The sequence below is a fragment of the Gymnogyps californianus genome, chromosome 27 (assembly GCF_018139145.2).
Source record: "Gymnogyps californianus isolate 813 chromosome 27, ASM1813914v2, whole genome shotgun sequence".
Taxonomy (NCBI): Eukaryota; Metazoa; Chordata; class Aves; order Accipitriformes; family Cathartidae; genus Gymnogyps; species Gymnogyps californianus.
In genome coordinates this window covers 1,710,200-1,854,378 of record NC_059497.1, presented here as the reverse complement: position 1 = coordinate 1,854,378, position 144,179 = coordinate 1,710,200, and the positions used below count along the sequence as shown (strand labels likewise).

The 144,179-nt window shown below is 44.5% G+C and overlaps 1 long non-coding RNA gene across 1 annotated transcript; it reads right to left on the bottom strand.

The window, feature by feature from the left end:
- Window positions 1-44,376: 44,376 nt before the first annotated feature.
- Window positions 44,377-116,182, bottom strand: LOC127026340 (uncharacterized). Its single transcript, XR_007767739.1, has 4 exons — window positions 115,959-116,182; window positions 113,604-113,729; window positions 74,443-74,559; window positions 44,377-44,566 (listed from the first exon to the last, which is right to left on the bottom strand). It is a non-coding gene; the product is annotated as an uncharacterized LOC127026340 (long non-coding RNA).
- Between the last annotated feature and the right edge of the window lie 27,997 nt (window positions 116,183-144,179).

Below are 144,179 nucleotides of genomic sequence, written 5' to 3'. Positions count from 1 at the left end.
GGCAACTGCATGGGAGGGAGCTTTCCCCCAGCGGAAAGAGGATTAAGGTCCCTTAAATTTAATGGGCTAATAACAGGCATGCATACAGTTACTGTGGAGCAGCCGAGGCACCTGCAGTCAGTCGTACCTTGCCTTGCTCGTGCGGCTGCCCGCAGAGGTTATGCCCCAGGGCCCAGAACTTGCCCAAAACCCCGGCTGGGGCAGGAGCCCGGGGGGACACCCCTGCCCCGTGGCTGCTGGCTGGCGGGGCAGAAGGAGAGTGGGAAACCCACACCCAGCCTTCCTGCGGCGCGTTGCCAGCGGGGGCACACCACCCACTTCACCCGCCTCCATTCCTGATTTTTTATTTATTTTGATGGCATCACACTTCAGCAAGGCAGGAGATGGTATCAGCCAAAAGACTACCACGTTATTGCCCGTTATCTCCATGTTATTCGCTGACTGTCCCTTCCAGTAATTTATTCACTAGTAATGACACACAGCGCAGTTGTCTAAATGGCAAATGAGACAGAACCCCTGCGTACGGGACCTGATTCCTCTGCGTATGGGAGACAGGTCTCTACCTGTCTGCAGTCTCCATTTTGGGTAACAAAGACCTACAAACACAAACGCTGAGCAGCACACGCGGGCAGAGGGAAGAAGAAGCCTCTGGGTGCTTTTAAGAAAGATAACTCCTTACATGCATGTAACAGCAACAATTCCCAGCACTTCTGGCTAAGTGACCTAGCAATACAGCTAAGAACAGAGATAATATGCGATGTTCAAACACAAGGATGGCATTTCCCATAACTGCACAGAAATATGGGACACTTTCCCTCATTTTACTGTATGTAATTGATATGAGGCCAGGAGCTGCTGGCAGATTAAATTTTACAACCCATGACACACCAAGGCCTTGACTCAAAAATTACTTGCACTCGACTCTAATTATTCACGTTCTACCAGTTCAGATGTTAGGGATATATGCCATTTATTCCGAAGGAAAATGATTTGCAAGCCCACAGCAGAAAGCAACAGAAAAGCAGAGGCTTAAGCGCCGCGGAGCTGCACAGCCAGCAATGCAGGAAGGTGCGAGGGAGCGAGAAAAGGGCAAACGAGCAAGTACTTGATGTGGGGAAAATAACCAGGGCAATACAGCCTGCTAAAGCACGTACCAATGGGTCTGCATCACGTGTTGTCACCTCTGCTCTTGGAGGGGAAGCACGGGAAAAGTTTTAGCACACAAAAGCAATTATTGATGGGCAGAGAATAAAATATATTAATAATGAAGAGGCTTCTTGGTGCTTGCAGAGTCTTGCTCAGGAGTGAACAGAGAGGTTTGAGCAAAGATCAATCATGCCAGAACACCCATATGCTCAAAGATTTCCCAAACAAGCACTCACTGAAATTTTGAACAAATGCACGTGAAAGCTGACTCAGTAGAACACAGCTTTCTATACAAAATTGTTCAGAAAGCAAGCAAGCTCCTATACGAACGGTTTTGCCATGTTTTCCCTGAGCACGGGGAAGGTTGCCTCCCCAAGAGTCCTGTCAGACTCATGTTTTAAACCATGCTACAGGCCGTATCGGAAATAATTCACAGCATGGCTCAGCTGGCTGGGTTCCTTGTTGTGTAAAAACACAGGATGGATGAGGCTGGCTTTTTTCTAAATGAAATTTAAAAAAAAGAAACTATAATTATGCTAGGAGAACATTCATTTGCTTGTTAAGTGAAATTTGAAGGGGAAACTTTAATGATGTTAGGAAGAAAATCAGATTCTCTTGTTAAACTAAATTCCAAGAGAACTCTGTGCATACGCTGGACAGCACATTAAGCATCAAAGACTCATCAGTGATTCATAGAAGACTTTTTTCTCAGCGACGTGAATTATTTTCATGGGAAAAGATATGAAGATATCTTAGATGAAGACGAGGAGTGAATATTTCTTTATTTCTGTCCTTGGGAAACAGACAGCGTATAAATAAACCTTAAGCTTAAAGGCCATTTGAAAAAACCCACAACTTCATATTTATTTTTCATCACGTTAACACAGAAAAGTAGGTTCTAATCCCTCAAATCAACTTGGAATTGCAAACAGGTTGATCTGTTTTCAACTACGCTAAGGGAAAATGAATATATAGTGCAAGTCTGTTTAGATGTTTTCTCACTAAGGGCTTTGCCCATTTGCCTGCAGGACCCAGCACGTGCCTCCTCGGTTGGGTGGAACCTGCTGCCAGCGCCCGGACGCGGGTCTGGCTGCCCTCGGGCGCTGCTAATCCCTTCTTGACTTACAGGTACTAATCACCTATTCATATGAGTTCAGCTAAAATCAGCACCGGTGGAATAATAATATTATTGTTACTAATAATCCTCTTTCTGAGGAAGGATCTTGAAATGTTAATTAGGCATGACATTAATAAATTAAGCCTGACTTCACACCAGCATTAAAGTATTTACTTAACATCATATCACAAATAGGGACACTGAGGCAAGGAGAGCTAATCTACTTTCATTTACACACTCCCAATTCCAGAATAATTCCTTTGCAGTTACTAATACGCTTTGGAAGACTACACAGCAAGCATACCTCAGATTTTGAAACCGTTAACCTGATTTTGAAGGTAAGTGAAGACAAGCAAAATGCATTTTCATGGGATTTGGCACATAAGGAAGGCACAGAGCAGCATGCGGATGCCGGGATTCAAGTCTTGCCTTTTCCTTTCACCCACCAGCTATTCCCAGGCGATTCGCCCTGCCTCCCAGTACCTTGTTTTCGCCTCCCACCCTTGTCTCTCAGTTGCAGAAGCTCATGAGGTGCTCTGCTCTTCCTCAGCAAAGCAGAGCTTCAATCTCAGAGGTGGATACTAACAATTACTGTAATACAAATAATAACTCTAGGATGCTAATGAAGGATACAATTAAAGGCAGTCAAGCATTTATTCCTGGAAACATACTCATAAATCCCATCATCCAGCTCAGATGAGGACCGTCCAGGCCGTACTCCGAGTCCGGCTCCGCAGCAGCAGATGCTCAGGAACGGCGGGGAGGGCTCCTCCTGCCCGGCTGCAGCCAAGCTCTGCAAACTAATACCAAATATCCACATTTAATTCATTAACTGACATTTAGAGGACAGTATAGTAGAAACATGACAAGCGAGCGTCAAATACAAAGGTATTTAGCGTTATCGTATATCAGAGGTGCCTTGTACCATTAATTGTGGATACTGCGGTTGTGCTGCTATCAATCAATCACCAAATGTCCCCCTCTCCCTTCCTCTGTTATCCATCACCAGAGGTTTCCAACTATATATCCATCACCTCGCATTCCTCAGGAATGCCCATCATGCTGCTATCTGAGGACTGAACCATATGGGAGGAGGCGCAGGATGAACTCCTGAGTGGGCAGATAAACCCTCTAGTATCTCTCCTCCCCTCCTCCTTTTTTGAGGAAGTGCAGGGTAATCTTCAGAGGGCGATTTCTCTCTAACAGTCTTATTCTTCCCTTCCCCAGCCACCATCCCTCCTCCCACCCATGAGTTATTAGATGACATAACATTCACTTTGGCAAAATATATTATTCAAACTGAGTGGCTTAAAATTGAAATGCTTACATGGTCACGAACCCAGGCTGCAGTTAAAAATAAATCCCTTTATCTGTGCTGCATTCTCAGGCCTGCATTTTCCATGAAAAGTCCTTTAAAATACTCTGGACTCTGAGCCTGAACAAGATCAAATGTGACTTTTTAAAAATAGGATGCCAGGTCCTCTCCGCTTTCCTCCTTGGGTCGACAATGGGAGATAAATTTGCTCCGCAGGAACCTTTTGTGGGCCGTGCTGCTGAGGCAATTTGCAGTTTGCTGTGGAAAAGGCATCTTACGCTACATTTATCACCCCCTGCCGCTGGCTACAATTCAACCCACTTGGAGCCACTGAGCAGAGGTGCCGAGCAGAGCTCCTGCATTATTATTCTACATAATAATGGGTGTTCAGGGAAGCAGGAGACAAATATAGAGTACATTCCAGAAAGGCTCAGCTGGGGAACAGAGGTAAAAGGGCCAGGGGGTGGGCTGCAGGGAGGGAAGGCAGAAGGGAAGAAGGTTAGCAAAAAAAACCAAATAAACTTGTTCATCAAACGAGGCCTTTCTCTTGCAGTATTATAGAAATGCTTCTGCCTCACCTTGCGACGCTGGATGTCATTGTCTTACAGCAGGTGCCGGAGCTGCCCACGTGGACACGAGCATCCTCAGTCGCGGCGGCGTGGTCTGCTGGCAGAGGTATTCCCTGTGTTCTTCCCAGGGGACCCGGGATGCCCTCTTGGCCAATTCCGACCTCATGCAGCGGAGGAGAGGTGATAGAGCTCAGCCAGATGCCACGGTGACGGGCTTAAAATAAGGACTTGAACAGGAGATAACAGAATGACTCGTCACATCGGAGGTCAAGGCACTGAGAAGTTAATTAAGTGGCCTATAGGCATACTGTAAGTCACTAAGGAATCCAAAGTTTCTGTATTTTAACCCTTGAAATTCAGCCTTCTTCTACCATATACATATGGATCTATTTCCTCTACCATAAAACTAAAAGCCATCTAACATATCCTATAAAGACAGCACAAAAAGCTACATAACATGTTGTAAGCAGATACAGATGATCAGAGGACAGTTCTGTACTTTTATAGTTATTTTTTAAGGTTCAAAATCAAAAGAGGGATAACTTTTGACTAAATAGAGCTTACAGGCAGATATGCCTTTATCTTGCCATCCTATACACTCGCAACCCAGAGCTTTGTTGAAAATCTTTGGTGAGTATTTTGGGTAGCAAATGTCTGGTGAGGAGACGTTCTGAGCATGTCAATTGTACAAATTTTTCTCATATGCCTAAAAAAATGACATTCCTCTCATGTTTCAGAATTTCACATCTGTGAGGATTTTATTTTTTGAATACAAGAATGAAATACAACCTTCTGTCTGAAGATGTAGGGTTTGATCCTTCGATTGCTTCATCTTTAGTCCTTGTCAGTGTCCCTGTCTGACACTTGTCATTACTATTCCTCTGCACAGGTACCCCCTTCTCCCACTGTTAGCTTTTACAGTTATGTCGATACTAATTTTTCTTTTCCAGAGTAAGTTGGTTAATCAGATCTTTGAAAGAAAACTTTCAGCTGGATATTTGTATGCAGCCCCTCGACAGAAATGCAGATTTAAGGAGACAGCCATATGCAGGCATGAAGGGAGCAGATGTTGTACAATCAAGGGTAATTTAAAAGAGAGGCGGAAGGTGATAGAAGGACAACATGAATCCAAAGTCAAGAATTTTTTTGTTGTTGATACAAACACAAAAATGATGTTCTACTTTGCACCTTCAAGTCCCATGCTGAAAACACTGTCTGTCTTCTGGGTCACTGCCACCAAATGCCACCTCTCTCTTTACAGATGTTGTAATTTCAGAGCTGTGCTATTGTTTCTTGCACTGAACAGAGAATTCATCCTACGCATCCTTCCTTTCATCTTCCAGCCCCTTTGGAAGATGGAGAATTCCCTGCTTTTGAGCCATGAAGTCTCCTGGCAAATACAATGCAAAGGGATCACGTCACCACATCTAGCAGTGGAAGCAAATAGGAGTCAACCACGCTGTAATCTATCATCCAGTCAATTTAACCCCCTATTTGTTTTCTCCTCCCTCTAAAAAGTATGAGCCCAATCAGTCTTGTCCTATGAAAGACAATCTTACAGACAAGCCTGTGGGGACGCTGGTGCGCTCCACGGTTCGCTGCAGGGACCAGCCTTCTGCCAACAGCACCCCTTCACGCTGCTCTCCCGCAGATGCAATGTTCGATGTGGTTAAGCCACGAACATCGCTGCAGCCATGCCGGGGCACAGGAAAAAGCAGAACTCACTGAGAACTGCTGTGCCTTACTTGCCTTGGCCAGAAAAAAGCAGAGATAGGACTAGCTCCTGTGAAATCCAGAAAGGATGAACTCAGCAGGTCATGATGAGGTGAGGGGCAGAGCTTTGTGTTGGCTCCAGATCCAAAAAGTCAAGGCAGCAGCTAGGACTGCCTCTCCACTCTACTTTTAGGGCTGTCAGCCTTTCACATCCATGGAGATCAAATTTTGTCTTCCTTCCATGAGAAGGGATCGAAAAAGGAAAATAAAAGTAATTTTTTTGTAATTCAATGCAATACTAATCAATTGTGACAGGATCTAGAGAATATTTTCACGGTGCCAATTACTTAAAGGGCAAAGATGCCATAGTACCATTAAAGTAATAGCGCAGACAGCTCTCTAGGACATTGTGGAACAATGTACTAAATGTTGTTCAACTTGTTCAATGAAATAAAGTATTGGATCATTAACCTTACCAATGTCAATGTGTTGTCACTATCAAATTCAACTAAATGAGTGTCCAAGGTAATAGTTAGGAGCATGCTTCCCACCGAGGAATGCATTAATACATTACTGGCTGCTAATAAAGAGAAACTGTAATGTAGTGTGAGGAACTTGGAGAAGAGCTATAAATGTGCATTAAAGAGAGAGGGTCAGCCTGGATGGGATGGACAGAAACCTATAGGTACTGGTGGGTGTGCAAAAACAGATTTATGCACTCACACATGCATGTTTACAATCCATGAAATGACTAAATAGAAAATTTATGAAAGCAAACTCCAAAGCTGTAAACATGCACTACAGGAGCAAATGCTTGCAAACTTCCTTTGGAACAGGATTTCATATTTGTATATAAATATCTCCGACAAGTTGCTTGTGAAATTTCTCAGTAAGAGTCACTTTTTTTTAATCTCCCTGTTGGCAGTGCTGGTGGGGGGAGCTCTGTTTTGTTGTGTTTCTCCAGAGAAGGAGAACGGCTCCGTCGTTCCTGGGTGCCCGGTTGAGGTGTACACTCTGGGAGCTGGTACATCGCAATGCAAAGAAATCAATTCAGGTATCGCTGCAGCTCAATAACCTCTTGCAGTGATCTGTGTGAAGAGGAAAAAACATTACTGAGTAAAATGAATATTGTTCTAAAGGAAAATGTTGGCACTAAGGAAAAAAATGATCAAAATACTTGGCCACTGCAACATTTCAGTATGAACTGAATTTTCAGGTAAAGGGAGCGGAAAAGGAAATTTTCCTTCCTGATCGTTCATGGGAGCAGGGATAACAGTGTGAGTAGGCAATGGTTACCAGAGCAGATGTCCTTCGATACTTGCAATCCTATTTCAATTTTATAATGAAATGGAAGACAGAAAATACATAGATTTAAGATATGCAGAGGTGGAAAAACCACCAGGATACCGGGCACCACTGCCATTATTTCTGGGCTCATTTGTATTTCATAATTAATAACTTAAATGGGGTAATTTAAAATTGTTAATTCTTTTCACAGAGTCTGCACGAGCTCAGGTGATGTCAGACACGCTGTCACCAGGAAGGTTAAATACTCTTGGTAGTTGCTAATTACCTAATCACCATTACTATCTCATATTAATTCTACCCTAAGAACAGATTTCATTATGACTAACCCGAGTTATTAAAGAATGAGCTGTAAAGAAAACCCCCGTTGTTTGCATTCATTTAAAGGAGAGAAAAAAGCCCCTAATCAGAGCATTTCTCCCTAGCATTAGGCACCCCAGCATTAGGCAATCCTGAAAAGCAGCAAGCAGACTCCCCTCCTGGTGGTGTGCAGGCACAGACGCTCTGCTCCACCATCTGCTCTGCATTCCTGCAGGCACAGGAGCGGGCCCTTTGCAGGCTTCCATGCCCGGTACATTCAAGCACAGCACGCAAACAGCTTCTTGTCACTCTGTGCACTCCAAGCATAAACATGGGGGGGCTTTAGCCTTGATCGGGTGTCGCTTCTGTCTTCTAAATGCTTATTTTATTGATCAGTTTGTGAATACCCTTGAAGATAAACCCTTGAATCCCTGGCTAGTGTGGAAGTGGGACTGAGCTGATCTTGTTTGCCACATTATCCTCTTGTTCTCCTCTGCACATGGAGAATGCCCATTGTTCAGATTGCCTCTGAAGTATCCCCTTGACAACGTCAGAGATGGCTGATAAAATCCTTGGCACTGACTTAGCTCTGTTTTTAACATGGCCAAAACAGACATTGTCCCTGACTTTGGTGGGCCCAGAGTTGCAGAAGTGATGGGTTTCGCTGAAAACCCTGTCAATCAGTTCCCTCCTGGGCTAATTCAGCATGTGCCTGCAACACGTGCACGGGAGGGAGACTACTGCTCTCCAAGACAGAGCTGCTACCATCTATACCTACAAGTACCCAAAGAAATCTTGTGATGGGAAACTTCTTCACGCTTTTCTCGTGCAAGTAAGTCTATGTCTCGTAGCACTTATCTGGGGTTGAAAGCAGTTCCAGGCAGTGAGGTCTGGTCTGCGCAGGGAGGTGAACGTCCCCTTCCTCTCAGCCCATGCTGAGGATGGCTGACGGCGGATGTGTCATGGATATGTGACTCAAGATTTTCATCTATTAGAGAGTTAGCAGGAACACTTCCAAGGCAGGTAGATTTTATGGCTCTTTTTAGTGCTGTGCCATTAATCCTTACATTTGATTCAAACTGTGTATTAGGGGATGGCAGCTACAGAGTTGCAACCTTTTGAAATGCTAATTGTCAAACCAAAGTTTAGAAAGACTCTTTCAAAGCAAAGTTGCCATTGTTTGTAGGCTGTGCTCTAAATGCAAGAGCTCAATTATCTAGAGTGTCAAACTTCCGACACCTTTGCTGATCCATAAAAACAAGGGAGATTAAAGAGTTTTCTGGAGTAGAATCTCCTTTTTATGCTCAAGGTTATTTACTGAATTATACGTTGTGGCCAATCCCAAAGCCTGCTTAGTGATCAGGTCAAGATATTTATGATTACCTATAGCATCCTAAGGGGGGATAGCATTCAGTTTGTAGAAACACTTTCATTGTTTTCATGGATTTTTCTGAGCCAAGAATCTGTTTTTAAGACCTAGAGGAGCACTGGTGGCTCTTTCAGGCTTTCGACTGTCTTTTTAGAGACAACAAAGGATTTCTTTATTGTTCCCTTGACTTTCTCTGCTATTAGCGTATGGTAGAGACCATTAGTTTCTTAGAGGGACAGACACTGAGAGTTACGTAAAAGATGAAAGATACAGCATGAAAATGCAGTTTTGGTAGTAATTTGCCTTTGCAACTCAACGTTCTTCTGGGAAGCCGTGTCTGCCGTATCTCCTAAGAGCAGAGCAAGATATCCTCATTCCAGCGTGCAATGAATTTTCCTGGTCCAGCATTAGAAACTGATGTTCCCTGCTCACTGAGACTGTGCATGAACAGGGACACAGCTCTGCCCTCCAGCCACAACTCTCCTTACCTTCCAGTACTTTTTCTGGAAAAGTAATGGCATGACAGTTTAAAAAAACCCCAAACTTATCAGAGAATGTGAAATGGAAAAGGTGAATCATAGTAGAATCATAGAATCATAGAATGGTTTGGGTTGGAAGGGACCTTAAAGATCATCTAGTTCCAACCCCCCTGCCATGGGCAGGGACACCTTCCACTAGACCAGGTTGCTCAAAGCCCCATCCAACCTGGCCTTGAACACTGCCAGGGTTGGGGCATCCACAGCTTCTCTAGGCAACCTGTTCCACTGCCTCACCACCCTCATAGTGAAGAATTTCTTCCTAATATCTAATCTAAATCTCCCCTCTTTCAGTTCAAAACCGTTACCCCTCATCCTGTCACTACACTCCCTGATAAAGAGTCCCTCCCCATCTTTCCTGTAGGCCCCTTTAGGTACTGGAAGGCTGCTATAAGGTCTCCCTGGAGCCTTCTCTTCTCCAGGCTGAACAACCCCAGCTCTCTCAGCCTGTCCTCATAGGAGAGGTGCTCCAGCCCCTGATCATCTTTGTGGCCTCCTCTGGACCTGCTCCAACAGATCCATGTCTTTCTTACGCTGGGGGTCCCAGAGCTGGATGCAGTACTGCAGGTGGGGTCTCACGAGAGCGGAGTAGAGGGGGAGAATCACCTCCCTCGACCTGCTGGCCACGCTTCTTTGATGCAGCCCAGGATACGGTTGGCTTTCTGGGATGCAAACGCACATTGCTGGGTCATGTTGAGCTTCTCGTCAAAAAATGTAAAAAAATACTGCACAGAGCCTAAGCGCTACTTAAATCCCACTTGTATCAAGTGTACGATACCAAATATTAACTGACAGCATCCTCCTCTGTTAAGTACCAACTTACGCATGAGTAACCTTGCTGCTTTTGGTGCTATCAGCTCTGAGATACTAATGAGAGATTTAGCCTAGTGCTAAGCTGGACTTCAGTGCTGTGCAGACTCTTTGCAGGGTGCTTCCAGCCTTCCTGCATATTTCTATGCTTCAGTCAAAACTACAATATTCTTACTCTACTTTTGACTCTTGCCCTAAAATTTCAGCTGAGTAGTAGCCAGCTGAATTATAAGCTTTGGCTCAACTTAATTTTACTTATTTCAAAGAAGAACATAGTATGATGTCCTAATGCAAAAGAATGTGGCAGGCTATATTCTGGATCATTTGCGAGATGAAACACTACATTTTTGTCACATTCAGGGTATCACGTTACACTCTATAGCATCTAAAAATTCAAAAGCAATTAAAGGTCATGAGCCACATCAGTGATCACATTGCTCACGCTTCAGTTGATCTGGAATTTGTATATTGTATTTTTGCTGGACGGTGCATAGGACATAATTTTTCAGAATGGGCTGTTTCATTTTTTGGTGTCCCTCTAGTGACAAGAGGGTTCCACTTATCACAGTGACCCTTCTGAACATATGGCCTTCTGCCGTTCCCCTTATAGAGATTTTATCTGGATGGCAGAGCATCTTCTCATTTCAACCTCAGAGAATCACAGGTCACTGATAAAATGGAGATTCCTTCAGCGTGACATGCTGATCCCCCCATCTGGGGACTGAGGCAGACTTTGCTGCTATCTGCAAGGGCATGGAGAAGCCAGCATAGGTGTAACCGCTGTTTGACAGTTTATATCTGTGGGAGTCAAGCAACAGACCCTGAAGAAGAACTGCAGAATAAAACTGACTTTCAGGGAAATTGCTAACGGAGGTGAACACCCCAGAAAGCGCATCTGCCATGTACCAGCGCTACCCAGGCACCATTCACCGGTTCCACTGAACATACCACATCCAATGTGTCCTGGTACTCCATCAATGTCAGCAGAAGCTTAATGGGTAACAGCAGAGTAGTTAAGTGTCAGGAATATTAATTAAGGGGTTAATATGCCTGGCTGAACTTTTGTCTCCATTGTTAAGAGGGTTGTAGATGCCAGGATCTGATAACTGATTAAATGGACGTGCTGGGATACAGTTAGAGCACTGTCTCATCAGCTGGGTTACTCCCTGTTACAACAGATTTTACCCCTTTCCCAAAGCAGTAACGTGGGACCCAGCTCTCCAGCCAAACCCAACACAAATCCAGCCCTTTCAGGTGAAACAGAAACGTTCAAATACAAACCCAACTTTGTTGGTTCTCTTGGCTCAGTAGTTCTCCAGCTGAATAAAGATTCAGCTACATCTTTATTGGCCTTTATCATCAATAGCTCTTTTCTTAATGGTGTCTTTAAGATGGTTTTATCCTACTTGAAAAAAGACTGAAGGCGTCTGTCTTTATCTCTTTTCAGAATCCCTCCTCTGAAGCTCCTAAACAAGGCCAAATGTCAACATCAGCTTTCAGCTCTAACTAACTCTGTGCTGCAGCCTGTTTCCTTTGCTGTCCCTGTTCCTGACATCCTGACATCCACGCTGGAGAGCCCTACACAGGAGCTAGCTGTTCCAGAGAGCGAGCGGTGATTCCATCCCACTGCGAGGAAAACCTGCGTTTCTACATCCCAGCAAGCCTCGCTCAAAGTCACCTCTGCTGCAGTCACGTGCCGAAGCAAGGAGGAAGGAAAGCCAAGCTTAAGGTACGCTTGGAATTTAAAGCTCCTCAGGCTTCAAAAGAAATCATAATAATTTCAGGGGAAGCCTGGGAGCTCCAAGTGTAACAAAAAGCTACTATTTCCAAGGAAAGCTTAAATTTTTCACCAAGCTGCACACCGGATTAGCAAATAGTCTCCCTTTCTCTTTTAAAATGCATAAACAGAGCTGATAGGTAACACTGAACAGCTTCAAGATTGCCAGGTAATACTATAAAACAGCTCCATACAAGTTAAGGACTTGAGCCTTTGGCATATATCATTTTATAAAAAAAATACACTAATGCTCTTCTGGAGCCAAGGCAGCAGAAGGACGTCAAATGGGGATGTACAATAGGGTTTGGAGTGCCAAGTTTAACGCCTCTAAAATGAATAACCTGCTTCAAAGATCCAATCAAGGCTCTGAATGCCCCTTTGGAACCCCACGGAGATGCTCCTTGTTCAGAGTAAGGTGGTCCAAACCGAGCGGGACTTGGCAGTGTCAGAGCACGGGAAGGCTGAGACCACTTTGTGGTTTGGAGTCGTTCCACGTTGGATACCTCTAGCAAGGAGCATTAGTTTCAAATTAAAGTGTAGCCCTTCGCCTGGATTAAACCACCCCCACCCCCTGGGCACGACCCACAGAAAGGAGCTGGAGTCCCCGGTTTTAGCACCTATTGCCTTAATGAGTTCAGGCTGGGATACAGCTGCAGTCTGTGGCTATTGCTGTGTTCCAGTACATTTAACACCTCCTAAATGTGGATAAATGGAAAACCACATATACTACTGCGTTTTGCAAGTGAAATGTTTTAATGATTTTTTTTTTTTTTTTTTAAAAACTGTGGTAGATAAACTGTGCAGTCCAAAAGAAAACTCATCAGTGCAAAACCACCCTCAACATTCACACGTTCATTTGCCCCATTTATTACATCCCCTGGCATCTAACCTGCCTAGGAGCCAGGATGAATTGCAGCTGCACCTCTTGGATGCGATTATTATTTGGGTTGCCATGATAATGTGACCTTTGGCTGGTGAAAGAATATCTAAAAAAAAACCAATTTTGGGGGGAAAATAAACCATGTGATCACAGTCTGAGAACTTTGTTCCAAACCATTGCCTCTCTACTGGTGATCCCGCATGTGAAATACAACCGGACAGCTGAGCGACTGCTTCTGTACATAGCTACGAAACTCAGCGTTACTTTTTCCATTTCTGAAGGACCCACTAGGCTATTCTACCACTGCTGCTTTAAAGGGATATTTGTTTTCATTTGTAACTTAACAAAGCTTATTGTCTGGGGATGTGCAGTAAATCTTAAGGTGCTATGAGGAAACTCAAGAGTGTGGCTTTCTTTTCCCGATGTGGGCTCCACCGGTTATGAAAACCCAAGGCAGGACTGCAGGACGCGGCTCTCGACCCCTGGTCCAGCACCAGGGCTGCGGGAGGTCACTGGCAAACTTCAATTAGCAAAACTAAGCAAGACGGCGGAGGGCTGGCTCAGAAATCCCGCGTGCGTCTCTCCACCGGCCTTGTGGAGCTATCTAATTCCTCACCACCGCCTCCACAAAGTGCACTTCAAGAGCCTTGCACTTAATATAGCGTTAGATGAATGCTATAACAAAAGCGATAATAAAACAGACCATGGAAAATGAGGGGACAAAGGAACAAAACATTTTGAAATGAAGCTAGTGGCAGAAAGGAGCCTAAGGAGCTGTTCTGATGCTTTAAGATCTAATCCATCACCTTTTTTTCTTGTTGGCCTTTTACATTTTTTAATTTTTTTTTTTTTTTTTAACAGGGCAATTTCATAAAAATAGATTTGGCGCTTTGACGTTACAGTAAGTGCCCTGGGGAAAAGCAGATAAAAGGCAATAATATAACTAATGGAAATAAACTTTACAGCATTAACTGGTCAAGAGCACAGAAGAAACCACCAACTGGTGGGTAAGAGATGTAATCTTTTTATTTCTGCTTAATTTTTTTTCTAGCATACTGCATCAGTGCATAAAACTCAGATGTAAGGACACAGGTTTCCACGGTACAGATAAGAAAGTCAAAATGACTCATTTCAGAACAGCGATACGATAGCAAAGATGTATGCTGCAACCTTACTGATTTACTTCTCATGCTAAATAAAGTGCCAGATGTTGCTCTAGTTTAGATCGGTATCTGTTACTTTTGCTAGATTATGCCTACTTACAACATGGAAGTGCAAAGACACCCAGACCTGATGAACAAAAGCAACTTGTTCAATAAGGGGAAAACCAAAAAACCTCACTTTGGATTTATTGGGTCACATTTAAAGACTGATAAGGGGCAACTTTTTTGACTTCAGTGCATTTTCACCTACTACCTCAAGAGAGGATTTTCTCTCTTTGCTTTCCAGCAGCAGCAATAACCTGTGCAGCAGAAGTAGAGCAGAGAGGTTAATCTGAGGAAGCCCAACAGGCAGAGAAAAGAGAAAGCCCGGGGGGTGCGGACATCTGAGGTCACTTCATGAGACAGGAATTTGTGTTCCTTGTCCCTTTTCCCATAACACAGCCATCCTTTTCTTGCCCGTGTTGTCAAACACACACTGGGAAATAAAATACACATTAATTTTCAATGGTCCAAACACAGTTACTGTTAATTAGCAGGTATGTAGTGCTTTGGCTATCAGTGCTGTTCTAATATTAAATGATTAATCTTTGCAGTGCTTTCCTTGTGATGAATTAGGAGGTCGTTATCCGACGGAGGGTCAGAGGCAGATGAAATGGGACACGGAGGAGTGCCATTTCCAAGACTGCCACACTTCTGACTTTCATTAGGAAACAGAAAACCGTAAGCCTGTATTGTAAGAGAGAGCTGGGGTTCGTGATGACCTTGTCAGTCTGCTGGTCATCTGTGTGTCTGTCCATCTGCCTATCCTCCTTTCTGTCCTCCCCCCAAGCGGTGGTTACAACATTCAACCGGGAAAGGAATTCAGAGAGTGGGAGGAAAGGAAAAACATCCGCTTTGTCAAAGTGATAGATTTGATATAAAACTCTATGACTTAAACATTCAACTTGCTCTGTTTCAATAGGGCTGTCAGCAGTGGACGGTTAGCTTAACTTAGGAAAATCAAGAAAATGCCTTCTTGTTGCTTCATATATCATGATGAACAATAGCCTGACAGGAGAAACAAGCCCTGATTAAGAAAGGATTGCTTTTTGGGGCACGCCAGTAATGAAGTATGAAGGAAATCGAAGACTTGCCGCTCACAGATATTAGCACAAATCCAGATGTCTTGGAATTATTTTTTCAACCACAATAGATAATTTTTGAATGATGTGCCTAACAGGGACAAATCCTGCAACCAAAGGAAGCCATCTATTAAATTAATATGTATATTTTCAAGTCCTTCAAAACAGAACATAGTTTAATCAGATCTTCAAAGCCAGAAGAGAAATGTTAAATGTCTTTCAGAAGCGATTTCTGCAGAGGTGATCCTGGCAAAGGTGATCTGACAAAAGCATGTGCTGTAGCTCAGAACCTCTGCTACAAACTGAAGAGCAGATTCTGACATTCATGTTCACTTTCATTCCCACCTACTCAAGCAAGCAGCAAAGATCAAATTCACCCCTGTGAGGATGTACAAGCATGAGGCTGATGTAGCACACACGTCCCAGAGAACTTAAAAAAGTTCAGCCCAGAGTGCGTGCCTTCCCCGTGGATGCTCAGATTCAGGCACAGTTGCCTACGCCTGTGCTCTTCTTGCAAGCTCTATCCTGAAGTTCCTAATTGGTATTTGCTTACAGTCGGGCAGGACTGCCTTTGAGTTTACGTCAGACTCCAACAACACTCTAAGTCTTTTTTATGGCATTAAATTGCTGACCCCAGGCTGGGAGGTAAGGGGAGCGACACGGATGCAGCGGTTGAGCCATGGGCAGGGCACCCGTGTCTTCACACGGTGCCACCGCACGCCGACACAGCCGAGGGAGATGCTCAGCTTGTGTCTCTGCCTGTTCGATCTGGCAGCTGCTCGCGTGGGCAGCCCCGCCGGCAGCACTCACGGCCAAGCGTGTCGTGGAGTTTTGCTGGGTCAGATCCCAAATGACGAGTGAGGTTCCCACTGCAACCCCCCCACCCAGGGACGTAAACAGGAACCAGAGACACACCTGGTTTGTTGGCATGAGGACTAACCTGTACAGGAGGGTGTTTCTCCGGCCCATTGAACCCAAATCTTAATTTTCCCTGTAAGAAATTTGTTCTTATTTGGCCTCTTGCAGAGCTGTTCCCCCTCCCAGGTAAACGATGCTGCTGTAGTGGAAACTAGCTTAATCAGCACCAAGCTCCTTACACAGGAGTGATGAAAACTGTTGGGTTTTTTTCCCCATGTATGATAGTTCGCAGCAAAGGGGCCTGGGGCTGGCTGAGGGACCATCTGACTCTGCCTCAGGCCTTGAGTTGGGCTGCCAGTGTGAAGGGCAGCCTGTCTGCTGAAGGACACCCTGGGACATGCACGCAGGGAGAAGAGACACGGCACAGGGAGCCACGGAGTCGGGGGCTCGGGGGCTTGTCCTGCGAAAGTCCATCAGTGGTGGTTCCTCCTCTCTGGGTGGGAGACAGCTCCACACGGCCAGCTCAGACCCTCACCGGCGTTACTGAACTTGGAGAGCCATGGCGTGCCTTGTGTAGCATCATCTAGACCCGAACGGAGCACGTCGTAGCCAGTCATCAAAATAATTATTCAAGGGCGCCCGAGGCTATAACAATGGATTTAAATACAGAACAGCAAGCTGGGTTAGAGTCTGTGTAACTTAGTTTGTCATTTCCTTCAGCTCTTCTCTTTAAAAATGGATTTTTGTGCTCAGGAGAGTTCCCAGGCTGCCTGCTCAGGAACCTGACGCTTGGCTACACTCAGATTAAGGTCAGCGGAGGCTCCAGCACAGCATTCTCTTCCCCAGACCCTTTGGAAATCCACACATGGGCAATCTCACCATGCTGGGATGGATGAGAAATCCCTTCCCACGTTGCTGTTACCAGACCACATCTAGCAGCATCCCCCGACCGTAGCACAGCATGCCCAGAAAGGCAGCGTGACACTGCTGGAGCCCAAAGGCAGCCAGGGAGCCCGGCTCCACTCGCTGCCAGACCCTGCTGGACTCAAGCTCAGCAGAGCTGAAGCCCAGTTCTTTGCTTCTCACCATTTCCGTGCTCTCTCCTTCCCTCCCAAAGGCTGCCTGCAGGACAGAGAGGATGAGAAAGTCCTGGAGGTACTAAAAGCTCAGAAGAGACTAATTGTTCTTCTTCCATGGTGGATAGCTACCCCCTGATCAGACTGTCCTTACATAGAGGGAGGGTAGGCTGGAGAGATCTATGCTAGAGGATTGCATAAAACTATTTGGAACTGAAAAAAAAATTAATAAGAAATCCCTTCCTGATTAACAGGATGATCATGTCATTCTGCAGATAATTCCTTGGCTTTGCAAGAGGAAGGCCTGGAATCCCTTTCCCGGAAAAACAGCAACACCACCACAAAATCCTCAGTCATGAAGCTTGTCCCTCCTCCCTCTTCCCCCTCTCCTCTGGAGTCCCCTGACTACAACTTCAGTCATCAGCTAGCAAATTAGTCCTGGATGCAATCTGCAGCAATGCTTATTTAGGCCTGCAGGCAATTCCCTCACCTTTTAAATGTTACTGGGGAGTGCTTAGAATTCTTTTTTTTTTTTTAAAAACAATTTCAGTTAATTTAATTATAGCTGGGATTTAATGTTTAAAAGCCATCAGCTTAATAAGTACCAGGGATCTGTATCATTGTTATCAGCATCTTTGAAAACTGCTGAACAATGCCTGTGCCATTTAGAGGATGCAGAGATGGAGTTGAGAGATAGCTCCATGCAGCTCTCTTCCCTTCCAGCCCCAGAGGCACTCCCAGACTCTCCAGTCCATGTTCTTCCACCTCTCAGGCTGGTTCCTACATCCCTGGAGGTGGCTCTGCCCTGTGGCACACACACATTTGCACCCACCTGCTCCTATGTGCCTGTTCAATGCTCAGACTAACATCAGGTCTCTAAAGGTCAGCCAAACCCAGTGACATTTTAATTTATTTTGAGTCAAAGGTGTCTTGAACTACCATATTTGACTGTGGCTGAACTTAAAGTTGCGATTGGGAGCAAAGGGAGCGTGTGCCCAGTGAGTACACTGTGTGTGCCCACAGCAGCTGGCATCACACTGTGCAAAAATCCCTCCAAATCCTTTACCTGACTTCAAGACCGTCACTGGTGTGGGATATACCGTCCTTCACATTTGTGTGGGTCAGGATTACCTCTCCTACCAGCTATTATGGGGCGTTTGGTTCTCACATCTCCGCTCGCCTTGCTGAGCCATTTTTCCAAGGGAAAACTGGGTCTGATTCTCATTTGCACTGAAGGCGTGAATGCACAACTCCTTACCGGCCCAAGCAGTTTGGAAATGACCTGCCAGCCCTTTCAGGGATAAGTTTAAGCTCTGCGAGAACTAGATTGCCTCCCCCCAAAACACACACACACCACACAAGTACAGACACAAATACTCTTACTTGCTGGTTGGAGGATTTTCCTCCTGCTTTGTCAAGGTGTAAATCACTGCACGAGGTGTAAGGCAGAACTGAGCTTAGCTTTTGAGTCTAGAAAGAGCCCCGGTGCAGAAATGGCTCTGCTGAGAATAACAAATTATCATCTTATCTCCACTGATGCTGCATTTTATTGCTTCTTAATATTTTTTCTGGGCTGTCCGTGGCCTTTTATCATCTCTCCTGCTCTTGATCACAGCTTTATGGCCTGCTGTTCCCTCCCCATTTTTTTTTCCCTGTCTTACTGGTCTCTATTTCTCTCTTCCAAACAATGGCTTTTCGCAGCCACCTCATCTAGTCTAGCTGCTGATATTCCTCAAGGTTCAGTTGCTTTCTGCATTGTTATTTGCAATTTATCTGATTCCAAAACCTGACATTATTCTTTGCTGTGATATACAGTTGCCTGGCTATTGCTAAGCATGTGCAAGCATATTATTCTGCATTGACAAATTTTATTTATTTATTTAGCCGCCCTCCCAAGTTTAGAGCAGCATTCACTGAATTACGGATTTTGATGTCTGCAAATCATAACCCCATCACGCAGATAAGACAGAATTCATTACTGCAAGCCCTGCCATTACGTGGAAGGATTTAGGTCAAACTGCTTTGTCCTTGGACAGCATCCCTGGATATCAAATTCAGTGTATCTTCCTTTCATACAAGTTCTCTCTGGACCCCAAAGAACCAGTGACACCACTACCTTTACACTGCAAACCTTTAGACCCAGCAGCTTGGTTTACCAGGAGCAGAACTTTGGCCTGTAGAGAACATGAAAGCAGAGGGTTACTCTGCAGCCGGGCAGCTGCAGCGCACGCCCAGGAGGTCCCTGCCTGCCACCGCGGTGGGTGAAAGGCAGCGAGGACAAAGGAGCAGGCAGCCAGAAAGGGACTTACACTACCGGCCATGCCTTTGGGCACCTTCTTTGCACAGTTAACAATGAAGAAAAACCTCAGCAGGAAACACGGGGATTTCGAGCCAGAATTGATCTGATAACGAAATGGGATAAAATTCCTTCCTGCCCTCTGCATTGGGGAAACATCCACTTACTCCTTACAGTCTTGTCAGGTGGAGCTTTTTGCAACAGCCTCTCCAAATTACCAGCTAACAAAAGTATTTTGTCTCTGTACTTTTCACCCATATTTTTCTTTAAAATGTCTATTAAGTTAAACAACAAGCATATACACTGGAGATACTATCAGAGCTTTCATCCCCTGATTTGCAGATAGGAAGCCTGCAGCACAGAGGCGATTAGTGAACACAGGTCACAGATACAGTCACTGAGGACACCGCGGCACAGCGTTATCTGTGAACAGAAATGCTGTAGCTTCGCTTCCCTGGGCCTTCATTCCCTGCCAGCAAGATCCTGGATTCATGGAAGGATTAAAAAGAGTAAAAATGGGAACATAAGGGTTTGGAATCGTCCTACCCCACTTCAAGCACTTAACTGAGGCTTCAAGTTAGAAATCCAACGGCTAATAGCTGTGGAGCAGTCATCAGAAAGAGATCTCTGGAAGCTCTTTGGCTGCAGATGGGCTGAATTACCTTCTGGAAGTATCTCACTGTTTCTCTTAGGGCAACTCTGCTCCCAGTTCAGCTGCTTCAGGTAAGTGCGTGCCTCTGACAAAGCAGGAAAATCCCATGGCAGGATGCCTACGGGGGCACCCATCCCACAGCTGCACATCCTTCCTCATAGGAATTCACAGGAACGGTGCAGGCTCAAGGTGACGCACGCTCAGCGAGTGCCCGGTGCTGCTCCCAGGGATCCGGGATCTTGGGCCACCCGCTTCATCTAGGGCCACCCGCTTCATCTAGGCCCTCCAACCTCCTTACCACGAGAGACAGACGATGATCTTGTCCTGCCTGCCGTCCGTGCCCCAGCTGCCTCGACTGCAGCTCCCCGGGGGAGCGGCTGTCACTTGCTCTGTGCCCGCACTACGTGACGGGACACAGCCCTGTCCAGAGCTCCTGGGCCCCAGTGCCCTAATCATATAACGACTTGATGGACAGCCGGAGTGGACTCCAGGGATTTCTTTTTATGCAGAGCTCCTGGATACCAATCAGCAACAATAGGTTTTATATAGACAAAAGAGACAGAGAGGAATATCTGTAAGCGTAATCTCTCCTGATAAGGGGCAAAGCAATATCCCTCCCCCTGGCATTCTTCAGACACACAGCTAAGGCAAGTTTGGACAAAACCAGCTCCCACTGATCGACCGTATGATAGGTTTGCTGGATTATTGACAAAGTGCTCTGTAATCGTTCTGCTGTAACACGAAAGGCAACGAGACAGGCCTGAGGAATGGGGAACAGATCAGATGTTTGTCACATATTAAAGACCCAATCACCAGAGTTGCACGCCCGATTAAAAGCAATAAAGGGAAGCAGGCAGGCTCCCTGCTTGCCTGCCGCCAGCCTGCGGCTGCACGAGGGCCATGGCCATTCTCGTCACAAAGATGTGACGGTGGTTTTGCTCTGCTGCCGGCTCCAGCAGCTCACAGGGAGGAGAAATTTGGTTTCCTTAGGAGCCTTCCCTTGGTGGGCCTGGTTTGAGTGAGCACTGGCATCCTGTTAGAGGGGAATTTTGTTCCCACTATGATGGGACTACCAGTTAGACAGGCGAAAGCCATCTGCATTTCAAGATGACCAGAAGCTGCGTATCAGTGCATCACTGAGCCCTAAGTCTCTGTAGAATTATTAGTTTAGGTTAACTGTGACAATACAGCCTCCAGATCAACACGAGAGAAGGCAGAGTAAGCTTTCATTTCCCTATAAAATATTGTGTCAATATATCCACGATAACCTGCTCACATGCAGAAACTATGTAAGTCATGGAGAAGACAGCAGAACAGAGATCAGTATTATGCCTCTGAAAATAGCAAACAATTGACATCAGCTCTGCAACACCAGCAAAGAGTGAAGCGTTTGCTCACTGCTAACATCATTCTGCATGTCTGATAGTTCTTCCAAGCATACGGCATTAAGACATGTCCTGGACAAAGTCCATTAATGTGCAAGGTGTGCAATCTTAATTTTACACCGACTAACAAAAAGCCATCAAATGGTAGTAACTTCCACTTCCAGCTTGTGTTATATTTGAACTGGTGACCTTAAGGAGAAAGACATTATCGAACCCTTGGGCTACTTAGTTATATATTAATAACAGATTTGTCGCTTCATGTCCAGAGCTGTTGTGTGTAGGTGCTGTTAAACAGCCAGGGAATTCTGTCCCAGAGAACCCTGCATTGCAGTGATGAAGCAACTCCCTTCATGTAGATGTAAAATTCTTCTTTAGTTAGAATTCAAAGAACGACACAAATTAAGATTATCATCAAGTACCATCAAGCATGAGGCAAGGAAAATAAAGTGTAATGTGGCTGCTTAGTAAAGAAAGCGACAAGAGAATTTGGTAGGAGTGCTGTAGTTTCCTTGGGCTATATCACAGCTTTTACTCGTTATGACCTTCCAAAGGGAAATTTGAAGACTAAAGGCTCTATTTGCATGAGCAACTTCAAGCCGTGAGGTCATGCTCTTTCTGTACACTTTCTGTGCACTGTCCCATTCTGGATTCACTAAGATGGGTCCACGTCACGCTAGAAGAGTCGTTAGCAGGTTATAGTAAGCATGGCAGGAAATACAAGAAAAGTGACTAGGGAAAGAATATCACTAACTTATACCAGCTAAAGACCTGGCTTAAAAATTAAGTAGTATGACTAGCAATTAGAAATCCTCTCTATCTTTCTATAGTCATTATAATAAGACACGTTTTCTATTTTTTACAGAGATAAGTTGAGCTAGCTCTGTAACCGCTAGGTAAGACCATTCTGCAACCCACATACAACCCACATATGGATTTTTTGGTGAGAGATGCAAAACAACATAAGTGCAAGCAGATATATGAACTTGAGCAACTTCTTATATAATCACCTACAAGACATACTTTTTTCTTTTTTAACGCACAGAACCTGGGGAAGAATTGGAATATCTTTCTGAAAGGACAGTATGTATTTTTTATAGTGTCCTGCGTCCAAGCCTTCAGAGGCAATCCATTGAGCGACCTTCGCTGTTGGAAACAGGCAAGCTTCTGGGTGCGACTGAGAGGGTGAGGTAGCCCTGGCGACTCAGGCTGGGTGCGTATGCTCAGGCCGGGATGGGAATAGGCACGTAAGGCTGCACGAGGGAAAGGGAATCAGCCTGCGAACAGGACGGAGTGACTCAGGGACAGCCGGGAGGGCTGCAAAACATTGATGACTCCCAAGAACTGCACAACCATTTTACGTACTCGGGTTTACAGAAGCAAGTGCCTTGTCGCTAATTTGCATTTCTTATGACAGCCGTCTTGCAGAAAATGTACTTAAAGCAAAGCCAAGCCAACAGATACAGTTACTTCTCTTGGTTATGAACAATTTCACTTTACTGCTTCATGTGTATAAATTCAGAGCAGAGCAAGACCTGCACGGGAAGGGGAAGAACACTCTTTCAAGCATCTCGGAAGCAAGCTAATTGGTTTCTAACATAAATCATAAAAGACCTGTAATTATACTGCTTAGAATTAACACAGAGGGCTTCTAAAAAAGTCCATTTTTTAAGTGAATTTATATTATTATAAGACCTGTCGCTTCTGAGTAATAAAAACAGAGATGTTACGTTAAGCTTTGTGTTATCCTGTTTGCTCAGATGGTGCTTATGCCAGCTGTATCCAGCGGAAAAGCAGTTTTCAATTTATTTTTATTGCTCCTCTCTAAAAGCATTCCATTACAGGAATATTACACTGTATGAAGTTTCAAACCACCATCGGCAGTTTATTTGCTTGTTTTGCTGGAATGGAATAAACAGTTATTCGCAGTAACTGTTATTAGAACTTCATGCGTGCAACATTGCATTTAAGGGTCAATGCCTGTTTGCTCAGTGCACCCCACTTCTTCTCCCCCAAGGGGTTTAGTCTCTGCTTCAAGAAACAAAGTGGGCTGAAACTTTACTTTTGGTTTTACCAGGTTGTACACTGGGGTGCTTTTGGCAAGCTGTTTTACGAAATGAGATTCCTCGGTCAGCTAGGGAAATTGAGAGAAGGTCTAGCACAGAGCTCTATTAGTTGACCCGCAAAATATTCTGGCCAAAATGAATTTTTGTTGTGCTTTTTAAAAAACTATTTTCATAAGAGTATTGAAAAAAGTTTCGCTTTAAATGACGCTCCGATTTTGTCGAAATCAGGTCAGAACTGGTGTGGGCTCCTTGGGCAAGAAGCATCCTGTCATCTCTTGGACTAGATTCATCTCGCCTACCATTAGCGGCCGAAGCAGTCGGCATGGAGCAGCGCTCCACGACTGCAGTCCCCACGACCGCAGACCCCCGCCGGCTCGCTCCCTGGGCCGTCACGGGCAGGAGGGACGCCAGCACCTCCGCTTCCACTGCCACCAGCCCTCAGGAGATTTTAAAATAGACTAGCCCTGAGTGAAGCCTCACCGATTTCAGCGGTTAGAGCTTTAATTCTTCAGCTTGTGAAGTGCTGAACAAAGTAGACGGATAATTAGGTAATTGTCTTTGTGTTGCTATTCCACAAAGCAGCACCTTTCTGACCTAACTGTGTCTCACGGTCTTACTTCCAAGGTAAGGGAGGTGTGGTGCAGCTTGCAAATAAAACCACGTTACTTTAACTGATTATTTTATAACATCTGAGCCTCAAATAAACCTGCAAACTGGGATAGAAAGTATTACACAACTGTATTTTTAACCCAATTTACAAGATGTCATTGGAATACCTAACCTGGTCGAGTACAATATATCCAACTATTAAACTCGGAGCCAAAGAAAATACATAAAAGAATGCTTTTTTAATGCCTATACTGGGATTATTTTTCCAAGTTATTACGTGAAGCACAGAATCAGAGCTAGCATACTGTCCTGACCAAATTGGAAAGTTATACTAAGAGTAATTGCTACCCAATAAAAAAAAAATAGAAAAATATACAGCCAGGTCCTCCTTTCAAGTCTTTAAATTCCTCCATGAACTAATCTTTTCCCTATGGTGTTGGACTCAACAATTTGATATTTTATTGCTTTTAGGGTCAGAAATTCACTCACTATATTATCAACTCAAGGGAAAAAATTGGAAGAAAAGATTTGTGTCTTCTTTGGACAGTAAAGCCAACAAATCTCTTCCACTGCTTGGTTAGAAAATACAATTAAGTGGGCTGTAGTGGACTCTCTTGAAAGAAAATTGTCTGGATTGAGATGTGAATAGCCTAAAAGCTGAACAAGTAAAAATCAATCCTTCCCAGTCCTTTGGGATATGACTGTTTGGGAAAAAGTTTGCTCTGATTTTCCTGCACTCTGTGTGTGTGTATATATGTGTGTGTGTGTGTGTGTGTGTGCAATTCTTGAAGTAATCAATATAAGTCCCTGAAATGAAAAATTGAAGCTATCAAAGCCTGGAACATCTCATAGATGAGGAGGGTTTGCACAGTTTTTCTAGGCTGGCTGTCAGATCTAATCCTCAGAGTCCTTAGCCTGACAAATAGTGGCTGCGATACAGATTACTTAAGGTGGGCTTAGCTCGCCTCTCTGCCCTGAGCCACCCTGCCCCACGAGCCACGTGCCCTCCTAGGCTGGGAGACCTTCACGGCAAAGCCGACGGACGGGTGCCTCTGCCCCACTGCTGCTTGCAGGAGCGCTCCCGGAGCGGAGCTCTGCGGGATGCAGGGGGGCTGTGGGGGCTCCTCGCTGGGAGCCACAGCCACCCCCGAGGGCGGTGGGAGCCTGGGAGCACCCCCAGTTTTGGCTGCTGGCAGGTTAGATACCAGGAAGCCAGAGTCATCGAAATTATCTAAAGACGGTAGGGTTGGCAAGCCTCTTTATAGATGAAGGGTATAAAGTTAGGGAAAAAAATGATCTAATGGATTCTGGACAGCACGTACCAGCACGCAGTGAGGATGAGGCTCCATGGGTGAAATCCCAACCCCAACAGGCATCCTGATGTCAGTGATGCCAAGACCGCACTCTTACATTTAATATCTCTGTTCTACTTCCGAGCACCTAGCACAATCAGCATCAGGATCTAGCCTCTAGACATTGCTATAATGCAAATAATAAATAAGGATAATGATGATGAATATCAAGAATCCTGTCCTCAGGCTCTCACCTTCAGAAGTGGCAGACCCAGTAATCTCTCTATTATGAGCTTGGACCTTTCATATTCAGACTGCACTTAAGGCTGTGCTGCTTCAGCCATATCACATTTTATGAATCATCAGTTAAATATATGTAAAAATCAATTACATTATATCAGTGTGCCCTGCATCTTAACTGATGCCATCTTTCATCTTCCTAATGATCCAGAAGATCTGGAAATAATTAAAAATCGCTCTTGAGGGTCCAACCTTGTCTTTCTTTTTTCTTTTATGAAAGAGGAATCTCATCCTCCACTAAGATATGACATTCTGAACCAGGGCAGCAGTGGTTTAATGATGGGATTATTGCCAGGGGAAACAGAGTCAGCACCTCAGCAGGACAGTCTGCCTTGATTCATTTACTCACTTCATTGAATTTTGAGGACCAGGGGCTTCACTGGGAGCAGGCAGGGCATTTCAGAAAATGCGGACCAACGTGCATTAATGGGAATTGTTGGACTGGTTTGAAGGAAGTTATATCACGTAGAAAGCGTCACGTAGAACAATGTGGGGGACAATCACATTTCAGAGGATTGCTTGTTCCCAGGTTGTTCTCTGGTCTCACAGCAATAAGACAAAAATCATAACAGCTCATCTGGGTCTTGCCCTGGTCTTCCAAGAAGCAATGCAGCAGCTCACCCAGGCATAGCTACGTAGTGAGGACTAGCACATGAAGTACTCAGGACACCTGTATAGACAGAGCTGGTGTAGAAACATGAGAACCCTCTTGGAGACTGCAAGCCATATTTAAAACCAGTATAGTATAAAGAACGAACTGTGTAACGGAGACAAGGGTGGACCAGTCTCTTATGTGTACAGACGGATGTCCCTCCATTTACTTCCTGCTTGGCTGAAGCTTAAATCAGATTTTTTTCACATTATTTCATTTCACTATCAATAATACCACCTTTCTAATAAAAGCAGTGACTGAAGACAGTGATTTTACACTGCTGTGTGACCTGAGAGCTCCTCTCATGAGTAGATAGGTCCGTGCAGAAAAGAACACGTTCCCCCAAGGATCTGTCTAGAGCCTCATTTGAGCATCTTCCTAAGTACCAGTGGACTTAAGTCACCCAGATCCCAGCAACACGTCTTTCCCACCCAGGTACAGAGAGACCAACCCAGCATCACCTTCCCATAATTCCGGAGGAAACTCCAGCTCCTGTTGATATCAAATGAGGCCAAGGAAGCTCAGCACTTCATGTTAGTGCTGCAGAAGATTCAACCCTTGTTTTGCATAATACAGACTAAATCTGACAGGAAATTGGCCCCTGAGTCTACACAAGAACAGCAACACATTGAAGTTAACTAGCACACCGGCAACAGGGTCTGCAAATCTAGTGCCAAATTTCCTTTTATGCCTGATACACTTCCCTCTTCTCCCGTGGTTTCAGTGAGATTGCACTGATCCAAGAGCAAAATGCATGTTATATTCAGACCTGTGCAAGCATTTCTTGAGTTTCTGGGGTACATCATGGTGCTGTTACCAACTAGACAGAACCGAAGACCAAGAGACTGAACAGAATGGCTTCCCCAAGCCTATTTTCTTATTGCTTGGATAACAAATATAGTCATGAAGAAGAAAGGACATATACAAATGGCTGGTATCAAAGAGCTGCTCTTTAATGCCAGCCAATAATGTCATGGTCCTCAGTCTTCCTAAATTTAAATGATTAGCAATGACCAAGCTCTGCTCTCTCTTGATGCATCACTTAACCTCGTAATCAGAAAATCTATCCCATTCTTGGTCTTAGATTGATGATGTCACATTAAACTTGTTTTTTTCCACCAGACAGAGCAATCATATTGGAGCGAGCCAGTCCTGAGCATAGCTGCCACGTGCCCATCACGAGCGTGATTAATATCATCGATTCTATTGGTAAGCGAGCGGTGCATCTCAGAGCCTACTATATTTAGGACACATTAAGATGTCACAAATGGATTTTTTGCAAAGAATAATTTCATTCATCTCTTTAATGTTATAACTTATTGCAGATTTTTTTTTTTCTTTAAATAAAAGCAATAAAAAAATTCATTGATTTGCTCTCCTGGAAAAACCTTTTTTTTAATGGCAGCTGTAGCTCTGGCATGGCTGCACGGAGTCCTCCTCCTTCCCACGCAGTCAGATGTCACTTGGCCCATGGACATGGCTGTGCCAGCCCAGTATGTCCTACGCTGTACTTTGTGCAGCCTCTTTGATGTTTATTCCTTTAGTTTAGTACCTGGTGGTATAGCTGTATCTGATATTTTTGACAATTTTATTTTGATTTTTTCACATTTCAGGTGGTAAATGCAGCTCCTGCTACACCAGTTTCCCTTCCTTACTACATACTAAGAGTGTATTTACCATATGCCTTTCTTTCCTTCTAGTGATTTACACCTTCCTGCCAAAGATGTAAATTGACTCAATTCTTTAACTTCCTTGTCTTTCTAAAGTGATGTTTGAATTGGGAGCTGCTGGAGTCCTCATTAAATTTGCTTTCACTTCATAGCAGGTTATTAAGGGACTGTTTGTGGAGCCTATGAAATATCCATCCCCGGAGGTCTTTAAGTGTTGGTTAGACAAAGATTTGTCAGAAATGTTTACTGGGATTTGGTCCTGCTTGGGACGAGCAGGCAGATCTCTCAGGGTTCCCCCCGGCCCTATTTCTGCAACTGGATGAATATCCCACTCCTCCACGCAGCAGGAGCCCAGCCAGCAGTTTTTACTGTATGATTGACCGTCACTTAGAAGGGACAGATTGCCAGCAGATCTAGGGCTTCTATTGTATTTCCACCAAAGGATGTGTTGCCTTTAAAAATCCTAAGGCTGTACTCTGGCCTTTTTGGAGTCAGTGGAAAACTACCACTTTTTCCAGCATTGCCAGAATTTCACCTGTGTCACGAATCCCTCTCCGCTTCTGCCCAGGCACTTGTTTGCTTTTATAAAAGATGCATTTGTTAAATTACAAGTGGTCTGAAAACTCATTTATTTTTCCTGCTGCCAGGCAGCAGAGCACCTCTATTCCCGATGCTGGTGAATGCCAACAGAGGGGCCAGGAGGGGCCCCTTCTGCCCACCCCCAGCCCGGCAGCACCCCCCTCCTGCCACGAGGCACCCACGCCAGGATGCCGGGACGGCTGCAGGAGCCTCTCCCAGCAGCAAAACCCAACAGCTGGATGGACCGAGCCACAGCAGAGCAACACCCTCCTCAGAACAGAGTACAAAGTCTTCCTGTTCAGATGAAAGGAAAATGCACCGCGTCAGGAAAATGTCCTCCTGGAAGGTCTTGCTGTTTGTTTGGCCACCAAACATTATTTCGGAAACGCAGCTTAGGTTTGCTTCAGAACATAAATGTTTAAAATTGTTGCCAGGTATAAAAGCCTGGGAACTGCTCAGAGTGACAACAGGAGAAACAGTAATTTGCACAAATTACTCCCTCCAGTGTAACTGCTTCCAGAGAGGTTTTCAGCTCGTAGCGCAACGCCTCTGACCATAACCAGGATCAATCGCTTACCCGGTAGTAACCTGGGATGTTTTGTTCACAAATGTAGAACTCCGTTTGGGGCAATTCTAACAGCAGACATTTGTTATGCAGTAGAATTAGTTTAACTGCACTAAGTTTTGCTTCCTCCTTCAGTGTAAGCCTGATTCTCTTTAATTTTGGCTTAAATCTGGAGAGCGCTTCTAGCAGATTGCTTTCGACGGAATACATTTCCAAAGACTAGCTCACGATAGAAATACACTGCTACAATGTGAACTAAGAGGTGAATATTAGAAGGGAGAAAGGTTATTGTTCTTACAATATTTGCCCATAAATCTCCGTGATTTACAGATCGATGCCACTCTGACCTATCGGGAAGGCTTTGCTGCCAAACGTGGTACAAGTTCACTGGTGCGGTTGTACCCCGAGTTTGTCAACAGCTTGACTTTTTCTACAGAGCTGTTGCAATGACATAGCATAGCGATATGTACATTTATATGTTTGTTTCTTTTATCTTTTCTTTCACCCTCTGATAAAAGAAAAGCCAAAGAAATGGCTTTTTTTTTTTTTTTTTTGAAAGCCATCTGGGTTATAAAGCCTGACTTCAAATCAGTAGTGACCTTTTTCAACAGCTAGTGATGTAAAAACACATAAAAATGTCTATTTAGATGTTGGTGGGGAAAAAGAAGTTCATTGATTTTCTTAGTTTGCTAAGCTCCCAGAGTTTTTAAGAGGCATTTGTTTCTGCAGGAGGAGACAGCACTGAGGGTATGGAAGGGCATTCTTCATTTCCAGAAAAAAAATAAAAATTCACTTTCAAAATGGATGAGATGCCTGCTTGATACAGCACATGGGTTCCTCCTAGAATTTCACTGGCTCAGTCATCTTTAGAATACAGAAGATTTGTGAAATTAAATGTTCCTTGTCCCATCTACCCAGAAAAAGGCTTCTTTTTGGTGGATGTCTGTATTTTTAACCTTTTGTTGTACGAGAGAAAGTGTCCTAGGAACAGATTTGTTGATGATTCATGTGAATATTGCTGCCAGGAAGAGCCAGTTCTTAAACATTTGCCAAGAGAATGCACAAAAGAGGATGAGAAAATTAGTATTTATTTCCAAACAACTTTTGGTCGAGTTTGGACATTATTGCTCTATTGCTACCCAGTTCTCACATTTGCCGTTCTAGAGGTAACTCTTAATATTTGTGTCACAGCAGCTCTTGGGCAGACACCCTACTGTCCCAGGTCCTGTGTACATAAGAGAAAGGGAGGCAAGAGGCAAGATCCACTAAAGTCAAGACCACAAGATGGACTGAGGCAGAGAACAGAAGAAATACCCTCCTCTTAAATGGGGAGCTGAAGCACAAAGAGGTAAGGCTGCTGCCTGTTTGCAGCTGGCTTTCGCTTCTCCGTTCCAGACACCCTGGCAAAATTTACAAGCTGATCTTCAGGTACAAACCTGCTTGAGGGGCTCTGCTGCCCCACCATCAGCACAAGGAAAGCCTAACAGAAGCTAACAATTAACAACCATATTTAGACAGACATAAATCACCCAGGGATTTGACAGTTTATGTAGAGGCATAAATTTCTCATTGCCTATTTGTTTATTTCCCCAAGTGTTCTCAGTTCAGCTGGTTTGCCAATGCCAGGATAATTTATTGAAAGCTCAGCAAATAAATCTAGATTTGAATCTGTCAAAGGCAACCTCTGAAACAGAAGAGCTCTTCAGAGCAAGCTGTGGGATGCCAAGTGTGGCTCCGGTCACATCAGCACTGGCACTGCCAGGCTGGACTGACCGTGGCCCCCACAGCTTGTAAAACGCACCCTGCTGCCTTCTAGAAGTCCTGGGGCTTTGGAGAACAAAGATAAACAAGATAAATACTAAAGACTTGTACACATTGGTTAAGGGGCCCCTTACTGGAGAAGGAAATGGATATCTCCAGCTTCTGCAAGAGGAGAGTTTGGAAGAGCCAAGCTGTACACTAAGCTAGAAATACTGCTTCAGGCTAAGGAGGAATCAGCCCAGTGTTTCTTTGTTTGAATGTGGTGTTTGATGGCTACTGAACAGCTATGCTGTCTGAAACATACACTAGCAAAGTACTGAATTTATACCTCCTTTCAACAACTGGAAAACTCAGAACAGACAGTAAGAGACTTGGTTTCAGCACAGAACTCAAGTTTCAAGGAGATGTGTCTCTAGTGCTGCAAGTTCTCATTGCTATACAGATGAAAGTAGCTACCACAGCAAAATTTTTTCTTGTTAAATGCATTAACTAAAAGCTCAGATAAGAACAGCGTCAGTTTAGCATGGATTCAGAATTTGAATCAAATCCAAACTTTGCATTCGATCCCCATCACTCTAATGCACTTCAGGTTTAGGCTAGGCAGAGTATATTAGGATGCAGGTATTTAATGGACGATGGCTGAGAAAGGGATATGTCACTGGAGTGAGCACACGCTCCATTGGAAACATCTGTCTGTGCTGCATAGGCGAGATTTGCAGGGGTGAGATGAGGGAGTCTTAAAGGAATGAAAATACAAAGCACAGAAAAAATAGGAAAAGAAATACAAGACCAAGAAAATATTTTATCATTTGTTCTGCTTTTGTACATTGTATTGTGTTTGGAAGAAATATATCTTATACAAGATATCGCAAACAAATGTCCTGCAGGGGAGCAGAGAGCGCTTTAGCAAGGTTAGCATGATGAAGGGATGCCTTTTTTAGGATGAGTGGACTGGGGCTCCTGCATGACTTTGAATCAGGAGGCAGTATCTATATTCAGCAAAAGACCTGCATTTCCAAACTGCATAACCCCAGCTCACCTCTGGTTTGAACTCCTCCATCTTCTCATCTGAACTGATGCACTGAATTGGCATTAATGCCAGACATGGGGGGAAAATCCCAGTGGAGTGACCTGAACTGCATTACAAAGGTGGGAGGATAAGAACCTCTTTGAGGAAGAAGATTAATTAAAGATGATAGCTACACCATTTCCCATCCGAGGAAATTTTACATTCCATGGGAGCATGCTGCAAAATATTCTCAAAGGTTTTATCTTTCTATGCAGAAATCCAATCTATTAGAAGCATTCTTCTTTATGAAAATATCTCTGGGCAGGACTTCTGTGTGGGTTTGGTAAGTAGTCAGACAGTTAATGCTCTGCATCAAATCTTACCAGGTGTGAACCAACACATCTTTGTGCATTTTAATACACTGCAGGGGTTTCTATGAACCTTAGGCCAGTTCTTTGTCTTTTCTTCAGTTGGGCCAGAGCTCAGGTTTGTGCCTACATGCAGAATGCAGTATTCCCTGCTTTTTACATGTTTTCAGAGCTAGTATCATTTAGCTCTATCTTTTTTGGAGCTATTAGATCTGGCTGTTGTGAAGGCCGGCTATGACAACTGCAAATATTTTATCTCAAATAAGCATAAAACAAAAATCACGCAACCCTTGCTGGAAGTGTTTCCTGATGGCAGGAATTCTTTCCCTGGTATTTGACTCATGTTAAGCCTGTGCCCACAGAGGACCTCCCTTACTGGGGCTCAGAGTTGCAAAAAGGTGATATATTGGAAATCTCAGTGCTTAACTCACCAAAAACACTTGAGGTAAACGGGACCTCTCCCAGCTTCACTCATGAAGGGTAAATTTTTCATAGCTGTAGCTTAAGAGGCCAAATTTCACTCTGATTTTCAATAAGTAGCTTCCAAAAAACTTTACCCATAGACTTGAGCACCCTCAGCTACTAATTAGGCATCAGCAGTAATGTAACCCAGTTTGCCCCTTCTTGGAAGAGTAAAACAACTAATTTCTTTTCAGGTGAACTAACAAATCCTGGTGATTTCCGTTACCCACACACATTTTCTTCAGCAAGGTAAGACAAGACAAGCAGATCTGAGAAAGAAAATCCAGCATTACTTCTAAGTTGGATTTAAAACACGCTTGCTTTCTCTAAACTTATAGAAAAAATATGGCACTGAAATTATAGCAGATCTATCAATCATGTTTTCTAGCAAACCAAAGAATAAGTGAATTTTGCCCCAGACATTTCTTGAAAACCTGCATTTCCTAGACAAGCTCAGTTTAAAAAAAATAAAAATCAATACATATTAGATTAGCTGTATTTCAATTTTGACTCAGTATTTCAGACTTGGCTAGTTTTAGGCAGATTAAACTCACAGTATCGGATCCCTCCCGAGATTAAGGGTCAAGCAGTTGACCCACTGAGAGACCACAGATTATGAATTCAAACAGCTGGAACACATCGCAGTTTCAAGGAGGAACTGCAATTGCAACGCCAGTTCATAGCACAGTCTGCTCATTTTCCGCTTCTGAAAGCCTCAATTTATTTTTCCCAGTGCAGAAGGAAGGCACGCCTTTAAGCGGTGAATACTTTGGTGAATCTGAACACCTTCCAGGCTTACAAAGACAGCCAGAAGGAGTTATCTGGAGTGATTTTAGAAACAATAGGAATTCGAAGTGTTCCACATTATAGCAAGCAAAATGAATTTTCAGGTTAGTAGGTAAAGCTTAAAATTCTCAACAAAGGCTGAGTGCTGCTGTATTGGGTTTGTGTGGCAAGGTTTTGGTAGCAGGGGGGCTACAGGGGTGGCTTCTGTGAGAAGCTGCTAGAAGCTTCCGCCATCTCCGATAGAGCCAATGCCAGCCGGCTCCAAGACGGACCTGCCGTGGCCGAGGCCGAGCCCATGGGTGATGGTGGTAGTGCCTCAGGGATAACAGATTTAAGACAAGGGAAAAACACAACTGCGTAACAGCAACTGCAGCCAGCGAGAGGAGTGAGAATACGTGAGAGGAACAGCGCTGCAGACACCAAGGTCAGTGGAGAAGCAGAAGGTCAGGCGCCGAAGCAGAGATTCCCCTGCAGCCCGTGGGAAGACCATGGTGAGGCAGGCTGTCCCCCGGCAGCCCACGGAGGTCCACGGTGGAGCAGATATCCACCTGCAGCCCATGGAGGACCCCACGCCGGAGCAGGGGGATGCCCGAAGGAGGCTGTGACCCTGTGGGAAGCCCACGCTGGAGCAGGCTCCTGGCAGGACCTGTGGGCCTGTGGAGAGAGGAGCCCAGGCTGGAGCAGGGGCAGAGTGTGAGTCCTCCTCCCCCTGAGGAGGAAGGAGCGGCAGAAACAACGTGTGAACTGACCGCAACCCCCATTCCCCGTCCCCCTGCGCTGCTGGGGGGAGGAGGTAGAGAATTCAGGAGTAAAGTTGAGCCTGGGAAGAAGGGAGGGGTGGGGGGAAGGTGCTTTAAGATTTGTTTTTTATTTCCCATTATCCTACTCTGATTTGATTGGTAATAAATTAAACTAATTTTCCCAAGTCAAGACTGTTTTGCCCATGACGGTAATTGGTGAGTGATCTCTCCCTGCCCTTATCTCGACCCACGAGCCTTTCGTTATATTTTCTCTCCCCTGTCTGGCTGAGGAGGGGAGCGATAGAGCGGCTTCTGTGGGCACCTCGCATCCAGCCAGCGTCAACCCACCACAGCTGCATTCAAGGTATTTCAAGGTACGTAGGTTTCTATCACCAGGCAAAACCAGTGGGAGCTGAAACTTGCCCTGCTGGCATCCAGGGCGTTAAAAAAGAACTTGTTTCCTCCTCTGCACTCACAAAACTGCTTGGGCTGGGGTATTTCTGATCAGGGGGCTTCACTGATCAGCATGTTCAGAACTTGGTCCATACTCCGACTCACAAGAACCGCAGACAAAATGCCGGTGTCCATGAACAGCCAGTCTTTTTCACCTTTAGAAAAGTGGAGCAAATGCAAGGCTTTATAGAAAGTGGCAGGTTCTTAATTATTGTTATAATTTATTTAGTGTTTACTGACAAGAGCTCAAACCTCCTCTGCAGAAGGTGCTGAACACACAAGCCATTTTAAAAGACAGGCACTGCCTCTAAGTGCTTCTCTGAAGATGGACACTAGTGAGCTCAGCAAATTATTTGCTAAAAGTAACTGATCAAATTGCTTTTCCTTCCAAGTTTCTTTCTTCTCTCGGACTCTCCAAGATCAAGTCTTGATTTTCTCAGATGCATCTGCTCTCTCACCCGCTTTAGCAGTATTTTTTTTAAACCAGTGGTTCAGTCATTTAGGGTTCTCCACAAATATAAACTCTTTTGATTATATTGCTAATTTATGATGTTATTCTTGCCCTATGGTTGGGTGTAAGTACTGCGAGTATGAATAATTTCTCTGACAACATTTGAAATCAGTTTTCCTTGAAAGTATCTAAATGCAACCTTGGAAATGAAATGCCAGTCTCACAAGTTTGATTACATGATGGGCTGATCAAGAACCTCTGAACTTCATCTCAGCCCAGATGACATTTCATTAATTTGAACATTTTTGAGGCCAAAATAGTCTGAAATTATTGCATGTAACCTCCTATACAACATTGGCTGTAGACCTCCATCCTCTCTCACCATTTCTTTGAAGTTACAATCTATAGCCAGAAAATTAGATGAGCATGAGAAGCAAAACTCTAGCAGATACCCTGGGGATCACAGACCGTGACTCACTTCTTGTATGACCTTCACTGAGTCACTTCTGTTCCCCGTGTCTCAATTTTCCAATCTGTAAAAAGGTCCTTTCTCTCCTCTGTAAGGTGCATTGAAATCTTTAAATGAAAACTAAAAAATACTGCTCCTCCAAACCTCGTTTGTCCTGTTACAGCCTGGTCTTTATACCCTCTGCTCCCAGCTACTAAGCAAGCTCTCATCCCATGACACTCAAAACAAAATTAGGCCAAGGTCTTGTTCTCCAGTGGACATGATGTAATTAATAAATTACTCAGTGGAAGAGAATCTGGGGAGGAAAGTGGCATTATGGCATTTCTTTCTGCCAGGCTGACCCAGGGAAGGAGCTCTGACCAGGCTCACCGGCTGTCACTGCCAGCAGGGCAATTCCCACTGCAACGTTAGTCATGCAACATGGCTTGAAATGAACAAAAAACAAACAAAAAACCCCCACAACACTCAAATACTTTACTTAAATTACTTGCCTTTAAAAAAAAAAAAAGGCAAGGAGAGAGAGGCAGAAATATTCTAATTGCATTTCACAGCACACACCATTATGCAAAAGTGTATTTAACCTGGATGCTACAGGGGTCACTCCCTTCTGTAAGTATTTGCATGGAAAGGAGTTTGGTTCACCCTAAGTCAAAGGCTAACTTGGCCTCACCATGCAAATGTATTTAAATGAAATGTATCCAAAGCTGCTAAATTATATTCACAGGAAATAAAGTCCATCAGCTGCAAGTGGGTGCTTTGTATTCTTGATTGAAAATTGTTTTTATGTGACAGAGAAGGTGCTTAAGAGAGTAAAAAAAGATCATTCAGTGAGTTAGAAAATTACTCCAACCTCTAGACCATGTCAAACTAAATATAAAACAAACAAACTATGGCAAACAAATGAATAATTTAAAGCGGCAGCTTATATATCACATCAGAAAACACAGTTGTGGAGCCTGGCTGCTTTGTACTCACTGGCTCTCTCCGTGCACACAGACGTGGGCTCCTGGGCCAGAGCCGCTCTGCTCTCACTCGGAGCCTGCTGCAGGCACAACAGCACCGCAAATCTGTTTTCTCCTGGTGGTTTTAGTGGCGAAAGGCAGCAGCCCCAGGCTGCAGGATGAGTGCAGCACTGCCAGGAGCCGTGCCTGGCTACGCGCTTGACTCTGTTACTGACTACAGACCTAACCATTTCACCTACATTTTGTCTTTGCCTCACACCTCATGGTCTATTTTTATCCTTCTTACTGCAAGAGCACAGTCAGCCTCCAGAGCCGTTACAGGGAGCCTGGTGCTTCCCAAAAACAAGGCAGCCCTGCATCTCCTGCTTGACCTCCTATAACTACCTGGAGAGCCCCAGCCAAGGGAGGCTGCTCCTGCCCAACGCCTCTCTGCTTGGAGCTTGCAGCCCTGCACTGACCTGGTAAAAGAGGAGCTGCACCCCTGGGGTGGGGGTATTTCAGGGCAGAGCCAGCTGACGGTCATCTGAGCTCAGGGGCAGCGAGGTGCTGGGGCTCCCGCTGGGAGCAACGATGTCCTGCTAGGAGGACCCCATCCTTGCCCCAGCTCTGCCCATACCCTCTGCCATAGGGGCACTCTCGCTTCCAACGGGGCGAGGCGAGCGCTAATTACATGCTAATATGGGCTCTGTCTCCTGAGCAAAAAAGCACATGGTGATGAATGAGACAACTGCCTTACTCCCAGCCTTTTGGGTCGCACGGGGTGACTGAAGGGTCCACGATCCATTAAGTGTTCAGTCACCCTGACTGCGACCGTGCTCTGCAGCGTGTAACTGTGCTCCGGTTACTCCTATCCCACCTGTCGAGGGTGCCAAAAAATATCAGGCTGCTGCTCCCTGCACTTCACAAGATCTGCTGGGGCTCGGCGAGGTGGACCGCAGGGAGACGCGGGAGCCCAGCGCAGAGGAGGAGAGGACGTGCCCCGGGCTCTGCGCTCGGGGGCAGCGACGTTTGCAGAGCCTGAATACCACCATGCTCCCCTCTGTGTTACAACCTAAATCATCTCCTCCGTGGCTATGTGGAATCCAGAGCCCTGGTCCACGTCAACCCAAAAGCTCAGATTTTTATAACTTTTACTCACCACTAAACTAGGTTAACTGAACTGCTGACCTAGCTGTGAAATGCTCCACATCTCATAAATTACCACCCCTCACAAGCCATCTCATAATATGAGAAATGCTGAGGATAAGGAATATCTAAGATAAACAGCTGGAAATAAATAATCAGTAAAAACAACATATAGAATAGATGGAGTAAAGGTATAGAGTAAACATAAAGAGAAGGTTATTTTTTGTTCCCTTACACAAAGGAACATCAAAAATAAACAGAAAGAGGACCTATCTAAGGAAAGAAAAGCATAACCCAAAGCTTGTTGAATTCAACAGAAAGATCCCTCTCTGCTTCAGCAGCTTTGAGCCAGCCACAAAGATAAAGGAAAGACACCAGAACCTGGGCTGGGATAAAAACATGCGCCAGATGCCAGATTTCTTCTGGTAGCTGCTGGGGTGACGGGTCACTGATGATGGATTGCAGAGGAGGAGCCAAGAGCGATGACAGAGGTCTTCTGGCTCAGGGCCAGGGGCTCTCAAGAATTTGGCAGAGTTTAAAGGCAAACATTCATGCAGTGACTGGGGTAACTTGTCTATGCCAGTCTGTTTATCAGGACAAAAATCCCTGAATGAAAAAAACACAATCTCTGTTACATGCTTGTGTGTAGCATTAATAATCTGTCAAAGAAGACGACAACATTCCTGATTAGAAAAATGGAAAGAAGGAAAGTCTTTGGGTAGATTTATTCAGCTCTGTTACTCCAGACTTCCCATGGTTTGCTCAACATTTACCTAACACGAAGTAAACGTTCCCTAACAGGTGGTGCCTGGGAATGAAAACGCCACCCAAAAGGGAGAGTGTAGGGGAACTGGCTGAAGATTCATGTCCTCACTGGTTAGATGCTGGGAACAATATTAATGCACATAAATATTGATCAGAGCAGACACAGAAATCAATCTGTAGATTCCTCGCTAGCTGGAACGGGGACAACGGGCTGCAGTACCCGGGAGCGAGCACGTGGGTACGCGGCAGAGCGAGCCGGGGAACACGGTCCAACAGGGCTCCGCAAAACGAACAGACCCGGGAGGAAGATGGCACTCAGCGCTGAACAAAACGTGGAAGAAAGGGTGGTAGGAATTGCCCAAACCTGAGATGTTGCTGTAAATGGTGCGTGGGGTAGAGACAAACAAAACCCCAAGAAAACAGCCAGCTAAAATTAAATGTACACCTCTAATACACTCTTCATTAGCACAACGCCATAAGACCATCAGTTTCCGTCACCAAAACATTAAGACAAACTGATCTCTGTTCTTATATTTATGTTCTGAAGAAAAAGAAAGCTGTCTAAAAAGCTTTTAACTTCTCAAATAAAACAGCTACCAATTTCTGACCAGCTAATATAAATAATTCTAGGTCTGAATTTCCCCACAGAAAAACCCTCATATTTTAAGCATTTCATTTTGAAAATAGATTGTTTACTTCAATAAAAGCTAGGGAGGAAGTAAAGAGTAAAGATTAGAATGGACATTTAAATTAAGCTATAACTATTTGGTGTCCAATCTGTCCATAATAATAAGATGAGAATCTGCAGCTTCAGGAACTGTAGCATATACAGTTGCTGAGATTATAAGTCCTCATGCTTCAGGTTATGAAATGATGGAGGTCAGGAAGCAATTTTCTTGCATATATTGCTGACAGGCTAGAGACATTGCAGGAATTTTTGCATATTTTTTGAAACATCAGTTATAAGTCACTGTCAAGAAGAAGATCCCAGACAAGGTAGATATTACTTTTTATATAAATGAATTTCAAAAGAAGAGCCTGCTTCTCCAGCTCTCACTGTGACAAAAGTCCTACCACGGAACAAAAACCTACAACCTACAAAAAAACAGATCACTGAACTAACTAGATGCTTATAGAGCAGCAGCAGCAGCTGACCTGTTTTCCATCAAGCAGAGCTCAGAAATGGGAGGTACACGAACAACTTCAGCTTTATAAGTTCAAGGCTACATACGCTCCCATCTCCTCCGGGGAATTATATCACTCAGATGGCTTCGTGATATGGAGCTTTAAAAAACAGCTAAGCCCATGGCTCTCCACGGGCTGCGGTAAAGCTAAACCGTAAAAGCAACTGAACACGGTGTAAATGAGGAGCAGGTTCCTGCAGCCCGGCATGCCCGGCAGCAAACACGGCCCCGCGGAGGCCCTGCACAGCCTCTCCGCTGGCTCCAGCCAGCCCCAGCCCCGGGAAATGGCAGCCCCACAGCCCCGCAGCCCCATACCCGTCCAGCTCCACAGCAGCCAGTGGCACTCACCCCTCCGAACAGCAGCTTTCCTTGCCGTGGCAGGAGGTTGTCCACACGCGGCTGTGACCCTTCAGCAGTTCTGCCTGTGAGCATCTGCTGGGCTTCGGTGGTACCTGTCCTGGGCAGCCCCTGGATGAAGGCTGAAGGCGACCTACGGCCAGCTGGGAAGGAAAACACTGGGGTTTATACCTGTGAGCGTGGCTGTTTCTTTTTGAACAAAATAAACTGTACCACTAGAGTGGAAAAAAGATTATACTCTTACTTTACACCAGTATTGCCTACTCTTCTTCTCATTTGGGAATAATTTATACCAGCAGCTCCAGCAATGCGCTGGGACAGCGTGCACCTGCATGCACGCAACCAAAAGTCCTGCCAGCATTTACCCAGCGGAGAAACCCCGATGCAGCCAGTGCTGAGAGCAGGCGGGACTGCGGGGAGGAGGGACAGGCACCCCGGGGTTGCACCCTTCGCAGTCTTCACAGAAACATGAAATTAAATTATACCACCAAGATGGGGGGGAGGGGATATGTTTTTGCAAGAAAAGGAATAATGGTTTATAAAAATAAATCTCTCTTCAAAGTGAAGTGAGTCATTCACAGCAGCCTCTTCAACATGACAAACAGCTCATATAGCAAAACAAAGAGCAGATCATTTAGTCTCATTACCAAGACTGAATGTACTCTCCGAGCACTGAGGCACTTATGATTTATGCTTGTAAAAATCAATTGCATTTTATTGATTACCGAGATTAAGAAAAGAAAAAAAAGTTTCATTAAACTTAGGGAACAGTTATATCTTCAGGTCTGAAGTTAAACCTAGCTGGAATACTGACAGCTTCCAGGCTGCCAGGCAAATCAGGAGAAGTGTGGGCAAGTGTTTTATATGCAGAGCTGAACATTTTATATGGCAATATCAAAGGAGTTAACTTTATTTTTGCACCCACTAAATTTATGTCAAGTAAATCACAAAGTCAAAACCAAGGTCATTTATGATAACAAGATGGCAGAAATTCACCCAGCTGCGCAGAGAGAAAAAAAAGAGATTTTGGCAGTTTTGGTTCGCATTTATAGTATTTAAGCACTTAGAAGCCTCATTCATAATTGGTGCCAGATGCTCTCAGTACACATAGGAAAAGACAGTCTTTGTCCCATTAAATTCATATTCTAAAATAAGCTAGACAGTCAAAGGCTGTGGAAGTGAGAAGGATGGTTTCCCCGTTTGATAAAGGTGATGGCATGAGATTAAATGACTCGCTGGAAATCGCACGAAGGCTGCGTAGCGGCGGCGGGACGGAGCCCCCAGTCCCTGCCCTGCGCGGGCTGTGCTGGCAGCAGCCTGCCCGCCCCGTGGCAGAGAGGCTCCTGAGACCACGGGAACCGGGGACCGTCCCCTCGGGCTGAGCGACACGCGTGGCTCCGGTGGGAAGAGCGAGCCAGGTGCCACCGCGTCTGCCGGAGCAGCTTTCTGTTGCGCCCCGCATTCCTTTTGCTCCAAGGCTGCTGCTTGCTTGTTAGTTGTTAACGTGGAAAGTTTAGTGTCGTACAAAAGACATCTCAATGATCAGCCCCTGCTATCTAAATTAAATCTCACTGCTATAAAATTCTGGGTTTCTCACACAATTTCTGCTCCTGAAAACGGCTTCTAATGTGGAGCAGAGTCCCACGAACAGCATGAACTACAAGGTCACAGCATTCAGCAAGTGAAAAAAATCAGCAAAACAGGAGATTAAGCAGTAATTTCAGGGCAAAGTTCCATTTACTTGAGATTACTCTATGCTGTATGTATGTAATACCATGTTTCAGTAATTAAAGGCAGAATGATTTATACAGCTGCAAGATGTAGAGGAGATGTTTTTACTGGGCTGTGTACAGTTGGCTACAGCAGACCAAACTAAATTGGAACCGTTTGTCCCAGGGAGATGCTTTTTTGGCTCATCCCAGTACCCTGGCCAAATTCCAGTGCAGGCAATCTCCCTGCCCATCTAACTTCCAGCCGACACATCCACGGGGCTGGGGACGGCTCACTCTCTGTCCTGACCGGAGTGTGGCATTGCTGTGTGCTGCCAAAGACTGCTGCGTCCCATTTTCAGGGGCAGCTACAGTTACAGGTGGCTGTGACGCCAGCAGCAGCAGAGAGGCTGTTCAGTGGGTTAGGGAACGGTAAACTTCATACTAAATACACACTGGGCTCTGCAAGGCAAGCGGAGGAAATCAGAACTGTCTGCCTCTGGCCTCCTCTGTAATATTTTCCCCTTTTTATCATTACACTCTTGTCTTTGGGGGCTCCTCCGTACCTACCGAATGCCTGGACCCTGGGGATGAAGGGCTGTGGGTGCAGTCCAGCAACCACCACTGTCTTTCAGGCTTGTGATATGCCGTGAGCAGTTGGGATCAGGAGTCGGGGCATCCAAGGCATAGCTGGAGAAAGAGGAGTTATCTCTGGGGATCAAATGGAAGGGGCTGATGGAACATCACAACATGAATCTCTGCTTGATTCAGTCCCTATGGATCTTCATGGCCGTGACTGTGCGTAACATCTTCTTTCACTTTTTTTTATGGAGCTGTGCGTCGTGTCAGGATGAAGAATATTGTTTGTGAAAGGCAGTGTGGCAGTAACAGCACTTCTGGGCTGGGTGAGGGATCCTTGTAGGAGCAGCCATCAAATCCCACCCCGGCGGAGGCTGCAGGATCCGTGCGTGTACGAACAGCTGCTGCCTCACACTCTGTTACGTTTCACTGATGGGTGAAGCAACTCCCTGGTGTACGCTGCGCGAGGTGCAGAGGGTACTTCATGACAAGGCATTTTACAGAAATTACTAAATATTGCATGTATACAAGGACTGTTAAAATTGAAATAAATTGCAAATAATATTTTCACGTTTGTGCATTTTGCAAGTTCAGAAACAGTCAATTCTATTTGCATAACATATTGAACGTTTTTCACATTACATTTTGCATATAAAGTGCTTCTCAGTGCAGAATTTGATAATATCGCGGACATATTAGCCATTCAAGCAGGTATAGCTAGTGCTGATACTTACGTAAGGCTCACTGAAAAACTAATAGACACACTGCCTGATGAACTGAGCGCAGGCTACTCAGCAGTGGGTAAATTATCCAACGGAAAAATGAATCATTCCTTTAGAACCAAAATGATAATACATCACTTATTTAATCAAATGTGCCATCTACTGAACCAGGTACATCAACTAATGAACCCAGTGGATCCCCCAATGAGAGAGATGAATTACCTGCTGGAAATGTTTGCTGTACTAGCCCAACGTGTTTAGCTCTTCGTCTTGATATAGAAATCACAACCTTTTCTATTATCAAAGCTACAAGTTTAGCAAGACTTTAAATGCTGATTGTGTATTTATGTGGCTAGGAGGAATACACAAAGGTATTAAGGAAGATTGCCAGGACATAAGGCAACCTCAAAATATTATAACATATTTCCCGTGAGTGCATGTTATTCCAAGGCTGTGGGGTAACCCGCATTTTCTTTTTAAGCACTTTTGATGGTGACTATAAAGTTGAGACACTGGCTGCTGAGGACATCAGCCTCATTCTGCTTTTCCCATTAGCTGTTGACCTCAGAAATACTAAATTTTGGTATATGAGGCTTACATATGAGTTTACATACTGCCTTATGAAGACACAAGCCTGCACTGAATTCCCTGCAGTTTGCACGCTTTCTTTGAAACATCACTATTTTAAATTGTACTTCTTTTCAATGTTTCTCATAACTTGATAAAATTACTGTACAGTCTGAACATCTCTTTTAACTTAAACGAAGCAATCTGATATTAAGTGTCCCACGTACAGGTTTCGGTTCAAAAAACTAGCTTCTAAATGTGCCTGGCTTGGGAGTAGGAGCTATACACACAGGTAGATAATGCATGGAGATATTTTTCCATCTCCCTTTCATTTACTTAGCTGCTCCACATCTCAGCATTCAAGTTGATTAACATCATCTGCTGAAGTTAATTAAAGTATATAGGATGTAATAAGACTAATATGTTTGAGTTCTATCAATCACAGAACCTGCTGAGTCAATATTTGAAATGAATATATCACAGAGGGGAAAATCCTCAACATGGATCTGAAATTGAGAGAGGGATTGTACAGTACAGGGTACTTTGATAAGCACATTTCGGTGATAACACGAGTGCGTCGCTGCATATGTCCTGTTCCAACACGCTGACGAACGCAGCCTGTGCTTAGACTAATTTGAAAGCCTTGTGGTGCATTTCTAGGATATTAAGGACTAGTCACAAAGCTGCAGCTAAGCCTGTAACTCTGCGAGCCAAGGAAATCTGGGGGATTTCAGCCTTTGAAATTTCTTGCCAGGTGATATTTCCCAAGAAATATCCACTTACTTCACCTCTCGCAGCAGCTGGCACCTCCCCGCATGCCAAAGCTCGCACCGAAAGCTGTCTGGTGGTTCTCAACGCAGAGAAAAGCTCAGCAAATGGTGGCCTGTGCTTCCCATAGTGGTACTCAGTTATCCTGAATTAAACCCAGGGTTTCTCCTCCTCTGCTCAGGTTCATTGCAAATTGATTGACCATGAAAACCTGTAAGAAAGAAGCGCAGCGAGACTGTAGAGAAAGGACCAGTCCTGGCACCAGGCACTGGTTTGATTTGTACTCCACACACATCTTCTGTGTTTAGCATCTTTTCAAACAGTGTGCGAAGGTGGCAGCTGAGCTGCAACCCTGCTCTGGGCCAGGCAGGCTGCACTAGAGCATCCCCAGTTTGGGCTAGGCGTCCCCCCAGTTACGGACCCTGTTTAACCCGGCAGTGACAGCACAGCCAGCCTGCACTGCCTCGGTTCTCACCCATGGGTGCTGGCACACTGGTGGGGAGGACACCTGCAAAACCTAAAGTAATTGGGAAGGAAACCAGCTCAGAAAAACTGAGCCAGCATCCCCCCAGCTTTGCCCAGGGACAAACCCCCCACCGCACGTGCCGCAGCTCTGCAAGGTGCTCTTGCCACTGACTGCAGAGCTGTCAGAGCGTGATTTAAACCAGCCGTCCAGCGCACCGCTTCCAGTCCCCCAGCCCTGTCACACTGCTGCTTCCCAGACATCACAGAAGAGAAGGTAAAAAGGGCAAAGTCACAGGGAGCCTCCACCACGTTAATGCCAATCCTCCGAAAGGAAAATACTAACTCCACACACTAAGTGGCCTGCTGTTCGTCATGGTGCATGACTCCAGGACCCCCCGACGAGCTGCGAGGAGAGGCTGGGGCAGGGAAAGGGGAAAGGGAGCCCTAAGAAAGCTGTGGCCATCTCGGCTTCTGGCTCCCCCACAGACTTCTTTGCCGACAGGGCAGATGCTTTTTGCTCTTTGAAGGCACGGTGACCCTGCTGCTGGCACAGCAGCGTGATACTCCGTGGCTGGTACAAGTAGCATTAACAGGAGGGGAGGGAGGGAGGGAGGGAGGGAGGGAGGGACAGCCTTGGGAGGGCTGGGGACCTTAGGAGAGGACTTTGCGAGTGCAGTGCCAATGTGTGGCTGCAGCATACCTGCACCCACTGTCTTGTGTACATGCTGTCTGAGTTACAGAGCTCTTTCTGCATAAAATATTTAAATATAATTTTATCAGCCATTCAAATCATTAGCTATAAAGATCCAGACTTAATGTACAGCGAGGACACCGTGCATTAATATTTATTACGCTTGATTTGTTTAAGGAAATACATTGAGCTTTTTGGCGCAGGCAATTTCTATGGAATCAAACTGTGAAAGACATTAATCACTGTCAATGATGTGTGTAGGGTACACACAGCCTATGGAAATGAAAGGATAAATAAATACACGTTGTATGATGCTTTAAAGACTGGAGAGCGCTGCTGGTTAGGAATTGGCAAGTGTCAGGTGGCTGCGGTCGGAAACCTGCTCTGCCAGACAACGCTGCAGGCAATGCCCATCGGCTTCGTCTTTTGGTGCTGCCGATGGATGCAGGCATCCAAGGCTGCCTCTCGCCCCAGCCAGACGGCGTGGCACGCAGGGACGGTTCATTAGTGACCCTGACACAGAGGCGGTTGTCACCCATCGGCAGATGCCGATGGAACCCGGGGTCTCCCCAGCAAAAGGGGCCGAATCCGGGCGGATTCCCCGAGGCCAGCGGCAGAACAGCTGTATTCATCCCGCAGAGAGCGGGGTGCATGCACGGAGGAGGATAAATGAAGTTATAATATCCATTTGCAAACAGAGATGAATTGAACATCATACAATTAGGTTTGCTTCTGCTTCGGTACTCCGAACAGAGGGCTATTTGAGTGGCTTTGTGCTGTAACAACTATAATCTGCTCAGGTGTCTGCCTGGCCTGCAAAGCAGAAAATGTCACCATAATCCAAATGACCCATCAGCGCCATGTAAATACCTTAAGGTATTTCCAAGTGACTTGCCAGGAAGAAGAGAAGGGGGGGCTTGTGTGCACTGGTTAAAGGCTTGGGGCTTAAATCGGTCCAGAGGCAATTAGCTCCTCTGTACCTACGAAGGAACTTGCGTCCATTATTTTTCTTTCACAGGAAATTATCACGAGATGCCAGGCCAGCCTGGCACGCCTGTGACAGCCACGGCTGCCGGGGGGCTGCAAAAAAGACAGAGTCTGCCGCTGTGCTGCTGGTGGGTGTGAGCCAGACTCGCAGCATCAGGTACCCCAGAGGGGCCCAAGCTGGCGTCTTTGCAAAGAAGTTTTTCTTAAGTGGACTGTCTGCAACGCAGTAATTTTAGTGCATTTGCAACTGCAAATAAAGCTCTGTCTGTGCAGATGCAGAATGACCACTGAAATATTATGTTTGTTGTTTCCATAGCAATTTTGTAAGGGGTTAAGGGGGAATTAGAGACACTTTCATTCTTCCCTCAACATTTATCTTTTTATTGTGGTTTAAATGAGAAAGTGCTATTAAGAAATAGAAAGGTTTCAAGATGTGTATGTTCACAGGAGAACTAAGGTTTATAAAGAAGAAAGTGTTAATAAAGCAATTTTAAAATTTAATCTGAGAGTTTATTTTCTCCTTTGCTGCCTTTTCTCCCCTGGGGATAGACTTCTTTCTTGCCCTGCAAAGGATTTAGTATGAAACCTTTTATTTTTCTGGAGCCAGCAAGAGACAGTCAGAAGTGAGAAGAGTTTAGCAATTCAGAGGTCAAAGAAATGATAGCTGCTGACCCCTTTTGTTCTGAGCCTGTGGCTTAGGAGAGAATATAAACAGATGAGGGACCTCCATACTCTGAACCCAGCACTGCTGTAAGGTTCAGATTAATTTGGATAAAAATAATTTTCACTCTCTGTTCAGCTTCTAACACTTCTCAAGCTCATGGAATGAAATGGAAATGAAAACCCCAAGTAAGGTGAGAAAGGCTCTTTCTGCACATGTTGGGGCTGACCCCAGAAGGAAATTCTGGAAATCTTATCAAAACCCCGGTGAAGGTGAGATTTCTGGCTTGATGGTCAGGCTCAGATGAGGTCTTGATAAACAACTGAGTGTTTGGTTCAGTATCTGAGCCTTTTGAGACCCAGCCTGCAAACTCTGAGTCCACTGCAATATCGCCATCACTAAACATTGGAAAATTTCTCCTGTTCTTAAGATTTAAAATGCTGATTTTCCCTCAGACTTGCCCAGCTGAGGTCAAGCATGCAAGTCACAATAATAAACACGCAGCGAGATAATCCCAGTGACTAAGCTAACGCAATCTGTCAGGGCAGGGGAGAGAAAGCGCTCCCATCAGAGCGGTCATTTCACGTTGCTCCTTTGACATGTGCCCCCAAGACAGGCTCTGCCTCCTCGCCTCCTCTGCACTGCAGTGATGCTCTGGCAGTTTTGGACCAGCTTTTTGGTGGCTGCAGCTCCCTGTGACACTGATTTCTGTGTTTTAAGAAAATGCAAACTGCTGTCAGACTGAAGCATGGTCCTGCCGGTAAGCAACCTTATTTTATGGCTTTAGGGCACTTGCTTCTGCTACCCTACACCCTGTCTCTAAATCATATTCTGAGAAAAATTGCTACTGGTTTTATGCCATAACTCATAAATTACTAGATCCTGTATTTTAGATATATTCCTCCATTTCTCGTCAAACTTTTACAGTGATGGATTAATTAATTAAATTAAATTAAATAAAACTTGCACTGACTTTTGTGATAGTTGTGAGTACTCTGCAACTTTGGAAGTGAGACTTGGTGTGAAAGTAAATGAAAAACTACTGTAACACTTCATGTTTTTTTTCTACTGACATGTTTACACAGATTTTGGATAATGTTGACATAAAGAAAGGAACTAAACAACACCATGGGAGCAGCCGCTTCGGCAGCCCTTAGCCCAGCTGCTCCTCGCCTGCAGCCAAGCATGGAACTGGGCGCAACATCTGGAAGCCTGCAGCAAAATGGGAACGAGTCATGAAACATGAAACAGGCTTCATCTGGAATCAACACTATCGGTATGAGGTGTCAGAGTTTTTAAGAAAACAGAGTGGACTTGGCCTTTGTAGGAAAAAACACAAGCCAGCAGATAGACACAAGGTTATGCAAAATTCAAGTAAATCATTATATATTGACCTTGACTTTAAGGTGACCAGATCCAATTCACAATCGTTAATGCAGCTGAAAGCAGTCTGGAGTGACCTTCTCAAGGACCACGTGAACTTTGAGACATGCATATTTCACACAGGGGCAAAGTAAAACACAGGAATGCCAGGATATGGAGTGCAATCATTTAGCAAAACAGCATGGTAAACTGCTGCCTAAAACTGTGTTATAGAGCAAAGTTGCTTGGGAGACCTTGGAAATATGTTTCTGAATAGCAGGTAAACCATTAGTATGTTTCAAGAGTTTAAAATGACTCTCATTAGCTCCTTAAATGGGGAAGAGTGTCTGGAGTTTCAATAATGCGCCCAGAGGAGCAGTAAGAAGTAAGATTTAAGAAAACTTGAATCAAATCTGACTTTCATTTCAACTTGCATATGATCAGGGAGGAACGAATGCTTTGTGGTTAAGGTATAAGAAGGGTGGTAAAAAAACCTAAAGTGCCCTAGAAATCCTATTTTAAAAGTGATGCTGTCTTAGGGAGGATAAAATCCATTTGGCTCCCACTGAGATCTGGACTTTGTAAGGACCTGATGCTCTTTTGAAATGTGGGACGAAGGACAAGGTTTGGGCTGCTGAACACTCAACCCACAACGACCAGGGCTGGATTAGCCTGGATGCAAAGTGATGCCAATGGTGGGTAATGGGAGCTTTGCTTGGGTGGGTCTGCAGCGTGCCTCGCAGTACTTCCCGATGCAGGTCAGGGGATGAGGAGCAGTGCAGAACAGGGATGTCTGAAAGGAATTTACTTAAAGTCTTTAAATCAAGCCAGGACAGGATTGCCTCCTCTTAAATATCTGCTTTAGTTCAAGCCATGAGATGTAAGCTTGATTCAAAAACAACCAGCTGAAACCCTACAGACAGTGGAAGGCTAATTGATCGTAATGATCCCTTAAGAGGTGGAAATCTAAGAGCGGGTAACTATCAATCTGTTTCCTAATGGAAAGGTGTGCATGCCATTAAAACACCCTTTGTGCTAGCCACTTTTCTCTCTGTCTGAGTGGTTATGCTATACTAATCACTGCAGTAAATAAAAACCTTGGGTGATAATTTCCAGAACCATGTAAAGGTGTTTAGGGAAAATGAGCACTCTGCTGCCTACACCAGACTTTATTTTCTGTCTTGTTGAAGACTGGAGTTTTTTACAGAACTAGCTTCACTTTCTAAAATCTAAAGAAAAAGCCATATCCCTCCAGCTGTTGAGTTAAACAGAGTGTTATTCAAATTATGTAGGGGAAAAAAATGTCATAACATAATGAGAATCAAATGCTGGCTTCAGGCGCCTTCATATTCGAGGACTTTAAAAAACAATAGCAACAAAACAGTTCAATCTCTTATCTGCCAGTAGAAAATGGTCATTTAAACAAACATTAACTAAGCTGGGGAACATTGATGTTGCGGTAGCAATTTGTTTCTGACAGACAAGATTGTTAAAGTCTTATTCTTTTTAATAGGTGCCATTTTTAGAGAAAGACTAGGTATATTAAAGCCCATAAGCGCTCCTCTCCCTTTGCTGCTTCCCTCTGGCCGCTTGCTTGTGGCTGCACTGGGGGCCGGGCTCTCGCCGGGCTCTGGAGCCGGGACCCCCAGTGCCGAGGAAGGGCAGGGGAACGGGGCGCCTCGTCGGCTGCTGGAGATCGAGACAGCAGGCCAAAGCATTCCATTATCTAATTTGGCCGGTGTTTATATGTAGGGAATCAATCTTCCAAACCTGTTTTCGTTTGCTTTTGCAAACTGCAATGTAGAAAAATGGTGGATTGTCTGTTTTCTGTTACGTATTTCCCAGCCCTCTCCCGTGCAGGTGCATGGCCGTGGGAGCCCATCCTGACGGACGGCACTGCAGAAGTCACCACCGAGCCGGCAACAAGGAAACACCACGCTCAGGCTCAGCCCCTCGCCGTCAGCAGGAGGGTGCCCGTGCCCCCACGTCAGCGTTCCTTAGCAGTGCTGAAGCCCCCGAGATGCGGCGGGGGAGCCCCAGGCGCACACAGAGGACTGGCACCTGAAACCTAACCACAGAGTATCTCACGTCCCACGGAGCATCCCTCTCAAAGCAGGTCCAAAGGCAGGACTCGGTGTGTAACGGCAGTGTGGAAGGAGGAGCGCACACACGTGTGCACGCACCAGAGGCACGCACGCTGCGCAACTCCTGCTTTCAGGCCGAGTACGTTTTCTGTCTCTGAAATCAAGAACAGCACGTGAAGGTGGACACCAAAAGCATGGGAAAGACAGCTGACAGTGAGACTGAAAGGAACCGAATTCTTGAGAACAAAGAACAGTCAAAATCTGTAAGCGGCCACACAAGGAAGGAAAGAAATTATTACTATCACTAATTTGATTTGCAGCAGCTACGTGAAGTCTAACCACAGGCAGGGAAGCCACTGAGTCAGCTCTGCACAGCGTAGAATCAAAAGGGAACCTCAACGCAAACATCTTACTCAAATATCACAGGGAAAGGCTTTCCACGGCACTTTGTGTGTTTAAGTGAACTGCTCGGAGGCTACCAAGGGTTGAGTCTTACTAACAAGCCCTAGTACAGAACCTCCAGCCACGACACATTCAGTTATCTCCGAAATCAAGTCCTGAATTTGAGGGAATATGCAATAGGGAAAGAACAAAAGGATCCTTTGATGTGTTCAACCACATGATGTTTAGCAAAAAATGCAAATGTTCCCTCATGCTGGAGAACACTTATCAATATTAAGGCATACACAGAGGAGAAGAAAGAAGGAAGAACAAAATACAACACTTAACAAGAGGGTAATTTAGCCTGTTGGCAAGCGCTTTAAGTCTGGTTCATGAAAAATTACTTGCACAATTGTTTTGCAGGGTTTCTGGGCTTTTATGCATAAATCATAGTATTGATTCAATGCGAGTATCATACTTACTCAGGTGTACAACTGCATGTGGGCACAGTTAAAGCAAGAAAGGATTTAAGTGTGGAAATTGGAGAGGAAAAAACCATCCCCCCGTTGCTCCTACAAGCTCAGCTACAATTGTCAAACAGCTGGAACGCGTGCAGATTGTTAATTAAAACATGGTGGTGACCACCTTCTGCAGCCGTCTCAGGAGAACATCCAGGCAGGAGATAACTGCCAAGCTGAATTTTTTTTATCCACCCATTTTTTTCCCCTTTGAGATTGCACTTTCTTTTCTGATAGGGGAAAGGAAAAAATAGATGGCACTGGAAGCCCAAGGATGGCCAAGTGAAAGAGAAATAAAATCAATTGCATGTTACAAACTACAACAAATACTGCAGTCAGGGCGAGGAAGGGGAGGGAGGAAAGTGTCAGGAATAACCTACGAGGGCTTGTTTCATCGTATTCGTATTTGCTAGCCACATTTCTGTTTCTTAAAATAGAGGGAAAGGCTCCTGCGGCATTACCATATGCACGAGAAGCAGTCACAGAGGAGGGTCAGCAAGGATGCTGTGCCAGTCAGGAAAACTGAAAAAAAGGCAAAGCCCTGGAAATGAAAATAGACACAAAGAATCCATATCACTTGCACAGACATGCAGTAATTTAATCGCTTTCTATCCTGATTCATCCCTCAAGATTTTCTGCATAAGCACATCATATTCAGCATTCAAAGACGTTCAGCTGGTCAGAGCCCACAGCCTGGCAAACTCTCTTCCTTGCCCCTTTCTCCAATAACATGGAGATGTAAAACAAAGGCTTAAAGAAGTTCAAGGTAAACAACCTATATGCAGTTAAAACTTAGAGTTTCACAGAGACTTTGCCTGTACCATGGAGAAATGTGGATAACACAGCACTAATTGCCCTTTCTAATGAAGACCCTTATTTCTAATTTGCATTCCACTCATCTTGCTGTTATTACTATTCTTATTTACTCATGATAACAATAATATTGAAGACGATAATGTGGTCACGCCAAGGAGCCACATTTGTCACCATGACACATCTCTCCCCAGCACGGTATCAGGTCCGCACCCTGTCTGAGCAGCTTTCATACTATCATTAAAAATCTCACACAACTTTCCTGTTTGGCAGACACAGGAAGTTATTCCCGTGTCTAGTTATTCCTATTCCAGCCTATTTTTTTCCATCCTCTTCCCCTTCACCAGCCATAAAGGAATTTTCTACAAGTCAACTAAAGCTGCAGCAGCAAATGTGTTCAAATCGCTGTGTCAAGCCCCAGCCCGCCCAGCCAGGATTCCTTCTCTCCAAACCCAACTTCTGCTGCTCTGCTCGCAGCTGCAGATCACGGTCAGCCGCTCGGAGGCTGCTGGAGAGCAGCCCCTTGGGAAAAGGTCACGTTTTATGCAAGAAGGTTTAAACCCATAATCAAGCTTTTGTTCTAAGTATGTCTCTTGCACTAAAATCTGAATAAATATTAATTAAATGTTCAGGCTATCCTAATTTAATTTGATCAATTTGCTTCTTTCCAATCTAAATAAAAGAAGTGGGGTAGAGTAAGGGAATTATTTGTATTAGTATTATTATAATAAAAAATAACTATCTGTGCCAGTGTCTTAAATCAAATTAATGCTTTTCTTCTTGTTCCAAGGTTACACTGAAATTAAGTTTTATTCAAATACTTAGCGACATTTACTCCACTTCTCCAATGGTTGAGAATTCAAGCCATAGTAGTGCTGCTAAGTGGGCTTGATGGGGCAGGAAAGGATATGAGGGTGAAACAGCATGTGATGCAGTGCTGATATCAAACTTCCATCCTCCCTGTAATAAAACTATGCATTTTTATAGCACTTTTGATGAAAGGCTCGCTGAGTGATCCAGAAATATTAATTCATTACCATCACCCTTGGCGTAGGTATGTGTTATTGTCCTTATTTGACAAATGGTTCAGTTCAGGCCCAGAGCACTTGACCAAGACGACGCACACAGTCGTGAGCAAAGCTGGGTGCCCATCTGTCCTGGTTTCGGCTGCGATAGAGTTGATCTTCTTCCCAGTAGCTGGTACAGTGCTGTGTTTTGGGTTTAGGATGAGAATAATGTTGATAACACACTGATGTTTTAGTTGTTGCTAAGCAGTGGTCAAGGACTCTTCAGCTTCTCATGCTGCCCTGCCTGCGAGGAGGCTGGGGGTGCACAAGGAGCTGGGAGGAGACACAGCCAGGACAGCTGACCCCAGCTGGCCAAAGGGATATTCCATACCATAGGACGTCATGCCCAGTATATAAACTAGGGGGAAAGCTGGCCGGGGGCCACTGCTCGGGAACCGGCTGGGCATCGGTCGGCAGGTGGTGAGCATTGTGCATCACTTGTTTTGTATAGTCTTTTATCATTATTATTATTATTATTGGTTTCCCTTCCTTTTCTGTCCTATTAAACAGTCTTTATCTCAACCCATGAATTTTACTTTTTTTCCAATTCTCTCCCCCATCCCACTGCGGGGGGGCAGAGTGAGCAAACGGCTGCATGGTGTTTAGCTGCCTGCCGGGTTACACCACAACAACAGCACACGGTGCAGCCCTGTCCCTTGCTCTTGGCCACTGCTCCTTGGTCCCTTGGCCACAGTGCCTGGTCCAGGATGTCCCCAGCTGTGTCTGAGGCCAGGCGAGCCGTCCGGAGGACAGACAGCCTGGTGGTAAGGGTCACCATGAGGGTGTCCTTGGAGCCATAGTGTCTGACCAAAGCTTCAACACATACTTGAACTTAAAACTTAACTCAGGGCCCTTTCCTGGATCTGAGTATTTAGATCTCCAGTCAACAAAACAGAAACTATGTGTCTTGGAGTAGTCACATGCTAACTGCCTTCATGCAATTAAAACCACGCATATGCTTTAAGTAAGGTATGCGTTTAGTCTTGCTGTTTCAAGGACAACACAGAGAAACGTATGTGCCTGGACGCTGATTCTAAATTAAAAAGAGGGGAAATACCTACAGGTCACCAGTTCTTTCCTAGCAAACGCAGTATTGTTCACTCTGTTCAGTATCTGCTGCTTTGGTCAGCCCCATATTAAATTACTCAAGATTGACAGAACTTTCACTATTTCCCCTGGGAGGCTCTTTCACAAGCTACTGGGCTTTAGTGTGAGAATTTTCCCCTTTGTATTCACCCTTTTTTTCCATTCCTATTGTATTATCCAATTACACATGGTTATATCTCCTGGCAAAGTGCTCCTTCCCTCCTGATCTTTGCACTGGTTGGGTGCCTGAAGATGGATGGCGCAGAGCAGGACATCTTCACCGCTGGCATCTCAGCATCAGCCTTAATCTGAACTAATCAAATGATGACAGCCCCTCTGAAAAGAGAAGTAATTACACAGTATAGATTGTATGCATCTCTTAGGAGATGAGGACTTGGATTTGATTATCTAAACTGTCCTTAATGCTTTATGATGAAGTTAAGGATGAATATTGCTTTGAAAGCAATTCAGCCAGAACTTCCCCTTAGAAAGAAAGGCCTGAAACATGATACAAACGAAGAAAGTCAGCAAGAAGAAATTGTCAGCCTAAGGTTTCTGTTCAGTTGTCCAAGATACAATCGGAGAAACTGATTTAAGGTAGCTGGAAGTGAAGCAATATCCCACTGAGGTAAAAACAGGTTGCACTGGCCAAAATCTGTCCTGTCAGGTGGCAGAAAAATAAATAAATAAAAATAAATCCCACATTTTCTGAAAGTATTTAGTTTTGTTTTCATTCTCGATCTTAGCCAACAAAAGGGAGAAATCAAAAATTTTAGTAAGTGACATCTTCGGTGGCCATCTCGGCTGGCACCCACAGGGAGAACAAAATAACCCACAGTTGGGTCTGACGGCCGCTGATCAGACAGCCCGTTGACTCTGGTCATGCACATACACACTTCTAGGATCTTCTGGGGAAACTGAAGTTTTGGCTGAGCATTTTCTGGCCTCCAGGTGGACTGAAGGTCTCTTTCGGAGACCCTTTCCACTGGCCTTTCCTTTGAAGCAGATCCCTGCCAGCAGCTGAGCACAGCCCGAGACACCACCCGCCGCCCCGACTAGCATCGTGATTCCCGTGCTCCTGCTACAGAGGGATTTTTCATGCATTTATTTGATCCTAGTTCCAGCCTCCCGCAGAACAGGCTTGCAGTGCCAAGGTCCTGCTGCTGAGCAGCCCCTGGCATGGAAAGGCTCGTTCAGACTGGAGGTCACCGCTAATAACACTCGGAGGAGCGCTGCCCTCCTCTCCTCCCCGTTACTTCTTTGGCAGGCAGCTGGAAAGAAAGAGGTATATTTGGATCCTGTTTAAATATTGATCACAGCATATTTTTGCTAAAACCAAAGTCTATTGAATCGCCTGCAAGTCTGCAGCCTCAATACTTTGCTGAATGTTTTCCTGGAGATGGGAGAAGGCTCCTTGAGTTATGATGTTAATAAGAGCGGCACAGGAGGAGTCCCTGACGTTCAAACCACAACTTCAGAGAGAACATTTTTCATTGGCAGGGGCCTCTGGACACTCTGTGCTTCTTAATGTTTCTCTATCAGCTGTGGTGATGAGCCTTTAATATAAAGGCTTTGGAAACGAGCTAACTGCAGCTCCTGCAGCTCTCTCCAGAGCCTGTTTCTGTTGTGATTTCAGGCTCAGGGCAGACAGCCATTTTAGAGCCGCGCAGGAAGAGCCAGCATCGATTCTGGCATCGGGGGTCTCCCCGTCCCTGTGTCTTGCACGCAGTCCCCGCTCCAGCACTCTACTTAAGCATGTAATTAACTCAAAGTGCGTGAATTTTGTCTTTGGCATCATTAGGGAGATACTCGCTGCCCTGAAGCTAAGCAAGTGCTGAAGGGTTGGGGTTGTGCCCGGGCACGCTGCAGCGGGGCTGAGATGCCCCCGGCCCGGTGGAGAGCCCGTTCTGCGCGTGGGTGGGAGAGCAGCCTTGGTGCCAGCGGGCACACCGTCTAGATCACTATGGAAATCACGAGAGGGAGGGCAGAAGATAAAAGCAAACCCCACAGGGTTTATATATACATATCTACATATGCTTTTGCATTAACCGCTGGCAATAAATATAGAAAAAATCAGTTATCCTGAATTGCTACCTGGCCTAACCTGAAACCACAACAAGGCTTTTCTGATATCCAGACTAAATCAGGCAGCAGCCTGATGGGACTGGCCACCTCCCTTTCAGATGGAGTGTGCTATCTTGCTATTAGGAGTGTCGAATACACAGAGTTTCAGAGAAAAACAAGCCACCCCCCATACGTCCCTCTATTGTATTTGACAACTTGCACCGCGCTCTGCAAGGGGGAGAATAAATCCTCCCTGTCCCATGCAGCGTTTGGGCTACCATGAAGCATGAGACTTGTTTAATCTGATTATTTAAGGGACAAATCTCTCCTGCACATCTGTGGCTGCAGAGGTTCTCAAGGGAAAAGCCAAATTAAATTATGCCCTCGACAGTACTATACGTGGGAGTGCAAGTCTGAGGCTTCAGTCATATCTGACATTGATTCACTGTTCTTAGAGGAAAGCACTTAAACTCTCCATTTCTCATTTCCCAATCTGCAAAACAGGAATAAAATCACCAACTTCTCTGGGAAATCCTGGGGATGTAACCTGTAAAGGGCCGCATGCCCTTGGGTGAACGATACTGTTACAGACGAAAGTAATTTTTGGGATGTTTTAAGAGTTCACTCGCAGAAACGTCAGTGATTTGTGAGTTTCTGTATTTGTGATGCAGCATTTCCTTGCCCCATTTGCAGGAGAGACTAAATTGCAAGGACAATCACATCCACTTCTGTTACCAATCCTAGGACAGGATATTAGTTCTTGAAGAGAGAAACAGAGCCAAGGCTTCTCCTTTTTCATCAAATCCTATTTGTTTTGTTTTTCTTCCTAAAATAACTTAGGGCTATTTAATAGAAGTGAAATCTGTGATAATTTTTTAGCTATTGTTGCCAGTCTGCAAAGAGTATCTTTTTATGCAGAATTTTGTGTTTCACCAGCTACTGCTTTTTGAGGACAGGAAAAGTTTTTCCTTTATTTTTTTTTATTTCTAAGAGTTCACTAAAGTTGACGAATCCAAATCATTGCCAACACATAGTCATTCTCTTCAAAAAAAAAAAAGAAAAAAGAGTGACATCATTGGCCATAATCACATCCATATTTCATTCTTTTTTCATTTGTCTCAAATAAGCAAGTTTGCCAGCAAGAACTTTTTTTGGAAACAGGCTGTCTTAAATGAATTTTGAAGACTATTCTCAAAAGCAGATTTAAAATTAATTACAACACATCATTTTAAGGTGTGTTTTCAGCAATCGGCTTGCAGAGCTAGACCACGCAGTCTCTATATCGAGTTAAAATACTGCGTACTCTGTATATGAAGTATTTTGCACCGCCCGCTCTCAGGCAGGCCATCCGTTAGCCTGGCAGCCGTCGCCCTGTTTCTGCACACCCGCATCGCCGTGCTCCGGCACGTCAGGAAAACACATCGCCGGGCAGCCCCGGCCAGAGCTCCTCGCTGCCGCCTGCCTTGCAAAGGTAAAGGAAGAGCTCCAAACTCGAATATCCCCTCATTCTTGCTTTCGAGTCTAAAAGGGCCTCATTTTCTAAAGGGAAACGTTATAAAGAGCTGCTGTGCTGAGTCAGACTATTGTAATATAGGCTCTCATCTAGGCTCCCCCTCCCAGGAAAGGCTGGACCAGGGGATGGTTCGAGGTCCCTTCCACCCTGGGCTGCTCTACAGCTCTCTATCAGCTAGCAGCTTGTCCTGTTACATCTCCAACTACCCAAAACCAAGCGTGTATGGAAGAACAGGGCTCACTTTGCTTTTTACTACACACATCCAGCTTCCGCTTTAGAGACTTGTTCACCCACAAATTGCAGCCAAACTGTTTTGTTTAATAACTGCTATTGACTTACTCTTCATGAATTTGCCCTATTCCTTTCCGAACTCCTTTCCACCCAGCATGCTCTATAAGATGGCAGTGGCAGCCAGTCCCACCCTGCACACGTAATTATGGATCGTGTGACAAATGACCTCTTCTTGCTTGTTTTATATCTGCTGTCTGAGAACTTCCCTGGGTGCTCTCTTGTTCTTGCCATGAAAGAAATATAAAAATGAGTACAGTTCCTGTTGCTCTTCCAGAGACAGGCTGTTGCTATTATAAGGAGTGGTATTGAGGACATATTTACTGCTCTGTCTTACAAAGTTTGCTAGGTTCCATGCTTTTATGAAATATATTCAACCACACTTGTGATTATACTCCAATATGTTTCTAACATATCGTGAAACTGTAGATGGTGTCAGAACAGGCTGATTTTTAACATATCTTAAACATTTTTTCCCCTTCATTAAAGTAGAATAATTGTCACAGCATAATGTAATTTAATGTCAAAATGTAACACACAAGCCTATCTCCCCTATCAAGGTAATTACATTTTAAATCTATGGGGTGTGTTAAGTTCGTTTTTTCAACATATGCAAGGCAGCTTCGGGAGTTATTTACCTGTGTGTGTTTTCCAGAAGCGTGCTGGGGAACAGGTACTTCGCCAGAGAGAGCTGGGCACGAGGCGGCAGCCCGGTCCAGCCGAGCGCTGGTAGGATCGCGGGACACAGCCTTTCCCTGCTCACCTCCAGCGGGACTTCAGGAGCTGCCGAGCTTCAGGCACCAGTCTGAATGCCTGGGATTAAATGACACCGAAGGGACTCTCTGCTAAAGGGTGATTTTAGCTTTCTGTAAGTGATGCCTTGCAAGGAGCCTCATCTGAGAGCTGAGAACAGGGAAGCAGCGTAAAAGCAGCCTAGACAGCCCACTCAGAAATGAATTTTTCCATAATTAGGCCACAAAGTGGAAAGTCCTCTTAACACTACATTACTGAGCACCTGAAAGGAGAGGATAAAATATTTCTCAAGGGTCCACCAAACCTGGAAAAGCAAATCACTGAGGCCAAAAAAAATGAGATTAAATTGAACTTCTAAGATGCAGTGTGTCTATTGACCCCCCTCATACCAAGTGCTGTCTTCATGTTCCTGTTCTTAAAAAAGGGGAAAAAAAATATCCAGGAGAATGCATGCTGTTCAGAAGATAGCTAGAGGCTCAGCTGGATTTGAATTTTGATCAAAGTTTTTCTCATTTGACATGCTTTTCTGTGTCTGCATTCCTAATCTGCCTTTTTTGCTTAAAATAATGCTTCCCATATAAGAAATCTTAGCCACCATATATAGTAAGAAACCCTGGGCTCATGAAAGCATAGTTTCTGCTGTCTGGCGGTCCTTCTCCAGAATCCAGTTTGCTGGAAAAGGAGCATCAAGGGGCCTCCTCCCCGTACACCAGCACCGTTCAGAGCGTGCAACCTGGCACAGGCACCCTGCACCGCAACGTCTGCCTTTCTGCACACCGAGCTTCTCCACAAGTAAGAAAAAAGCCAATTTACAGCCAATAGCACAACTTCCTCATTCGTTACTTTCCTTTGAGCTGGAATAACACAGCCCCCAGTCCTCCTCCTCTTCTTTTTGCGACACAAAGAGAAGATGTATGAACACCAGCAAAGGAGTACGGTGGCAGAGAAGCCATCTGGGAAGGGCCCTCTCCAATTCCTGTCTATTGGGATTAGCATTCATGCCGTGTCAAATCTGCAAATTGTTTGCTTTGAGGAAATGTACAATATGGTCCAGATTGTTGATGCAATTGTTCTATAAAGCGTCTTCCTTGTGGCCTGTGCCTTCATACATCCTTCTCATTACACCAAAGACAGTAGCACAGTAACTTAACAGTTGCGTTAGCCAAGGCCAGGGGCAATATTAAACAAAGAAAAACATCCAGCGGTCAAGAGAATGAGATGGAGGGTGCACGCGGCTGACTTGCTTTTTGCTGTTGCTGTTCCTGCCATGGTGCGAGAGCTGCGTGCCCCGCCATGGCACGGGCTGCGCCCCACGGCCCTTCAGCACGGGTTTGACTCAGTCCAACAGGCTGCGGCGGAGGGAGGAGGCACACGTGGTTCCCATCCCCGGGAGCTGCCGAGCGCGGGGGCGAGGATGCTGCTGCCCCCGCTCCCTGTCTCCGTGGGTGCCGCAGTTCCCACCTTCCAGCTCTGCTGCAGGGGATTGGGCTGAAGGTGCCCCAGTGCAGACTGTTGTGGGTTACATCCCCTTCCCTGGGTATCACCCGCAGCGTGGCAATGGGTGAGAGGTGCCGGAGAGTCTCGGTATTGACCGAAGAGTGATTCCAGGGGGACCAGGATTAGTCCGGATTAGCGCATCTGCAGCCGCTTGGTTCAATCTGATAGAAGACTTGTACACTCAGATACGTCTAGTGCATGAGATACCGGCTTTCCCACTCAGGTTGTTCACGTCTCATTGCAGAGGAGAGCTGTGAGGCCCAAAGCATAAAAAACACGGAATATTGCTCCCTCCAAACACTGCAAAGCCACTGCAATATTTTAAAATATGGATTATCTCCAGCTTCTGCTCCTCTTGATGGTTCCACCTCATTTGTCTTGCTACTCTAATTTCCTTAAATGTGTGTTTTCTTTACAGGCTACTAACTACAGAAAACTTGAAGCAATCAACTGAAGTTTATGCACCGACACATCACTTCGTTAGCTGTGAATTCATTTCCAAGGGGGCGGTGAACTTTAATGAAGTTGGAAATTGAGTCATGCCGTTGTGTTTAGGGACATGCAGGAGTCTCAAAGAGGGCTGTCCATCGGAAAGGCTCCTTGACCAATTTAAAAATTAAAACACAGTCTGCTCAAGCATTCTTATTTCTTTATGGTATCCTTCCTCTGTCTGAAATCTTTGCTCTCTGTAGATCTATTCAATAAGAAATGTTTCCAAATTTTCTGAATTCCAACCATTTTTTGATTCCTTGCAATGACCATCTCAGTGCCATGAGAGGCATTGGAGACTTGGAGACAGAGAGCAGCAGCAGCGAAAGCAAGCTCTGCAGGCATTCCTCCCAGCCGCGGTCTCTCCCAACCCCTGTCTCCCCTCTCCCATGTTGCATTTTGCTGTGGCCATTTCTTGGCCACGTTCTCCTTTTCAAAAGCAGCAGCAGACCCACCCTGCTGTGCCACCTAATCGGAAACCTCCGCGGAGCACTGGGCATGTGTGCACATTTTTTTCTTTTTTTTGAGATGTGAGTGACATTGCAAATGCAACTTTCATCTTGGAAACTCAGAGTGTTGCCATAGAAATTGCAGCGGGGGAGTCACCGGGTTGTTAGCTCGTGCCCTCCGGGATTACAAGTGCTCAGCAAGGGCTGCTCCCCAGGATGGGCTCCAGCCGGGCTGAACTCCTGCACCCAGACAAAGAAGAAACCGCCTTGGTCCACAGGATTAATCTACGAGCAAACGTGCACGTCTGCGTCCACATTCACTGACAGAAATTACAGGAGCTGTTGGAACAAGAAGCCATGTGCCTGCTCAGGAAAAGCAAATCTAAACAGCTAAACGAGTGTTTATTATAATAATAATAATCATTATTACTGCAGCCTCTCCTTGGGACACCATGCAGCTGCATACTTATTAGTAATTGGCAGCTCAGCGGGCCAGGTAAGCGGTGTTACTCCCTTTTCACAGATGAGCAGTGAAATGTGTGAGAGTAACCAGAAGCACTTTGGGAAAGCAGGGAGCGGAGGCCAGGACTGCGGTGCCCCATGGCCCTGCTCGGTCCCTTGTGCCGGAGCTCTTCCCCAAAGCTGAGGCCAGACCTCAAGAGTCCCAGTATTTTTTTCCTACTGAATATGCTGGAAACCGTGTCCTTTCAGAATACATTGCTAAAAAAGCAAAATAAATGCCCGAGGCCACCAGTCAGTGACTCTCGGTGACGGCCGGGGTGCTGGCCCTCCACCAGACCCCTCGAACCAAGGAGCCAGTTAAGAGGCACCAGAAAAATTGTGGTTGTTGAAGGAGTTTGGCTCACAAGCAGCACCCTCCTCTCCTTTGACTGGTCTGACAGATTTTTCTTTTGAACAACTTCGTTTCTTCATGGATTTGTTTATTTGGAAAGGTCAGGGTACTACATTGTACTCCACAGTATCTCTTCCCCGCGTCCCCTGTCCCCGCAGTAATCATGCCTTCAGCACCTTTCCTGCAAGGCTTTGACACTCCCAAATCCAGCTGAGACTTCTTGGGACTTTAATTAATGAGATAACAAAAGAGAAAACACCCAAAGAGTGAACCCCCGAGTTGAAGACTTTATCTGCTCTTTGCAGCTGCATCTTTTTTTCTCCCTTTTTTTTTTTTTTTTGAGCTGCATTCCAAGTCCGTCAATACTGTTTCCCATTAAATTAAATAGCTTATTGACTGGTGTGAGACGTAGCCACAAGGCCGATAGGATCCGAGCGCAGTACTTTCTCAGTGCAAACAATCACAGGTCACTGCACAGTAAATCAGTTGGTAATGGAGTTTGAACTCTGAAAATCAGTTCTGTGTACCCTTTTTATTTGTTTTTAATTTGTATCAATGGTAATTCTGTCGGTTTCAATTTATGTGACGGTAGCAGGTTGTGGAGCAGCGGAAACACCATTTTTCTTCTCGTTAACCATTGAGTTCACGGCGCCGTGGCAGCCAAGTGCTTCTGAGCTCACAAGTGTTAAGGTTTCTTGGCACCAGCAGAATCCTACGCTGTTTTATTTTCCTCTGGCTTTCTTTTCCATCAGTGACACTATCAGAATTGGTTCCTCCCTGGAAGTGTGCGCTGGCCCACGCTGGCTTTCCACCGAGATGCCACATTACGGAGCTGTCGGGGGCTGCGGCACCAGGGCCGGCTCCGGCTCTGTCTGCAGATGCTCTTTCCCTGGCATATTCCCCCAGCTTCCAACTGTTTAGGGACTTCCACCTGGATTTGAGAACCAAGTATTCATTAATGACTCTATGAATTTCTCTCATCCCTTTTTGAACCCATTTATACTGTTAGCATCTGTGATACCTGGTGGCACAGAGTACGACAACTTAATTATGAATTACATAAAAAAATTACTTCCTTCTGTTGCTTTAAACTTACTGCTGGATAATTTTGGCAGGTATCTCCTCATATTTGCTATGTGAGAATTAATGAATAATCATTCCTGACACACTTTTTTTAAAATCCTTATCCATCACCTCTGCTCCAAGGTAAGGGTTCTGGTCCAGCAGCCTTCTCCGAAGCAACCTGGCCAGCCCATACGACATCCCTGTTGCCGCCCTTTGTATCTCTTCCAGTTCTGTGGTGCCATTTTGTTGCTGGAAGGCCCAAACAGTGACCAGTACTGTCGCTGTGAGCATGCCAAGGATTTACAAGGCTGTGTAAGGTTTCTTTTGTTTGTTTCATTTTCTATTTCCTCCTCAATAATTCATACAGTTCTGCTCGCCTTTTGGCCTTCGCTGATGCTTCAGCTTATGATTTCAGAGAACTATCCACAAACACTTCACAGGCAATTTTTTGAGCAATAATGCTTAAATCAGTGTCCACGCTGCTCATTGCTTGTACACAATTCGGGCTCCGTTTCCCATGTGCATTATTTTGCACTTAAAATTACTGAATTTGACTTGCTATTTTTGTCTCAGACACTCAATATGCCAAGGTGCTCAAGGAACTGCTCCGGTCGTGCCTCTCGGCTTAACCGGTGCTGCTCTGCTTCGCCTGTATAAGCACCGCAGCTCTTTGCCTGGATCCCACTTCACCAGCCCGAAGTGCTGGCACAGGGGAGCTGCCACGGCGTCAGGGTCCCCTTGCTCCCGCGCAGCCTCCTCCCTGTTCGCTGCAGGACGCTTTGCCTCGCCAGCGGCCAGGAGGGAGCAGGCGTCCATGGCCGCGTTCCTCCCCGACACCTGCCTTTTCCCGCTGCCTTTCTCGGTGCTTCAGTCCCTACGTTCACGTCCAATAATGTTTTTTCCAGGCGCAGCGTTGTTTGTGCCTACGGAATATCCACATTTGTTCGCTTCTTGCTTGGTGTTCAGACTGAAGGTTTTAAACATAAACCGAATATAATCCCTCCTCAGTCAGCAGTGATGTAAGTTTGTCCCCTCATTGCTGATGCATCCAGCTCTCAAAAGCCTTTAGTGCTTAATGGATTCATTGAAGTAATAATATGAGGTGACTCACATGTCAGGTTGTTAAAACAGTGATAAGACATTGCACTAAGACAACATTATCGCTACTAACGGCATTATAATGGTCAGGGAACGTCTTGTGATATTCCCATATACACCAAATGAGTTCGCAGTGTCTGGGACATTTGTTAAAGCTGCTGCCAGGACAAGAGGCACCGTTTTGCCCAGGCGTGTGTTTGCCTGGCTTTACAAAGGGGATGTACAGAACACGTCTGTTTGCAAAGTCACATACACACACGTTTCTCCCCTACAATATTTTGCGAATCTACACAGACGTGTTAGGAAAACTGTCACTTGCATAAACTTCTTTGCAACTAGAGTGTGATTTTTTTTCAGAGCTATTAATCAAAGGCTAGAGTAGAACCAGCTTGACAAAAAGAAAAAAAAACACCCATGGACTTACAAAATGTACCAAGGAAATACTTGAATGAGGCACAGAGGTGCACTGAGGAATTTATAGCTATACATAGGTGTTCACATTCCCCACATCAGCTGCAGGCTTCAGAAGCTGTCCTAGAGGTTTGGGAACAGGAGGCTCCCGAGCAGCCGCTGACGCTCCCAGCCCGTCCTGCTCCCCGCACCCGCTCGGCTGCTGGGGGTTTCTCCAATATTTGATTTTTCCCCTCCTCTTTTTCTCCTCCCTGCCACTTTGTAAGTGATTCTGGGTGATGCCTCCACGTTACATGAAGTCTCATCGCCGTGGCTCTGTTTTGTGGTACAGCTGAAGGTGTGGCGAAAGTGCTCCCAGGTGCTGGCACCCCGGCACCGGGCTGGCACCCCAATACTGCCCCGGCTGTTTGCTCCCCATGCTGGAGCCCCTGCAAGCAAGGCACACCTTGCATTTGTGCCTCATTCACAAACAGCGTCCCTCACTGCATTTTGTACAAGAGCGATGACACGCCCTCACTGGGAAAAACAGGTATGCTTGGCACGTTAGCCAAACACAGCTAAAATCCAATATTCGTAAGGCAAACTGTAATTTTAACAAATTAGTCAGCCAAGGTAAACCGACAAATGAGAGAGGTAAACAGCCCAGCTGGAGGCGACTCTGCCTGCCACAGCAGCACAAACGTGTTACACACACCTTCCTCCCGGGGAAGGCAAAGCCAAGCACCCGGATCTCTTTGCAGGCGCTGACGTGAGCAGCGGCTGCCCCCAGGCACACCCCAACTCACCGCGTCCCTCGCACCCGGGCACAGGCAGCCCCGCTCAGGGTCCCACCGCCAGAGCCGAGAGCGCTGCTTGCCAGCCGTTCAAAACCTGCCCCGTCCCGTGCAGCTCACGGCACAGGGAGTGGGGTCTGCAGGCCAGCGGGTAGCTTAAACCAGAATAAATCATTCTCGTAACTAAATATCACCTTCTCTTCCCCACTCCTGCACAGCAAATCAAATCACAGGGAGAATAACTCCACCATCACGGTGAAGGGAGCTTTTCGGGCTCAGGTGGGAGGTGTCGATGGGCAGGAGGAGCAGGGATGGTGCTGGGCATTTTTCTTGGGCTTGCCTTTATCGGTACTGACCTGGCAAGGAATGCAACAGGAGGAGATTTAAGCAGCTAATGAGTGTCTGGAGTTTGCAAGGAATACTGCTGTTAGCATTACTGCCTAAAACTTGGTGTCTGTAATGATTTTGTACAAGGATAGGCTCGAGGCTGGGCTGAACCACCCAGAAGCGGAGACACTTCTCACTCCTTACTTTTCTTTCCTTCTTCTTTGCCACCCACTGTGGGCTCAAGATCTCAGGTGACTCCCCCGGTGCCAGCCCTCCCTCCACCACTGGACTCTGCTGGACAACAATAAGAAATACCCTTGAATTACACGTGAGCTATAGGCCACGTGGGATTTATTCAACTTAATCTAAATGAGGGATTTTCTGTGATTGTACGAGCTTCTCTAAGCAGACCAAGGAAGCTAATAGATTTTGTGATCACTTCTATCACACAGCAAACGATCATGGGTCACAAAACTATAAATCAAAGGCTAATGGATTTTCAACGATGTGCTTTGGCCCTTTGTACATTTTTTAATTTGCTTTTAATTTGTATTGATCTTCCCCCCTTTTGCTCCAATCCCTCCCACGTCGGCAGGTCAGAAAGCATGCCAAGAGGAGAATAATCTCACAGAAATACAGAAAAAGGTAAAAGAGGCGTGCAAATACGTATGCACGTGCTTTTTAAAAATGGCTGAGCCTAGGCGGCGGGGCTCGCCTGGCAGACCCCGCTGCCGGGGGCTCCGAAAGCAGGAGGCTTGGGGCAGGGCCAGCTGCGGAGCGGCACCATCTGGGGACTTGTCACTCGGAGAAGGGTGATCTTCCCGGGCCGGGAGCCACGCAGCCCTCCATGCAGGTGGGGGCTTCACCTGCCAGGGAAGGAAGGACCTTGAAGAAGCAGGAGAAGAAAACGTTGCTATTTAAATCCTCAAACCACTCTCAACCTGGAACTCCCCCAGAAGCGATAAACATTTGCTTATTTACTGGTTTTGCTCTGGCTTGTCTGCAGCAATTTATTGCTTGTTCATTGTGATCACATCGGTATTCTTCATTTCTTAATACTAATCAGCAGCAAGTTTCCAGCTTTCTATTAATTGCAGAAAGCAAAGATGCTTGATGGATAGACACAGGTTGCCTTGTGCAGCCTGAGCAGAACGGCAGTGGGGAGAGGACTCAGCTCTATCTCACAGCTCAGTGCTACCCATGGGATGGTCTTTCCTCTCTCCTCACCTTCACTCCCAGAAAATAAATCCTAGATAGGAAATGACTGATTGAATATCCATGATAAACCATTTACAGCTCAGTCTTAGCCATGCAAAGTACTGTCAAACAGTCCTGAATAAGAAGTGTATTAATAAAAATCATGATCCGTGCACAAACAGAAAAGGGGCAAATTCTTCAAATAAATGACTCACAACAAATAATTTGACCAGCTCTCATGATCGGCTTATGCCCTCAAGCATGAAGATTATCAGCCCCATGTAATTTTCTCCTAGCTGATGTAGCTGCAAAGACTATTCATATTCATATAAACGTCTAATCCTCTAATCTAATCCTTTTTTTTTCTGCTTGTGCTAAAGCTCCACAGCCTATACTCAAAAGCCCTCTGAGCAATGGAATTATTGATAAATTACTGCAGAGAGGAGGAGCACAGCACAGACACCAAACCCACCAAGCTCTGCCTCTTCTAGAATAGTTTTGATTTTCCTGCTAAGAAGTCAGGGTATGGATTTGCAGGACAATTGCAGGTATTTTTCCTCCCTGACATTTTTCATGTCCTTGCCTAGTGTTGGAGTGAGGTGATTATCCTCTGCTATGGCTTTCCGAGAGCTTCAGGAGTGGTATCATTTCATCACCATGTCAATTAAGCATCATCACTGCAAATAATATAGGAGTCTGTTGGCCATATTATTTATTCTTCCTGAGAGAGTGAAAATCTCTGGACCCTGAACCCGGCACAAACATGATGTTGTGAGTATCAGAAGTGAAGTTTGTCCTTTGTCACTGTGTCGCTCACAGAAGAGCTGTGGGCCAGCCACGGTGACATCCTTTTGAGCTAACCACAGTGCGAGTGCACAGTAAGGCACTTTGCACCTTGCATATGCCATAAGCTAAAAGGAGAAGAGAGATGTTCAGCGTTTAGATCACATGCGTTTGCCAAACTTAAATAATGTAGCAGAAACATGGCTAAGCATCCCAGAGCAACGCCTGCTGCTGCCCGCAGGCTGGGGCTTTGGGAGGAAGAGTCTTGGGGCAGAAACAATGAAGTACCTACTTCAGCTGCCCACTTTATACAGCAACTGGTAAGATCTATTTTATACCAGCATAGAGTAGAGGCTGGCTTATAAGAACTCTTAATATCATTGCCTTCTCCTTCTGTCATAGTTTACATGTGACAATTTGTACTTTTTATTTCCAATGTTATCAGATTGCTGGGATGACAACTGCCTGCTTCGTTGCTATTGTTTTTACTATATCCATGACAATCTAAAATTAATGTACTCACACTGCCTGGAAACTCTCCTTCGCACAGCACAATCTGCCTTTTGGAGATGGAGTACACGAAAAATTCTTACGGGTATATTCACGCAGGAACCCGTGCGTACGTGCGGACTGCGCCTTCGGTGCTGCCTGGGCTGGGAGGTCCAGGCAGGGTTTGGAAATGAGCCCGTTCGACATTGCAAAGTTTCAGCCAAAAGGGAGGAAGACGGTAGGACGACGGACCAGCTCATCCAGTAAGCAGTAAAAGCGCGGCTCCCATGCCCGGGCTTATTTATGCCGTGGCCTCTCTGCTGCTGCGTGTGCACCACCGCAGTTATTCATGGATATTTAGTTTGTGCACACTCTGGGGTAAAGATTTGTACCATGTACAGGAATTATAAACCCAGACACAGTTTGTGGCCTCTGAGCGTTTCTATAATAAAAATTATAATTCTGGAACTGGTTTTCACTCAGAATCAGGCTGAAACTCATCAATCCATTATCTCACTTAGACCAACAAATAAGCATCAAATGGGAACTTCTTTCAAATCACTGTGGACTTGGACCAATTTTGAAACACTGTCCTAAAGCAGAAAGACTTAGTATCCTATTTATTAGTCCCCCGAGGCCAGCCAGCTTCTCCATTAACTTTTAGCTCAAACTAATAGCACATTCATAAGCAATTTTGTGGGTGACTGTATCGGAGACTTTAAGCTGCTATATTTTTTTTCCCGTAGAAATTATCTTTTTGCTTGATGATATGGAATTATTTAGATGACAACTCACATTAAAAGAACTTGTGCTTTTATAGGCAAAGACGTTTTTTCCCAGACAACACTGCTATAAAATTGTTCTAAATGTACTGACTTCAAGGGACAGAGTTTTGCCATGATTAAAAAGGAAGACTTTTTCATTCGAATATTGCCCTTTTTAATAGCTTAAACAGGCATTTCCACGTCAATAGGTTTTTAGCTATGTTGTCAGACGAAGCTGTTCTGTATTATAATTCTCCCGCATGCTTTTCACAGATACTGAATGTTTTGCAAATACAAATTATTTTTAAAATGCTTCTTCCTGTCCCTGTTGTATGTACATTTACTGCTGTTGAAGCCTGGCTATGGACAGAAAGACAACAGCTCCACTTGCTTCTAGAGCTCTTTTTCCTCCGTTATATCTGTTGCACCCAGTAATGAACAAGAGTTTTTGTGTGTGTTTGTGAGAGTGTTAACATATGCACGTGTCCTTCAAAAATACATATAATGCTTGAGTCAGCACTGCTGACTCAATATAATGCTTTAGGAAATTTGTTGTGAGAAATTTCACCGTTAATCCAGAGAAGAAATGCAGCTAAGGACACAGACATCCTGCGGTATTCTCACAGTTTCAGACAACAAAGCCATTTATTTTCCTATCTGCTGTTTCTGCTCCGCAAACATAGCTAACACGGTCATTTGTATTCCACTTGTTCATTTTTTGGGAAATTTTGTTTGAGAAACTGCATGGTTCAGAGACATTGGTAAAGCAGGGACAGAGCCTGTCCCTGAGGTCACCAGCTCGCAGCCTCGCATCTCTGCAGCGCCGAGGACAGTTTTTACAGGGGGTGACTCCTCAGTGCCTGGCAGGAAATCATTTGGCATTTCTGATTTCAGGTCCAGGAGAATACCTCTGCAATTGCCTTTTAGTGGACCCTCATTATCAATTTCAGCAACAAGTCTAAAGGTTAAGTCCCAACCCAGGCAAGCAGTTAGCCACAAGCTGAAATTTTACATGTGCTTCTATGCTAAGCTCACCGTAAGTTAATCATATTTTCAGCTGATCTCCTGACCCAGGATACTTTTAGTGAATTACATCTGAATAAAGTAATGATGCTGAACCCCCGTCCTCTCCATAGCAATGTGCATCTGTCCTAGTTTCAGCTGGGATAGAGTTAATTTTCTTCCTGGTATAACGTTGTGTTTTGGATTTAGGATGAGAATAACGTTGATAACACACTGATGTTTTCAGTTGTTGCTAAGTAGAGTTTATACTAAGCCAAGGATTTTTCAGCTTCTCATGCCCAGCCAGCAAGAAGGCTGGAGGGGCACAAGGAGTTGGGAGGGGACACAGCCAGGACAGCTGACCCAAACTGGCCAAAGGGATATTCCATACCATAGGACATCATGCCCAGTATATAAACTGGGGGAGTTGGCTGGGAGGGGCAGATTGCTGCTCAGGAACTGACTGGGCATCGGTCGGCAAGTGGTGAGCAATTGCATTGTGCATCACTTGTCTTTCTTGGGTTATATTTCACCCTCTTTTTGTTATCTTCCTTTTCACTACAATTATTATTATTATATTTTATTTTTTATTTCAATTATTAAACTGTTCTTATCTCAACCCACGAGTTTTACTTGTTTTCGATTCTTCTCCCCATCCCACCAGGTGGGGGGGAGTGAGCAAGCGGCTGCGTGGTGCTTAGTTGCTGGCTGGGGTTAAACCACGACAGCATCCTTGCTCAGAACGAGATGGGCAGATAACACAGTACGGAGGGGAAACGCTGATAATACATCGCTGAGACTGCCACGGGGGCTTAGTAGTTGCAGGTAGAAGAGGCCGCCTGCCCCAGAAATACGAGTGTTTCACCGTTCCCTAGAACCAAATGATATAAATCCCTGACTATGAGCAAAGAAGCTTTTCCTAGCTGAACTAAGACCCTGGCGGTGTCTTAGCTGTGGGTTAATACGGCTTCTGTGGCTTAGACAGTAGAAGAGCACCAGGGAGATTGGGTTATGATGTTGTTTCCCTTTTGAGTGAAGCTTTCATTCCACAGAGGTCACATATAAAATTAAGTTCAGGTCTGAAAGTGCTCTTTCCCTGCACATCCAAGCCACGCAGTGCTTGCTGCCTCCCGGCTGCACGCTCGTGGTGAGGGGACTGCTGCTGCCGAGCGGCCGAGGAGGCAGCTCTGCCATCCCGTGCAGAGCCCCCGCCGCAGGGGAGCTCCCTTTTCTGCCTCCCGCCTTGGCCCTCAAAGCGCTTGCATATTTAAAGGTTACAGACCCGCTATATGCACTCTGTCTAGTTAAGATGAAAGTGTGTGCTGCCCTGATAACCTCTCCAGAATGGCTTTATTGGCCACTCCGTCCCCTGCTGATAGACTTACTAGCCCACGCCAACAAGGGGGAGCTTCCTCTCACGTAACTGTCCTAAGCACCTTATCGAACTTGAGCCAAGCTGAGGATAACAATCTGAGACCCGATTAATTACTTACTCGCTCTAAAGCTGTAATAATAAATAATCATGAAAACCCTGAAGCCGTTTTGGTGGTGCTAAAACTGAGAACTCCTTGCAAACACAGCCTGTCAAGAACAGCTCTGAGATCTCCTTGTTTAAAGCTACTCTCCCTTCTTGCTCGAGCAGCTCCTGGCATTTACCTGCTGCACCCCAAGCACACCAATCCGTGGCACAGACTCATCTCTGCAGCGGCAGCTGATGGGGAGCACTTGTCATTGCGGAGCTGACGGAGAAAGAGCCCAGCTATGACAAACAGAAACCCAACACAACGCGTCCCAGGAGGAACAGACAATCCAAGCAGTGGAGAGGAAGCATCTAAGAGTAACTGCTGGCAAAAGAGTAACGCTGGGCAGCGACACTTCATCAGATCGACTGCTGAAGAGGAGTTAGAAGGAAAAGCTGCTCACACTGCATCCTGCTGATACTGGGAGAAATACCTGGTGCACCACCTAGCATGAACGGATGGCGAGAAACTGTGTCCTTCCCTCAGAGCTACAATGGCAACCCTTACAAGGAGGGACAGAAAGGCAGTTGTACAGGCAGAACCAGTAAATGACTTCTACTGAGCTCCAGGTGGGGTCTAGAGCGCTTGTCTGAGTTCGAAGGAAACTACTAGAGAAGATAAAGCTGCCAGACTCGGGTCCACTAGTGGTGCCTGCAAAACAGGTCCTTTTTGCACAGACACTGAGGGTTCATCGTCCTGCAAAGCCAGCAAAGACTGCAGGTACTTGGCACTTCTCGTATCAACTCCTTAACTTCCATCCCTGGGTCTGCAAGCGGGAGAAGAGCGTATTTATAGGCTGGAGATCTCAAAAGCACTTCAAACAACTTAGAAGGCCAAAGCTCACTCACGGTTTCTTGGGCACTTTTAAACATCCTTCCGACTGTTTTTCAAACACTGACCTTTGACTGCGTAAGGAAATAAATAGACACATATATAACAACGGCCTATATGAAAAATAAAAATGTTGACATTAATAAATCATTAAAGGATTTTTATGCCCAGCAGCAAGCACAGATCTTTTATCCCTTATTTCTAGCTTTGCATCTGGCAACTAATCCTGTGAAAACAAGAACAAATGATTTATATTCTTTTAGTATTCCATAAATCAAATATTGCTGTAAGGACTGAACTAATATTTTGAGACTTGAATATGGGATTTGGTCTGGCTTGCTAAATGCACTGAATGTTAGTCTGCTGTGATATGAAAAGGCCAAGAGATATGAAATCCAGAAAAATAAGGAGTCTGAAATGTAGGCAGCAGGAGGAAATAATTTCCCATAGCATTGCCCAGTTTGGCTTTGTATAGTGAGAGAGTTATGAAATGTAATTATTGTGCTTTCTGTGTGGTACTTCGCTTTTAAATGCAGATAGTGGGAATCTATCAAAACATTATTTGTTTGCTTGTTTCATTCTCCCTACGTATGAGAAGACATCGATATAGTTTAACTGCAAAAATACATCCATCCACCCTCTGCACCTCCTTTATTAAGCTACAGTCTAGCAAGGAAAAAAAAAAAGCCATATACAGCCACTTGTGTTTTAAAGAAACAGCAAACCCAGAAGCTACAAAACTTAAACACGCCAATCTGATTTACATCCCGACCGACAGTCTGTAAACCACGCTACGGCAGATGGGTACTCCGAGCAGCCGAGTTACAGCCACCTGAAAAGCAGGGTTTATAAAAACACCGACAGACCTTTAACTGGAGCTGAGAGAGCCACGAGTGCTTCTATAAACAATATTTTATTGATTAGAATAGGCAGAAACTCCCATTATTTACAACAGACTTTTTCACAGCATTTATTGATATTCCTAAGGCTCAAAGGGGAAAGAGAGAGACCCAGTAAATATAACAAATGGACTTGATGTAATACTGAACTGCTCCTGTAAAACAGCCCTGTGGAAATTAGTCAGCGGGCAAGCCAGGAAGCACACCTTCCTGCTCGCCGGGCAGCACTGCAGGGACCCGCACGCCTTGCCCTGAGCCGGGCTCTCCCGGCCGGTGCCTGGCCAGTGCTTCTCTGGGTAACTCCTGCCTGTGGCCAGAAATGGCAAAGGCTTTTTTCCCCCCTCTAAAACAAATAAATGAGCAGTACAAAGGAGGGAGCGCGTTGCGTTGCACTGTGACCTCCAAGCACCAGTGTAAAGCAAATGGAAAATTCAGAAGCGGTGGGAGGGAATGGGCTCCACAGCACTGTGGGAGCCGCTGCCACGGACCACCACCAGCAGCAGCCTGCGGAAGAGCTGGGCTTTTCCATAGGAAACAAACGATATTAAAACTAGAAAAATACTTTGAGGGGATAGTGAATTTCTATCCTTTAGAGAGCAGGATGAGCTATTAGCTGCTGGAAATCTATCATCCATCTCACACACTCCTCTGGAGCATCCCCTCTGAACGTAGCTGGTACCAGCAGGCTGGGACGAGATGTCCCACATGTGGATTTCCTGCTCTCCTCGTGCACCTCATCTTGTGTTCACATGGAGAACCAGTGGGGGAAGGCCCATATTTTTGCAAGGTATGTGCTACGCCCCTCACCGCGGGGTCTGAGCATTTATTGCAAATAACTCTGGGAGGGTGACAATGGCCTGGGCGTTCGCACCCAGCTAGCTTTGTAATTAAAGGCTCTCCCGCGTACCTTAATGCCAGTCTGCAAATACGTCGTCCTCCTCGGAGCGGGGAGCAGACAATGCAGCGAGATGAAACGCAAACCCACCCGTTGGAGAGTCCTCATCAATGATTTTAACCTCCTGACCTGCAATGAAAGAGGTAATTCGATCACCATGGAAACCGGGTAAAGGCCTCTCCCCAGCCAAAACTGTCACTCCCGTTAAATTGGGCTGAATCATCTGCCTCAGCTCCGCGAGACGGACAGGACAGGGATAACACAGCCTGTGGAGGAAGAAGCTATCCTTAAGCATGATAATGATGCGTGACAGCTTAAACTTTGGGTCACTCCTGGTGCATGAATTGTCAAATATTGTGACAGCAGAAGCAGCTCTCCGCACTCCCGCGCGTCGGCAGAGAAGTGACAACGTTTCTGTGGATTTTTATTATTTCTTCTCAGCAAGGACCTCAGAAATGCAAATGTTTTTGCAGCTTCCGTGGGGCTCCAGGGGAGGTAATTTGCTGGAGGCTCTTGCAGGAAACAAACCCTGGTCGTTCACAATGTTGCTGTGAAGGTTTTAATCAGCCCTGTTTGCAGTGGGTCACTTTGAAGGTCTGGGATGCACTGGATGTGCTGGTCCTCTTCGTAAAATGGAATGAGACAGAATTTTTCAGGCAATTACAAAATCTCACCTCTAAATGAACAACCCTATAGGTTAGTATTAACCTTAGTAATATAAGTATTAGCACTAGTAATACTGGAGTGCCTGGAGATCCCTGGTGAGAGCAAGGCTTCTGCACATTAGGGACCGTACGTGCACATAACGTTAAGAGAAAATGACAAATTGCCTTTTTGCAGCTACAAATTCAAGTTCACAAAGACTAAATCACTGTCCTGTGGTCAGCCAGGGAAACCGCGCCAGTATGAGGCATAAAAGCTTCGTCCCACTTAACAGGACCACACAAACACAACCAACCCCACCGCCACGTAAATCTACTCTTTGGCCAAACCGTCTCTGCACGGTGGTGTAACAGCCCCTGATAAAGCCACCTGCATCCAGCAAAGACATGATCTGCTCGTCCCATTGCACCACCATGCCACAGCCTGGAATGGTGGCACAGTCTGCAGTCAAGTCAGCAGCACGTGAAACGGCAAGCATGAAGGTTTGTTTAATGATTTTTAATTAATTTTAATTAATTACAATTTTTTTGAGCAGTAGCTTAACCTCGCTGAATCTCAGCCCCTCTGATCACTCTGGGACTTCTGCCAGCTTCCTCATTACAGATCAGTTCCCCTAACGCCATTTGATAATGAAATGGGTTTTAAAAGAAAGGGACGGAGAAAAAATCAAATACCTTCAGCAGAACCCCAGGGAGCTGGAAGAGGATTATGATTTGGCATGGAGATAAAATGATAGTTTGGGGGCTTGCTTTATGAATAATGTGTACCTGTGTTGAAAGTGTCCTACTTTTAAAAGACAAAAGTTATGGGCCTGTAAGGACTTTCTACCCTCACAGCTTCTTGCAGGCTCCCTTCCATAGGGGCAAGCAATTGAGACAGGCAGGAAAGCGAAGGCTTGCACCTCGTGCGGCCGAGGAGAAGCAGGTACCTAAACCTGCCACGGGGACGTGCACCCAGCCAGGGCGGCAGCGACGGCGTTTCCTATTGCACCCAACCCGACACATCTCGGAGCATCACCTGCTGATTTCACCCCGTGAACCGGGGGTCCTGCCTCCAGGCACCCCTGCCCAGCAGGGCGCTCACATCCTCCTGGGATTTTTCCAAGTATATCACGTTCTTCATTCTCCCATGACTAGTACATCCTCTCCCCAGTCTCTCCCAGCTGACCATTTACCAGTCTCCCCAAAGCCTCAGGGTTATTTGTTACTTTACTACAGAGTTTACTCCTTTTGCTGTCTCTGATCTCCTCTTTACATCTTCCTTCCAGCTTTTTTAAAAATTATTTACTTATTCACTGCCACTGGGATCCTTTTCCACCTGTATCTTGATCAGCATCCAAAAGATCCTTCTGCACCAAAAGGCACTTGCAAGCTGCATCTCATTCCCTATGAAGCTCTGCAGGGGCTTTATCACAGCGAGGGTGCAGATGGTGGAAGGCGCTGGTAGCACTGGAGTGTGCCTTTTTTCCTGTTTGTTTTTATTAACACACACTGCTCTGGTTCATGATTCAAAACTTTCTCCCTATGGCTCTGATCTCAGCCCAGCTGATCTCCTGCCCAGCAGCCCTGGGCAAGCTTCAAAGGAACTGATGTTTGGGCAGGGTACAGAAAGGAATCTGTGATTTTTGGATGCTCTGCTAAGGCTTATTTGAACCTCGGTGCAGTCTCTAAATCTGGGCTCCAAGTCCCCTAAGAGCACATTTTCATTAGAGACTGCTGGATGTCTGCAGTCAGAGCTGGAAATTCCTTTAACAATGTAAGTCCTTTTGTGGCCTTGCACCTTGGTTTGTGGGCAACAGGGAAGCGGAAAGGAAGAGAAGGATGGGTTTTTAGAGCGCATAAAATGTAGAAAATGAGCAAAATGTTGCATATATTTATTACAATTACTGCCTGCATCAGTAGTACCAGCAGAAATATTGCTGTTACCACGGTCACCACTGGCCTAAAGGGCTCACATTTTCAACAGGCTCCTGTTGGTACATATCAAACACATCTTCATGGCCACAAATCAAGCAGGCAAGGGTGGCTGGGAAGCCTCCAGCACTGATGTGACCCTCTCCAGCTGAGGACCTGCCCTGAACCGAAGCCGAGAGGGGTACGTGTCCCTGCAAAGAGCCCAGCCGGCCGCGAGCGTCCCCTGCCCAGGAAGGGGACAGGCAGATGCACCACGGCCATCACCAGCAGGAGCTGGAACAAGCATCAGAGAGAAACAGGGACTGTGAGCGAAGGTGAGCGGGACAGCGGGACTGGGACCATTTCCTACCTCCCAGCCATTGGAGGGACATGCATAATTCATCGGCCATAGATTGTATATATCTTATTCATGAAAGTTTAAACAGACTGGTTATTACTATTGACCATTAAAAGGCAATTTTTCCCCCATGTGCGACAAGGACTATTGACATTCTCATATCCTTGAGAAAAAGGTAGTTGATGTCCTGACATCTTCAGAGTCTCACGTCACTTGTGCACACGTGTGTTGAGGCATCCGGGTCTCTGAGCCGGCAATGAGTTAACAAACAAGACGCATTAAAAAAATTTTCTGTCTACTTTTATAACTATCGACAAAATGTGTCATTAATGCACTATTAAAAATTGACAATCTGATTCTATGCGTTTAGACCGAATGTTTTATTACTAAAGAAGTGAGGCAGGATTTTCTGTCTGCCATAGGCAGCATGGCGGTGTTTAGCGTGGGCTAAATTACTTTGCTGTCGTAACCCTGCTGAAATACCGCTGTCAGCATCCACCCCAACCTGCTGCGCGCGTGTGCACGCACGTTTCTCCTACCGAAGCTTTTCCTGTTGGGGGAGGACCGCAGGGCTGATGTGCAACACGGTGAGCAAGGGGGCAAGACAGCCCTGGGCAGAGACTTCAGGGCGTCTGTGTGCTCAGGACTTCAGCTCCAAATCTTAGTGCCGTTTGGAGCCTAGAGCCCCAGCAAGGTGACGCTTTGAGTTGTCACAGGGAGAAGCAGCTAATGCTAAGATAGGGAGGCTGATTTTTCTTCTCTCTGCAGCCTGTAAGAAAATTAAATTCATGCCCAATGGGCCTAAACACTCTTGGTAGCATTGAAGTGCAAAATTGAGCTAATACCTTTCTGATGTTTAAACAAGTACTCATGATATTTTTATGCCGATCTAGAAGAAGCTCTAAAGCTTTTGGAACTGCCATCACAAACTGAAAGCGATGTAAGAAATAAAAGGAAGGGAAAATATATTTATCGGTCATAAGGAGTTCTCTGGATAACACAAAGACACAAAGTTATGCCAGCGTGATTCTTAAAGCTTCTACCTCAGCTGCAGAATTCCCTTTTGGGACGCACAGGGGTAGGGCAGGATCAGAGGGTGCTGGCCACAGGTGGGCTGGGTCTGTTGGGGGTTCTCTTCCTTTCCCTACTGAAGGAAATAAACCATCTCTTTCTGCAAACGCAATGGTCTGTTGCAGTTCTGACCTAATCTTCATCTAGATTAGAGCAACTGAGAGCATACTTTGTATTTACAGCATGGGGGAAAAAAAAAATCAGACCTCATTAATAAGCAAACAGTGGCCATCAAAAAGGTGGACACAATCTAGAGAGAAAGGAAAGAGCTTTGAAAGGTTATTAGCTTCATTCTACCTATTGCCTGTTCAAGCCCATATGGGAAAAATTATTGTTTCCCTCTCTGACGTTTACTCTGAGTGAATCAGGAGCAGATGTAGGCTGGGCACTGCCGACTCCAGCAGATAAAAGACAATTACAAGCAGAAAATGGAGCTGCCGATAGCACGCAGCTTTCACTTGGGATGTTCAGTTTAGCTACTGGGAAAAAAAAGAGGGTTGAGAACTAAACTCCTGACAGCAGCCATCTCTTGCTGCAGACCTGCTGATTCCAGCATCGCACAGCTCCTTGCAGACATATGTAGAAATGTTTAAAGGCTCAATTTGAGCCATTTGTTTCTCATTTTTGAGCTCTCATTACAATAATCTGTTCTGATTGTCTGTGGGAGCTATTTTTTGCTCCTCTAAACAGTTGCAAAAGACAGCACAGATTAGAAAAGGAGAATCAAGCCTGTTAAGCCTGTGACTCATCAAATCCAGGCTCCTGTTCTGTGCTGGCTTCTGAAGCAGGCAGAAGCCCCCGTAATGTGGCAGAGAGAAGGCCAAAAGCCCTGTCTTGCCCTCTGTGAACAAGAGGTTTGAAAAACTTTACCTTCATCGATCCATACACAGGGGATATGGGCAACTCTGTAATACCTGCTTGCAAGCTATGGGCAGAGGACGCTTTCTGGAAGGCCAGGCTTTCTCCCCACCCCAGGGAGTGTCCTGCTACAAACACTAACTCAGGATGAAAAGGTCTTGCCTTCCCATACAATTATTTTATTCTTGCATACAGAGTCCCAAGCTGGAGAGGCAGAGCGCTGACAGCATACGGATGTATAACCAACCCAGCGAAAAGGTGGTTGCAGGAACTTGTTAAGACCTAAACAGTGTTATTTGCTATTCAAACCATATGTAACCCAGAAAAGTGCCAGGAATTATAACACGAAGCGTAACTTACTTCTTCCATTCCTCCCTCTGTGACTGCCCCATACTCCACTGTCATTAGGTATCACGGTGTGCCTACAAGACCAACTTAAATTCCTTTAGATTATCATCACCTCTGGCCTAGACACTCTGAGCTACTAACTAAAAGACCAGTCTGTGAGGCCTGAACTTGCACTCGGTGCCCAACTTTTCCGCAGCCAGTTGAGCATCCCTCCAGGCACAGGCAGGCCATGGAAGAAGGCAGCATTTTCAAGGGATGCCAGAATCTGTCATTCTGGTCAGGCTTGAAAACGACCTCAGGAATTCCAGTGCACATGGGGTAAAAGTCCGACCCTGTCCGTGGGTGCTGAACTCAGAGCCCTCCCAAAACAATTCCCACCATTTCACTCCTGCAGGCACACCCCATGGGAGATTCGGACACACCAGCTGTATCTCCTATGTTCCCAAGCAATCACTCAAAACTCTGGGCAATTTGAGTGGCAAGATGCCAAACAACCTCTCCCATTAACTAATATACAGGGGTCAGCACCTTTTCCCTTCTTCAGCACAAAGGATTTAAAAATCTTGTTCTATTTCTTCTCATCCTATCTCTATAAACTTGCAGAAAACGCCTTTTGTTTTAGTGCCATGCTACAGTGAATCTGTTTGTTCTTTGGGCATTTAAATGTTCTTATCATTGACATTTTTAAAGCTATGAAAAAGGATTTTAATTGGCTGAAATACTGATTGCCATAACAACTGGCTAATGAACCATCTGTTAGCATATGTAATATTTATTTATACATTTAAAAAACGCAGCTAAAGATTAGGATGGGCTCTTTTTCAAGGACGGGGCAGCTCACTCCCCATGCAGATGGGCAGGGAAGCACGGCAGTGAGTTTTATGGACTGCAAGGCCCGCAGGGACCACCGCGAGCCTCCGGTCCATCCCTTGTACAGACATCAGCGAGCTGTGAACTTGTCCCCCAGCCATCCCTGCTGCAAGTTTAGCAGCTCGTGACGGGCGACCAGGAGGGGAAGAGCCTGCTCAGCAGCACAAGGCTGCCTTGCTCCAGGACACCCTTCCCTCCTCCGATGCATAGAGCAGCATCGGACAATCCAGTGCTAGAAGTTCTGGAAAAATGCAAATTCGGGACCAGCCTCTTTGGGAGCAGCACTTATTGCTATCCTCCTCCTACCCCTCTCTCGGGGCAGGGGGACCCAAGCCCAAGTGCTCAATGGTGACGTGAAAGTTCACGTTACCGACGACAAATAGATGGGAGTTCCCCTAGAGCGTTTCACCAAGCCACTTTCCTTACGAGGAGTTTGCATTTTTAGAAAAAGCCTCTCCCTGGCAGCTCTCAGCTCCCATCTGCCAGCAAACGCCCAGCGCGTGTGAAACACCCTCGCTTCACGTCCTGGGGTCTGATCCTGACCCGACCTAAGGCAGCCTCTGCTCCCCTTGAACGGTAATGCCTCTTGGAGGCAATAAACCCTAATCATTTCTTAAGAGAGCCCAGGCCCACAATCCCCCTTCATGAATTCAGCAGGATGATGCTGGAGGTTTAATGGGGGGAGATGTATTTTTAGACTGTTGATAAAGAGGGAGAGAAGAAGGGAGCAGAGAAAGCCCCGTTCCACAGAAGTCACATGCATATGCAAAAGCAGCCTAATTGCCCCTCTTTAGAAACTAATCATTCGGGATTTTACAAGCCACATTATAGAACCTGACATGCTTATTTTTCCTTTTATTATGTTTGTAAGCAGTGATCCTATTGAAAAGAAAATCAAACCCTATTTTTACCAGTCACAACCATCTCCCTTTTTCTTTCTGCCTGCTTTATTTTATTTTATTTTCCTTTCTTTCCATCAGTTGAATAGAGCAGCATTTTCATGTGTATTAATTGCCCTGTAAAATGCCCTCAAAGTCATTAGAATTCCCCATTCAAAACTATTATCTGTGCCATTATGTCTTTGCATTATATTTATTTAAATGTGCCTCTTCTGAATTAGCTTATTTTTAACAGCTAGCCGTGCCTGAAATATTGTTCCAGGCCAAGCTGTTCTCAAATCTTTTTTTTTTTTTTTTAAAAGATAACTTCATAGAAGCTCTTAATGCTTTATCCTGAGTGGAATCATAGTTTTAGGCTTTTAACCCTCTTTCCTTTTTCTATTTCAGAAAGATAGGCAATAGCCTGGTAGAAATTTTTGTGTGAACCCACAAGACTTTCTTACACCAGAACTGAAAGATTTACAGCTGCAGTTCACGGCTGTCACACCGATTTAAATCTGTTGATTGTGAAGACGATTAAAATAAAAACACACCATGATTTCCTAAATGCAATGCAAAGTTGCTCTTCCCCCTCAAAATATCCATGCATGATTTTCCACCCATTCTGATAGGTACTTTTGTCAACACTTAGAGCCCACGATGGCTTGAGTGGCTGGACTTCTGGAAGCACTTGAGGGTGAAGAATTTGAGGCAGCACTCCCTACCGCCAAGAGCTGCTTCGTGGAAACATTTCTTGCTTGGAAGGGAAGGTCCCGGAGCGGGAAGCTGATTTCCTGACCAACCTCCCTTGCTCTTTGGCCAGTGCCACCCCGACACGGTCTGCGCTCTTCCATGCCGAGAACCTCGCGTGAGGCTTGGACACCTCCAGGCTGAGGTCTGGACCCAAGCACAGGAAAGGGCCCTTATAAAAACTAGAGTCCGGACACTGAAATCTGTACTTCACCCCAGTATTTCCCTTTCCCTGCCGTCCGTTCATCAGGGTTATCCCTGAAGGAAGGATTCAGACCGGCACCGCACCAGCATCCTCCCCCTGGCTCCAGGCAAAGCTCTCCTCCTGCTTCGCACCATTTTCATATTTTAATGAGACCAGCCGTGCTGCGTCTGCCTTCATTAACCGACACCCACAATTATTCAATGTGTGGATGTCGAACCAGCGCATCCCCCATCCCTACCCTCCCTGAGACCCGGCTGCAGTGCTCGGTCCCCCCTTTGTGCTCCTTGTTTAAACATTCACGACGGATCCTCTCCTACGGCAGATACGTTCACGCCTCTGACCGTGTGAGCCGCCGTCCCTTTGGTCACGCAGAAGGTCCTCCCCGTCTGCCAAACCACACCGCCGCCTCTCGTTATTTCACCCCCCAGAGACCATGCCTCCTTTCTTCTCCTGTCATGCACCGGGATAACCAGCAGCTCCTGCTGAATTACTGAAGTGGGCAGCATTAACCTGCAGTCTCACCACGATAACGTCCCTGCCTGCCTTTTCTTGCCGACACTTTGTGCTTTGAGGTCAAGTTTTTAAAGGCCGTAACGCCCCCCTCGGTACCCTCCTTCCTTGGCACGCTGTGAGGAGACAGCCAGGGACGTTTGAAACCATTCCCTCCCTCCAGGCTGTAGAAAAACCCTTTGTCTGTGCACTGGGAAGGAAACACGCACTTACTGTAGCATCTGAATTTATCTTGTGTTAACGGCAAGGCTCGGCCAAACGCACACAAGTCCTCAGTCAGGATCTGGGGTAATCTGCCCCAGTCCAGTGCAAAAACCAAACAAAACACGGGTCCCTTTGCCACACTGCCCATCTGAAGGGATGGAGCTCAGCCCGAGACCACGGCCAGGCTGCAGCAGGGGCAGAGAGCTCACACCAGGGTCAGCCAAAAGAAAACACTCACGAGACCTTGTTTGAAAGGAACCCGGCAGTTTTCCACCCAACCCATTTTCCTGCCTCCTGGCCGCAGCGACTCGGTGTAGGTGGGCTTTCCGTGCAGGCAGGAGTGCCAGGGAGCTCGTGGGGTGCAGACCGCATGCCCGAGCAGGACTGCGCGTGCCTCTGCGGCCGCGCTGTGAAGCCACATCTCTGACAACCACCTAAGCAGGGGAGAACAGCGCATTGTTATTTTTTATAAACATCTTTTCTAGAGAGCATCAGCTAAATCTCTCCATTTTAATCCCATCCCTCATAAAATTTCTTTTTAATATTTAAGAGCAAAACCAGTGCTTAGATCCTATCTAGTGTTATATCCTCCTTCATTTCCTTCTACAGCGTTCAGATAACACAGTGACCCGTACGGGCCAATATAAGTCTATAAAAAGATGGACAGATACTTCTGACACCGACAGAAAGCCTCTGCTCTACCATCTAAGCAAGTATTCCCCCAAAGGCAGCTAAAGCACAATTGCTTTATTACACCACCGCCTCCGTTATCTGGCAGAACAGCGGCACATCGGGTTTAACCCTTCCAAGGATGACTTTTCTGGCTTGCCATCTGAATGCAGTCAGGAGCAATTCAGGTCAAGTTTCCAGTTGACATCGGAGCAGCGTAGCCCGTCTCTGGGGGAGATCAGCTCCGATCCAGACCCACCAGGTTTCCCACCATCATCAAACGACAAGTTTTTTGCCACTAGATGGAGTTTAAAAAGCCTAAAGACAACTTGCCCTTTCCCAGCCCATGCCCGTACCTCCCGCGTTTCGGCAGGACCCACGGCACGAGCCGTTGGTGTTTGGGGTCCGGATTGTGGGACATAAGGCGGGGAAGGGTGGCAGCAATCTGGAAACTCAAGGTTTGGCACTACTTGCACATACATGAAAAGCAACAAAATGAAATGCGACACACAGCTGAGGGCTCGGCCCCATCTCTGCCTTTCTCCAAGGGCCAGACGTGGGATGCTCGGCTCTGGGGCAGAAAGGGACACAAAAGCCCTACAGACTCGGCAGCCGCAGGGCCCTCACGTGCCCAGGAGAACAGATATTCACCGACACAGCAAACGTGGCTGGTCCAGGGAGCAGGGACGGGGGCCAAGACGCGTCCCCCAGCCTGACCCGAGAGCTGGCCCTGCCCCATGCTGCTCTGCTGGGCCGCCCCAAGCCGGCAGCTGCCACAGGATTTATATAAAATAACAAATATCATCCATATTGGGAAGGATATCGATCTGCAGATTTCACTGACATTTACAAATAAATGATGTGTTGCAGTTTTCATTTTGCTTGCTGGGCTGACCCTAATGGCCTTTACATAATTTACTTTTGATTAAAGAAGTGCTTTGACACAGAGAACTAAAAAAAAATAAAAATAAAAAAATCAATACAATTATGAGATCAGCTTTAGAACAATGTGTTATGGCAGGAAAAAAAAAGTCAAATCCTTTGAAGATGCTCGTATTAAAGTGTGATGTCTAAAGACATTTCGGAGATCAACAGATTCTCTACTTGCTGAGAGCTGGAAATTAGCTAAGCACACATTACAAGTTTCAGATTGATTGAATTTAAGGCCAGACTCTGGCAGCAGGTTCAGAAATGGTCGCCCCTTCAGCCAGGTCCGTGGCAGCATTTTATATTCATAGACATAACTCACTTGCATAAGAATGCAAAGGAGGAGCAGGCTCCATCATTCACTTCCATACATTTAAATATTTAGCAGTGTGGTATGCAATGTAAATAATATCTGCTGTAGCTAGTGGAAAACAACTTATCTAGTTTAAGAAAGTAAGGTTTTGCATTAGCTAATATAGTGCCATATGTTCATTAAAACACCACAATGTGCAAAATAATGGTGACAGTAAGCTAAAGTAATATTCTGGTTAACAATATCCAAAAATATTTTTTTTGGCAACTGAACTGTGCACATCATACATAATTAATGAGTGTTCTTGCAATTAGTATGCCCTTGCATAAAGGAAATGACCACAACCTGTTTGCATTTGTGAAGCATGACAAAAAAACCTTTTTTTTTTTTCACTCCTCCTTCTGATCAGCTATGCCACACAACTCCAACATACTTTGTCTTTTAAGAAAACCGGGGAGGAAACTGCGTTCTTTGGAAACACAACTCACCGAGATGGCACCAGCCTAATCATCAATATTCCAGAATAATGGTGTGTGCTCTGCCTGCCCTGTTTTCTTTTTCATGTACTCTGAAAGTTAATAACATCGGGGGGGAACAAAAAGATGTAACTTCGAGCGACACCGTGGCTGTACCACACTTATTCAGAGAGGCAGGCTGACTGCAAGCTGCAGGCATTTTGTTTTGCTCTTTTTGCATTATTTAACAAATTCAAGGCCTGACAGAGGAAAAAAACATCCGAGACTGGATCCATGGATAGGGAACCAAGGATCCTGCAGTGCTAAAGTTAACAGAAAACTTGCTTTTGCCATCAGTGGGCACAAGATGGAGTCTTAGAAAGTACTGAACTGTACAGAGACGGTTACTGTGCAAATCCTCAAATCCTCACTGCAATCCCCCGTTGCGGTCCCGAGCAGCCTGTCCCTCCGGGCAGGGCTGAGGGGTGCCCAGCTCCCCGGCGCGGGCAGAGCTGCCGCAGCGCCCGGTCCTGCCGCCCAGCCGGGAGCCGCTCTCTGCATCCACGCCCTGACGTCAGCTCCACGCACCTCTCCTGCTTCTGATGCAGTGATTTAACTTGGCATTAGGAGACGAGAGAATTAGGCTCAGTACTACTTATAATGAATGACTTTGCATTCCGAGTAATAAAGCTTACTCATCCTGGTTTTTGTTATCCCAAGAATCAGTACTCTGTAAACTCCACATTGATGTTTAGGAAAGGTAGAGCTGTTTGTAATCCTATCTCCCTCACCAGAAGTCATGATTGCAAAAAATCCCAGACAAAACAAAAGCCCCAGAACTACATACATAAAATCAAATAAATAAGAATGCAATGGCACTGACTGATCTGAAGAAAAACAATCAACTGTGAGCCAGTTTATTCAATCTGCCTAATGTAAGAAGGTTGCAAACATCCCACTGTTTATTCTATGACTTTTTTTTCCCTTTTGGCAGCAATAAAAACAAATAATGCAGAACCACTCGCTATTCAATTTGAGGTCTGAATACAACAGAAGAACTGAAAGCCAGCAGCAGAGGGGTGAAAGGCATTTGGCCCAAACCTTTTTCGCAAGGACTCCTGCAAAATTTACTCTTTGTAGACAGTATTTAGGAGGAGTTATTCTCACTGTGATGCCCCAAGATTCGCACAAAGCTGCTGCATTTTTTCTTGATTAACCACTTGAATAATTTTTTTCAATCTTCCAGACATTGGCTCCTGTCATACCCTTCTCCACTAGATTAAAAAGTACTTTGTACCTAGTACTTTCTCCCTGTGAACATATTTAAACAGCACGATCAGGTTGCTTTCTAATCTTCCCTTTGATAAGCTAATCAGATTGATCTCCAGAAGCCTGTCACCGCAAGGCACATTTTTCAAACCATGGAATATGCCTCACACCTTCTGACAAAGCAAGCGCCCGTCCCAGGGGACGAGTCATCCTCCAGGTTTCAGAGACAGGGTGGAGACCCTCAAGGCACTTCACGAATATATTTGTATCATGCCGTGGCTCAGCCTAATGAGTGTCTTGGCCTAATCACCTGCGAGCATCTTGTTTTGAAACCAGACAGATGACACTGAACCCGAGCAGTTACCCTTAGAAATTGCATCTATTCTTTGAACTGGCACAAAACCATGAGAAAGACTGCGCAAAGCTAAGCCTCTACGCAATTCCCGCTTAGGCTTTCAAAACTGAGTTTAGATAGTACGAAAAAAAAGGCTTCATGAAAGAGTCGTCCAGAGGGGAGCGTTCTGCCCTCCCAGGCGAGCGTGCGAGGATGGGGCCAGCGCTGCCCTTCCCGGAGCCGGACCCACCGCCCAGCCTGCAGAGCAGACACCGAGGTGGGCAGCAGCAGCAAAGGGAGCTCTTGGGGGGACGGTCCGTAGTTCGAGAAAGACCTCAAATCCAGAACAACCCGCGAAAGGTGTTGCTATCAAGAGATAGGCAATGATACTTAATACAGAAGTTATTTGATAATGTTCTCTTTTAAGGTCCTTCTGTAAAACAACATTTTAAAATGAACTTTGTCATATAAAGAAATTTCCAAGAAATGGCCTTTTTTTCCACATCCATTATTCAGTGGATCTTGGTCTGAAAAATGCATAAGCTCCGGGATGACTTTGTACCTCTCAGTTGTCCCACTGAAACTAATTTTGAGGTACACCTGATAAACGCTGTGCTGCTCGAGGCTGTACTCAGCAGACGACCCAGGAAAGCAGTGACATTTGTGGTACACTGTGCTGGTCTGCCACAGCTCACACAACGGGATAGCACACAGATTTTCCAGGATGCATTTGTGGTTCTAAACACCTCCCTGGCATCATTAAGCCACAAATTTGCTCAGAAATCCTTGCATTGTATCCCAGAAGAGATGAAATACAGTCACTTGCAAGGGAGAGAACAACAATAAAAGGAGAATGAACGCTCCCTAAGTGCTTCCTAAAACAAAAAAATTTGATATGCAGCCTGTGTACCCATGCAATTATGAAGCTTCTAGCTCTGAGCTGTAACAGATGGAATTTTTTTTCCCCTGTCTCTCTTTGGTGATAAGGTGAATGGTTTCCTCAAGGGAAGAGTAGACAGAGTTGCTGAGTTGGCAAGGCTTGTGCCAAGCAGCTGGTTGCTGATAAAATTATGGGTCTGGATAGGCATGGTCTGGGAGGGAGGCACAAGGGCCTTTCTGTCACCAGCCTTTCCAAGGAAGAACTGAAACAGGTCATGGATATATTCATTAAAGCACGTGAAATGGGAAAACAACGGAGTCGTGCTACCAAGTTACTGGAAAATGATGCAGATTTTCTGTGTATTTATTAAAGTGGCTTCTTTCCTTTGGACCTTTTTGTACTGCAGCTTATAAATTCAACTTGAGCACTTGATTCCTGGGACAACTTACAGCCTCACCAGAGAGGGGAAGGAAAGCTTACAGCCTCACCAGGAAACAGGGGAAGGAAAAAAAAATTATGACAGTACATTTTTGCTCTTAAACAGTTTTGTTCTAGAAGGTCTCAAAGCTCTGTTTGAATATTAAATCAATCTGTACTTACACAACCTTTACTTGAAATAAGCATGTATTATTAACCTCATTTTACAAGGATGAAAACAGAAATATTGAGGTAGTTAGCTATCAGTCTCCAGGAGGTAAGTTTAGGTATTTGCATCTTCCTTGCATACGCATGTCAGCTTCTGCCTGTGAGCTGACTACTATGACAATTCAATGTGCAATGCATGCATTTTTACTTGCAAATCGGACTTCTGGACAAGCATATCCCTGATTAGATGCTCAGTTAACACAGGTAAATCTTTGAACACCTACATATCCCCCAAAGCAGAGTATTGCAAAACAAACACATTTATAAGCATTCACCAACGTAACTTTATATTAACACAGTGAAAGTGCCTCGACCTCACCCCTCCCGAACAGGGAAAGCAGAAGAGAAGAATGAAGAGGAACTTGTGCAAGCTCCAAATTAGAATCAGTTAGTTCTGGCTTCTAGTTCTTTCCCAGCTATGATCATTAAGTCACCCTCCTTGCATCAAAGACCAGAAAGCAGAATATTTACTCCAGGTAACTCCTTCCAGGTACGTACGTACAAAAAAAAAAAAAAAAGCCAAACAACAAACCCAGTTAAGTTTTATAGGAGGAACGATTCTTAAAGCTCCTCTTACTCCCTGCAGATGCTCCCTATAGACTTGGTGATCACCGCAAAACAGTTTTTCTTTGATATATTGGGTAACACAAGAACTCCTTTCCTATGGCTCCATGCATTGAGCCTGCAAACAACACTGGGGGTGGGATATTGAGACCCCTGCATAGGCTGGCAGGGATCTCCCTGCACACACAGAAGGCGGCTCTTTCTCAGCAAGAAAGCCAGCTGGCAGCTCTGAACCTGAGCTCGGCTTAAATGGGCAGTGCTGGTGAGTTTTGCCAGCGAGTCAAAGCTGCCCCTCCTCTCCCAGGTCATCCATTGAATGATAGACTCACAAGTTTTAACTCTATAAAGGTAGTAGAAACAAAGAGAAGCAGCACACACATCCTCCCTCCATACACTCTTTGGAAAAGAAAACCCCACCTACACTGATCAGTTCAATTGCTGAATGAGCCAAGACTGATCTTTCCAGAAGAAACTGAATAATTAACTCTGAGAAATGTTAGCAGACTCTTTTCAGTGGGCTGAAAAAGATTAAACCCACATTAGCCACATAACAAATGACATATAATGTCCATCTTCTAGTGGCATTTGTTTTGTTCGCCTCTTCCCTCTCTCCTTTTCTTTTCTGAAGCCAGAACATCTTGTTGTCTAATGCTATTTTCACACAGTATCCATCCCAGTCGCTCCTCCATCCATCTCTGCAGAGCAGGGGTTTGGGGCAGTTTAGATAAGTATCAGCACTCCGAAATGCTTATTCAAACTGGGCCACCCACCATGCTGCAGGCTTGCCTGTCGAGGGGACAAAGCCGCCGTGTTCAGAGCAGAACCAACTCTAAAAATCGCTCCTCCGTCCACAGGCAGAGCCCTCTCTATTACGAGGCATTCGATGGACAAGGCAGCAGCATGGACACCAACAGCACGCCTGTGCCCGACGGAGGCACGCACGGCGAAGTGGCAGGGAGGGCACTGCGTCCGTCGGAGAAACAGACTCTGCCTGCCTTCACTGAGAAATTGTTTGCAGTCTGTAATGTCAGGGGCTCTGCCCTCCATTCTCTTCCCCATCATAACACAACAAAGCCATTCAGATTTCTGAAATGTCACTGTGTCTACCCAGAGACCTGGCTCAGACAAGGTAATTATCCCTTCCTGTCACCCTTTCTTATTCCGACTTGTTTAAAAAGAAGTGGTTTTACTAAGTCTGTCAACCAGTGTCCTAGGAAATGTTTCTGGCTTGCAGCTCCCACGGTGAAACTGGGCAACTCCAGAGACAGCGCCGCGCCGGGACGCCCTGCTGCAGGCGATCTGCATGAGGCTGAACGTGTATGAGCTGTTCAGTCTCCTCCCAGTGCTATCACAGGAAAGCACGAAAACACGCCAGGGTTTTTAATACCTGTACAGGTAAATCTCCACAGGAAAAAATCTCTACAGCCGATGATGTTCATAACTGTTTGATACCCAGATCCTGTGGCAGGGAGACCCACAGAACAGCAAGGGAGGAAGATGTTCAGTTCTCATGGATTTCAATGGCGTAAGGGAAATAAACTGCATGGGGCTTGCCTGAAAAACATCTCACCTATAACTATCATTCAAGTTCATACTGACCATAGTGATTTCCACTTATTTACTGCAGGGTGTTCCTCGGTTCTCTAGCAACAACCAAACTGAAACCCACAACTCGTTTCCTCTTGTGTAAGAGCTACTTGGCTGCAGTCTGCTGAGATCCACAGGACAGAGCGTGTGCCCGATCTAATCGTAACAGCAATGGGCTTTTAATCCCAAAGAAACAAGAACAGCAATGGAGGAACAAATAAAGACCAGATTTACGCTTCAGACATGACTGACACAGGGAAAATACAGGAATCATTACAGAAAGCAAGCAGTTAATGATTGCGAATGTGCTAGAGGTATTCCAGCTTTGGAAGCATGTTTAGGTAGCTATCAATACATATGAATTAGGCCAATTAGTAAAATAAGATTACCTCTCGCTTTCCTGCCTTGCACACATGATAACAAATTAAATTGGGGGAGAGGGGAGGTGGTCAGTTAAGTTCTCATCAGGCCTCGGTAGTAGCCTCTGCTGGCCATTCATGCTGAGCATTGGGATTTGATATTAACCATAAGCATGTGGCTGCTTTTCTGCTGAAAAAAACCACATTTTAAAGGGGAGAGATCTTATCTTTCATTTTATATAGATCAGTTCTGCAGCATCTTGAAATATTTATAGTTTTAATACATAACCATAAATGCCCCCTAAACAAGGGATATTGCACCTTTAGATTACTATTATTGCTTTATTGCTCATTGTAACCATAAATTAACAGCTTCCCCCAGCAATGCTGAAAGACTACAGAATTAGATTACAATGTACATACACAAGAGCCTATTAAGGCATTGCTATTCCATAAAAGTCTTTATAGTTTTTAAGTGTACACCTTAAGTGTTTCAATTAAAGAACTACATGCTTGCCTCGTAATTGCCCTCCCATTTGAGATAGGGCTTTGCAGCAAAAAAGAAAGAAGCAAGACTAAAAGGTGGAAAATTGGAATATAAAACACCGAATATGAAACTGCCATAAAAAGAAAACCATGGGTTTAAATTATGCTTATTAAAGCCATTTGCATGGTTTAACTCTTGCACTCTGGTTGCTGTCAGGAATCTGTTGTTTGTTTCTCTGGACAGAAAACCCTCTCCTTCTGTGTCCTGAGTTCTCAAGCCTTGCAGGAAATCAGTCATTGGGATAAAATGGCTTTCTTTTCTGGAGAACAGCTGCCACCGTAAATCACTCTAGAATGACTGTGGAGGTCCTTCAAGGCTGGACGACACGACAGAAATATGAAGGCCAGACTTGGGATTCCCAGAGCAGAAGACAGACGGCGTGACAAGAGCCGTGTCCCTACCTGTCGGAAGGATGACACCTTGTGGTAGGACGGGTCAGAGGACCAAGAACTAATTAAATACAGTAAATTAAGCTAAATTCAACATATTACAAGGAGGACAGGACTTCTTGCAGACATTACAGGTGGAAAGGAGAACTTCAATCAACTGCGCTTTGATTTTCATGTCTTTGAACTGCAGGGAAGAAATTTATCATTTGTGCTTTGGTAATCGCCTCTGAGTCCACCAGGCAGCGAGATTTTCCTGTTCATTGCAGAGCCTCATGTGAGTTCTTCTGTTCCCCGTACAGCATTTCTGTGTGGGTATACTCATCTGAAAGCTGAGCCTGGGAAATTGTCTGAGCTGGCCTTTGGGTTTCATTTCAGCCAGAACAGTGGTTTTCGTGGCTTTTCAGCCGCACGCTATAACCCAGCGGCTCCGAGGGGGGCACAAAGATGAAGTTGAACTTGGAAGGTTATGGAGAGGGAATTAATAAGGAAACTCGCTGTACCATCTGCAGAGTCACTCTCTTGCTTGTGACTGCTCTTGAAAATGGCCTCAGCTCCTGTAGCAAACGTCAGATTATTGCCAACCTCGGAAGAAACAGCTATTTGTATGAGAGAAGACTGGGGGTGGGGGGCAACTGGCATCAGAAATGTAATTTGACTTCTTACATCCTATGAAGGTTGCCTGGCATCAGTGACAGTCTTTGCAGCATTTCTATGTGCAATTCTTCAAGAATTAAATAGTGGGATGGAAGGTAGAAATGAGTAGCACTCGATAAGCAGCAGACATTAATTAATGCTACATTACAATGGAATTCAGCTGAAATAATGTATGGAGACCACATGAATAGTAAAAGGAAATTCATCATGGTTAATGTTATTACACTGAATGTCAAAGGAAGCAGTGATGATTTGCCACTTACTGTATAAAGTAATGTAATCTAAATGCAATTTTGGTTGGATAGCCTTGAACATCCATATTAAGCAGAACCGGCAGAAAAACCAGGATTCAGTCCTACTCCATGGGTAGTCTACAGTACCCTTAACTTACTTGCAAGTCCAGCTTCTGAGTGATGCATCTGTTTGCCAAGACACGACTAGGACAGATTTTACAGATAGGTATACTGTATTTGTCCTCCCTTTTTAAGGTTGACTATAATTTTTGGGCATGCTTGAATTTAGCAGCCTCGGGTCAGATTCTGGCACTATTTTGTGGTGACCTTGAAAAAGCAAGTCAACTTTTGGCGGCTGTTTTCTCCTCTCCATCAGACATTTGTAAGTCATCATCCTTACTGGCGACCTTCTTCATCTACAGATTTTTAAACTTTTTCCAGTGGAGGTTCAGGTGCCCATCTAGTAAAATTTAAATCTACTTACAGACATCTGGTTGTTTTTAGTTAACATTGATGGGACCCTAGGAAGCAGTCTATGGCCCGCGAGAGTCAAAGCAGGGTGACTAGGCCAGAGGAACCTATTAATCTCATTTATCCTCTAGAATAAAAGTTTTCCCCTATAAAATAACATCTACGCCAGATTTTTCTTGGTATTTCTTCAACACAAAAATGCTTCTTTCAGAGTTTAATATTTGTTTTGATTGTTTAAAGCATTCCAGAGCAAAACCCACCTACCTATGTTATGTCTATAAGACATACCAATCAGCAAGTCCACTTACACAGAAAAAGCCTTTTGCATGGAATTGTGCATGATTTATATTGTTCTTCCCCCAACCAATTACGTGTTGGGTTTCGGTAAAGATTCTTCGGTAACAGAAGTCTGTTCAACATGTTTTTGTAAAATCTTACTAATTTTCCCTGCTACGTGATACTACAACTTTTAGCACAAGAAATACTATTCTGTAGAGATTGCCTGATGTAATATTATTCTAAAGCAGTGGAAGCCATCATTACACGTTCCCTTTTGAAATAAGAAAAATATACAGGGATTCTTTAAAAATATCTATAAATCAGCATTCATTGCAGCACTATAGATTCTAATTCTTTAAAAGAAATAGTGTATAACACTTGCAATTTATTTCATTGGAGTCCCACACAGCTGTTCTACTGCTGTTTCGTCATTGAAATAAAAACATTGAGTTTTCCATTAACTTTAGCTTACATTTATGAGAAGAAATACATTTAAGTATCTTTTAAAGGATTCTAAATAGTTATTATTTATTTATACAACCCTGGAAGTGTGCTAGGCATTTCACAGGCACGCAAGGAGAGCTTGCAGTCTAAACAGTAAACAAATAAACCCAGCAGAGAAGGGAAGGAGAAATAAACTTTCTCTTCTCAGTATCGTTCAAGTCTTCGACACACTGCCCTACCTTTTCCACTTCATCCAAATTTTCATCTTACTTGCAAGTGCTTCGCATCTTTTCTAGCATCATCTCAGAGGAACTAACCCTGTTTTATACCACAGCAGGGGCCACCTCAGCATGGCAGGCGGGAAAGAACTTTTGCGTGATGGCTCCTGCAGGAAAGGCATCCGGTTATGTTCAAGGTAGGTGAATAATATAGAGAGCTCAATATACACAACACAGACAGGTACTGCCCAGGCACGGTAAGGTGTGCCCGGGAAAGATACCTTGTGAAGCGGCACTGCTGGGTGACGGGCTCGAGTCGGGCACCATTTTACATCCACCAGCCTTAGGCACCCTCAGCCTCGCAGCTCAACCCCCGCCAGACCCAGGGGTGCTGACGAGAGCACGACGAGGGCCTCAGTTGTCTGTTGATCCTGCCAATCAGACAGCCATGGAGAAAGCTTTGTGCTTCAAGGCATTTGTTTCTGAAACATTTACCGTTGTGTGGAGAAGTAGGGGCTTCCTTCCACCAAATGCGATCTTCGCAAGTGCAGGTAGCAAAGCCTAATTTTCAGCCTGCAAGAGTTTCTAGATACACAGCATTTTTGTCATTAACCTTTAGGATGAGCTTACACTTAATTAGCTGCCCAAGCAGGGATGACTGGCTTTGTACACACAGGTTCCTAACTACATGGACAGCATTCAGCATCATTTTCCTTTGTGCTAACACCATCTTTGTAACAGACCTAAAGCTGGCTTGTTTACCCAAAAGCTAGTCGTCTTCTCACAAGCCCCCTCCTCCCACCATCTTTTATTTGGCCAATTAAAGACCAACTAAACTGACTCCTCACATACTAGGTAAATAGGAAGTAATGAGCTCTCTACCTACTTTTATTTACTAAGAGTTTGAATTTACAGACAGAAGTGAGAAAGAAAAATCAGGGAGAGGCTGAAGTTCCAGTTTTGGGGAAGAAATTTCCATCTCTTTCAGTTCAGAAAACTCAGAAGCATCTGAATGTTTATTTGGGCTTTACTTCTAGACATTGCAGCGTACCCATACTTGTTTCTCACACAAATACGTTAGTTTACTTGGACAGCCTACACAGAACAGCCTGAAATAAATCTTCACACCCCACAGCTCAAAGTGACCGTCACAGAGGCGGCTGTTGACAGGTCGGTCGTGTACCAGGCAACAGCAGTGGTCTGTCAAGGCATCTCCTGGGTACCCGATTTCCTCCTCTTACACCAGCGCACATCTGCAGCAAGTCATGGGAACTGCACTAACGCGAACCTTGGGCAGGTCAAAAATGGGCCTGAAAGTCTCGCCCCAGCTCCCCGCCGCGCAATGCCAGGCTGCGGACATGGACCAGCACAGTTCTCAATACCATCTGCACTACGAATTTATGCGTGTAGACTGTTTGCTGTATCAGCTGCTTTGCAGATGCCAGTGACAGCTATGAGCATAACAGACTCTGTAGATAAACTACAGGAGCCCAAAAGTCATCTGCATGCCAATTATTTCAAATATCAACAATTACACCGAGGATCGCCTTAAAGGGGTCAGGGCTTTCCCAAACCTCCCTGCGACTTTGCAACCAAACTTCACTGGAACCACCCATCCACCCAGTGATGTCCACAGTGGAGGGCATTACTGTTTGCCACATTAATGGGTGCTGATAATGAGGTTTTGTCAATGCTGCACGGAGACTTTTCCAGAAGGACCAAGTCCTTTCATACCTAGGCAGAGCAGCCTCAGGAACCAGCGCCCCCCCATCCTGCTGCCGAGTCCCGGGGCTCAGGGGTCTCCGTGGCTCACCCTGCAACATCTGTAATGTGCCAGATCATCACATCTGACTCTCTTTAGTGTTTAAGGCTATTTACTAGCATCTGTGCTCAAGACAATCTGCCTGTGCCATAACGCAAATGAAAAATCATTATTTTTCACTCCCTTCCCCATTTAATTGTTCTAGGTCTCTTCCCCACCCTGCTGTCTGCAGCCTACAAATGCAAAGGGGAACTCCGTAGAAAACGAGCTTTTTTTTTTCCCCCCTTTCCTTTGAAGAAGCTAACAAGAAGCAGGGTGACATTTATGAAATAATTAAAGGCAACATTGATGATCCCAGTAGTTGCAATTTTTCTTTTCAGTTGAAGAACGTTTTTTAATCTGTGTCATCTTTGGTCACCAGCTTTACAGCTGTGACAAATAATTTTTACAGAAACACTATTAGGAGGTTGTAAACTTTAATGACCTTTTTCTTTCTGGGTCCTTGTTTTTCCATACCTGTAATTAAGTAGTGCTATATATATGTTTAAAGGATAAAAAAATTCATATTACTATAAAAATCATCACTGTGCTCACCACTACAAACTTAAACAGCCCTGCAACCACAGATTCAGCTGTGGCCAACAATACAAGAGGAGTCATTACTGTAACTAAATTAGACCGTTTGTTTTCTTTCTCTCAAATCGAATTGTGTAGGAGCTGCTTTATTGCAAAACAGACATTAAAATTCCAGCTAGACCTCAGAGAGAAAGTAATTTCTATTTTATCAGCACTGTAAAGCTGTCTTTATGTTCTGAAGCAGGAAATATTGCAGGGATATTTATAGCTTCAGCACCAAAGCCAGCTTGAATAGAAATGTTACTGTGGTTGGCAGAGCTGTCACATTGCTCAGTGGAGCAGGGAATTTTAGTGAATTTGTGAATTACCGTTTCAGTCTTGACAAGTCTTTCAACGAGGCTGGTGTGTGTCTGGAGCTGCTTTGTGGTTTCAGGATAATGATTCAAGACTTGGATCACTTTAAGAGGAGATTTAAACAGTATCTCAGAGATAATCCATTTCCATCGGTGAGACCCTCTAACGAAGACCAAGGTTTCCAAACTTTGCTGTGCTCCAGCAGCAGCAGCTCAGCACTGGGCTCCCTTTTGCTCCTCCTCATCTGTCTGCTTCTGTGACAAGTTGGGTGCACAACTATAGTGCACTGTATTTGTCTTGCAGCACTAGGAATGCATATTCTGCATTGCTGCCCAATATTTCCACAAAGGATTAGCAGCTTTCTTTCCATCACCTTTGCGTTGCAGGCAGGAATCCTGCCCTATTAATCTTTGTCACTGTCCTCTATAGTGGATTTAATACTACCATTATACGGATGAATAAACTGATGCATGGAGACAACAGGATCATTTGTCTTAGCAAACTTTCTAACTTCGTGGCAGAGGCAGGAGAGTACCTTGGATTTTTCACGTATCTGTGACCACTCTGGCCTTTGTAATTAAACAGGATTACTAACAGGCTACACTGGGAGAAAATGTAAAATGAATACTTTCACTCCCTCATTAAACCCATCCATTATCATGTACGTGGTAACAGATTGTTTCGGCGATCCACAGTGGAAGTATTGCAAACGCACTGCAGAATTTAGCCTAACAAATGTTCCTATGATGCTGTAAACAAGATAATCTGTATTGTGCTGGTAAAACACATCCATAGCCCAATACCTGTGGAGAAGGTCAAACTGAGCCTTCCATTGCTGTGTCAGTTGGGGATTTACAGTGTTTCTTAGAGACAGTGGCTCTTGCCAGTCCCTGCCAGATGCATGAAACCAGCTGGAAGGTTTGAGGAGCTGCTGCTCCTGCGTGTCCTGCCTTTCAAACAGGCTGACAAGAGTCAGCCAGATCCAGTTTCACGTCTTCAAACTTCACATTGCACACGACAGACCGAGGCTCTCCAAGTCACCTCCTTTGAAACCTTCTGGCTGCCCTCACTACACCCCCACCGCACTGCCCATCGGGTCACTCCTCAGGTACAGAAAGCAGCACCTCACCCCAAACGTAGCAGGCTAATTCACATTAGCCGGGTTTCTGTCCCGGCAGCACATTCACACCCATCGCTGTTTGGCTTTGCCAGCCAGGGCTGCCTAGACAAGACTGAACTACAGGGTGGCGAGCACTGAATTGTATACAAACAACCAATTTAGAAATCAGGAGCACAGGTTCTTGGTCTGCAACTTGTCAGAGTCTTAACAAGCTTGTAGAAAGACCTTGACACTTACACTTCAGCTTTTTTAAAGTGATTGTTTTATTGAGCAGATTTTGATCATAGTCTTATTTCATGGAGCTGAATTGTGAAAAACAGTAAGTGGAGAAAGCTGGTGAAAAAGATCCTGTCCGTCCAAGACCGCAGAGCAGAAGCAGCACGGTGCGTTCCTAACACAATTCTTTCCGCCCTTAAAATCTTAATCCAAGTCAGCTCAGGCCTCAGGCAGATCTTGCCTCATTGAAATTAAGTGATTTAATTAAAAAGTAGAGTCTTCATAATGCCGAGTCACATGTCTGCACCAGGAGACAAGCAGGTGTCTATCCACCTGGTTCAGAACCACCTTTTCCATGGTACATTGAAGACCTCTCCTCTGGTTTTGTATGAGAACCAGCAGCAGAGAACATAATGATCTTCTGAAACGTGAAATATCAAAAATACCCAAAAGAAAAGCCAGCAGGGGACTGGATTCTGTTCATATTGCCTCTACCTGCAGATACCTGAGGACTTCGTTTCTCTCTAACAACAGACAGGTGCACCATGAAGATAGGATCTGCATACAATATCAGTGCATTATTTTCTAATAATCTTAGGTGCCTCACTAAGACTATGAACATTATGAAAAAGAGAGACAGTAGCTCTCTCTAAGCTGGATAGTTTATCCATAATTGAAATTTGTAGTAGTGCATTTCTCTCCCCCACATCTATAAATAAAGCTGGTGCTTTGGCAATTACTGATGTCTGCTGTCATTTTGCAAGGCTGGGTTTTTGATGAAGCATGTGGTGTTATAGGCTAATATTTCTCATTTCTATCATTCTCTAATTCTATTTTTTATGGAAATTGAGCTACAGTTTTATGCACAATGATTCTTTCTACTTTTTTTTTATCCCCCCAAGAAATGGGAGGGGCATGAGTGATGGAGGGAGAGATTTGGCTGAGCATGCATCTTGGGGCAGGGAGGAAGAAAATGAGGCTCCACACAACTGCTTTCTGGAGGGATCTCTACATAAAGGAGGGAGTCCTCCAGCACCCTCAGAGAGTGGCAGTGGAAAGGCTGCAACAGCAGAGAAGAGGAAAAACCTTTCAAGAAGGCAGAGAAGTGTGTTTTGAGTCTCAGTAAGTAAAACAGATCCCTAACTCCAGACAGGGCAACAGCTACATTTGTAAACATTATTTCTGATGGGTTCCCACTTCTCTGAGCTTGATTTGCTGCCTGATTTGATTTTTCTTTCAACTTACCATTTCCTTCCCCTTCACCTTTTAGTCTTCTGCTTCTTTTTCACCATCCCTCTCTTTCTTCCGTAAATCGGTGCATTTTTTTCCTCTTCCCTGTGAGCTTCACTTCAGCCCTAAAATTCACCTATACCTTCCAAATCCTGTTCCCACTAAATCTCATTCCCATCAAAATTACCTGCAAACCATCCTCCCTGTCCTCTTCTCTGAAGTGTTTTTTTTTCTATCCCATGCTCCTTTTTCTCTGTATCTATTTACACTACATTTAATTGCTTATTAACATCACAGACCTGATCCAGTTCTTACTGAAGTCAGTGAAGACTCCCATTGCTATTAATAGGTGCTGAATAAGAAACAGAAGCTTTGTACCTAGGGGTGATAAATGTCATTTAGAGCTGAGGATACTCCAGAAATAACAGGATCAGGCCTGATGTCTCTGCATAGCTAATGCAATCAGTCCCAGTGAAAATAAATGCAGAAGCATTGCCTTCTGCTGTGTCGGGCCTTCAATGGACATATGTCTCAAGGATGCTGATAATAATCAGTTGTTTGAAAGGAATTAGCTGGCTTTTCATTCTCTCCCTCTTTCTATCTCTGCTTCATGAATTTTCTCTTGTGTTTAGTAGACCCATTTATAAAATATAGATTCCAATTGATTCCCAAAGAGAATGAACATTAATATACTCTAGTGTCCATCTGTTTTCTCCCCCACATGGCAGAGAAAAAGATTTATACGACTTTTCTGGGTATGCTGCTGACCTGCAATTGAGTCAACAATCAAGTCACACTAAATTAAACAAAGATATATTTCTTTTCCTGGCCTACACAAGAATGCTCTGCCAGTCTGCCTCTGGGGGAAGGCACGCGTCTCCTCCCTTAGGTCAAGAAAAGGCAAATTCAATTGGACCAGAACTAAATTCGTACACGAAGGGCCCTGAGCAGCTGGATGCCATTTACCAATGGCAGTCCTGTGCTGTTTCAGGGTATTTGAGATAGAACCTTATATACCTATATAGATACAAGAACATATATATACATAAATATACATGCATATGTATGCATGGGTGTGTATAAACACATACATGTGAATATACATGCTTGCTCCACCCACTTCTGTAGATGCCCTTCACAATTAGGTGAACTATTCATCTTTAATAATGACCAGTAAGCTGCTTTGCTTTCAGCAGGTTCAATAAGACACTATGCCACAGAAAGAGCTTTGAAGGATGAAAAATGAAAGATGCCACAAAACATCTCAAGATCAATTGCTGTAATTATTCTTCGAATAATTTTTCAGCCATTATTCAGGCCCTGCATATTTACATGAAAGGCTATTTTCAGGCCAACTAGAAGCTCTCTAGCTTTAGGATTTACAGCTTATTGTGTACAAAAGATTTAGCATTGCACCCTTAGGAAATTCATCTGTAGATTGTTGTGAAGATAAAAATGTAAGTTCCTTTAATCTTAATGTCCTTTATCTGCTACTCATTACTGTTCAATACATTTTCTAGGAAGCCTGTGACAATGACAGACTCGATGGCTTACAACTATACAACTTCTTTTCCCCATTTCCAACAGTGACATTTACAAACTGCCAAGTACCCGGGACGTAAGTACTAGAAAGTAGATCCTCATCCTTTTTGCATTAATTCAAGGTTCAGAGTCTCACTGCACTGCCAAGGGAAGGGATAACAAAAGGGACAGCAAAAGGTTCCTAAGCTCATAAATGTGTGACAAGCCATCTTGTCTTATTGCTCCTTTTAGCACACTGTGGTACTGGAACTGATAGCATAATAGACTTTCTCCCAAATACAGTGAAAACCTTCATGAGGTTTTTCATTTTTATCAGACCTAATTTTTATGCTGACAAAAAATTATCAGTGAAAGGCAAAATGTGAGCTGTTTGCTGCAGCGTTAATTTTAAACATCTGGAATAGGATATAATGTATGCAGATGTTTTGTAATGAAGACAGGTTACAAGGAAAATAAAATATATTGTGTGTTGCCGTTGCTCGTTAATATAAATTGACATCTGCTGAGTCTGGAGGTAAACTCTGTGTTCTCCTGCCATCCAAGCTGGAATAATACTCCATCTGCTATGTTAATGCAGCTGAACATCACTTGTCCCTTAAGTCATCCTTGATAGGCATAGACCTGGAAAGACTATTTGAGATGATATGGAGGTTATATATTGGACTTCTCTAAATATCTTCTTACACTGCAAGAAAAACTACTGAAAAATATCACCTTAGGCTGTTTAAGCCATACTGGAAAACATCGCATTCACACACAGCTTTCATACTCAGGCACTCTGATATAATTTTGAATTTATTTCCAAAAGAGCTATTTAGTAGCAAACAGTTGGAAGCTACATTCACAAGTCCAAGAATAAAATTCTGCTCAAACCTATTATACTCACTGGTATATACCAGGCACGATGAACCCAAATGCTGATTTTTCACACACTGAGGCATTTTCCACTAATTTCAGAAAAATTTTTCCTTTGCAACAGAGTAAGTTTGTAGTCTTTGGCTGAAACTTGTGCCAGCCACAACAAGGATAAGGAAATTAAAAAAAATCTGCCTTGTCTAAATTCACCAAACATGAGCCTAGACACATTTAAAATAGGAGAACTACAGGAGCTAAATTTTTAGTGTTTGAGACAGGCCCTGTTCAGGGCCTTTCTGACTTAGGAGCTCATCTCAAAGGTCAGGAAGCTGTGGCACCTCTCCAATGCAGAATCGGTCCAGAACCCTCCAAACACTGGAGTGCTCCTATGGAAGAAGCTTCCTCCACCTGATCCTCCTTCAAACTTTTGCTTCATATCAGCATTTCCCTAATGAAAACCCTCTGTAACTTATAAAAATGTTTGAAAATATTTTCAAAAATCTGCTTGGAAATTTAAAGGAAAATCCATGTCAGATCATTTGAAATCTGACCGTGAAGAATGTTTTTTGGAAAGCGTTATCCTAAGCAGCACAGCAGCAGCAAAGAGACTATGTATTGTGAATCTATGAAATATTTTTACACGTCCTGGTGTTCATGCAGAGTAATTAAGGGAAGTGTACGACAGCAATTGCGAATAGCCTCTGTACCCGGGCCTTCTGGTGCCAGGGAGGTGCTTCTGGGCTTTTGTAAACATTATCTATTTACAGAAATGCTTGGTCCAGTTGTATGTGAAGCGTACCTTTACCCAAGCCATTAACGTGATGGACACGGGTCTGTGTTTATACCTGACTCCGTACAACACGGTCCTCACGCGGCTCACAGGGAACCGCGCTCATTTTCTGCCCAAAGCTGGTCGGCACTTACACTTCCCAGACATTCCTGTCTGAGATGCAAGCACCAGCCTGGTATCATGGCAGCATAAACCCAGTCACCACAACAGGAAAACCAGAGGAAGAATGGGGAAGAGCACAGGCTTCTTTACAGTTTTCTGATATCCTAGGAGTCCCTTTTTTGAGGGGGAAACATCTCCAAAGCCACACAAATGGTGTCCACAATCTAAAATATCATCATGGGTTTTTCTCCTCATTTGCTTTTAAAAATTGTTCTCCGATTGAATCCACAGGGATCCTGAAGGCAAGAAAATGTGCTCTGCATGATGAAATACTTACAAAAAAGATTGCAGTGAGAACAGGACCGGCGCCTGCTCCACTCACGCATTGGAAGAATTCGGTCATATGTCAAACATTTCAAAACACGAGGAAAAAAAAATAAGCTCAAGGCAACTCCTGGAATAAACCTTTGGGGACCCAATGAGAAATTGCCACCAAATGAAAGCATTACAAGAAAACAGATGGAGAATAAGAGAGGAACATCAGAAAATCAAATGACATGTTTAAAAGGGCAAAACATCAATACTACCCAGAGAATTGATAAAATGTGTCATTTTAAAGGATGCTGTAAAGCAAAGAAATCACGAAATGCATTATGACTATGAAAGAGAAGAAGAGAAAAAAAACACAGCACATGCATCTACCTTTATAGATAGTTCCAGTATCCAAGAAATTAGATTTTATTTTCAAGAATGAATGTATATATATGTTAATATATAAAGGAAAAGGCATTACTGTTCACAAAAGGTTTGAAATCATTAGAGAATGACAGAATGTGACACATGAACATTGGCAAGATTTGTTAATTTACCTTGGTAAAAGTTACAGGATCCACTGTTTGTGCTTAGAAATCCCTCCTAACTACATTTCTTCCTGAACCATGCCTGTTGTGACATTCACGTGTTTATGCACCCTCTGTTTGCTTTCTTCTGAGCCACATGAGTGCACAACGGGGACACTCTTTACTGTGTATCTACTGGCAAATTGAATATGAAAAACAAATTAACTAAAGCACTTTGATCATTGTATTAGATACTGGTTGTTTACCTACGGGACCCTTGTCTGAAGAGGCTCTGACCACATTATCCAGAATAACTAGTTTAAGAAATGAGACATGAGATGTTTCAAGTATGTACCAATTTACTTTGTTACATGTAGAAGAAATGAAGGAAGAATTAATCCCTCTAGCATGAAAAACTCTTAGAAGTCAAACTATATCCCCAACAGGAAGAAATGAGGACAGCTTAAGAATTAAGAATGGCCTGTGATGTTCATTGGACTGCTGTTAGATGCTCGTCATCTTAGTTTATATCATCAGGACCACTACCTATTTCATTAATCAGCTGCAACAGGTACTGTCGTGCTAAGCACTAGGAAAAAAAAGGATAAATCCATTTTTTTAAAGTGAATATTCAGCCACTCCAGATGGGAAGCAACGTTCAGACAAGCAGTATTTGTTTCAACGAGCAGGCCCCTCGCACTCCAAGTAGCTGCAGAGATGTCGATAGCCTGGAGAGAAGGTGTCACAGAACTTGCAGAAAGAAGTATAGCAGTGAAAAAGTTTTAGGCTGAAGAAAAATCTGAAGCTCACAGGAAGGGTGGGCATGGGGACAAAAGAATATTTCAGAAAAACACAAAAGTTGAATTAGATTCAAAAGCCTTATGTTCAGTGCTGATAACAGCACTCATAACAGTAAGTGATAACCAGAAGTGTAACTTCAGTAAGTCTCTCTCCTAGCCCCAAACCAGAGAAGACTCCCTTGGTTTGTATTTCTAGAAACCTGGAGGTTTTTTCAAAAGGTAGCTGAAGCTTCCTTCTCTGCCTGCCCCCCCCCCCGCCCCCAAGTCGGGTAGCAGTGGAACAAAACTGGGCTTTTCCCATCACATCTCAGTGTTCCAGTGTTTTGGATCAAGACAGAAGACAGAGGTATTCAAATATTTTGAAACTGTAAAGATAATGCTGCTTGGAGTTTGTCTGCACAGATGAGGGAGGATAAAAGTGGAGTGACATCTAATTTCAGGGGTTTTTTGTCTTTAATCACATAAGATTCATAGTTTGCATGAAAATCAGCCCGCACCCTCCTCATTTGCAATCCTTGCACAGAGACAAGAATCAAAGCTGTGTGCTGATCACTAAACTGGCTCACCCCCTCAGTACAGTCCTGCTGGCTAGCATTAGAGAGAGACTTTGCATAAAAACCATGTTTGGATGCTCAGCCTATGCTTGGATTAAGAGTATAGGGTATCTGGCAAACAGAGGGGTTTAGGTGGATTGCAAACAAATCATACAAAAGTATTGAATCTTCATGAAAAATAAGCTGGTTTTGCTGATAATGCACCAGAGTAGCAAACAACAAAGAGGAAAACAGCAAGATCAGATGAAGGACTCGGAGTTCGTATCAAAGGCGTGGCAAAGGGTAATGTACAAGGACTTGATTCTGCATCCTTTTGGAAAAAAACAAATAATAATAACCAGCTGCAACACTGCTGTTGATTCCTAGGCCAAACAGCTCCGTTCACATTTCTGAGAGCAGCATGGCCTACCTCTCCCAGGAAGGGTCCCCAGCTATGAGACAGCAGACGCGAGTCCTCTTCCCACCTCTGCTGCTGAATACCTGCGACATCAGGCAAGTCCCTGGGCCTCTGGTTCCTTCCCGGGCTTTGTCCATCTTTCCTATTTGTAAATCGTTCAGGGCAGTGACAGCTTTTTTCCAGTTTGACAAAACAGTCTCAGAGTGGTCCCTTACGTGCTACTGTAAATACAAGGTTAGGTATCTTTTCTAAATTGCCTTGGAGAGAAAGCTGTCTTTCCCAAAGGAACAGAAGACATAAGGGAGCCCAAAGTTAAGACCTTCAAGGTGTATTTTTTATCCATGTACTGTACACTTATTCCTCTGAATGACCAAAGAAGGTGAAATACAATTACTGAGTTCTCCTGGTGGGTTTTGGTTGGTTTTTTTTTTTTTTTTACTTTTATTACCAGTACCAAATATTTATCTCAGTAATACTCCAATTATTCACTGAAGTCATTGTGCTGAGTGTGGCACAGTGACATAATGGAGAAGGCCTAGCAGTCTAAGTTGCCCATCACGGCAGCATTTATTGCTAGCCCCAGATACAGAGAGTAATGATTTTTTTTCTTCCCCCCAGAATTTTCACCTCTTAAAAGTATTTTCATGCTTGCACCAAAGTTATCTTTGTGATATAAAAACTAATCACTAATTATATAATTTATTATCAAGGTATACTTTAAGTGCTAAGATTTTAAAAGAATTGACTCAAAGTCTCCTGACTTTTCACCACAATCTTCCCAAGCTCCTCACAACAGAACAAACATGCAATCAGGAATAAGTTGCATTAATGAGTGACACTTTTCTTGCTTCAGAAGTATTCAATGGGCTGCCTCTTTTTTTTTTTTGAGTTGCACTTGTTTTCAAAGAAAGTAGATGAAAATGTAGATATAATTTTGGAATAATTGCATGTAATCCATTGGTCACAGAAGACTAAATCACACCATTTTCTCTTTGAAACTTCGTCACTGGTTTCCCAGCTCACGGGGCTGTGAGCTGATCTGAGCAATGCCGTGCTGCGCGCTGGGGATCAGCTCCCACGAGCTCCTCCTCTGCCCGATCAAAGGGAGCATCTTGCACAAAGAGAGCTAGAGAGCATCTGAGAAAGATCCAGAGCCAGCGATGAGACAGACTCCTGGAGAGGCGCGGGGCAGCGAGAAGGTTTACTGGCCTCTGTTTAGAGCAGGTTGTTTTGCCAGCATGACTTCACGGGCCCAGACCATGTGCACCAGGTTCTAGGACTCAGTCTGTATTGCAGACACAAGCAGCAACCGAAGGCAGAGCTGCCTGGGATGTCAGTTTTTGGTTCTCCCTATGCCAGGAGAAGGCAACCTTATAGAAATAAAAACCATTATCCTGCAGAAGCGCTCTTCGCTCAATGCGGCCATACCAGCAAAGCTCTGCTTTATGCTAATTCAGTGCATCCATCCTCTACAACCTGAAAAAGACTTGCTGGAAAAAGTCTTGCCAGTATATCTGCACTGAGGACTTTTTGTACAGCTTTGATGGTCAGACATCAGACCTTTTCACAACACTAGCCACTGTCGTGAGGAGACAGACATTTGTAGCGTACTCTACCACAGACTGTGGAGAGAACCTCACCAAAGATGGTGTGGGAAGAGCTTCCAAAGCTATCTGTTTGCTACTTGCAGGTGCTAATGTGACACCAGGCATCTTAGAAAGAAAGGATGTAAAAACCTCAAGAGGACATCCCATCCATTATACTGCCTAAGAAAGGGCAATCTACCTTCTAGCTGTCCATTACACGAACAAGTAAATGAGCAAAATAATCCATACAATATATCAGTCACAAATAAATTCATGCTCTTACTACAGTACAATTTCACTTAACTCCTAATGTTTTAATTGCGCCCCCACCTTCATTCAAACATTATGATCAGGTGCTGTTTATAGGAGAAGGACTCTTGCTACAAAGACCCAGTTACTACTGGGATTCCTACCAGTAGAGCACCTGTAAATATTTGATGCAGTTTTAGCATAGTAAGCAGAGGGAAAAGTTTCCCCAAACAACTCTGGTCTACCTTTGTGAAGCGCTGATGTGCTGTGCAGCCGCGGCTGCCCTGTCAGGGATCTGGCATACTGGCAGTCTTGAAAGCAGAAAATAAGAAACTCTCACACTCTGATTGAAAATTATGGAAAGCAGGTCTTTGTTGTTGCTCACGCCTGCCTGCCTGGATCTCATAGGTAGCTAGAAGCGTACCTTCACGTTTCATAATAGATGAGATGTAAAACTAATTTTAAAACAAACTATTACCATGAAAGTGTTTCACTTTATCTCTGTATAAAGACTGCTTTTCACATCCCTCCTTGGCTGCTGCAGAGCTGAAAGTCCCAGCAAATAATTTATAAAGAATGCATTAGAGGAGATGTGTACTTACAGCGCTCGTAAACACCTGTTTCAGAGGCCCAACGTTAACTTGCAGTTATCCATCATTTATTGAATCACAGATGAGCAATCATTGGCCAACTGCTGGTGTTCTTGCGACTGAGATTGTGTCACACTGAAACCCCCTTTATCTCTGAATTATTAAAATATGGGAAGTTCTAAATTGACTTACAAATGGGACTTGTCGTAAATCTCCACGTGCATGCATGCATCTGCTTTTCAGGCCAACATCACATGCCAAGGAAATGGCAGCATTAGATATAAGATAATTAGGCATAGGTTAGTACTATAAGAGCAAGTCAGGCACCCAAGCTGAAATGAGACTTCCACATGGCCAGGGCAATTTCAATCCCCAATAAGAGAATCAAAAAACTGATAAGAAAAACCCCTAAAAAACAGTAAGATTAAGCATGTGTCTACAAGGCGATCCATGATACAACTCTCCTGCGAAGAACTGGGCAGAATATGTTTTCCTGTGCTGTAAACATTTCAGAAATAACACACCAGTTTCCCCATTCCGCATCAGAGTGGTCTTAAACATTACAAAATCCACCATGGAGGAAAAAATAAAATAATAAATAAAAATGCAGATAAAGTTTCTACCCCCCAACAAACAGAGATTCTCTGAGCTATGGAAGAACCTACTTTGAATTCCTGTTCCCAGTAATATGTAATTATTTATGTTTGGTTTATTTTTTTAAACCGGGAATTCTAGTATAGACGTAGGTTTCATTACAACCGATTTGTTCCTAAGAAAAGCTTTGATTTTTTACATGTATATATTCGCTGGGAAAACATGCACACACACCCAATCCCTGATTCAATTCACATTTTTTTCCAGGGCCAGACTTCCCTTCCATTTTATTTATAATGCTTGCATGTGTTTATATCCATCCTGTATCCTATAGTCTTGGGAGTTCAGAAATGAGGTAGGTCAGGGATGAGCTGCACAGACACCTGGGTCTTGGCTCAAGCCAGCAGCAACCTCACACTAAAAAGATTCATTTCCAGTTCCCAATCACTGCAGCCCTTCTATTCATATGTGTCTGACTGATATCCTGGATTATACTGTTAAGAATTAATTTCAGAAGCACAATTCCAGCATATAAACTGTGCTGCTTGTTTTCAGATGCCATCATTTAGAGAATGTTCAAGGGAATTGTAAAACAGGATTCACTTTATGATGCGGATGAAGTCAGCACTGAATTCTAAATGAGCTGGATACCGCATGCTAAACTGTGTCAGCAACACCTCAGTGAACAGAAATATGAGCTTTTCTGTCTCTTTGAGACACCTCTCCTTGAGTGATCCATAGTGGCATCCTTATCAACCTAGACAGAACAGACTAGATTCTATGACAAATCTGTCAGTTGTGCAAGGTTTGAGATACGTTTCCAGCTGGGTGTAGTCAGCAGGTGTAACAAGGATGTGGTCTCTCAGATGAGTACTTTTCAGAGTTGTAGTTTAGATAATATATTAAAACTATCTGAAACATGATTTCCCATTCCCTGCAGAGATCAATATCCAGTGGAGCTCTCAGACCCGAGACAGCTTCATAGCCCAGTTTCCTCCTTGCTTCATTGCAATGAAGAGGTATAACGCTCTTCCTCATACCCTGTCCACCTCCTCTGTCAATGTTTCCTTGTATTGCAAGTGACCTGTAGCATCCACATGACCACCACAAACTAGGAGGCAAGATTGCAGTTCTGACCCTAAGAGTTTGTAAACCAAGGGATCTGCAAGCAGTGGTCACAAGAGTGAAGAAATGGAGCTCCAATAAATAACCTCTAATGGCCCAACTATGCCTTGCCCCCAGGGCTGTACATCTCCCAAGTACAGACACGCTCATGTGACCCTGGCAATCAGGCGTATAGAAGAATGCATGAATCGCAGTACTTTCCATATCACAGTATTTGCAATATTCCATATACTTAGAACGAGAAAGAGCATAAGTGCTAAAAATAGGGTTAGCTCACAAGCACTAACACTCTGTTTACTCAAACCACTCTCCTTTCAGTACCTCAGGATTTGTGCCCTGCTCAGCTGTGCAGAAGTAATCAAAATGGTACCCTGCATCCATGAAAGATCTGAGAGCACAGCAAGTTTTGACTTTTGAAGTTTGTGCATCCAGCCATAGAAAGAAATAGGTGATTGCATCTGGCACGAAAGTGATAGATTTTCTTAGGAAGACTTTGACCTGAAGTACCAGGATACAAGCAATTGATAAAAGCAGTGTGCTTTCACTTTGTTTCATCTCTTCCTCTCCTCGCTGCAGCTTGATAGACCAGACCCATGACTAAGATGTGAGGCGCTTAAATTTCACTGCCATTGACACACACTTGATATGTCGTTTGGGCTTTACCCATGGCAGGGTAGGATCTTAAAAGAGCATACTTTATTATATTTCAATAAAAGGCAGTGTGGTCAAAATAGCAACTGCCAATTTGCAGGACAGTGTGGGTTCCAATCTGTCTGTTATTTATGTTATAATGGAAATGGGATGGAAGAAGTGACAAATACGCGTAGCAGATATGATGAGCATCCAGACGGAAAGGCATTATTAGCAAACACTCATTTAGCAGAGGCAACTACTGCTGCTACAGCCTGGGTAGTGTATTGGACAGAACATGAGCTTGGAACAGGAATACCTCAAATGAACATGCAGAGAAGAAAAATGATGAAGGAAAATATCACTGGCGCGGCTGCATATGGCAGTGAGTGCCGTGCCAGGACTGGGATTCCTTCAACCACCGAGATGAGCAGAGTTCTGCATCCAAACATCGCGATTAACTCTTTGAGTGTCCCTCTGGGATCTGAGGAGAATTAGGAAAATGGGACTTCAGACCTTGCCTGAGGTAGTGCCTCGCTGAAAACCAAGCGTACCTGGCCAGATGCAGAGCGCTGCGCACTAATCCTGCACAGTCTGGCCTAGACGAGAAGAGAGAGGAAGGAGCGGGCTCTGACCCCAAGGCTGGGTTGCTCTGCTGGCACAGCCTGTAGCTGACACCAACGGGTTTATTTCTGATGCCTCTCCCATCTTGTGCTTTCTTGTGCCCATAACACTCACGCTGCTCTTCAGTCTAATAAAAACACAGAAAGAAAAAACCCCAAGCAAGCCACCAACACAGCCAGCATCCTCCTGTCTTCCCCACAGAGGGAATTTATCACTGCCCTGCACACAGCATCGACTCTCACCCCTTGACGCCGATTCCTACAAACCCTGGGCTAAAACCAAAGCGATTTACTGACCGACCAGGCAGCAGATCCGGGCTCTGCAGGGCAATGTGTGGCTGCCTCGCACAGTGCTGCGATGGCTCTTTTTGACTTTGTTTTTGCTTCTTTGGAGTGTCTACAGCCCTTCGCAGTCCTGCTTCTCGGTGCTCTGCTCAAGCCACATGCATCCTCACAGCAGGTTTGCTGTTATCCACAAGAACAACAATATTTCTAACAGGATTCTGAAAAAATTCATTTACGTCAAAAAATCTAATTTTGTACAGGGTTTCCAGACTCTGGTGACAAGGCCCACTCCTTTCTAGGGAAAACACTGACAAAGAAAAGCATCTGCTGAACTTTCAGTGAGCTCATTGACTGCAGGCTCTTCCTTGAGGGAATGCCAGTCCCCAGGTGTATGCAGAGCCATTACCACAACAGGGTTTTGATCTCCACAGAAATCTTTGAGTCTGCCTCCAACACAAGCAATGATAAAATAAAACTTAACCTTTTCCTTAGGAAAAGCCAAGTGGGTGCTTCTCAGAGCACAAGCTGCTCTTGGCAGGCGTTGGCTCTACCTTTCTCTGTTTTTCTAAAATCAAAAGTGAAGCTGGAACAATGGGGATGCAATCCTTGACTGTGTCGTCTCCCTTTCACGACTCAAATCAGATGCATTGTTTTGACGAGGAAGCACTAGAAGAGACCACCACCACCTCGGCAGCCCTCTGTTTCGCCCCTGCTGCCCTCTGCCAGCCCCGTCCCACTGCCTCCTGCCCTCGGACTGACAGCCACCACCGTGCACACAAAGCCTGCACCCACAAGTCTGATTCTGAATTCTGGTAAGACCGTCTGCCCTTCATTTATATTCCTTCTCTTGTCAAAGTGATGGTGACATTAACAAGCATACTCGGAAGGGGGCTTTGTGCCAATTAACAATTTCTCATTAGCTTAATTAGGGGACACATGTTTTTAATCACAGCTAAGAATGTGGAGTGATTGAAGAATTGATTCGGAGCTTTTGAAAGCATTACTGTCAGTGCATGGAATTTAATTTGGCAGATGTGGTTAAAGAAAGAGAGCAAGGGCCTTAAGTGACTTTGGCTAAATGAGCTTAAGAGCAGGCTGAAGCACAAGGAGCCACAGTTACATGGACAATAGTTCCCTATCACCACCAATGACAGTCTACTCTGACTTTTCAAGATATTGAGAAACACGTATAAAAACACCACCACCAACACTGATTTAATTCTTGGATTGGTAGCTCTCATTTTGCAGTACAAATATGTCCTGTCTGCTAAGTGCTATGCCTTCTCTGAGCAGGACATACTCCCTCCCAGCCTTCTCCTCCATGATTACCTTCCCCAAAGATGAAGGAATTACAGCAACCTGGTTGTTTTCTCTCAGACGTTTCAGTTCCATTCAAAAATCTTCTCCTAGACTCTTAAATGCAAGAGACAAATGACTCTGGGACATCATTCAACCAGGGGTAGGTTCCTATGTGTAATGAGAAGGCCTCAATATCAACCAGAGCATGTGAGATACTCCTCCAGTGAGGCTCTGATCAGGCTTACTGCTGACACAGAGCCATCTGCAATAAGAGACCTTTGCAAACCAGATGAGATGCTGCAGCTTTAGTCACAAAGAACTCAGTCCACATCTCCTTGGCCAGAATTCAGCCTTTCTATTACTAAACAGCTAATTGACATGCCTAATTTGAGTTCCTAGATACCATAACTTCCTTCTGTTCAATGGCTTCACCCCCTAAGATATAATCCTTTTTGCTTATCAGGGAAGACATTTATCACTTCAGAAATGATCATCTAAACACTGACCAGGCCAGTGCCATCTCCCTAGCATGAAGTTCAGACTACCTCAGACCTCCTTTAGTGTCAATATTATGCACACTCTCCTCCTAAGTTAACCCCGGCAATTCTCAGAGGAGAAGACAGCAAGTAAAAGGTGTTTTGAAGTCATTCGTGTTAAAAGTCTGTCAGTAGACACTTGAGCCAGAGTCGGTGTCAATGCAGATCAAAGCTGTGACACCTGAACCAGATGTTTTGAAAAAGTAACTGTGGCTTCACTTGCTTTTTCATAGGGTAATACACTGTGTCACAGAGGGAGATGGAGAAACACAGACCTATCAAAAGGGCTTCATTGCCAAAAATGAAGATGTAATATTCTTGCTGCAGGAAGCAAATGCAAACACTGGTATCTCTCTGCCTGTCCATCTTCCTGATCAGCAGTTGTTGTTCCCCTGCTCATTGTAACTCTAGTTTTCATTTAATAGTGTTACTTAACATATCCCTTTTGTCATCGTATTCTGACCTTGCCTTTGAAATACTGGAACATAAGATACTGTAGCATTCGCACAATGCAAGAAATGATTACATTTACCAGCAATAGTATATATAGGAATAAAAGCCCCAAGGTCTTTGATACCAGTAACAGTATTGATGCGAGTGCTAAAATGAGTGGTTTCAAGCAACAAACACATGAATGGAACAACTGACAGTGTGGGCTTGAGAAAAAGAGGTTACCTGTAATGCAGCTGGGTCAGCAGATCTGAACCTGTTTCTACACTTCCTCTACAGACCATGAGTCTGTCATCAGAAGCCACCTTTTTTATCCAGTCTTCTGCTTCACAGACCACATCACTGCCTTCTCTGTAGAGAGAAGGAAGAGATTAAATGGCTACCCAACTTTAAATACACCTGAAAACTAATTACACTACAGACTTTCATTGCCTTGACCTTGTGTTGGCATTCACACTCACCATTGTAACTTGGTACTATTTTACATGTAGACTGTAAATGACTGTACAGTCTTGGGCGATAGATGTTCAAGGACTACAGCTTTGATGAATACCTGTATTGCCCCATGTCTCAGCTGCTATGAGTCAGGTCTGCTGTTTTAATGCACCCTCATTCTGCATCGACAAGTCCATTCCTCTTTTAGGAAACTGAGCTGAGCAGCTTTGTTCTAGAGGATGTCTTGTCTGCTGGTTTCATCCATCAGACTTTGGAGAGTCACAAGTTTTAATTTCTTTCACATCAGCCACCCCCAAGGAATTTCCTTATCAGGTTGCAGGCGCAGTGCAGGTATTGCAACAACAAATCCTGGTTGATTCCAAATCACCTCGGAGCTGTTTGTCACAGGCCTACACTGACCTCGTTAAAGCTTTGTTGTCTTAACAAATTTGGAAAATGTCATCTAAAATGAGAACGAGTTCACTGTTTACTAAACGTGCATGTAGATATCTTGTTTCTCCCCTTGATTTGTTTTTAATGTATTCTGCTTTTCCCCACCCAAATGTAATAAATATTGTGGAAAGGTTAAGGTCAGAAATAGATGGATTCTCTAAGCTAGTAGACTGGAAATATTCAACGAATGAAATCAGCAGAACTGAAGCCAGCTCTAATAGCTTTCATCCGTTATGTTTGCCTTCTTTCACTAATCTAATGCCCATGTTTTTGTAGGAAAGGAGTTAAACATAACTTTTTTTCTTCCCAGATTTATGAGTAATATGTAGCAAATCGGGCAGATCACTCATGCAAACAGTAGCCTTCCAATTCTCAGAAACATTCATCTTGAATAAAAATTGTATGTGGGATTTTTTAGAAATGTCACAGCCCTTGTGTAAGTGTAGCTATTGATTTCACCTTTAGAGTGGCAATTATAAGATATATATGCGATGCCGATGTTGTTGTTAATGAAACTTATCTTTCCTTACTCAGTATTCTGTTTATTTTCTTAGATATAGAACTTGAGGGAAGTTAAAAATCATGCTGCAGTATGAGTTGGTGATGTATTACAAAAGGTAATCATATATTACAGAGCATCATTCATCCTGAAAGATCCCAAACTGCTTGTGAAATATTTGCACAGGCACCCATTTTCTAAAACAGTGGCAGAAAAGAGACATTATAAGGATCCTGCTGCCCTTTCAACTTCTACACAAAAATCAGGACGCAACAGGTTTTGTAGGAGTCAAGTCAGCTTGTGGAGCTGTACCAGTACAGAGCAGGTCACTCTTCACTCCTGCACTGGAGAGCTTAGAGCAGGAGCCCTTCTCCAGGGAGGGGACAGGCAGCTGCGCTCCCTCTGCCGCTTATCATTGCAACAGAGAGACTCAGATTAAATACATGAGGAGGAATCCCTAATTTTAATGGCAAATGTAACATTGGATGGACCTTATGCATTTTCTTACCTCTAAAGATGAAGGGTTAGGCTGTCCTACTGAGACCTAATCCATATTTCCAGCAGAATTACATTTATCACATCTGTTGATTCACCCAGCTGGTTTTGGATGTCATGCTCTTTTCTGCTTCCTATTTCTATTTCTCTCTCTATAGCTAACTTTTCAAAGTCAAACTGATGACATATTATGGAAGACAACTGCATTTTACACAGCATCATGATTTCTGAACGTCTTTGTCACCCACACAACAATTCTGGTTCTCTAACAATATTAATGGATACTTCCCTGAGGCAATGCTAAAATAGCCCAGAGAACCTTCTGATGAGGGCAAAGCCGTTTATGGGGTGATCCATCAGAGCAGTGGCCTGAGACCCCCAGGTCTGACAGGCTACAGCAGGCAGCTGTGCCCAGCCAGCAGCGTGGGGCTGGAAGGGAACACGCTCACATTCTCTACTTTTCCTTTTTGCCATGAGCTACAGCATCAGGGAGCCCTTTGGGAAGCGTCCACGTCGCATCCAGCCATTCTGTGCCACCTGGAGACACAACACCCCTCCAGTTTGTTTCAGATTCTACACTATTATGTTTCATAGAGACATTCAACTTTGGCCGAGAGCAAAAGCTGTATCACCTCTCAAATCCTTTCTCCAAGGCTAACAAAGACACCAGGGAAGGTCAGAGAAGTAAAATTACATACCTTCTGTAGTAACCTAGTTGAAGTAAATGGAACGACCTTCATTCACATACACAGAGTACATGTTCAGCCCTTGAAGGCTCCATCCCAGAAGGGTCATTGCTGGCTAGCTAACACGCAAGGCTTCAAGCCACCTTGCTCACACACCAAGCTCTTCCTCATCACTTTTCAGAGCTTTCTACTACTTTAGGATCTGTTCTGCGAGGAGACCTCTCCCTGAGCTGGATTATTCAGCAGAAAGACAAACATTCACACACACACACACAATGAGCAACATCCCACCAGCATCACCCACACAACCCCAGCTCCCTGACTTTATAGCTCAACTGCAGCGATTTTGGACACACCTGCAGGCATGACTCAACAGCAATTACCACGCAGGCTCCATAAATTATACTGATTAATTGATAACAGTAACTTTAAGCACCTGCAGTTTTGCAAAATAAACAAACAGTCAATTAGAGAAGCTTACAACTCACACCTGAGTCACGGATCCTCTGCTTTTTTTAATTCCTTTTTTTTGGTAATAAACCTGTGATGTTAGCCAGAACTGATACTCAGGCACTGCTTCGAATGCTGTTGTCAGTTATCAGTGTTCAGTTCAGAGGATGAGGCCAAGAAGTCAATGGCCAAACTAGTCTATAAAAGCAGGTCAAGGAGAAACAATGCACTGGGGAAAATTAGACAAAATTATCTATTATCAGCTGAGTCTTCTGGGCAATACAAGTAACAACAATGACCAGTAGGCTACCCGGCTCAGGTGCTTGAAAAATAGCTGAAACTCACTGGAAAAAGGAGAGCTTTTAAAAACACTGAAATAGAATAATTTTTATAAAGAATAAAATTAGCTTAAATATTTGCAGACTATGAAATAATTACTGCAAAGATTAAGAAAAAGAGGGAAATTGTTAAACAAATAAAATGACTATAAACAAACACATTTCTCAAAGAAATAAAAGGATTATTGCAAAGCTTGCCTGTGAAAATTGATAAAAAGCCTTATTCTTAATTTTCTCTCTATCCATTAAGAGCTAGCCATGTGGAGAAATTATTAGTAGCTGTAATATTTCAACCTGTATTTTTAATCAGTCATTCAAATTAATGCAAAGCAGATGGAACAGACCATATTTTCCTAAATCACACCCATTAAAATATGTAATTGAAGTTTTTGAGCTTGGAAACTAAAACGTACTACAGCCACAGTCCCAAGTCCCACGTTATCGACCCTGACCTACCGAACTGAGGGCAGGTACTGCGGATTCCTGACATGTCTGGAGCATCTCCCACGCCATACTGCGGACGAGCCCTGTTTTGGGAGTCCTCGTTTGGAAATGATTTGTAGAAAATAGGGCTATTAAAAATGTGGTCTATATTTTTTCCCCCAAAACAAGGACCAGTCTGTCTAATCTATTTTTGGCAGATATTTGTCTAACTGGTTATTAAAAATCATCGGTGGTAGTTCAAATGCAGACTCAAAACTGGTCTGACATGGGGCATATCTGCTGCTCTCATGCGACCGCATCAGAGCGGAGCCATCGATCCTTCCCATGTCCATGACGGACCCCATCTCCCGTCCGTAGCTCCCGTGAGCCTCACTGTAGCTGGGAGCACAGCTGTGAGCCTCCTGGGAGCACTCACTCCCGTTACACCCAGTGGGTGTGCAGTCCAGGCTCGTGCACCATGCTTGGTACAAGTCGACGGGTCCCTGCAGCCTGGTGGGTCCCGGGGCACGTGCGAGCCGGCAGCAGCACCCAGGGAAAAAGCAAGAGCATATGCACCACCAGGACAAACACGTCTCCCTCTCGCAGAGATAGTCTGGCAAGAGCTCACATAAAGGCGTGAAGAAAGTTGCTGCCAGGATGTAAGAAAAGAGGGGAGAAGACAGCTGGCCTCTGAGCACAAAGCACGATCTTTCACACAAGCAGCGAGGCCAACAAAGCCTTTCCTCCCCCCGACGCCCCTTCTGCTCCTTCCCCATTCAGAGGAACCGGCAGCCTTGCCGAAAGACTAACGAAGGTTTATGCAAACTGCTACTGACATTTGGAGACCAATTAAGCATATGTGCATCCACCTATGCAAAATACGAGCGTAGTAAGCTGTGTAACAAGGCACCCTCTTTGGAAGGGGCGATTCTAGGACATCCTCCAGTGAAGCACGTCTTGATTAGGATGTGGTTGGTCGTGCAAAAACCTCCGCTGCTCCAGCAGGGTCATGCAAACATCAGCGTCTCTCACCGAGTTGTGCCTCCTTTCCTCTGCACAAAGCGGTTAGAAAAAGATGTTGCACATTAGCCTGGTACGTAGGATCAATGTGTAAAATAGAAAACTTAACGATCGTTATTGTTATCACATCTGGGAGAGGCATGCAAACATGCCACCATTCATCTGTAGCAGTTGATCAGAGTATTCTATTTGGCAGCTTTGGTTTGGACTAAGGGGGAGGGAAGTTATTTTTCCCTACATTTCCAAACTCTTTAATGATCAGAAACTGAAAATTTGCGTTCCACTTCAAATGTTAATGGGTTTGCTTTCTGGTTTGCAGAAATTGCCTTGTTTATACACTAAAATGGTAAGCACTGAGTGATGATAGATGGAGATGTGCACTGCGAAAAAATGAACGGAGATGGGAAGGCTGGGTTAAAAAAAACAAGTCTGAAGGAAAAAATTAAGTCAGTGAAAAACGGAATTAAACATGCCACGATATTTCCTGCTATTTCTATCAGAAACCCCAGACAGACTCCTTCTGTGTAAAGGGGTTCAAAATTCACTGGAGATCGCTTTGAAAGGAAAACCTTCTCAGTAAAGGCAGGTATGTTTTTCACCACAGTGTTGCTCTTTAAATTTTATCTTCATAGTTAATTTATGTTTGCTAAATCAATGTAAATATATCCATGTTAATCTAATGCCATTTATTTCAGTATTCTTTTCAGAGGAGTAACTGCTCTTCTCCCGTTTCAAATCAAATACAGATTTTCTTCCCTATTGGAGTGGGTTTGATTTTATTGTTTCTAGATCTGTTTGTATTAACTTCTGCGAATGAAACAAAAGCTTTCCCTTTGCAGTTCAGTTTGCTCCTTGTAACAGCTGGCAAAACCTACACAACAGCAGCGCTGCCGTCCCCGGGTCAGGCCCCTCCAGGAGTCGCCTCCCTTGTTGTTGCAAACCTTGTGCTTCATTTCAAAACATTTTCCTCCTGGCAAAATAAAATATTCTTTCCAGGTGAGTCTGGGGAGGTAGGCAGGCAACGACAGCATGGCTCTCCTGACTTGCAAACCGCCGCGCGGAAGGCTGTGATGTGAGTGCTTTGGTCAGTTTGGCTGCGTTTGGAACAGACCCCGAGATAAACCCCCCAGTTAATCCTGCAACTGCAGACTCCAGCCAGCAACTAGCAAGTCCCCTCTGCCGGGATAAATCCGCGGGCAAGAAGCCAGTGGAGCTGTGATAGCGTACACTGACTGAGAATCTGGTCTGCTGTTTCCAAATAAATAAAAAAACCCGCCGACAGAAGGTTGTCTACGTGCGTACACGGAGAGGGAGGCTTCAAACAGATAAATCTGGAGGAAAGCACAAGGTCTGCAGGGGTTTTTGATGGATTACGTTGCATGTTTGAACATAATACACATTAAGGCTGGAGACACTGATGCTTTGAATGGTGTGAAATTCCATCTAACATGGGTTGTTTGCCTGACACAAACATGTTTAGCACGAGATGGAACAAAGGCGAGAAAATCACAGCAGAGTTTTTGAGTGATGCTTGAACAATTGTTTGCTCTTCCTCCCACCACCACTTAAAAAATGCTACTTTTTTCCTCCAGCCCATACCTCTGCCCGCTTTTCGGGTAATGGCTTAGTACATAAATCAGAGAAAAAACAAGAACCAGAACTGAGCGTAATAAAAATGATGTCTCTATCTGCTGTTGAGGCGCATCGTGCCACTTAAGTAAGACAGATGGGAGGATATGCCGTACTTTGCTTAGTAAACTGCATTGAGAGAAACTGAATAAGCCTGAAATTAGAGCAGAGGGTGAGATGGGGGTGGAGGTACTGGCACAGTGTTGCCTGACAAAGATGCAGGGAAAAGTAATTTACTCTGAAATGACAGTTTGAAGGAGGAAGAAAAATAAACACACAGGAGGGAGCTTAGACTCATTAGCAGCCCAGCCTCAGTATTTCATCATTAATAATAATAAAGAACCCAGCTGAACCAGTGACTCACAATAACACTCAAGTCTCTGGGTCTCCATTTTTAGTTAACACATAATAACTGGCAGTGCAGCGGGAACGCAGGATGAGGAATGGGGCAGATACGACGTGGGCTGCTGCCTCCAAAGCTGCGGAAGGCACGGGCAGCCTCTTCGGGGAGCAGCACTGATTTATGCCAGGCCGAGGCAAAGGCAATTAGAGCTGCGGCATTCCTCCATCTTCAGCCTGTCCCGAGTACGCAGAGGAACAGCCCAGCTACGGCAGCAGGGCTGGCTGGGGCTCCATCGCTCAGACGACTTCCACTCGGTTTTATGAATATTCCCCTTGCTGTGAAATATATTCTCTGCCTACGGGAAACAGGGAGGAGCAGAGACAAAGGGAAATAGCAGCAGCGGCTTGCACGCCATGCTCGGAGGCCACGACAGGGGACGGCAACACGGGTCGAGCTTAAACTGAGACATGAACAGACTGAGCTCTTTGACCTAATCCAAGTTTAAGGACTAGGGTGGGTCAAAATAATATTTTTAATGTTCAATATTCAAAGTATTTATCTCACTTAGAAACCTTCCTGCTGACATACATTTTCCATTTTGTCTTCTCTACATCATGCCAGGCTGTCGTCTTCTCCACATCACGCCAGGCTGTGGTCTTCTCAGCACCGCAAACTAAACAAGCTCTGGCCTGGATCAGTATTTTGATGGGAAACCAGCCAGGGAAAAGGAGGATGCGAACGGTGTTCATGCTTCAGTAAATGACCTTTTTTCCACAGTCAATAATGAGCCAGTATCTCAGAAGGACAGCACGCTATGTTTATCGTGAAGGTCCCGTGCCCCTTTTCTTTAGATTATTGCCCTAATTCTGCAGTGCTGAAGTATCTCTACATGATTCAGTTGTAGAAAGAGCTGGCAGTCCCAACGGCCAAAGATCACCTATAACTGAAAGTGCATTCTCAGTTAAGCCTCGGACCCAATGTGCTAAGCAATTCTGACAACCTAAACACTTACTTTGGTGCCAAAATGGAAGCCGAGATATTTAGAAGAGCTTGTCTTCAAATTCTGAGTGTCGAAAATTTGGCTTTCAGTATACCTCAGATTCAGGCCTTCAGTATTTTGCTTCCACTGGAAAGCAAATAAAGCATAACACCCCCAGAAAGTCCCACGTTGCTTTAAGGTTGAAGCATAATTTATAAATATTGATTGCGTGCTGGAGGCTCAATCTTGCAAGGTGCTGAGTACACACACATCTTACTGATGCCCTTTGGACAGCCTCAGGGGAAAGACACTTGATAAATGCACAATACAGTTATTCTAGCAACAAGAAGTGCCAAGCACTGTTATTGTTATGTCCCTTCAAACACAAGTGCAGATTTGTTTTGAAAGCACACATATAGTGGAAGTTGCAAGGTAGAGGTTTAATACATTAATTATGCCTCAGCATGAGAGCTCTGACAGATTACGGGCAGACTAATTAAAAGTCTTTAATTAAAATACATGGTCCTTGCAAAACTCAGACTGGACATGGAAGAGGTGGCTCTAAGAAGGTTGGAAAATACCTTAACAAAGGCACCCAGGACCAAACGACACCCCATGTCTTCACTCCGTTCTGCGTCAGCAGATCATCAGGATCTTATGTGTCCGGCGGGGTGTGAAGAGCTGACTGGCAGATCTTGCACACGTTAGCAGCAGACTGAGTGCTCACCCTCAGTCTCTGTGAAAGAGATGGTGCCTGCCCCCAGAAAGAAGTTGTCTTGTCGTCTGGTTTGCTTCCATCTCACAATCTGGACGGATTGAGCCCAGGCTGGCTTGCCCAGAGAAGGCTCACGTCCCATTCCTGCCACACCAAGCATTGGCCCTGCATGCAAGGGAGAAATGTGACGTGTCCCTACGGCTTATTATTGTACAAGCATATAAGGAGAGCAACAGTCTGGACCTTAATGCTATAATGTTTCTTCTACAGATATGTAATTTGAAAGGGTCTGTTCGTAATCCTGGAAAAGTGCCCCACTGAAGATCCTAAACTCCAAACTTGGAAATGCGTCACTTTTTTAAAGCGAAGCTTCTGGTTTTCCCTTCTTTGTTCTGTACCAGAAAGCACAACATTTGGGTTGTAAAGACTAAGTATTAATTTATGTTTTATCATGAAAACCTTGGCTTTCAGACTCTTTCTATAGGTTCAACTGAATCTTTTCAACTGAGTTATGGTTTATATTTACATAAATTACCATATGAAACTTGTTAATATTTCCTGAATATCCTTTTTCATAGCACTATTAGACAAGGTTCTGCGCTTTTGTTTGGGACTCAATGTCAGCAAATCAGAATTCATGACTGTGATCAGTTAGGAACACAGCAAAATAATTTATTCCCTAACATACAGTCTGGGTGTCAAATAATCCGTCCTGAGAAACGCTATCTGAAATCAGCAGAATTTTATCATGCAAATTACAGGAAGTGTTATCGTTGGGAACAGCGGGAAGTTCCTGATTCACTGTCATTTACACATTAAATGAGCTCAGACTTGCTTCGTGGAAGGCACTGTGCTGGGAACGTGCTCTGGTCTCAGCTTTTTTATAGAATCACCAATAGTAGGAAAGGGCAAGAAGAATTTCACCTATTGAGAACAGTTCGTTGTTGGATTTCATCTACAGCATAATTTCCTGCTGGTATAGTTATTTTATCAATGAGTTAGGCAGCAAGCTCTATACCTCTCCATTGGAGTCTGTCTGCACTGTGGATGAAAAGATGCTCGGTCGGCTCTGTACGTGTTAGCCCTGGAGCTGGGAGCTTGGGGAAAGATGGTACAACATCCTTCCCGGCTTCAGGTGAGGTGCTGGGGACATGCTCTGCTTGAGACGCCAAGTCCTGCAGCTTCGCACAGAAAGTGGGACCTAGCCGTCATTTCTGAGCACTAAGCACTGCGGCCTCGTCATTGCTGCGGAGAGGTCTACCTTTGAATGTAAACTATTCCTAGGTAAAAACAGTACAGTGAAGATAATCATATTTGTTTTACCACGAGAGCAGCACTATATTCTTACCAGTGTTGATCTTGGCAAGTTTGCCAGGAAACGACAGATTCACTTCAGATCATATCTGTGCAAGCTAGTACTAACTGATAGTTGTTATCACCTCCTGACTGATGCTGATACATGTGAAGTCGAGCATTGTCGAGCAGACACTGCTGCCCAGGCAGGTATGTACATGAGAAGTGTAACACCTAAACCTGCCTGACCCAGAGGAGACCCCCAGACTGGGGGGGCTCTGGCCAAGCTCTCCAGAGCATAGCACATCCTAAAAGGAATATTCTCCCTGCGGCACACAGAGATACTAATGCACTCAAGATCAGCCCTATTTTCTTACTTTTCATGGAAAATCGAGAGGGAATTCCCCAGAATGATCAACTGTTCTTCAGCAGCATCGTTCTCCCACCCGTAACAACAGGCTGGGCAGGACAGCAAATCTGGACTGCAGATGTTTAATGACAAGGGATGAAATTAGATTCCATCCACAACTGAGTCTAATTTCTCTGAGGACCATGAATCTGCCATTGGAAAGGGTGCTCACAGGAGTAGATGACAGTGCTTACTCAGGGCAATGATGTATTTGTGTGATCCACGTTAATTCAGTCTCCGTCTTTCTCCTCGTCTGTAGATGAGAAACACACAGGGGTTTCTGAGGCTACTCAGTGTTTTAAAGTTAAGGCACCTAATACTCTAGTTCTAGCAATAAGGATTCCTCCCCTTCCAGTCCTTGTTTGTGTGAAATTAGTTTTTCACGCATTAGATGTTCCCTGGGCAGAATTTCCGAGACAAGGAATTCCTGGTAAACACTGGAAAGAAAAGCTGGAGCTCAAGCAAGCAGAGGGTCAGTTTGCCTCCGCAGCCTGGGCTTTATTTCTCTAAGGAGCAACCCCAGCTCAGGACGGGCTGTGCTTGCGTTTACCCTGACACCGACTCACCTTCCTTGTACAGAGGGAGCGTGCAGAAGAGTAGAAGACATTTCCGCGACAACACAAGCCCACAGAGCTGTGCAAGGGCTCCAGCCGGACCAGAAGCCAGCACCGTACAGCCCTCAGCGTGTCGCGGCTGAGGGCACACAGCACAGACTCTGAGCGTGCTCTGTCCCTGCAGCTCCGTCAGGTTTTCATCCCGTCATTGTGAAGCATCCACGCACAGAGCAGCTCTAGGCAGAGCTGGTGTAGTGGAGGAATGCTTGTCCGTCACCAGTAGCCCTGCAGAGGGAGGGATTACACGCTCACCTTGCATGCAGGCAGGGAGGGGAGCACAGCAGAGTGGGACACAACATAATGCAGATGAAAGCTTTTTCAATGCTTCAGAAAGTAATAGACAGGAAGCATAAATATGATTACATTATTTTTCCATCTTTTTCTACCTCATTTCCACTGTCAAAGATGCTGATCCAAAGCTTCTGCTATCTAACGCTTTACTTTTCCCCCTTTCTGGACTAGCAGCGGCGCAGAGTTGTTCTCACTCCTTCATTCACAACACCGAGACAGGAAATTTGGAGAGTTTTAGTCCAGCTTTCAGCACTTCAGTTTCAGAGGGATAACAACGAAAGGTATTATTTGACTTGTCAATGACAAACTAACTAGACCAGAGGCTGACTACGCAGTGGAGACTGAACACCTCTGCGTGAGGTTGCTTTGACTGGAGCGAAGGCAATGCTGCCGGAGAGCACGACCGTGCCTGTGCCGCTGCCCTGCCCTGAGGAGCACCCGTCTCGCCCGGCTCTCTGCCCCTGCCCACACAGAGGATGTTTAAGATCGTCGCATTCAGGTGTAAGGTACCAGCCTGCACCAGGAGATGCACTACCTCTGTTAAACTGGTGAGACTCCACTCCATGTTGCCTCAGAACTCCACTGAGCTGACAGGTAGAAATTTTGCAATATCCACTCATTTAAGTTGGTTTTTTTGATGTTTTTTCTTTGGGGTTTTTTTCGCTTGATAAAAGTGCCCTCTTCCCAATCTAGGCCCTTTGGGAGAGTTAAGAGCCTGTTGCCATTTCTACTGTTAGATGTTTTTTACTTCTTGTTAATCCCTTCCTCCCAATTTGCTGTTTCACCCTGCTTGCATTGGAACAAGGGAGAGCTGAAGATAAGCAAAACAGGCCAAACCCCCTATAACGGAGAGGTGATGAGATCACCCACCATCTGGAGCCTGTGGTCTTCCAAAGAGGAAACTCAAAAACTAATTAAAAATACTCTGTGTCATAAAGGCTAAACTGCCAGTGGGACTGAGAATAAATTGGAGATCATTAGACCTTCATTTCTCTGCAGTGTCTTCCAGTAATTTTAGTTTTGTGAACGAAACAGTTTGTGGCAGGGAGGAAAGCCAATATAATAGGAAGAGGTTGCAGCAAGTCATGTAGCTGCGAGAGCTCGGACTAGGAGCTCTCGTCTCTCAAGAATGTTTTATTGACTTCTGTCTGCCGCCTTTGGACAGCTGCAAACCTCCCAGTCACACATTCTCCTCTCCTTACAACGGGGAAATATGGTTAAAATGGCAGTGCTGGGAAGGAGATGTCCAGATCCCAGGAAAACCATCAGAAATCCCTCCTCAGTTTTAGGCTCCTCCACAGTTCCTATCCCCCTCCTACCCCTGCTCACACATACCAGAAGCCCTTCTCCAGCCTCTGATCTTTGACTCTAAGCTCACCCCACCTACATACGAGCAATCAAAAGTGGAAAATACCAGCCTCTCTGCAACGCTCATTCTTATTACAGATGGAACAGAATAACGTTTCAAGTTTCATTTCAGTGACAAAATCTCTCTAAGACATCACACACAGACAGCAAAAACTAGTGACCGTCAAGGCTATTAAATGGACTTACTTTTTTTATTCTGGCTTAGACCAAAAAGTATCACAGCAATAATTACTCTCTACACTCGCCCCGTGCAGCGTGCTGCCTCGCTGCCTGGTAAGGTCAGAAGGCTCATTGTCAACAAACCTGCTAATGGCAATCACACAAAAGGCAATTTCTCTTCCAGGGCCCATCACTCCATTAATGAACCCGCAAGCTAAAGAACAGCAGTTTCCAAGATTTATAGACATTTCTTTCCCTCTTTGGGGACTATCAGCTCTAGAGAATAATTTCATTTTGCCAGACTGCATGGGATCAAGACAGGCATCTACCTTGCAGAAGGCGTTTTCTTTCCCTAAATGGACTTTCCATGCTATTACAATAACAAATTAAGATTAGACTGTGTTTTTACTGATAACTCCAGCAAGTGGACACTAGTGATGTGGTCTCAATCTCTTCTGCCATTTGATTTACCAAGGCTTGTCGTGAAGGAGCTACAGAGTTATTTTTGCACCAGAGGTCTCTGGGTTGCAATCAACGACTTCATTTTTTCAGTCACTTAGCATCTGCTGTGTTGATTTCCCATTGATTTTTATCTGTACGTAGCCTTTAAAAGCTGTTATAGTGAAGCCCAAATAGTAGGCTTTCAAACTCATAAATACGGGTTAAGGCTAAGAGCAACTTTTGGCCAAGTGCGAAAATTGTGGAGAAGTGGTGCAAAGCTGCCCACTCTCACCTTACAACATCTCTTCCTAAGAAAAGGACGACAGAAAACGGAGCTGGTGCTTTCTGAGGTCATCGCCCGGTCTGCAGGCAGCCTCGACAGCTCAGGAAGGCTGTCTCCTGGATTTCTTCATTTATATGTCTTCCTTAAAGATCTTTTTTTAATGTAGTGTAAAACATCAGGGAGACTGGCTTCCCGATACCGAGCAGCTCATTACAGAAGAGGTCCTGGTTTTGCCGGGGTTTCTTTCATTTTCCTGGTCCTTAAACAGCAGTTCTTACTGCTCCATGTGAGAAGCAATCTGTTTATCAGAGGGAGGAACACTGAATCATCGCGTGTGACAGAAACTCGCTTGTCCTCTCGGTGAAAATGGCCATAACCTCATCAAAGCTTTTCAGGAGAGATGATGAGAAGTGCTAATAGGAATTAGGTATTTAAATTGATGACTCAGTCAGGATTATTCAAAGTGATGCGCTGAAATTTGTTTTTCTCAGATGTCTGAGCCCCTCCGAGGGCCGTAGAGGACCAGAACAAACACTAGAGATGAGAGAAGTGGAAATTCTGCGTGACACTGTTTTTTCACCTTTGGAAAGATCGGTTTTATCTATGCACAAATGAATAGGACTTTCACTCCAGGGACTTTGTTATGTTTTAAGAGCTTTTCTAGTCTTGACTGTAATGCCATTTGAAAATAGATCCATGCAGTTTTATTTTCTCTCCTTCCATTAGTCCTACCCTTGCCACTGACTGAGCAGCTCCTGTCCCCCAGGGACTGGGATCTGGAGCAAGTCAGAGGACTGGGAGGTTCTTCTAAATACTGATCCCATTTCTTTATGAATTCATGCCATTTGGGGACCATATTAATCTGGCTACCATTCCTCTGTAATTTATGTTCAGAAATAATCTTAACATCTAAAAGGAGAAGTGTTTTATTTTCAAAGGAAAGCAAGCGATTCATAAAACACTGTATGTTGACATTTTCTGGAGAATATAAAGGGGCTCATTGCTCTGATTCAGGCCCTATTTGCATAATTTTTCCTTCACTCACCACAGGTAAATCATGGTTAAATATTGAAGCATTTATCACCTGTGTATTTTCAAGCCAGACTTTATACGAGCATAAAAGAGAGGGACACACTTTCTCAAGCACATGCATCAAACTGCAAAAATATTTTGGCACTCACCTCGTTCTGCGCTCACAAAATTAAGACCCTGGCCAGCTCTGGGCATAAACACCTCTCTTTGGAGGAAACTCACCCTAGGATTATTTTTCACACGACTCCTAAGGAAGGTCCCAAAGCAGAGCTCACGCATGGCTGCAATGATGCATGGACTTAACTGCCATCTGCATAGTGGTGAACTTCCCCCCGAGAACGCTCACAGAAATAAATATCGAGTAAAAGAGGATTTGGATGTTCAGTCACCCACACCAGAGCCCCTGCTCTGTCAGCTGACCTGTTGCCATCCAAGTTTATTGCTTTGTAACGTTGAGACATTTAATTTGGCTTAGAATTATTGGCTACATCCTCAGCTAATGGAAATTGAGGTGACTTTACAGCAGATGTTGACATGGGGATCACATCTTGCTGTTCAAGTTCCTGTTCAGCAACTCTACAATATGTAAATGGTAGTCAATTAAAGATATATATATTTTACACAACAGAAGCTTTCAGCCTTTCACAAGTGAAAACATGACAGAATAAAATGTGTCTGTTCTTACACTGTCCACTTTCATTTCAACCCCAAACTGTGACTGAGGGACAAATAAATAAGTGAAAAGGAGAAACGCTACTGTTTGTCACATAACATCATTTTCTGTTGTCTCATCCTCTATTTTCCCTTCTGTTGTTCTAATAAATAAAATAATACTTTGGGGATTTAGATTTACAAACAAACCATCTCTGTATTTGGCTATATCTTCCACAGCAATGCAGGAGGAAGGTTCTGTTACTCAATAACTAACTGTACACAGAAAATGCATACAAATTATTGCAGCTGTCGCTATCACAACTTAGGAGTAAATGCAGATGGCATGAAATAATATTCACAAACAGCTAATAGAATTTTAATGGCTTTAGAAAGAAAACAAAATGAAAGACACTGTATTTACTTGTGATATGAAGGGAATTTATAGTGTGCCAGTGCAAGTAACGAGTCACTTTGGACCTTGCATTTTCACACATTCAGAAGTGGGCAAGTCCCCGTGGGTTTTATTTATGGGAAGTTTAAACAGCAATCATAATTTGTGAAATATTCAAGGATGCATCTGCATAAAGTATGATGTTCGCATTATGCAAATGTCATGTATGATGAATGAAATGCATCAAATGTCTTGAGGACACCCAGATGTTAAGCCTACCAGGATGCCAGGAAACATGGAAGGAGGTGAAGAACATGATTTCTTCTTGAGTTAATTGATTTTCATGTTCCAGCATCACCTTCTAAATACTTCCAATCAAGAAGCAAGCTACAGTCACAGTTCACTTGTTGTGGTTGTCTTTTTCAATCATCATTCTCACTTTCCTTTTCCCAGCACAGTCCAAGAATCAACACAGCCTTTTAAATGGTTAAATGAGATCATTTTCATATAGACATAGCATTCAAGTGTGAATGCTCACTAGTTAAGTGCTACATTTGGAGCTGTGCTTTCTTTATATTTTTTGTTCTGTGGCCAACAAAACGGGCAGAAAGGCCGTGCTACAATTCCCCGTAACTGGCAGTCGTGTGCGAGCACTGAGGATGGAGGAATTCCAGTCCCCGGCACAAAACAATGGCCCGAGAACCAGAAGGCAGATGGGGCTTTGCAGGGTGGCACAACGCTGCTGTGGCTTTTCCTTGTAGATGTGGGAGTACAGATTGTAAAGATCCATATGTGCTGAAGAGTCAAATTTATGACAGAGTAAAAGCCTGTCCTATTAAAATGATCAGAAGCTGTGCCTTTGACTTTATTTAGACATTATTTCATCCCCAATACTGCGCACATCCAGAACCATGCCCCCTCACCCTGAACTCCATTGGTTTTTGTTGAGCCGTTCACTGTACAGACAACATAATACCAGCAGCCTTTTCTCACATGTAAAAGGCCTGTGTCACACAGCTAGGTCTGCCGGAGCTGAGGGCTCTGACCTGATGTCCCAGAGCTGGAAGGAATCATCTCTTGGTTATCATGAAATTCTGCAGCTCGTGGTGCAAATTAATTCTCAGATAAAAGACTGTTCATCTCTTGTACCACACACAAGGCTGACCAACAAAACCAGAAGCTATTCAGGATAAGGGCAAGGGCTCATATCATTTTTACTGGTAGGACAGTGATGAATGAATAACTGCTAATTATCACACATATTAGGAAAAATTTCTACTGTTCTTCCTTGTCTTTGGGGCAAAGAGACAATGGCCATATTTCTACACTGTTACTGCTGAAGAAAATAGGAAATTTTATTTAAATGAACAGGGGCACGTCAGTATAGCTTTTCCATATGGTAGAAGAGGACTGAGGCTGCAGCAGGTGGGACACAGAGCAGATGTTAAACATGTGTTAAGAGTTTACACACAATCAGGACCTGGCTTAGACTGTATTCGCTAAAATCATCAACATGCCAACAGTGGGAGTAATCCCGCTTTGACCCAGAGGGAACAGATTTGGGGTAAAATCCTTAAAAGCATTTAAGCAACTGACAAACCAAATCTGTGATTTAGTCTTTTCTGGGCATATCCAGAGAGCCCAGCAGCGGTGCTTGGCTGGAGGGCTGCGATCACGCCTGTCTGCTGATGGGATCGGTCACATCACGTACCTCTGCAGAGCATCAAACCCCTTTGCCTTGTTGAGCTTAGGTGCCGGAGCAGACTATGACTCTTAGCAGCACCACTGAGATGCTGTTGGTGAGATGTGCTATCCAAAGTTATTTATTTTTTAACTGAGGCTTCGAATAAAATTGAGTAAGCTCATAATTAAGTTAGAAATGTAAATCTCAGTTAACTTCAATGATGCTGATCTTATTGATATGGCAAATCAGTAACTGTCTTGAAATGACAGATTAAAACTGATAAAAATAATTTTACTATTGAGCACATCATTTGATGTTGTAAAAATGGAATTTGTGAAAGCCAGTTAAAATGATGACTATTGAATCTGTTCACAGTGATAGATAGCTTTTAAATGCATCTAACTTGCCCACAATCTGAAATTCATAATAATTTTTGAAAATGTCCCTAGTAAAGGAACACTCACATAAATATACATTTTTGTCTGACAGGAAAAGTATTCTACTTTAAATATCAATATATATCCTCATACCTTCTATTCAGTTTAACTTTAGGAGAGTGATGTGTGTGTGCCTGTACTTAACAGCAGACGGCAGGTTATACGTAAGCTGGTTCCCACTCGGCAGTTGTTTAGCCCGAGACTCTTGAAAAGCCCATCAGGACTCTGCAATCCATATGGAAGGGTAAAGTCAAGAATATATTTTTTCTTCCACCAGACGCTATCAGACAAAGTGATTAAAACTACATCAGTCATTTGATGTAATAGGAATACTGCCTATGGAGCGGATTGCTGCTACAAGATCAATAGCTTCTGTTTTATAACAAAAACCAAATGCTTCGGCTTTGCTTGCAGTTTTTCTAGCAGCGAGGGGCTATTATCCAATGGCTGCACTCAATTCCATTGACATCCACTCTTAAATGTTATAGATTCCCAAAGAGTTCATGCAAATTCAAGTTACATCTGTCATTAAAACACTCTGCTCGAGTCTCTTTGGGAGTCAGAGCAATCGTGGTTGTGTACGTGTAAAGTGAGCACAGAGTTTCACATCCAATTTTGGCTTCTAACAGCTTATGTCGCAATCTTTACTCTGCATAAATACCAACCCAACAGCCAGGCGTGGGAGAGAGCGGATCAGAGGGACCTGCGAACTGATGGTCTGGGTAGGTCCGGGCGGGCTGGCTGCTAACGTCACGGCTGCAGACAGACCAACCGACCTGACTCAGTTTCCCCAGCAGCAGGGTGGGGATAAGGACACTTATCCATGGTGTCCCTCAGGAAATTGGGGGGATTAGCCAGTTAATGTGTGTTAAGTGCCCCAGAGATGGAATATGCCAAGTAAGTGGAAAGCACGGCTATTAGCCGATCCCTCACCGCCCGAGCAGGATTGCTCCCCACAGTCCCTTTCTCAGCGCTTTGCTCCATCTGCTCCTGCATGCTCTGGTGGAGCCCGACCTCTCCTCGTGGGAGAGCGTGATGCAGCCTAATAGACTTCATGCTCAGAAGCCATCTCTGATATTAAACCTCAATATTCTTGACTTAATTTTAGCCTATATTTCCTTGTTCTACCCTCACATTTAGCACTTGCATTTTATTTGTCATTAATAACACATACCAGAATATATAGTGGTAATAACATAATAGCACATGATATTGTTCTTCCTTTGACTTGGGACTTCCTCGCTCTTTGCTGATTTGTACTGCAGCTTTCCTTAATGTATTTCATGTGTGTGAGGGTGAATTTATACTGCAGTGAACCAAGGCACTGGCTTTAATGCATCTCCTTCCCTCGCCTCCTCCGAGTGCATGAATCTTCCACCTCCCTGATGCTGCACAGATATTAAACACATTATTCTGGTTTGATTGAATACTAGTGAAATTAAATTTCTTCAGTGACTTACTCCTTTCTGCCAAAGCTGAGCAGGGAATATGCACTCAGGAAAGCAGAGAGGAAAGAGGGAAAAAAAGGAGAGGATCAACCACTGAACTAAAGAGTGACCATTTTCACCTCCATTAGCAGTTTTATGCTAGATATGATAAATTCTAGCTTCAGTGGTGCAAATTCCAACATCTGCTCCATCTCTGCCTCGCAGACGTGTTGACAGGTGTAGTCTCCTTTTCAGTATTGCTTGGGAGCTGACAGATGGACTGTCAGCAGTAAATAAAGGGTAAATCCCACCGGCAGTGGCAAGGGGCTCCTGAACTTTTCCTTTGTTTTCACTCATTTGATTTCACATCTCTAGACTCTGTACTCACTGTCTTAACAGCATTTAGCAAGGAATTTCCGTCTCTTTAATCCCTTCTCTTTATCTCCCTTGAGAAGATGAAAGCTAAATGATGTTAATCTGCCAAATATTTCTGATCATTAAGAGCGCAGTAGAAATTACCATCCTGACTGGAAATTAATTGCAAAATAAAATGAGGTTGGAGGGGAATGTCAACACCTGAATGTCGTTTCTTCTCACACATTGAAGGACAGCACTCTGCAGGTCTAGAATTCAGCGTACAAGCAGAACTGGTGAAACAGGGCATGGACCAGCCCTCTCCAGAGCCAGGCCATCCCACGGTGCTCACCTCCAGATGCTCAAGTCCAGACTACTTGGCAATAAGGACATGCACCAACGTCCTAGCACTGCCCCCTTGATTCTGCTCTATTTTAGCATACAGTATTTGCTGCGATTATGTTGCGACTACACTGACATCTGGTTTTGCCAGTATTTCAGCAAGGCTGAGATGTCACCACCAGTTTCCCTTCCCAGCTTTGTCCCCACAGCCGATTCACTACGTAGCTTTGGCCCATTCAGTTCAATTATCAGTGCTTGATATATCCTCTGTGAAGAGGAACACGTTTTAGGTCCTTCACAGTAACTGAAGAAAAGCATTTAGGCATGAGATGAATGAAGCGTTTGTATGAAGAGAGGTGACAAGTATTTTCCCAAGTCAGACCTTTTCAGGTAAGCATCTTTGTGCGTTGACAAGTATTGTTATTAATTCAAAAGGATAGCCACCAAAACCCACAGATCCCTGCACAGGTAAGGATAACACGTGGCTGTCCAGAAAAGGCCAAATCCATGGCTGGTGGGACACTGACAGCCAAGATCTCCGGCGATTTTTTGTTTCTCCTTTTAAAAGCTTTGTGTAATTGTCAGTAATTAATGCTCAATAATAACTGAATCCATGGGAGACTCATTAATTGTACACCCTCACAAAAACTCCAGCAGACGCCCGGCACATTACTTTGTTATTATTTAATGGTATTGGTACAAGGGGGATTTGTGCACAGACACACGGCAACAGAGAAGGATGGCTAATATAAAGAAGCTCGCTCCCCCACATTGCAGTTTGTCTTCATCACAAACTTGTGACTTGACAGACAACCTTTGTTAAACAGGAATTGTAAAGCCAACGTAAGATGGTTAGGGGATTACAGATTTAATTATTTGAAAGTTTGGTTGCTCACAAGGTTTAGTTGTAACAAGAATAAAGAAACTCTGGTACTTTTTCTGCACCTGTCAGGAATACAAAAATTCGTACTTGAAGAAAAGATCCAAAGCCACTGAAGCCAGTGGTGAGAATCTCATTTGCTCCTGTGTACTTTCACTTGGGTCTGAATGCATGGAATAAAATAGCAGGAGGCAAATCCTGATTTTTTTTATTCCACTCTTATTCATGTAAAACTCCTGCTAATGTCAGCTGGAGCTCTAGGGGAACAAGGGCAGTGCCATGTGTGAATAAACTGATCTAACACGTCTTTATTCAAAGCTTTCTATCTGCCCGTATCTCCCCAGACAATGAATGAATCTGTCCTCTCAGGGACAGAAGAAACATCTTTAGGATTTGGTCATAACAACGCAGGAAAGTTTGTTGCTTCCTAATAGAGCAAGTTTTTCTTGGATTTTGTAATTCCTCTTCAGCTGCTGTTGATATTTATAATGCTTGAGCATTAAAAGTAGAAAGAAAGAGAATCCTGGACATTCTCTGACAAGAATGAGGTTACCCACTGGGAAATAAAAACATGCAAAAGCCACTTTACTGTTCTTATTTTTCTGATGAAAGACGCTAAGCTAAGATACCGAGGAATTTGCTGGCTTTCCTGTTGGATACATCAACAGTCTTCGCATATTATAAATCACGTTTTGTTGCCTTTTTTTTTTTTAACATTCGTTGTACAGCTCCTCTTAGCTTAAAATATTCCGTGTTTATGAAGGTTATGATAACCTGTCTATCTCCTACGAGCAAGACAGTACACAGGCATTTTCTGGGTAACACAAACTGTTCTGCGCCAAGCCACAATAATCATTCAGGCGGTTCCGCAGAGCAGCAGAGGTACCCGATAACCCGCACGGCGCAGGCACAGCCTGGCTCTAACCCTGCCCGTCATGGGCTGGCACGGGGGACCTGAACTGGAGGGAAGTAGCAACAAGCACAGAGCTGGCAGAGAAGTGTCTTGTACTTTTTCAAGCCAGGAGAGGGACGGGGAGTCTCACGGCACTGGGGGTGTTTCAGCGGAGCAGAAGTCAGTCCTGCGGCATCAAAATCAAGGAGGGGAACTAGCTGAGTCCCCGTGAGGGTCTGGCTGTATTCTGGCAGGCACACACCGGAGCTCCTGCAGCATCCCCTGTCCCAAACGAGAACTGGCAGACGGCATCATCAAACGCTGAGGAGTTCATTTGCCCACGCGAAGCCGTGCATGGGTGATGCCGCTGATCGGACAGGAGCTGCAAACAGGCGCCTGCTCTGCGCTTCAGTCCTGAGCTACTTCTGTGGGCACCCAGCAAACCTGCAATCCTGAACCACAGCCTCCTCGAACCTCTTTAATATGAAAGGATTAGGACACAGAGACTGCATTAGCTTTCATATGCGCCCACATGTCAAAACCAAACTGATCAGGAATAAAACACTCTGATGTAACTTAGACAAACATTCAGAACTGCTTATAATACATACGGAAATGACAGACCCAGGGAAAAACTGTACCACATTTGAACTTCAAAGCCTTTTCTCTCCCTTAGTTCCTAGCTGCTTGCCAAGACTTGGTGAGTCCATAGATCTGGGTTTTCTCTGCAAGAGCTGGTGATAGTTAGTAGTGCTTCAAACTATTTAGGGAGACAGTGTCTCTGCAGTCATTAGACTCATTAGGCTGCTTTTCAGGCTGAGAAGCAGCTCTCCAGAGCAAAACTATTTGAACACAAAACTTAGACCAGAAATTCTATAATACTTGGCTTAAAAATATTAATTTGGGGAGTGGGGAGGGGAGTTAATGAATTTCACACTCATGAAGTGCTATCAGATTTTGGTGCCATCTGCTTATGCTTAAGACAGTTTCCAAGGCAGCTTTCCTGTGCTGCGTCAAGCCTCCCCTGGTGAGAGACCATGTACAAGGGAGAGGGGTAACCTCCGTGCTTGGCCTCCCAGGGGACCCTGTATCAAGCGTTACAGTCTGACGCTGAATATATGTGCAGTCAATTTATAAATAGCAACAGCTTTTAACTACTTTGTTGAAGGAAAGGGTGAAATGAAATAGAATCGGTAAAAATGGTACATCATGTGGCGGAACAGATTCACACTCCTCTAAAGACAATTTTGCATTTGTTCTGTACTGTATTCATTTACTCTCTATTAATCCTAAAGCATAACAAATTCATAGAGGAATTATTTCACCCACCAGAGAGAAAGCAATAGAACAAGCAAAATCCTAGCACCAACATAAGGCAGAAAGAAGCAAGTACATAAGGCAAGTTACTGCACATTTTGGAAGGAAGTAGAATATAATTGCTCTTATTAGAGACTACTCAGGACAACAGAACGGGCTTCCAAAACGGCCATGAGCCCCTGCTTGTATGAAGTCATGGGACACACATCCTAGCTATTTGTCTGCATCAAAAGATAGAGTATCTCTTTGAACAGAATAAAGCACCAATTCAGAGAGGAGTCATTTTCTGAACGGTAAGAATTACGACAGTGTACCTCAGAGATCTTCAATGCAAATAGTTACCTCCCCTGACACCGCTCAGCTTGCGAGTTCTAACAAGATCACACAGCACAACATGGGCTGAACAGGGGTTAAAGTCTTTTGAAGAGACGCAGCTGAAAACACCAGTCGGATGTCAACAGAAAACCCGGTAACAGCATTTGTAAACTCACATTTACTGTGATGATGCTGGAATGTAGAAGCCTTCTGTTTTGGGAGATTTTTTGCATATTTTCCTACAGTTACAACTGATAGCCAGATGACATTACACTACATAGTCTGTCTGTATCTGCTTTTGCTTGGGTGCATTTCTTTTGCTCTGGTCACTTCAGATACACACGTTTTGGTGCTTTGCAAGAGTCCGTCTCAGCACTATGGGTGTTGCACACAAGCTACTGAAGGAAAGTTTCGTATATTCACAGAACTAATGGCAACAAAAGACATAAACATATCCCACTTAACTATTTATTACATCAAATGTCCCTCAAAAGTCAAAGGATCCTGTCTGATCATTCACCCTTCCTTAAGTCCCAAGAAACCTGACCCTTGAGACTATCGAGGCTGTGTAGCTGTTCCAAGTTTAACTTAAATATGGCAATGGGGTCCAGTACTGCCCAGTTCAAGAAGTAAAACAGCAATCCTTGCCCTAGACAGCTTAGAGCGCAAGGGATTTTGTTAAAAACACAGCCTTGCCTCATGCGAAAAGGACAACACAAAGAACTCGTCGTGCCCGGCACCGGTGGGGCGTGGGTGTTACATGTTATGTCGTGTCCTTCATGTATTTTTGGAATGTGGGAGTGAGATTGTCCATTTCTGGAAGAGATGGAAAAGAAGCAACAGCTCTGCAGAGATTTGCTTGAAATTTTGTGCATGGTGATTTCACAGAGAGCTTTCTGCTGTTGACCCCAGGTGGCACATACATAACTCCTCCAGCACAGAGTACACACAAACCTTATCTAGAGACATTAAAGAAAGCTGCTTGACATTGAAAATCAAATTGATTTCTTGCCAAGATTTCACAAGGGCATGTGTGACAGCAAATGACATGCTTAAGCCTTGCAAGAAGAAAATAAACATGTCCAATGCAAAACCCATCAGTTTCTGTGCCAGCTTGAATTATGCACATCTGTACTGATTTGACACCCAGCTTGCTTGGCAGCAGAGGCAAAGTGTGTGTTGCCACAAGCTGAAATAGATAAATAGGGTAGAACAGCGCTCGCTGTCTTATATAAGGCTGCAGAGAAAGCAGTTCACAGTTTTAAGGAAATAGTGTCCAGTCTCTTTGTTTCTCACCTCCCTATTCAGTAACAGTTGCTTGGAAAGCCACTGCTGCTGCCCTTGGACTTTATTTTTTGACTTCCTTTTCCTTTTGTGCTATGTACCGAAAACTGTTGACTTTCTGCTTTCTTATAACTAGGACAGAATTTCAAGTCAGGCAGAAACGGCCTTTTTCCAAAAAGCCAGCAATTTAGCGTTTAAGGCGCTTTGATGGATAAGAATACCTGAAGCTCACACCCTTGCTCCAATCTGGCTGAGCAGGCACTTGAACATAAGGCTACCATATCCAGAGTGATTTGTACCATTCAACTCTAGGCAATCTGGGGGGCCCTCTCACCGCGCGCCTTTTCATTTCCTGGAAATTTGTATTCCTGCGTGAAATGAGGTCAGCTGTCTGAACTCCAATTTTAAAACAAAAGCAATGGAAACAGAACTGCTCGCTATTGCCCTGCTGTGTGACACAAGTCTCTTATCCCTCTGATGTCATTTCTCTTGAATTAGTTGTCAAATTGGAGTGTAGACTCTTCAGGCCAAGCACCATCCTTTAACATGAGTGTATGTCATGCCCAGCATGTTGGGACCACTGCCTGCTGGGGTGCTATAAAAACGCTTCCTATTTCACTACCTGGTGAACAGAAACAAACGTTTAAGTCCCTGCATACTTCCATCCACCAGAGATTAATGTAACTGCCACCTCCTGCCATGCATTTTGCTATATTAACATAAAGTTTCTATTGCACAGCAGTTTGATCCATTTGTGTTTATTTAACTCCTGTGTTCTGACAGAACAAGATGGAGAATCTGCATAATTAATAATGACCCAAGCAATCTCACTTAATGCCTGTTCTGAAACCCCTGACTATCCTTGTTAACTAACGACATCTATAATAGTGTCAGACAGGTAAAAGACTCCTTTAGTCTGTTGAGATATTATTCACCTGGGATTATCAATGGGTGTTTTTCAGCTCTAGCCATTAGCTGAAATTGCTCAGGTCATTCATAAAACTTCTTTTACTTTTCACGAAGGGAGCACAAAAGCAGGGCTGGAGCAAAAAGCCATGCATCAGAATGAATCTCCTGTTTATATATATATTGCCATGGTCTTCCTTTGCTGTCACCAAGGCAGAAAAAGGGATAACAAGAGTTCTCCCAATAATAAGCCGTTCTCCCAACAGCTTTGGAAACATCAATGACTCGTTAATGATCACAACAAGCCGTGCTTGCTGCAGAGGGTTACCTTCATCCTCAGGACCTCCCTCTGCCCCTTCGAAAGAAGACAAACCGTCTTGGCTGCGTGCTGGGTCCGGGTGCCTGTCCCTGCGAGGCGCTGGAGGAGCATGCACGGCATCTCCAGACTTCCAGGGTCCGCTGAGACAAGCCCCGAGTTCAAAGCCCAGTCCGTGTGATCTTAGCCCAGATTGCCCATCAAACGTCCTGCTTTGGCTCAGCTTCCCTTTGAATTAAAAATACTCTGTTGCACAGCAAACTAATCACACTGCCAGCGAGTCTCCAAGCTGTAGCCGGCGCGTCGAGAGCAATGCTGCTTGAACTGTTGTCCCAACTTATTATGCAGTGAGCCTCAGCTGCCCTTGAGCATTTAGTCTGTACCGACACTATTTTTATTTTCATTTACTAGCAGTTTTGAAGGGATTTAAAGACCATGCTCCTTGTGTGTCTCTATCGCAGAGCATCAAGAAACAGAAAAACTGTGAATTTTAAGGTCAGAAAGCTGAAGGAGACCAGGTTTAGCTCTCTGTTTGCTCAACGAACAGATTCAGTCCAGTCCATAGGAGCAAAAGCTTCACAGGTTTTTCCTCACCGAGGTGCTCCTGGCCTGAGCAGATCTTTGGGCACACAGATGGTGGGTTTGGGCTTCTGACCCCTGTGGCAACCCAGGCCTCAATTATCCCAACCCCAGCTGCAGCCGAAGCGACGAGCACCGCTTCCCATCACCTCTCCCACCGCTGCCCCAAGCTGAGCGGCTGCTGGAAGCGAAGCCCTGCGGCACAGGCAGGCAGGAGCGCAGGCAGAAGCGCAGGCAGGAGTGCCACCCCCGATTTTAAACAGGCAACAGCCCCCTGGCCGCAAGGTGCTTTTTAAAGAGGCCGGGGGAAACGTGGGGCTCTGAGTGGGCAAAGGCTTTATTTCCTCTGACAAAGTAAACTTGTAATTCCTAATATCAGAACAATGCCGTTTGCCAAATCAGATGAAATGCTTGTAACAGGGGCTAATCAGATTCTACATTAATGAGAGAAAATATGAAGCTAATCAACACCCAGGCAGGTCTCTAGGCTGCAGGCCTATTAAACTTCATAAAAAATTAATGACTGAAAGAGCAAAATCGTTTGTAAGGGGTCTCCAGTGGCAGTGGAAGCATCTTGAGTACCGTTCACCTCTCATTACACTGAATTAGCCTCACTTTCCAACCCCAAACACCATCTACTGAGCAGCGGTTTCTGCTCAGCCCTGGATAGCTCTGTTTCAAGAGAGTCCTGACATATTTATGCATCCTTCCTTCCTCCCTCCCTCACACCTTCTGCTCCACTTTCGCGATGGCTTTTTCCATTTTAATTAAGGAAATTTGTACTCCGGCAGCTCCCGGGAAATACCTTTGCTCCTCGAGGTCTGCGGGTGCCCGCGGCGAGCAGGGAGTGGGGCTGCTCCGTCGGCTGCTAACGGGGCATGGGGTGGCAACCTGCAACACAGGGACGAGCTGGTGTAAGGACAGAGAGCGCAAGAAAACCTGCCACCGCTCCGCCAGTATTTTTGGCTTCAAGCTATTTTCCTGTTTGGAAATGGATTTTCGTTTGGAAACATGAACGGGGGAAAGCGTCTTTGTGATGTCGGCAAGATGGCTTTGCAGACGTTGCACTCCCATCGGAGCTACTGGAATTTAGTCTCAGTGCTGCCAGTTTCACTGTGCCACCTCTAGCAGGTTATGAATTACTAATAAGATGCAAAAATGTAGATCATAACACAATGAACTGTACAAGAGTGGAAACAAGGCAGGTTCTCCTGGCTTACATTTGTTGAACAAAATGGATACTCCACTGATTTCAGCTGTTCTAGTCAAGTATAAATAAGACAAGCTAAACCTGCCTGGTCCAGTCCTTTTTCTCACATGCATTGTTCAAGTTCTCACATAATTGCAAGGTTGTGCACAACGGATCACTTAAAGTGATCTTCTGTATTCAGTGTTGTGGAGGTAAAACAATCATTTCTTAGATTTTTTGGCTGGGAAAACAAAAGACCATTAGAGCAAATCTTAAATATTTAATGCACTATGTAAATTAGATGTTTAAGTACATATCTAATTCAGTGAAAGAAAAGTAGAGGAGGTACATTAAAAAGTATGAGAGAGACATCTGGAGAATTCTATAATCATTGTTTCAGTACATGTGTCTCAGAAGACCCAGAGGTTTTGATCTGAAATATCTTCATGCCTGAATGGTTGTCAGGGGCGTAGTCCCAGTCCTATTTATAACCTGGTGCAGCTGAATTAAGCACCTCTTGTTTCTTAATCAGGTTGCAGGAGACTGTCATTTATGTCTTCAGTATTGAGACGTTTCATTTTCCCTCCTTATGTGGTGTTGCAGTACATTAGTGGGAACTCATTGCCAGTAATGAACCTGCTTTGAGAATGGAAGTCCCACAGCTTATCAAGGCTTAATCTTTGCACATTGCACTAGAGACAAGGCCACATTCTCTGCTGCCTTGGACTTTGCGAAATCATTTACCTCTGCGCAAATAAGTGTACGTTTCTGCCATTTTGGTGTAGCAGCAGCTGAGATCCGCTTTGTTCTCAGCTCGCAACAATGCACAAAGCTGCATGAGATGCAGAGCAATGCAAAGAGTGTTTTCTCCGACCCAGTCATACTGACATCACATGAATTTGCTTCAGAAGCAGCACTGCAGAGCAGTGAGTAACTACAGAGTATTACGGTAGTTTGAGCTGTAGGATCCAGATTGTGTTCCTATATATTTATATAGGCAAATAAGCTGTGGTTGCACTTTGAGCAATGCCTGGGTGAGATAGGAACCAAACTGGAATCATGGATACACCCCTCCTCTTCCTTCCTCTAAAACGGTTTGGGACAAATTCTTGCCTGGCAGATGAGAGTTCTCGACTACATAGTTCAGACTTTGGGGTCCAAAGTGTTGAATTTCAGCGCTTAGTACACAGACAGAGGGGAAGCAACCTGTCTAAGTCAATGGCAAAGACAGATCTAATATTAATCTTTCCTGACTACCAGCTTAAAATGTCTCCATTTAAAAAAACATGCAAGCCCCTCTGGAGATCCAGGTTTACATTTGTAAGACCTTACTCCCACAGAAGATAAACCCAAGACCAAAAATTTATTTGAATGCAAACTATGCAGGTGAAGTGCTGGCTACACGCTCGCTGGCTACAACTCCAAAGCAATAAAACTGCTCTTAATGTCTGCATCATCTGTTCCAGCTCCCTCAAACAAAATACTCTGGGATATTCAGCTGCCATCAGCCTAACTTACCTGAACCCTGCTGGCTCCAAGCTCTGCAGAACAACTGCAGTATCTCATGGTAGCTTTTCAAAAAAATAATTCTTGCTTTTTTTTTCTTTGCCGCTTAACATAGGAGAAAGTGATAAAGCTGCCCCTGACAAATATAAAGTTGTCATCCACACTGCCAAATAGTCTCACCTTGCAAAAAGCTGCAATGTGACAAAAATGCATGACCATCCCAGCAAAAAAAAGGGCAAGAATAGTAGAAAGCAACTGGTCTGACACCTGAGGGCTCTTCAGGACTCTCCAAGCAACATGATTTTCTTGGACAGTGTGCACGGAAAAACACTGCTATCCCTATGCACACTAATGGCCACCCGTCTCGGAGTGTCAGCTGAGAAGATAAGCTTAAGTGGGGACTACGAAGAATCAATTCCTGATAATAATTCTCCTATAACTGCTTAGTGGTGCACATGGAAAGGATACTGAGAAGAGTTCTACGCTGCCAGTGCCTACACGGTGTCCGTGCATAAAGTGAGACTGGTTTTCAGGAGCTATCAGTCAATTATCCCTGCTCCAGAATTCAAATTAAGCAATTACTGGAGATCCTCCCTGATGAAGACCCCAGGGATTTCCCAAATGAGACCGGTGATGCTGTCCTGTCATCTGGCGCACCCAGCACAAGTTCGTTGACTTTCTCTGGTCTGCTATTCTTTGCATTTCCTGGCTGCCTCTATAACAAGTCTCCACTTGTGCAACGCTGTGGTTGGAAGTTGTGACCCATCATCAGAATCTCCCTGGCTTCTAGAATTCCTTTAACTGCACTGCTATATAAATTTATTATATATCTGTGCCATTGATGTGTTCCTCCAGCACTCATTTACTTGAAAATATTTTGGATATTATTGAGTAACAGAGGTGGGATCCACCTGTCCACTGAAATACTAAGAATCCTCTCCTTTTAAAAAAATATAACTGTGATTTATCATCCATTGTAGCTGGGCTGACTCTGAGGTTGGGAAGGTGGATGTGCTGGATACAAAAAGGATAGAACAAAGCAGGTGGGAACAGGTGGTGGGAGCTTTTGATGACCACACAGAGAATACAACATCATTAAGAAGATAGATGCAGCTCTTCCTCTAATTTATTATCTACATTGTCTCTTCCAGGATCACATTGTCTGCAGGGCAGAGGAAGGGGCTGTGTGATCTCGCATGAAGTGAGAAGGCAGGACTGGTGCAAAGAGCTCGGAAAAAAGGAAATAAATCAATTACTTTGGTACCTTGGATTCTTAACTTTTTCAGGCAGAGCATATTTATTGCTGAATCTCATCTTGTTACTAATATTCAGTTAGAATGCAGTAAGTGAAATCGGCTCGTTAGAAATCCAGGCAATGTATTCATGTGTTTTTTTCTTCTCTTTTGGGAATCCTCTCCTGTGTAAATAAGATACATAATAACCCTTCTCTACATTTTACACATGTGCACTGCTTTTCAGCCACAAATGTCACAGTGCTAGCATAATTATCCCCATTTTCCAGAAGAAAAAAAGAAGCACAGAAGGGTCTGATCCACAAATATTAGATGTGACAGCTAAATTCGGATGCCCAAGTAAAGTGCAATTTTCAGTCCTCCCACCATCTCCTCTGAAACAAGGAGGAATTGCTCAGGCAATAGCATCAAAACACCCAATGCCTACAGTTAGGCTCAGATTTCCAAACTAACTCAGAAGATTGTTTACGGTTGGATGCTCCTGCCTTTGAAAAAACTAAAACTTATTTTTGCGTCTGAAGGGGGATCTGGGTTCTTCAGAAGATCTGATCTTCGTCTTCATCTTGGGGAGATCCTAGCACACGTACTCTCAGAAATAAAACACTGAAAGGAGACCCAGTTCTTGGAAAACTGGATTGCAAGGTGTTTTCTATGGTCTGAGACAAGGGCTCTCAACTTGCAGAAGCCTTAGAAGGATGTTTTAAACCGTAACTGGTTGAG